At 41.1% G+C, this 144,179-nt stretch overlaps 1 protein-coding gene and 1 long non-coding RNA gene across 2 annotated transcripts; one reads left to right on the top strand and one right to left on the bottom strand.

Annotated features, from left to right (window-relative positions):
- Positions 1-1,915: 1,915 nt before the first annotated feature.
- On the bottom strand, positions 1,916-62,173 carry LOC109616315. Its single transcript, XR_002197424.2, has 5 exons — positions 62,103-62,173; positions 2,401-2,545; positions 2,250-2,331; positions 2,107-2,152; positions 1,916-2,000 (listed from the first exon to the last, which is right to left on the bottom strand). It is a non-coding gene; the product is annotated as an uncharacterized LOC109616315 (long non-coding RNA).
- Positions 11,010-55,934, top strand: LOC105007753 (ATP-sensitive inward rectifier potassium channel 12). The gene is made up of 2 exons (XM_010866791.4): positions 11,010-11,698; positions 53,394-55,934. The coding sequence occupies exon 2, from the start codon at positions 53,588-53,590 to the stop codon at positions 54,884-54,886; it is 1,299 nt and encodes a 432-aa protein (XP_010865093.1). The 5' UTR covers positions 11,010-11,698; positions 53,394-53,587; the 3' UTR covers positions 54,887-55,934.
- Positions 62,174-144,179: the final 82,006 nt, after the last annotated feature.

Below are 144,179 nucleotides of genomic sequence, written 5' to 3' on the forward strand. Positions count from 1 at the left end.
ACTTTGAAATGTTTGAGCAGGTCCACCGCCGTTGCATGGCCCATAAACTGCGAGCCGAAGTATCGTGACTGGACATGGTTATCCACCCAGTAGCGAATATGAAGGTCCAACTGCTTACTTTTCGTCATCTTATTGAGACTCTCGTCAAACATGACCACAAACCCGTTGGCTATATTGACCTTGTCAGTCAGTTCTTTAGTTATAAAGGGAGCCAATCCGAATTTAGTAATATATGAAGTTTTGTTGCTTCCACACGAGAATATAGCTGCGATCTCGGAGTCAGGAAACATGGTTTTAAAAATCTCTGTAATGTTCTCATTCGATGTGTAAGAGTGGTGCTCAGAGATTGTTTTAAGGACCCATATCACCTCTGCCTGTAGAGTTGGTGTCGAGCCGCAGTAAGATATGATGTTCTTTGGCTGTGGCGGCAATGCGTTTGATGTTGAAATGTCTTCATTATTGATAGCCAGAGCTGTTTCATTAACCGAAGAGGTCTGTGGTGCACAGAACTGCACAATTGGTGGTTGGCGCTGGCGAGCAGTACTACACGCAATGTGTTTGGCAGCCTTCATATGGGACTCCAGGGCCGTAACACCCATCGTCGCTAGTTTAAAAGATTTCCGGCACCAAGAGCAATATGCCTCAAAGTCATTTCCTGGCACAGGCTTGACCCACACGTAATTTGAATTCCTTGGCCACAGCGGATTAAACCGACACTTTCCCATTTTGGCCGACAAACTAGGCTAGCTACTCTCTTGTTATCCGTTACCTCACTCGCCTCGTAACGATAGTGACGGGTGCGCGCATGCTTTTGCGCATTTTTTTATTTTTTTTTGCTTTCGCACTATCAACATTACGCTGCATAAATTCTTAATTAGCCTAAGTTGATTTTGTTACGGTATGAACTTAATACTAGGAAAGGCAAAAAAAAATAAGACCTTTGTAACGAAATTCAAGACTTTGTATACAAAATTCAAGGCTTTTAAGGCCTTAATTTGAGATTCTGAAATTTAAGACTTTTTCAATGCTTTTAAGACCCGCGGGTACCCTGTATATAACAATTTAAAAGTTTTCCCAAATTGTCCTGGATTTTCAATATATTTCCAGTACATTGCCATTGCCGAACATAAATTATACTGGGTAACATTTGTATGGTGTTCCTAATAAATCTTAAGTAAAACTAATTTTAATGTTTCTTTATATCTTAGTCGTTTCATGGAATTGGGCTTATTTGGAAAACGGTTTTAGTCTAGTTAATAAAAATAATATCAATAACATGTCACTCGTGTGATGCTTTGTGAGCAAGCAACCAGGCGCAGGCATATATCGCGTTCGTGGGTTTATTCAACAATCAGAGAAAAACCGAACAACGAACGGAAAACTATAACTTATATACTGAATGAAATAAGAGTGCGCGACAACGCGTCTTATACATATAATCTTTCAAACAGTAAATACACGTAACACTCACCGACAAACAAAATGACACTAACAATGATCCACAATGTGGGGAGCAGAGGGGAAGCATTTAAGCACATACAAATTAGCTAACAGTGACCTGGTGTGAACGATAATAGACATGTGACACAGAACAAGTCCGGGATGCATTTGTGTGTGATGGGAAACTGAGAATATATGGCAGGGTGGCGCTGCTGCTCACCGCACCATGACACAAAAAGATTTCACTCAAATAAAGATAGTGTGAAAAGCTTTGTTTTTTAATTCTCTCATTAAATATGATTACAATCCTTTCAAGTAATAAGCGATTAAATAATCTCAAATCAATGTGTGTCAAAGCCAATAATTGCCTTCCATGTAATTTCAGAAAGACTGTAAAGTATTGCATTTTAGTAAAGGGCACAAATTCAGACTAATTAAATGTTTTATGAAGACACAAGATGCTAGCGTAACTATAGTTTTGTTTCTACCTGATTGTAGATCCAGCTGTGGCCTCAGCTCAACATTATGTTCAGTCAGCTGCTTGAGCTTCTCCGAATGTTCTGGAAGAAACAGTTAATTATTCAGTTATAAATATCAGGTTATTTTACACTCCTCAGAACTTAAAGTTTAGTGTCCACTAAAATGTTAATTCTAGTTAATTCTTACCTTCATGTGCAGAGCTAAAACTTCCCCCAACCTCTGCCTTCTTGCCCTTAAAAATAAATTGAAATTGACAAATATGTTATTAAAGCATGTTGCTTTAAATTTTAAGTTAAGCATCTGGGTTAAGTGAATTAACCCACACATACCTATGTACCAGTCCTCCACATGGTCCTCCTCATGCTTCAGTGGAGTAACTCTGGTGCTGTGGAGTACTGTGTGTGCTCCATCCTAAAAATAAACATAAAAGTTGGGCAATAGGTAAATATGGTGAAACCAAGTAAACATTTCAGCAATTACCAGGTCAACATCTCCAGGGCTGCAATCCACAGGGTGTTGTGGTGCAGATGTGCATTCTTGGGGTGGTAGGGGCCCAGCAAACAGCAGGACTTGTAGGACATCCAGATGAGATGAAGTGTGTGGTGGAACCTCATCGTTGCTGTCCCTGAAATGCAAATGCATAGGCTGTTCTATATCGTGAAGCTTTGCCCATAGGGGCTTCGCTCCTATTGGTTTACCCCTCTGCAAATAGGCAGGCACTGAAAATTTAAATATGCAAATCGCACCTCTCATGGCCATCTGCCCCATGGCTATAAAAGAGGTCATCATACTCTGTTCTGTCTCCCTTCTTTCTTCACTAGAATGTTTTTTAGTATGCAATCGGTGATTTCTATAAAGCCAATGGCTTCACCTACTTCAGCTGCTGGAGCGGCTTCCTCTAGCGTGGGACAACGAGTGGCGTCTTCATCCCGACATTGTGGCCGAGGTCTGGAGACGCTTCGGGAAGGCACAGGTGGATCTGTTTGCGTCCCGGGAGGACGCGCACTGCCCCTGTGGTATTCTCTTTGAGTGCAGGACAGGCCCCTGTTGGGCATGGACGAGTTGGGTCACCGGCCGTGGCCGAGAGTACTGTTGTATGCGTTTCCCCCTCTACAGTGCATTCTCCCTGTCATGTCTCGGTTGCGATCGGCGGGGTTGTTGCTCATACAGATCGCCCCTTTTCGCCAGGGTGCCCTGTGGTTTGCAGAGGTGGCCCAGATGGCGGTGGGGACACCGTGGCCGGTCCCTTACCACCACGCGGCGTTGACACGAATGGCTCGATCGGGGCGTTCCCTGTGCTGGGTCAGCCGCTGCGGGCCTGGCTCCTGAGAGGGCCAGGCTGCTACGCCAGGGACTGACTGAGGAGGTGGTCGCGACCATTCAGGGCGCGAGGGTGGCCTCCATGCTAGCTATACTAGCCGTTGGGGTATCTTTGCTCGCTGGTGTGAGGGCTGTTGTGGAAATTCTTGAACTGATGTATTCTTGGTCGTCCTATACATGTATGAATGAGTTACTAGTTAAAGATGCCAAGAGGGATCTGGTGTTTGACCGGCACCGGTGGATTAAAGGGTTACTCGTAAATCTGTATAACCCTTTAGTGTCTCTGTTGATTATCCAGACAGTGTCTCCTCAGGAGTTCAGAAGGATAAAGTGGGGGGACAGCCCCCCCTTTGGGTAAATGTTACACAAGACAGATGGGCAACAACTTACCACACCCCTATTAACATTTGAAATAAATACGGATTGTTCATGTCTTACGGCAGAGACTCCTCGGACGATTTTGTTTGTAAGCGTTTGACGCGTCTCTCTTATTTGCAAATAATAATAAAATGGTTGTGCCGTCCAAACTTTTTTTGGCTCTTTTGTTGATCTGGCCTACAAGTCACGTGGCACTCCTACGCTTAGGGCGTTTGGGGCCCACTCCACTCGTGTTTAGGGACGTGGGGGTGGAGGACATTTGTGCTGCCGCGTCTTGGGGATGCCGTCGCCTTTTGTCTGGTTTTACTTGGGTGACATAGCTGCAGGCACGTTGGCTCACTCTGTGCTCAGTGTGGCTAAGTCTGGGGTGTGAGTTGGGTCCGTTGAGCTACTGGGACGGTGCATTTGACATGGGTCTGTCCGTTGCCCCGGTGTGCCTGTGCGATTTTGTGTATGACGCTCGCATTGTATGTGGTTGAGCGTCTACTGGTTGCACCGATTCAGTCAAGGGTGATTGAGGAGGTACCGGTTGGGTTGGTGCCGTAGGTGCATTCGTTTGGGTCTGTTGTCAGTGCGCAGACGTATGTGCTTGGTGTGAGCGGGATGTGTCAAGGCTGTCCACGCCTGAGCCATCCTGTTGGCTCTTATCTCGTTAGTGAAGTAGGGGACCGGCAGGGAGCACATATTGGGCTCGCTTGATTTGCCCTAAACCAATAGTAGCGAAGCCCCTTGGGGCAAAGCTTCACGATATAGAACGATGGTTACTTTCATAACTCCAGTTCTATGAGTGGAGTGTCGCCCATAGGGTTCATACCCTGACCGGTCACTGACTGCTTTTCTCGTGAAGAAAGGTATGTCGGGAGACAGAACAGAGTATGCCATGGGGCAGATGGCCATGAGAGGTGCGATTTGCATATTTAAATTTTCAATGCCTGCCTATTGGCAGAGGGGTAAACCAATAGGAGCGAAGCCCCTATGGGCGATATGATCCTTGATAAAACAATAATTACCATTCAGATCAGAAACAGTTAGTAATCCATTCCCAAACATCATGACAAGAAACGCCAAATGTTTACTGATAATATTTATTTTTTAGTTCACTCTGGTGTGTTCCGAGTGAAGAGAGAGAGGGAGATAGAGAACATGAAAGAGAAAAGGGCAGGGAGAGCAGGAGACATAGAGGTGAAAGAGAAAAGGAGCTAATATTGATGACTGATCTGGTATCGCTGTGTTGGTGTTGTTCTTATGACCAATGTTCTCATAATTAATGTTCGCACAACTGAAGTTAGGTTTAGGCTCAGGTGTATCTGAGGTTAGGGTTAGTTCAAAGGCTGGGGGGCTCGGAAATATTCTGTCTTTGGACTGGCGTACAGGTCAGTTGATGGTCCTGGAGCAACAATAATGATGAGGTCGTAGGAACAACAACACAGCAGTATCAAATTGTGCAAATATGTTTTTCGGGGGGATTTCATGCAGATTTCATGGGAAATAATTGCAACCCCCAATCCCTATCACAAGTGGTATTCACCTATGCCTCTAGGCGAAGGGTAGGCACACGCTGATCCACTCAGTGTGGCGTGCATGCAGCCCCGGACATATAAGGGCATCACAGACTGATCCCCCGCAATGTTGCCTCCAAGGCTACAGCCTTCATTTTAGTAATTAAATTAACAGGGAACATTAACTGCAGATTTCTGCAGGGCAATGGGTTACTTGCACTCAGGGTGGTGACGTGGTTCCCTTTCACAATAATACAGCTCGTCTGTTTGCGGCGCGCGTTAGTTGTATATATTCGTCTGGCGGTGCAAGTTTAGCTAGACAAATACACATGTTTGAGACTCTGAAAAATATATTTAAGAATGTATTTTCTAAGAACATTGCTCTGTACCTCTGTGCACCGCATCTACTAAATTCAATGGGGTTGTTAGTGTATATAGCTTCCCGCTTGACATTGAGTTGAAGAAGCAGTGGTTAGAACAAAAACTCTGGGACTATTTCACTATATGACAGTCTATCTAAAGTATGCAGCAGGCATTTCACCAAATACCAGTCTTTGGTGAAATGGGCTGCCCAACCCTGTCCCTGGAGATCTACTGTCCTGTAGGTTTTCTCTCCATCTCTAATTTAGCACACCTGATTCCAATAATTGCGCAGTAAAAGAGGAGGGATTGTGTGATTCTCTCTCTTCACTTGACATAAAAGTCAGCTATCATCACCTACATTGACAGTTGTATCAATGTCATTGACTAATGAAGTAAAAATGAACGTTGTTGTGGCATGAAATGAAATAGCTTTGGCAGTGTAAAGTTTTCAGTCTTCCTCACAATTGATCAATTCATACGACTATTCCAAGTAGTAAGATACTACTAATAATAATTATAATAAATCAATGAGGTACAAAGGAGCAAGGTTGTGAATGGTCTTGAAGTTGAGGAGCTGAATCCTAAAATCAAGGCAGTTTTCTTAGGGTGTGAATGAGAATGCCTGTACTAGTGGGTGTGAGAGACGGACGGAGACGATTGATATTATGTAAATGGAGGTATGCAGACTGGGTCACATTATTAATGAGCTTTAAAATCAGTGTGCTGTCGAGGATGACACCCAGACACTTAACCTGAGGGGAGGGAGAAACTGAGGAGTTATCAATGGAAAGCGAGAAACTTTCAGAGTGGATTTTTTGTCAGAGTGGATTTGGTGCCAATGAAGAGAACCTCAGTTTTGTCATTGTTAACTTTCAGGAAGTTGCAGGAAAACCAGGATTTGATTTCCGTTAAGCGATCAGAGAGGGAGGTGGGTGGGAGGGTTGAGTTAGGTTTAGTTTACATGTATAGCTGGGTGTCATCCGCATAGCACTGGAAATGGATATTGAATTTACGAAAGATATGACCAAGAGGAAGTAGATAGATGATAAACAGAAGGGGCCCCAGGACAGAGCTCTGGGGAACACCGGTAATGACAGGAGATGGATGTGATTTGAATGTTCTGAGTTGTATGAATTGACTGCGGCCAGAGAGATAGGATTTAAACCAGTCCAAAGGTGTCAGTCATACCAATAGAGACTAGTCTGTCAAGAAGGATGTTATAAGAGATGGTATCAAAGGCCGCACTCAGATCAAGGAGGATGAGAATGGTTAATAGTCCAGAGTCAGCTGCCATGAGAAGATCATTAGTGATTTTTATCAGTGCTGTTTCAGTGCTATGGCAGGGGTGGAAGCCAGATTGGAATTCTTCATAGAGGTTATTGTCAGACGCAAGTGTGCATGAACCTGAGATGCAACTGTTTTTTCGAGGATTTTAGATAGAAAAGGCAGGTTAGAAATAGGACAGAGGTTATTGAAATTATTGGGGTCTGCACCAGGTTTCTTAAGTATAGGATTTATTGCAGCAGATTTTAGAGGTGAAGGAACAGTGCCAGAGGTTAGAGAATAATGTATAATGGTAGTTATTAGGGAGGAGAGAGAGGGTAAGCAGGCTTTTACCAGGGTGGTAGGTAGAGGGTCTAGCTGACAGGTAGTTGGCTGTGACTTTTGAATAAGGTCAGATATTTCAGCAACAGAAGGACTGTGAAACTCGAAAGTGAGCAAATATGGGTAAGAAAAGCACTGAATTAGTTAATAATTATTGGGCTTGGGTGAACGATAGACAGTGGCCACGATAGTAGGAGTAGGCCCATTCAGCTGTAGGGCGATGGATTCAAATGAAGCGTGAACAGGCGCAGACTCAGGAGAATCTTTCCACTTCTCATGATATAATATGGCGAGACCTCCCCCTCTGCCTGATTCAAGGGGTTGACAGATAAATAAACCCAGGAAGAGTAGATTCATTCATCTGTGAGTAGTCGTTAGGGTGTTGCCATGTTTCTAAATATTCAAACTTGGCGTTATGTTAATGTGTGACAAAATCTAATGTAGCGACGCCATTGTATGACGAAATAGTAGGGGTGTACTGGAAATGTTAAGTCACGGTTCGGTATAGTGGAAAAAGATATGCAAAACATAAAATGTCTTCTAATTTATTATGAAGTTATACATTTTGCCCATTGCCACTGTAGTTAAAGCTGCACTATTGACAGCATTTTGCAAATACTCACCGGTGAGAAAGCGGTTCCACACCAATGGCCCATAGAGAATGAATTTCCGAAAAAAAAAAAAAAGTCTAAAACAACCGCTAACTCAGAGTTCAATGTTCTAGTTAGCCTGGCTAATGTTAGCTTAGGGTTCCTGACTTAGACTAGCTATTGAAAGCTAGTCTAAGTCAGCTGTAGTAGACGAGGGAGGAATTGGCTGTTTGTCATCCTCTAGCTGACATGATAATTTCTTACAGTAAGCAAACTTCGTTCATGTGCTAGGCTACTTCAGCTAAGTTCAGTCTCTGGGGGAAACTCTGAGTTTTGGAACACAACGCGTACCGAACCGAACGTCCTGACGGAACGGTATGGTACAGATACGTGTACCGTTACACCCCTATGAGGTAGTACAGTGGGGCAAAAAAGTATTTAGTCAGCCACCAATTGTACAAGTTCTCCCACTTAAAAAGATGAGAGAGGCCTGTAATTTTCATCATAGGTACACTTCAACTATGAGAGACAAATTGAGAAAAAAATAATAATAATCCTGAAAATCACATTGTAGGATTCTTTATGAATTTATTGGTAAATTCCTCTGTAAAATAAGTATATGGTCACCTACAAACAAGCAAGATATCTGTCTCTCACAGACCTGTAACTTCTTCTTTAAGAGGCTCCTCTGTCCTCCACTCGTTACCTGTATTAATGGTGCCTGTTTGAACTTGTTATCAGTATAAAAAACACCTGTCCACAAACTCAAACAGTCACACTCCAAACTCCACTATGGCCAAGACCAAAGAGCTGTCAAAAGACACCAGAAACAAAATTGTAGACCTGCACCAGGCTGGGAAGACAATCTGCAATAGGTAAGCAGCTTGGTGTGAAGAAATCAACTGTGGGAGCAATTATAAAAAAATGGAAAACATACAAGACCACTGATAATCTCCATCGATCCGGGGCTCCACACAAGATCTCACCCCGTGGGGTCAAAATGATCACAAGAACCACACGGGGGGACCTAATGAATGACCTGCAGAGAGCTGGGACCAAAGTAACAAAGTCTACCATCAGTAACACACTATGCCGCCAGGGACTCCTGGCTGAAAATCCTGTAGTGCCAGATGTGTCCCCCTGCTTAAGCCGGTACATGTCCAGGCCCGTCTGAGGTTTGCTAGAGAACATTTGGATAGTCCAGAAGAGGATTGGGAGAATGTCATATGGTCAGATGAAACAAAAATAGAACTTTTTGGTAAAAACTGAACTTGTCATGTTTGGAGGAGAAAGAATGCTGAGTTGCATCCAAAGAACACTATACCTACTGTGAAGCATGGGGGTGGAAACATCATGCTTTGGGGCTGTTTTTCTGCAAAGGGACCAGGACGACTGATCCGTGTAAAGGAAAGAATGAATGGGGCCATGTATCGTGAGATTTTGAGTGAAAACCTCCTACCATCAGCAAGGGCATTGAAGATGAAACGTGGCTGGGTCTTTCAGCATGACAATGATCCCAAACACAACGCCCGGGCAACGAAGGAGTGGCTTCTTAGAAGCATTTCAAGGTCCTGGAGTGGCCTAGCCAGTCACCAGATCTCAACCCCATAGAAAATCTGTGGAGGGTGTTGAAAGTCTGTGTTGCCCAGTGACAGCCCCAAAACATCACTGCTCTAGAGGAGATCTGCATGGAGGAATGGGCCAAAATACCAGTAACAGTGTGTGAAAACCTTGTGAAGACATACAGAAAACGGTACATACTTCACGATCATCTGCGAAGTACGTACATATAGTATGCAATTTGAGATTCATCATTAGTCTGGATCATGACTACTGTGCTCTCCGCTATTTCATTTCATGAAAATTAGTACCTTCGTAATAATTTATGTATGTTGATCCATACATCTTAAATCCTTACTCCAACTTGCTAAATGGAGCCTTGCAAATCATCTTGCAAATAAGATTAACATTGTTCATTTTAGGCAACTCTTGTAAACACCTTGAATAAAAGAGTAACACTGTTTTAATAACAGAGCATAACCGGAAATGCAGGAGCAGTATTAAGGGGAATGCAGAAGCGGTTGTGCCCAAAATTAACCGAAAGGGGATTGGAAATAAGACTACAAAACTGAATTATGCCAATAGAGTGGGGAGAACAAGTATTTGATACACTGCCGATTTTGCAGGTTTTAAGCATGTAGAGGTCTGTCATTTTTATCATAGGTACACTTCAACTGTGAGAGATGGAATCTAAAACAAAAATCCAGAAAATCATATTGTATGATTTTTAAATAATTAATTTGCATTTTATTGTATGACATAAGTATTTGATCATCTACCAACCAGTAAGAATTCCGGCTCTCACAGACCTGTTAGTTTTTCTTTAAGAAGCCCTCCTGTTCTCCACTCATTACCTGTTTTAACTGCATCTGTATGAACACGTTACCTGTATAAAAGACACCTGTCCACACAATCAAACAGACTCCAACCTCTCCACAATGGCGAAGACCAGAGAGCTGCACAATGCTGGGTTGGGCTACAGGACAATAGGCAAGCAGCTTGGTGACACGGCAACAACTGTTGGCGCAATTATTAGAAAATGGAAGAAGTTCAATATGACGATCTCCCTCAGTCTGGGGCTCCATGCAAGATCTCACCTCATGGGGCATCAATGATCATGAGGAAGCTGAGGGATCAGCCCAGAACTACACGGCAGGATCTGGTCAATGACCCGAAGAGAGCTTGGACCACAGTCTCAAAGAAAACCATTAGTAACACACTACGCCGTCATGGATTAAAATCCTGCAGCGCACGATGGTCCCCCTGAGCAAGCCAGCGCATGTCCAGGCCCATCTGAAGTTGGCCAATGACCATCTGGATGATCCAGAGGAGCAATGGGAGAAGGTCATGTGGTCTGATGAGACACAAATAGAGCTTTTTGGTCTAAATTCCACTCGCCGTGTTTGGAGGAAGAAGAAGGACGAGTACAACCCCAAGAACACCATCCCAACCATGAAGCATGGAATTTAATTACTTAAAAATCATACAATGTGATTTTCTGGATATTTGTTTTATATTCTGTCACTCACAGTTGAAGAGTACCTATGATAAAAATTACAGCAAAATCGGCAGTGTATCCAATAAGCAAACAGAATGCTTTGGGAGGGGACGAGTGCATAGGTTGCAAAATGCCAGCTACAGTGACATAGAGAGAGTGAGAGAAACAGAGAGGGAGGGAATGAGAGTGAGAGAGAGGGGGCAGCAAGCAACAGTGAGTGAGCGAGGGAGAGAGTGAGAACTGCAGCAGAACTGGAACAGATAACAGATAGAAAGAGCAAAAGAGAATAAGAGGAGAGGGTGACACTGCACGGATTGGCTCTTAAGCCGCTTGGAAGCTTTGATTTAAACTCAAGTGGACCCCTTTAAAGAGACGAATAGAGGAAGCAATTGCATTTTCTAGAATTGTATCCTAACTGGGATAATCACCCTTGGACTGGAATATCATGATTTTTGGAGTGCCAAACAATTGCTAATTAGAGTAATTCTTAACATTTGTTGACATTTGAGTTTGGTACTTTCCGAAGGGTAACTATACTTCTCCGCATTCCCGTTTGTTTCTTTCTGATTTTACTTTTAAGGGGAAAAAGAACACAGTAATAATCAAGGGTACATATAGAGTGCATCTCGGTGGAACAGGTGCTTTGTTGTGGAGCGGAGTGATTCCTGTTGTGTCAGCATGGTGCAGACACCTTTTCTAGGCAAAGAAAGAGACCAGTGACGGCCAGGACCGATCGAGATGAAGAACATTAGCGGGGTTTTCCAATTCTGCCTCACTCGGATGGAGTGGTTCTACCCATAGAGGATCTTAAAATAATTAGCCAGAACCCAGCAGAGAACATGCTACAGTTTGGTTAAAGAACCTAGCTATCAGAGTGGGCACCAGATAACATCTTGGAACCTCTGTTGTAGAACAGTTGGGAGAAAGGGAACTAGTGGAACAAACAGGAATCATCACACCACAAGGTAAGCAGCAGAAGTATCAGGCAGGCGCACTTATTGACACCTGGATTGTTTTACCTTTAGATGATGTAGTGACTGCATATATTTTCATGCTGGCCTCCCATTGGAAACAAACTTTAAACCTTTTGTTTATTGCAGGTTTGTTACCCTGAGAATATGATAACTGTCAATTGATGTAACCTTTATTAAAATCAGTCAGTGTACTGTACAAACACAGAAATGTTGCATGTTGTTTTGAGAAAGGGTTGGAGAGGTGTCTCAGAACAATGTAGATATTAATATCCTCTGTTCGGGTTGTTGCTGGGAGCCACCTCAGCAAGCACAAAGTAGGTTTCTACCTGCTCCCAACCTGCTTTACACAATCTGGGACAGATTGTATTGAACCTGGGGCAACTTGCCAATGCTGACGCTGTTCTGAAACTGATCTGAACCAGCATGGGTCTGATGGGAACGCACTGATAAGACCATTGATGAGGACAAAGCAATGAATTCATAAATATAGAAGTACTTTATAGGTTAATTATAAAGAAAGTCTTTCTTCTTTAAAAGTCTAAACGATGCAGTTACACTAGTTAGCAAGGTTTTAAATTCATTTTTAGTAGCTATAGAAATTATAATATTTATGTGAGAAATATAAATTTTGCTCACCGAATTTTATTTACTTGGTTTAAATAAAAAACTATCATTTATGAATTTTGTATGGATTTTTCTGGTGTTGGAGATTTTTCCATATTCCAATTTTCCCAAAATAGTTTTTACTGCCTACAAGTTAAGCATGAAGTATAAATATTATGACACATACAACAGTCAATATGAAATGTATCTTGTATTTCTGAGATATAGCACAATGAAATATTTTTACAACCACATTATTATCAGATAAAAGTGTAATACAAAAAACTTATTGAAGCCAAACACTGCATCCCAAGTAATCCCAGCAGTATCATTTTGGATACATTTGAATCAGTTTCAGTTAATAGGGAACGGCATTTTCATCTTCACAAGTTAGATGTTTGGAAGTAACCTGCAGTGTTGTTTTGAACAGTCATGTAAAGTGTAAACGTTTTCAAGCATATTTTGTGAACACATTGTAGCATATTCTACCTGTGTATTTGATAAAGTAACACATGTTTCTAAACATGATAAGCACATGAGCTGAAGCTTCATGAAGCTCCTGAAAAAGTCAGATCAGCAACTACTGCAATATTACTATGTATAATAACCAATATTTCTTTACCAAAATATACTGCATTTAACAAATGGTTGACAGTTAAGTTGAAATAAGTACCTGCAAAACACATGTACCATTATTATATGCTCCTTGTGTGACATATGACACACAGCTGTCATCTTAAATTATCTACAAGCTTTCTCATCACAGTCTCTATTACTAGGAATCTGCTGGTTTAATTTAGTTAATTAGAATCTCCAGAAACTAAAGCAGACAGAGGAGCTACTCATCCTGGGGTCAACTTGAAATTAAAAAAACAGGAGAACAGAAGAGTTATATACTATTAAATATATCACATGCAATTAAAAAGAGAACTAAAATATTATTAAAGACTAATTTTATATACATATTCAGATTTGTCCAGTACCATTGCATTAGAGCTTTGGAGAGGCCCTGTGATAAAAAACTAAATTTATTGTATGAAGCAAAAATGTCTTTCTGCCTGAATAAATTCTTGTGGGAGAGCATTCACTGATGACATGGCTTTATATATAACTGACTCACACATTCAATCTGCATTTGGATTGGCTACTGTGATGAAATCCACTCTGTGATGTCTGGTGGGATATACTGTATACATTATGCAAACATGTTATGAAGGTGTTACAGAATTACAGACTTTTCAACACTGTTTCTGAAAAAGACATTCAGTCAAAAACTATGGATGAAAGGAAATAGCCATTAAGTAAAATGTTAGTTATTATTAAATGATTTAGTTATTTATTTAACTAATTCATTATTTAACTTTTCAATTTAAAATCTTAAAGGGGAATTTCAGCATAGCTACTTAATGAATTAATTGCTAATGTTATCAATAATAAATATGTTTGATAAAAATGGATAACCCTTTTAACCCTTTTTGTGTTCGAATTGACTTTCTGTGTACTTATCTGTACATCTGGAAATTCCAGCATTCATATCAAACGTAGAGACACTTTAAAGCTGAAGGATGTAACTTTCAAAACAGGAAGAATTTCCACCTGATTTTCCCAGAAATCTCAGCTGTCGCTGGTGTGACATTAGTTCACTCCTAAAGCCCCACACATTATCTGTTCACTTTATTCAGCTCATCTAAAAAAAAAAGGTGAGTTGACATAGGATTATTTTAATTATAATTTTTTTTTTTTTTTTTAAATTTACCTGATGGAGCATACATAGGAAATGTGAGAATAGCTTGTTACTAGTCTAAACTCGCCCTGGTAATGTTTTCCAATTACAGTACTACTGTATTAGCTGGGCTACTAAACAAAGCAAACAGTATGTACAGATGGCAGCTCTTTATCCACATAAAGTTAGCTAGTTAACCAAACTGGCCAATCATTTTTGCCTAGTAATTAGTTATAGCCAATTACTAAACACAAAATGATGTACTTACTACAAAAACTGTGTGGTTGTTTCACCAGGCTTGTTAAAATGTATGCACTTATTGTAAGTTGCTCTGGATAACAGCATCTGCTAAATTAATTCAATGTAAAAACAATGTACAGATTACTAGGGAAACACCACATTCAAGATATTGGATACATTTATCCCGCTTATAGCATGCCAACAAACATAAATACAACTTTACTTGCAGAAATAATTTTCAAAATCCATTGCATAGCAGCCTACTCTGGTTCAGGCACGTACGGTTCAATATCACGATGGACTACCCCGTTTCCAATGAAACCTTATAACACTAACGAGTCACATGACACCGGGGAGGGAAAATGGCTAATTTTTGTTGACAGCGGTTTAGACATTAATTGAGTGATTTTGAGGTGACAGCAAATTTACACTGTTATACAAGCTACACACTCACTATTTTATATTGTAGCAAAGAGTAATTTCTTCAGTGTTGTCACATGAAAAGATAATCAAATATTTACAAATATGTGAGGGGTGTACTCACTTTTGTGAGATACTGTATATTCTGGAACATTGCTGAAAGACATTCAATGGATCTAGGACATCCGTGACTACACACAAATTGACTTAATGTGTGATTGGTTTAACATGAAAACTTTGTAAAATGAAACCAAACATGACTATATTCATTTTTCAGATATTGCTATTCTTTTCAGTACACGCTGTGAATTACTAGTGTATGTTTTTTGGCTTTGAATCAGGTGTGTGAGGGCTAGGGCAAAAACAAAAACTTGCACCCCTTTGGGTCCCCATTTTGCAGAATGTAGAGGTGTTTTGGGGGGACAGTTAGTTTGGAAAGTATGCAACCCCTTCCTCGAGGACCCCCTGCCGTTCCATGATTTTGATGTATCCCAGAGCAAGCACACCTAATTAGGTTTATCTGCTTATCAAATTAGCCTTTGGTCAGTGAATCAGGTATGCCTGTTCAGGGATGGAACGAAATTGTGAAACATCCGGAAGTCCCTGAGCAGAAGGTTGAAAATATCGAATTTTTATTTTTACATTTCAATTAATCATTGGGTTCTGATCTTATCCAATCAATCAATCAATCAAATGTATTTATAAAGAACATTTTGAAAATGCATTCCTTAGATCTACAGGGATTTATAGTGGAGAAGGAGAACTGACCCTACTCCCCCAGCACAATAATATAGCAGCGTAACACCTTGGAACTGAGACGGGGGGGTCCGGTGACACTGTGGCCCTACCCGGGGGAGGCCCCGGACAGGGCCCAACAGGCAGGAAATCAATCCAACCACATTGCCAGGCATCAACCAAAGGGACACCCACCAACCGCAACCCCCCTGAATGAGGGCCAAGTATTGCCAGCAGCGTACAGCCCAATTGCACAAGTGCGCAACAGAGAGTCAACAACAAGCCAGTGACTCCGCCCCCAAATGGCATTGGAGAGAGGGCATCCCAGTGGCGATGACAGCCCATCCAGTGTGACATACAGGAGTAATTTGGGTTACCTGCCTTGCTCAAGAGCACAATGCCATTTTTTTTTTTTACCTTGATTGATTGATTGATTACTGGACAAATTGTCTTTAACAACTGGTTATATGCTATCACTACCATCTATATGCTGCCACTACCATCTTTTACAGCAATAGTAACACATATAAACAGTCTCCCTCCCTCCGTCCTGGTTCACACTTTGTTTTTGTCCCAAGCCTTCCAGTTTCCAACAATATCCAGGTTGTATATAGAGTCACAATCCTGTGAGTGCCTCGTAGCCTTCTTAACAAGCCAATCATATTTCCACACAGGGTGGTGGAAAATCCAATCAATTAGATTATGCTTCTGAACTATGAAAGGTGAAGAGCATCTGGCTAGTGCTGATGTTGTCACAACAAGACATGCTTTCTAAATGAAACCCTATTTGAAACCCAAAGAGCAAATATTACCTAAGCCTATACTCAATTGCTATAGAGCATAGCTTCAATTGAAATCCTCATATAAATCTTAAAGTATAACTCCAGACTCCCCAAACAACTCAAAATAATTCTCCAGATCATGGTGTAACATGTTAGATACAGTTCGTCAATGCATTTGTCAAATTTGAAAGCTACATACAGCAAGTTCCCTAATTTTACAGTAAGTTACGTATTTGGGGGTAATCAAGTTTTTTTTTTTAAATACAAATGTCAAGGTTCAGTGTAGGCAGGACACGAGGCACAGAGCTAATGAACGTCCTTTTAATGCTCCTTTTTGCGTCACAAAACGTAAACTGAAGAGCCGCACGAGAGAGCAGCTGCCTCTGATTGGGGATAATGAAACAGTATTGCACATAGAGATGCCAAGAGGCACCTCTGCAGTCAGGTTCGGACTGTGGCCTCCAGGCACACAGAGATGCCTAGAGGCACCCCAGCCAGGACCTGACAATAAAAAGCATTTGGATGGAGTCTCATAGCTAATAATGTTTTTGACTGGAACAATTAATAGCTGTTGTGTACAATTTAATAACATGGCACAAAGACGACATAAATAATAGAAGTTAGCTAGATAAAATTGTACGCACTGTGACACATTTTACATATGCTTGGAAGATTTCTATTCATCCTCAGCATAAGTGAAATAAGTGGTCACTAAGGGGCCTTGGCGGTTAGGGGATTTCCAACTGCTAGGGAGCACTCGACCGATAATTAATGGTCCCCCAAATCTAATTTTGCATAGGGTCCCCAAAAGGCTGGAGCCGGCACTGATCCTGTTATCTTTGGAGCCCACTTTGGAATAAATACAAAAGCCTGTGAATTCAAAAAAAGTTAATCGCTACGCATCTACTCCTTATGTATATCCCACTTGCTGTCTTTCGGTCTGAAATGTTGTCTACAAAAGGACATTCTGCTACTTCTCTGCCAGTATGTTGAGGTCACGTTATTGAATGCTGTTTAGAGGCTTTCTGTGTTAATAAAGTATGGAAAGCTGTTTGGGTCTTGCATGTCAAAATGAACACGCCAAATAATGCTGTTTGATACGTTAAAAATCACTATTTTACGTGTCAAATAATAACAGATTATAGAACAATCCTGACAAAAAATAACCTGCGACTGCAGTCATTTTTCATTTTCTTATCAATGATTTCGCTTCATGTGACTATTATTCACTTCTTCTATTAAATCAGTTGAAAATGATCTGTATAAGATGATGAGGAACTAAACAAGAAACCCAATATTGCACTTGGCAGTTTTCTTTGTTGGTGTGACATGCAGATGCTGCAGCACATTAGAGATTGTATTTTTACACAGAGAAGGAGTGTACATGGGACATGTCTGTTGATGAACGCAAAGCATTCATTGCGCTCATATTTTTGTGGCGCACACAGTAGGAAGAGCATGGAATTGGAGTCATATTGGTATGATAAATTCAGAGAGATTATGTGACATCATGTTTTGATTACAAGAGGAATATGCTTGGAAACTGACAGGTTTGCTGCAGTTTCAGACACATGGAAAAGTTTTGTGAAGAATCGCATTGTTACAAGCCAGTAGAGAACATCATTATTGATAAGCAACTGTTCCCAAAAAAAGTTTGGCACCATTTTACCCAGTACATGGCCAACAAACAGGACAAGTCGGGATTACATTGTGGTTAGCTGCCAATGTTGACACAAACTACATGCACAACGGCTATCCAAGCCTGGGGAAGGATGAAACCAGGCCACTAGGTAAGCGACTGTTGGTTTTGAGACTGACAGGCAATTGTAGAAATGTAACCCCAGACAACTTTCCATCACTTGCCCTGGCAGACGTAGATGGTAAACTAAAAGAGCCTTCTGGGAACCATGTACAGAGACAGGAGCTGCCACCCTGTGCGCAATACAACTCTCCAGCAGACCTCTACTCCACAACAGTGATGGAGAATGGGAAAGCTATGCTCATGGTGTATAAATGTAAGAAGAACGAGACTGTTAGCCTCCTTAGCACCATGCATCCAATTGTTGCCAAGACCCAAAGAAAGACAGTTCACAAAATACTGTAGATGTGCCTCAGTACTTGACTTTCTGCCCCAAAGTAGTATGGAAGTTGTAGGAATTTTATAGGTTTTTTTAAAATTAGTTCCTGGTTTGATAAAAGGCTATGTTCTCACTGAGTTGGACATCGAGTTTAGAAATTTGATTTGTATTACTTGGCTTCCAACCAGGATGTTAGGGACTAGCAGAGGCAAGCGTTTGAATTGCATACACTGCACGCACAATTATTAGTGAGTATTCTGATCTTATCATTATTTCTATGCACATTTTCCAACTCCAAAAAATATCAACTTGAATGCTCATTGGATTGAATCATTTTCAGGTAAAATGAATTGGTGTAATGAGGTAGGGTGTGGCAACAGTGAATAACACCTAATATCAAGGGGTGCATAATTATAAGGCAGCTTCATGACCTCAGGTAAAATTGGCACTGAAAAGTCATTGTAAACATTGTAAAATGCTTTTCAGATGGATGCAACACTCTCTTGAAATGGTTAAATTATTGAGGTGTGACCACCGGACACTCAAAGGTTTTGTTGCGAATAGTAAACTGGGATGCAAAAAACGCATTGGGGAAGACGCAAAAGACTTGAGAATAATTAAACGTGAAGCTACCAGGAACCCATTATTCTCCAGTGCCATCGTATTCAAGAACTGCAACCTACTTGGAGTGTCCAGAAGTACAAGGTGTCAAGTGCTCAGAGACATGGCCAAGATTAAGAAGGCTGAAACATAACCACCACTGAATAATCTTCTGTATAGATTGGTCAAAGAAATACCTGAAGACAGATTTTTCAAAGATTTTATGGACAGATGAAATGAGAGTAACTCTTGATGGACCAAATGAATGGGACCGTTGCTGGATCACTAATGGACACACAGCACCACTTCAGTCAAGCACCAGCCAGGTGGACGAGGGGTACTGGTATGGGCTGCTATCATTAAGGATGAGGTAGTTGGACCTTTTCGGGGTTGAAAATGGACTGAAACTGAACTCCCAAACCTACTAACAGTTTCTGGAAGATACTTTCTTCAAACAGTGGGACAGGTAGAAGTCCTCAGCATTCAAGAAGGACATGTTCTTTATGCAGGACAATGCTCCATCACATGCATCCAAGTACTCCACTGCTTGGCTAGCCAGCAAGGGCCACAATGACCAAATACTGACCTGGCCCCCTTCCTCTCCAGACTTAAATCCTATTGAGAACTTGTGGACCCTTCTCAAATGTGAAATTTACAGTCAGGGAAGACAATACAACTCTTTGAACAGCATTTGGGAGGCTGTGGTTGTTGCTGCAGCAAAAGTTGATTGTGAACAGATCAAGAAACTGACATAATGCATGGATGGAAGACTCATGGCAGTTATTGAAAAGAAGGGTGGTTATATTGGTCACTGAATATTTTTGAAAGGACAAACATTTTAATTAATTGTCATTTTGTGTTACTTATTTGTTACACTTACTTTAAAAATTTAGAATAAACACGAGTTGTCAGAAATATATTTTTAATTAGTTGCCTAATAATTCTGCACACCAACTGCTGCCTAATATTTCTGCACTCTTATGTATTCCCCTGAGGAAGATCCAAACTCACTCTTCCTTTGTTAAACATTCAGGTTTGACGTTCAATTATATTTTGGGTTGACTGAGATCATTGTGTTTGTTCAACAATAAAATAAATCTTGAGGAATACGATTTACCTAATAACTGTGTACGTGGTGTAAAAACATACTTGATCAGTTGTGAAAGATGAAAGGTGTAACAACAATGTAAGCTTCCATACAGGTGTACTGCATGACACAATTGAGCAATTTACATCCTATTATGCCCTGTGGCATTTATAAAAGTGCTGAGCAGTTCCACGAGATTTTCGATCATGATGGCATGAGGAAAGCATATAAGTGACTTTGAAAGAGGGTTCATTATTGGGGCATGGATGGCAGGAACTTCAGTCAAAAAGACTTCAACTGGCTAGTGTTTCAATAGATAAAGTGACTAAATTTACATCCGCATTTTTATGGGAAAGAGATGAGTAAATAGGTTTGGGAATTGTGCTTGAAAGTGCACATTCTGCGATGTTTGTGCAATACTGTAAAATGTAAGGAAAAACTAAAGAGCAGCTCTTTCCAGTTGACTGAGAATGTCAGTGCAGGACATGATCAGGCTGTCAGCAAGAACAGTCCATCAAGAACTACACAGAGAATGATATTATAGTAGGGTTGCAGTGCATAAAACCCTCATTACATACAGTAGGTATTCCTTTACCTTTTAACCCTTCTGTAGTACTTAACACTATCCCATTTTAAAGTACTTTAAACATTGTGAAATGCTTTTCAATCAAACTTAAAAATACAGATTATAAAAGAAATTACATTGAGATACATTGCCAGGACGCGGTTTAATGAGGCATTGTGTAAGGTTTTATAAGATGTGGAGACACCACCATCCTGTACACCTCATTCTAGTGAAGTGTTCCAGAATGTTTCCATATCAGTTCTCTGACTCACTGGGACAGAAAGAGAACAAATGGGTCTGGGAGGCTGGACCCAGCTGTTATCCCTCGCCTCTTTTGCTCCTTTCTCACGTTATCCCCTCTCTGTCTTTCCCTCCATTCACCTTCAGATCTTAACAACAATTAATCCAGATAATGCTGGGCCTATGGTCTTAATGTAGTAAGCAACACATTTATTAGTAAGCCTCATTTATCAATATATGGTAGGAAAAATTCTAAATCTGTCCTTATGAACAAAATTGAGAATGTGCGCCGGCATGGAAAAGGTGGGATTTATCAAGGGATCCAACAACCGTTTTGAGCACACTGTGTGTGCTTGTGCATGACCGTAGCAATTTGCATGTCGAAACTCATCATTATTTTTTGCCGAAACATCAAATGAAGTGACACAAACCCAAATTCTGGCAAGTTTACATATACACTACCTTTCAAAAGTATGGGGTCACTTAGAAATGTCCTGGTTTTTGAAAGAAAAGCAAATATTTCATCCATTGAAAAACCACATTTATCACAAATGCAGTGTAATCATTGTAAATGTTGAAAATTTCTAATGCATCTGGAAACAGCAGATTTTTTATAGAACATCTAAAACCCTGTTGGGACACTAAAATGCAATACAAGTCTGATAAGAAGCTTCCTCTTTAGACGCGATGTCCATGATTCAAGAAAATATTTTCACATTTTCATTCGGGAAACCACAGGATAGTTTACCACTTCACCTTAGTCCATTATGATCTCAGGCCCAGAGAAGGTGGTGGCAGTTATGGATCTTGTTTATATACAACTTGCATGCCCTTGGAGAATTGGTAATATATGTACCATTTGTAAAGAAACATGAGTAAGCAGGTAGAACACATGCCTTTTATTTCTTATGGGATTCACATTCAACTTCATAACAGAATGGCACAATCATAAAATAAAACATGGAAACAAAGAAAAAAATTAACTGACCCCTGTTTAAAAGTGTGCAGACCCGGAGTTCTTAAACTGTGTATTGCTCCCTTTAGCATCAATGACAACGTGCAGTCTTTTTAAATAGTTGTATGTGAGGCCCCGAATTCCTGCAGGTGGTATACCAGACCATTCGTCTTGGCAAAATGTCTCCAGGTCATGCAAAGTCTTTGGTCGTCTGGCATGAACCGCACGTTTGAGATCTCCCCAGAGTGACTCAATGATATTAAGGTCAGGAGACTATAATTGGCCACTCCATAACCTTCACCTTTTTCTACTGTAACCACTGGAGGGTCAACTTGACCTTGTGCTTAGGGACATTGTCATGCTGGAAAGTCCAAGAGCGTCCCATGTGCAGCTTTCGTACAGAAGAATGCGAATTGTCTGCCAGTATTTTCTGATGCATGCTGCATTCATCTTGCCATCAATTTCCACAAGATTCCCTGTGCCTTTAGAGCTCACATCCCTTCCCCCCAATACATCAATGAGCCACCACCATGCTTCACAATTGGGATGGTATTCTTTTCACATGGTGCCTATGGATGTGACAATAAAGCTCTATTTTGGTCTCGTCACTCCAAATTACAGTGTGCCAGAAGCTGTGAGGCATGTCAAGGTGTTGTCAGGCATATTGTAACCATGCTTTTTTGTGGCATTGGTGCAGTAAAGGCTTCTTTCTGGTTACTGGACCATGCAGCTCATTTTTGTTCAAGTATCATCGTATTGTGCTCCTTGAAACAACCACACCATCTTTTTCCAGGGCAGCCTGCATTTCTCCTGAGGTTACCTGTGGGTTTTTCCTCTGGCAATTCTTCTGGCAGTTTTGGCTGAGATCTTTTCTACCTGGCTTGGTATCAAGACATCCCTGAATTTTCCACTTCTTAATAAGTGATTGAACAGTACTGACTGGCATTTGCAAGGCTTTGGATATCTTTTTATATCCTTTTCCATCTTTATAAAGTTCCATTACCTTGTTATGCAGGACTTTTGACATTTCTTTTCTGCTCCCCATGGCTCAATATCTAGCCTGCTCAGTGCATCCACGTGAGAGCAAACATACTCATTGACTATTTATACGCAGACACTAATTGCAATTCACCTTTAATTGCCCTTTTCTCCTGTGTGTCACCTTGTGTGTCTGTAACAAGGCAAAACATTGAAAGGCATGCAAACTTTGATCAAGGCCATTTGGGTGATTTCTGTTATCATTATGATTTAAAAAGGAGCCAAACAACTGTGAAAATAAATGGCTTCATATGATCACTATCCTTAAATAGTGATCATAAGAGTTGTTTTTGCATGATCAGTTATATTTTCAAAATCAATCCCTACATTTCACAGTTTCTGTGATTGCATGTTTTCTTCTTTTCATGGTAGAGTTATAACTTGCATTTGCGGATGCAATAACATACTGTGTTCACAGACAATGGGTTTCAGTAGTGTGCATTGATTTCCACTACAGAATCATATCTGTTTTTTTATGCAGAAGTGCCTGAGGGCCCGAAGATCACGGCCATCCAGTATTGGTTTTTGGCCTTGTTCCTTATTTCTCTGGATTCTCTTAATCATTTAACGAAATGATTTACCTTAGATGATGAGATGCCCAAACTGGTTGTAATTTTACGTTGAGAAACGTTATTCTTAAATTGTTGCACTATTTACCCACACAGTCTTTCACAGAGTGGTGAACCCCTCCCCATCCTCACTTCTGACAGACCCATCCTCTCTGGAATGATCTTTTAATACCTGATCATGTTACTGACCTGTTGCCAAGTAGAAAATATTGACCTAATGCTAAAATAAACACAAAAAGGTTTTCTAATGATCAGCCTTTTAAAATGATAAACTTGGATTAGCAAACACAAGGTGCCATTGGAACACAGGAGTGATGGTTACTGATAATGGGCCTTGTACGCCTATGTTGATGTTCTATTGAAAATCAGCCGTTTCCAGCTACAATAGTCATTTACAACATTAACCGTTTCTACACTGTATTTCTGATTACACTGCTTTTCTTTTAAAAACCAGGAATTGTCTAAGTGACCCCAACATTTTTAATGGTAGTGTATGTATACTGTACGTACAGTGGGGAGAACAAATATTTGACAGATTTTGCAGGTTTTCCTACTTAAAGATTACAGACCTCTACATGCTTTGTATCACAGGTACACTTCAACTGTGAGAGATGGAATCTAAAACAAAAATCCATAAAATCACATTGTATGATTTTTAAATAATGAATTTGCATTTTATTGCATGACATAAGTATTTGATCACCTACCAACCAGTAAGAATTCCGGCTCTCACAGATCTGTTAGTTTTTCTTTAAGAAGCCCTCCTGTTCTCCACTCATTACCTGTATTAACTGCACCTGTATGAACTCATTACCTGTATAAAAGACACCTGTCCACACACTCAATCAAACAGACTCCAACCTCTCCACAATGGCCAAGACCAGAGAGCTGTGTAAGGACATCAGGGATAAAATTGTACACCTGCACAAGGCTGGGATGGGCTACAGGACAATAGGCAAGCAGCTTGGTGACAAGGCAATCAGCCCAGAACTACACGAGGGATCAGCCCAGAACTACACGGCAGGACCTGGTCAATGACCTGAAGAGAGCTGGGACCACAGTCTCAAAGAAAACCATTAGTAACACACTACGCCGTCATGGATTAAAATCCTGCAGCGCACGCAAGATCCCCCTGCTCAAGCCAGCGCATGTCCAGGCCCATCTGAAGTTTGCCAATGACCATCTGGATGATCCAGAGGAGGAATGGGAGAAGGTCATGTGGTCTGATGAGACAAAAATAGAGCTTTTTGGTCTAAACTACATTCACCATGTTTGGAGGAAGAAGGATGAGTACAACCCCCAAAAACACCATCCCAAACATGAAGCATGGAGGTGGAAACATCATTCTTTAGGGATGCTTTTCTGCAAAGGGGACAGGACGACTGCACCGTATTGAGGGGAGGATGGATGAGGCCATGTATCTCGAGATCTTGGCCAACAACCTCCTTCCCTCAGTAAAAGCATTGAAGATGGGTCGTGGCTGGGTCTTCCAGCATGACAACGACCCGAAACACACAGCCAGGGCAACTAAGGAGTGGCTCCGTAAGATGCATCTCAAGGTCCTGGAGTAGCTTAGCCAGTCTCCAGACCTGAACCCAATAGAAAATCTTTGTAGGGAGCTGAAAGTCTGTATTGCCTAGTGACAGCCCCAACACCTGAAGTATCTGAAAAAGGTCTGTGTGGAGGAGTGGGCCAATATCCCTGCTGCAGTGTGTGCAAACCTGGTCAAGAACTACAGGAAACGTATGATCTCTGTAATTTCAAACAAAGGTTTCTGTACCAAATATTAAGTTCTGCTTTTCTGATGTATCAAGTACTTATGTCATGCAATAAAATGCAAATTCATTATTTAAAAATCATGCAATGTGAATTTCTGGATTTTTGTTTTAGATTCCGTCACTCACAGTTGAAGAGTACCTATGATAAAAATGACAGATTTCTACATGCTTTGTAAGTGGGAAAATCCTGAAAAATCGTTGTTCTCTTGTTCTCCCCACTGTATGTTCAATGAATACCATTATTTTTTATTTGGCTTGCTCCATTGTTGTTCGCTTGACTACTGGTAAAACTTTGCTAAAGAGAGGACGGGTATATTTCGCACAGTTTAAATGGCTTTAACATCGTGAAATATGCTGTGCTTTAAACGAATAATCAACAATTAGCAATAGTCCTCCCATTCTCAAGAGGCCCTCTTGTAGACTGTAGGCAAATGCCATCAATGTGGTTCTCCTGAATAAACAAGTCATGCGTTCCACCTGCTGCCTTTACATTCAGCAGCATCTTAACTGCAAATTGATTGGAAGGCTGTTCTGTTCACATACTTTTCTATTCTCTCAGGGACCTCTGTGCTACTGGACTGTGACATTGCTTTGCAAAGTCTGATAAGGATGTTTTCAGTTGTTACATGTACATGTCTACCTTGGGAACCTCACTGCTGCTATCCCTGCATTTCAGTTGCACATGCTACCTTAATTTGCCTTCATTGCACATTTAAAATTGCCATTAGTACTTGCATTTTCCTTCATTGCACATTTATACATCCCACCTATAACATACAGCTCTGGAATAAATTAAGAGACCACTGCACCTTTTTCTTTCCTTTCCAAAAATGTTTTAAAGGAAAGTTTTGAGTGATGAACAGAAGTGTTCAATTTGCAGTGGTCTCTCCATTTTAACCCTTCTGTTCCTCACTCAAACCTTCCTTTCCCATCTTTTCCAGAGCTGTAAATGGTTCTTAATTTTTTCACTTGTACATTTTCTGCAATCTTCTATTTGCACTTCTGGTTAGATGCTAACTGCATTTCGTTGTACTGTACTTGTACTTGCTCAGTTACAATAAAGTTGAATCTAATCTAATCCATTCTTGGGATGGTTCATTTACGTCAATGAGATTGTTTTAGAAAACCTTTAAATAGCAAATAAACTTCACTTGACTCCAACATGTTGATCTAAAATTTTGGAAAGTGTACGAACCTGTTCATTTTGCTGGCACTATTGAATGGCTCATTCTGGATGAGGTGCCAGACAAAGTCCTATTGAAAAGTGCTCATTGCACTTAACCCGATAGGGGAGGCAGTTGGATGTGCACTGGAATTGCATTCATCTTATTTTCTACCTCTCTAGATTACATTTAAAAGAAAAAATCAACCTAGACACTGATTTCTGCATCTCTCTCTAAAAATGTGCTCTCTAAAATGCAGATTATGGTAAATCTTACATTGGAGAATCAGCTTCCCATTTGATTTCCAATATTCTCAGCCTGCTACAACAATTAAAAAATTGTTTTACATGAGGCTAGTATAATTTAACAAATGACTATTTTATATGGATAGTTATCATTACAAATTAAGTGACAGAGTGAAATTAGCTGAAATATCATAGTCTGTTGAAATAGCACAATGGAAAAACCATTACATTAAAAAACAATTTTATTTATTTCAAAATGATTTTCTTCAGATCGACTAGTCTACGGTATTAGAAACATTTCCTTATTCTACCAATCAAATTTAATCAATCAAATTTATTTATAAAGCCCTTTTTACAACAGCAGTTGTCACAAAGTGCTTTACAGAGACACCCGGCCTTAATCCCCAAGGAGCAAACAACAGTAGTGTTGAATTTCAGTGGCTAGGAAAAACTCCCTAAGGTCGAATTTTAGGAAGAAACCTAGAGAGGACCCAGGCTCAGAGGGGTGACCAGTCCTCTTCTGGCTGTGCCGGGTGAGATATTAAGAGTCCAATTGGAATAATAAATGAATTTCTCTGGGCTAAATCCAGAGTCTATTTGAATTTAGACTAGGTCAGAAGTATGACCAGGTGGACAAGGACAGGGACAGCAACGGGCCCCCCAAACCAGGTAATCCGCAGGTGTGGACCAGGACCTCATCTCCTTCTAAAATTTAAAACTGGAGGAAACTGAGAAAAGTTAGTAGTACATCGCTCATATCCCCCAGAACAATAATATAGCAGCGTAACACCTTGGAACTGAGACGGGGGGGGTCCGGTGACACTGTGGCCCTACCCGGGGGAGGCCCCGGACAGGGCCCAACAGGCAGGAAATCAATCCAACCACATTGCCAGGCATCAACCAAAGGGACACCCACCAACCGCAACCCCCCTGAATGAGGGCCAAGTATTGCCAGCAGCGTACAGCCCAATTGCACAAGTGCGCAACAGAGAGTCAACAACAAGCCAGTGACTCTTCCCCCGAAAGGCATTGGAGGGAGGGCATCCCAGTGGCGACGAGAGCCCACCTGGCAAGACAGCAAGGGTGGACAGTATCAAGCCTACTGGTCACCTTCACGCCCCCGGGCCAGGCTACACCTAATTATAAACCGTGCTGTAGAGATTAGTTTTTAGTAGACACTTGACCAATTTTCACTGTCATGGCATGTTCATGGCTGGGTGTATATATTGATAAATCCCACAGTTTGCATTTAAAGCATCACACATATGGTTTATGCACAGATTTCTGTGTACGCATACTTGATAAATGAACCCCCTGGGCCCTATCAGAGACTGGGAATCATTACATTTGCCCACCTTTGTAATTGGATCTTCGTCTTAATTTTCTGTTTTCATCCTGTCTAAAAACACACAAATGCCAACTCCATATTTTACTTAACAAGATTTCTCTTCAGATCGTTTTGCAGACAACAGCTTGAAGTCTTAAAGTTCTGCTTCTCAGACAGACAGCAAAGCAAATAAGCAACTCTCACTGTTCTGTTGCTGTGGTGATTCTTTAAAAGCGCCACCAGCCTGGACATGTCAACAGTCTTTTCTGGTCTGTGAGGGACCTGCTGTCATTTGCATATGGCTGTCATCCCCGCTTGGTCATGTGTCACAATGTCACCCTCCTTCAGCGTTGTTTGACAGGGAGGTTACCATTAAGGTTTCATCCTAAATGACGCCCTTTTCCCTAAATAGCACCCTTTGGGCTGTGGTCAAATGCGGTGCACTAGAAAGGTAATATGGTGACATTTGGAACACATTAGAACATTAAGATGACAGCTGTCTCATCTGATTGAGCACAAGTAAACCTGTAACGAAAGAATGTCATGAGGGACGGGGAGATGTGTGTTTATTTATTGATTTGTTTATCTTTTATTAATGCTGGTAAATCCCATTGAGATTAAAATTCTGCCTAGAGGTAGAAATGTCCTAAGGAGTGACTGACAGAAATAGGAAATTCATACCGCGTAGAGGCCCTGTCTCTTTTCAGTCTTGTAATATTTGTAGATCTCTCTGAAATCTCATCCCTTTGTCTCTTTAATTGCCAGCTGGTCTTCTATCATCTCAGCTCAGAAATGTCTTATCAATCAATCATTTACATTTATTTTATGAAACCCTTTTTTTACATTAGTGGTTGTCACAAAGTGCTTGTATAGAAACCTGCCCCCCCCCCCCCCCCCCCAGAAAAATAGCTACACACAAAAGGAAAAACATTTGTGTCCCCCCCCTATTACATGCCTTAATTCGATCATATCCAACTGTATCTATAGCTCTGTTTCATCGCAATAATTCTCAAGGTTCTCTAGAGGGTTCATGAAGCTTCTGCTGGCCAATTCGCATCACCCATGGGACTTTTCAACCAGGTGTCAGCTAGCTTCAGAGTCTAGGCTCAAACCTAGACTCTGGTTGTCAACTTGGTGTTACAAATGTTCAACTCATATAGATTAACTACCTGTGAGGCCCTTCTATACATTCCGAAATGGTGACAGCAGTAGAAATGTAAGTATTTCAGGATTCGAAGGTTGAGATACAAATGGTCCTAACCAGTCATAGACAGACTCTTAAAAAAGTTAAGCTCCTCTTCTTAGATTATTACCTACTGTATATTGCTGAAGATTGACTTTATATGGAGTTAATCCACCCAGTTAAAATATACGATCACACATTTGAGAAAGGCCAGGGGACATTTGAGAAAGACATATTCAAAATCCTATTTCCTCAAGCTCCTAATGACAATTCTAACCCTAACTACAAATGATTTACCTGCATTAAACCCCTAACATTGAAATAGCCTTTACCTTTATAATCACCATCAAAATGTCCCCACAAGGTCAGGGTTTACTTGTTTAATAACCTTTTCAGTCCCCGGCAGGTTAGGAAAACCTGAACCCTCCATATTGTCTTTCTCCCTATTGTACTAATACATTGACTGTAGCTGTGGAGGACAGATCCAATGGTGCGAAGAGCAATGAGCGAAGTGAGGCTTGAAGGCAGAGGTGGGTATTTAGGCCACAGGCTATGTGCTGTAAGAAGGGAGGGAGAAGGAGTACAGAAGAATGAGAAAAGATGTGAGGAAGAAAAGGAGGAAGGAAGGCTCCCTAGGGTTCTCCAAAAGAAGTTGCAAGGGATGTGACTCCACACAGCCCATTGTCTAAAATACTTAAAAGAGGCATTTCCACCATACAAAAGCAGAAATATATGCATTATACTATTTAATTGAGTCCTCCCCAAATCTGATATACACTCACCTAAAGGATTATTAGGAACACCATACTATTACTGTGTTTGACCCCCTTTCGCCTTCAGAACTGCCTTAATTCTATGTGGCATTCTAGGTGCTGAAAGCATTCTTTAGAAATGTTGGCCAATATTGATAGGATAGCATCTTGCAGTTGATGGAGATTTGTGGGATGCACATCCAGGGTACGAAGCTCCCGTTCCACCACATTCCAAAGATGCTCTATTGGGTTGAGATCTGGTGACTGTGGGGGCCATTTCAGTACAGTGAATTCATTGTCATGTTCAAGAAACCAATTTGAAATGATTTGAGCTTTGTGACATGGTGCATTATCCTGCTGGAAGTAGCCATCAGAGGATGGGTATATGGTGGTCACAAAGGGATGGACATGGACATGGTCAGAAACAATGCTCAGGAAGGCTGTAGCATTTAAACGATGCCCAATTGGCACTAAGGGGCCTAAAGAAACCATCCCCAACACCATTACACCACCACCACCCGGTGGGGTCTTCTGCTGTTGTAGCCCATCCGCCTCAAGGTTGTGCGTGTTGTGGCTTCACAAATGCTTTGCTGCATACCTCGGTTGTAACGAGTTAACTTTCAGTCAAAGTTGCTCTTCTATCAGCTTGAATCAGTCGGCCCATTCTCCTCTGACCTCTAGCATCAACATGGCATTTTCGCCCACAGGACTGCCGCATACTGGATGTTTTTCCCTTTTCACACCATTCTTTGTAAACCCTAGAAATGGTTGTGCGTGAAAATCCCAGTAACTGAGCAGATTGTGAAATACTCAGACCGGCCCGTCTGGCACCAACAACCATGCCACGCTCAGAATTGCTTAAATCACCTTTCTTTCCCATTCTGAAATTCAGTTTGGAGCTCAGGAGATTGTCTTGACTAGGACCACACCCCTAAATGCATTGAAACAACTGCCATGTGATTGGTTGATTAGAAAATAGCATTTTTGTGTAGTTGCTAGTACCAATAACACTGTGGTAATGCCCTGGGGAAAAATAAATGAATATGATAATCGCTATTTGGAAATAGACCTGAAAATGATGTAAAAAAGTACAGCTCTGTAAAATATTAAGAGTCCACTGCACCTTTTTCTTTCCTTTCCAAAAAAGTTGAAAAGGAAGGTTTTGAGTGAGGAAGAGAAGGGTTAAAATTAAGAGACCACCACAAATTGAACGCTTCTGTTCCTCACTCAAAAACTTCCTTTTTTACTTTTTTGGAAAAGAAAGAAAAAGGTGCAGTGCACTCTTAATTTTTTCCGGAGCTGTATATTAGGAGACCTCCACTAGTTAGATTTTTGGAGTGGAATGTGTTGGTTGCATTTGTTCTGAGAACAACGCAACGTTGTGAAAGAAATTTTTTTCTCTGCAACCCTACCCTGCTGCATAGTTCTGACAGCCAAACCATTACCTGCATTGAAAACATAAATTCATGAATGTCTCCACACATAGTTAATCTATCATATTCTTAACTTCAATCTCCTGCATTAATTAGATTTGGGGGCTTGCGTAATGTTACAACACAATGCATAGTATGCTCATGCATTAAGAAAGTGTTATTTTCACATTTCATCATTCATTCATCCCATAAGGAATTTTAGAAATGCTTCAAAATAAGTTCTCTGTTTTGTTTCAACTTTCCCTGGCTCAACTTTTTGATAAGTGTCATTCTCGTCAGGACAATCTAATGTTTGTCAATATATTTGCATCAATTAACTAAATTAACTATATTTGCTTATATTTAGCCCATGTTGATTAAAGTCACCTTGTCCTATATATATTTACATAGTTATCAAAACAATGGCGTGGTGTAAGCCTACACTGTAAAAAATGAATGCTATTTTACAGTAATAAACTTTCAATTGTACATTATATTTTCTGTATTTCACAATTTTTTTAAATTAGACATAAAACATTTAATATTTGTCTTGTTAAAGAAGTGGAAAAGTCTGTTATGAGGAAACACAAGAAATATCTGTTTTTCCAGAGACTTTGAATCGCTGTTTAAATTGAAAAGATAAGGTGGCAGAGCTTTGTGTTTTGTGCCATCTTGTTGTTCATGTACATTGTTTTGGGGATTATGGTCATGTTTGTGTGCCAACAATAGCAAAGAAGACGATTCTGTTCTTTGCTGCTTTATAAACTGTTTTGTGATGTCTGAAAGCAGAGCTCTGACTCTTGCATATTTTTGGCAACCTTGTGCCTGGTTGACTTTGGTACATCGTCAAAATAGTAAAAACCGATGAATACACTGTATAAAAAATGTTTTTGGCAACGGGGTATTCATATACATAATGTCTTAGAGGTTCTCAATTGGATTCAGGTCTGGGGAACGTGAGAGCCAGTCAATGGCATCAATGCCTTCATCATCCAGGAAATGCCTACACACTCTGGCCACATGAGGCCGGGCATTGTCCTGCACCAGGAAGAACCCAGGGCCCACCGCACCAATGTAAGGTCTGACGATGGGTCTGAGGATTTCATCCTGGTACTTAACAGTAGTCAGGGTACTGTTGGCTAGCACGTGGAGGTCTGTGCGATCCTCCAAGAATATGCCTCCCCAGACCATCCATGACTCACCGCCAAACCGGTCATGCTGGATGATGTTGCAGGCAGCATAACGTTCACCATGCCGTCTCCAGACTCTTTCACGTCTGTCACATTTACTCAGTGTGAATGTTCTCTCATCTGAGAATAGAATGGTGTGCCAATCAATGGAGGACCTCCCAATTGTGGTGCTCTCTGGCGAATGCCAATCGCGCTGCAAGGTGTTGGGTTGTGAGCACAGGTCACACTATAGGACGTTGGGTCCTCATGTCACCTTCATGGGGTCTTTTTCTGTCAGTTTGGTCAGAAACATGCACACCAGTAGCCCGCTGGAGGTCATTTTGTAGGGCTCTGGCAGTGCTCCTCATGTACCTCCTCACACAAAGGAGCATATACCGGTCCTGCTGCTGGGTTGATGCCCTTCTACAGCCCTGTCCAGCTCTCCTTGTGTAACGGTCCGTCTCCTGTTATCTCCTCCATGCTCTTGAGACTGTACTGGGAGAAAACCTTCTTGCCAAAGCATATATGGATGTACCATCCTGGAGGAGCTGAACTACCTGTGCAACGTGAGTCCGGCAAAATAAGGAGAGCAATCATCTGTGGCCACCATCTGCAAAACCATTCACTTTTTGGGGGTTGTCTTGCTGTTGCCTCACCAGTGCACCTGTTGTCACTTTCATTTGCACCAAAACAGGTGACATCAATTCACATGGTGTTATACTGTGATGATTAAGTGTTCCCTTCATTTTTTTGAGCGGTGTATATAGAACAATATAACTGACCGCACAGGCTTTGAGACTACAACATTTTGTGCCACTGTTGTTGTTTAACAGATATGAATAAATAATGTGAATTGGTTACTGACTTTATGTTGCTCCAGATAAAACCATCTGCCAAATGTTAATGAAATGTAAAGTTTCACACCGATCAGCCATAACATTATGACCACTGAATAACACTAAACTGAGACATTTTATTGTTTCTTAAAATATATATGCCCAATTTGAACAAGATGCCAGCAACACATTTCAAAAAAGTTGGGAGAGAGGCAACAAAAGACTGGAAAAGTTGTGTAATGATAAAAATTTTAAACTGGTGGAATATCACACAACTAATTATGTCTATTGGCAACAGGTCAGTAACATGATTGGGTATTAAAAGAGATGATGTGTCAATCAGAAGTGAGGATGAGGAGGGGTTCACCACTCTGTAAAAGACTGTGCGGGCAAATAGTGCACATATTTTAGATAACATTTCTCAATGTAAAATTGGAGCGTTTGGGGATCTCATCATCTATAGCACATAATATAAAGATTCAGAGAATACAGAGAAATATCTGTATGAAAGGGACAAGGCCGAAAACCAATATTGGATCGCTGTGATCTTCGGCCATCCAATATTACATGATCCAGAAAGGCTGCTGCCTTCTCTGAGCCCGAGCTAATTTAAGATGGATTGAGAAGTATAAAACTGTCCTATTGTCTGATAAATCAAAATGTTAAATTATTTTTGGGAATCATGGACGCTGCGTCCTCGGGACTCAAGAGGAGAGGGACCATCCGACTTCTTATCAGCGCACAGCTCAAAAGCCAGCATCCGTGATGGAATGGGGGTGCATTAGTGCACTTGGCATGGGTGACTTGCACATCGGTGAAGGCACCATTAATGCTTAACAATATGTACACTAACATATGCTGCCATCCAGACATCGTCTTTTTCAGGGAAGTCCTTGCTTGTTTCAGCAAAACAATGGCAAAGCACAGTCTGCACGTATCACAACAGCATGGCTCAGTAGTAAGAGTCTGGTTGCTTAACTGGCCTGCCTGCAGTCCAGACCTGTCCCTTATTGAAAACATTATTAAACAAAAAGTAGGATAAAGGAGACCCCAAACTGTTGCGCAGCTGCATTCCTATATCAAGCAAGAATAGGAATATATTTCACTTTCAAAACTGCAGCAATTTTTCTGTTATTTTTTGTTATTCTGAGATCGTACAATGGTTTAGCTTTTGCCAGTAAAGATTTTTAACCAGCAGCTAAAATATGTGTTACTTTCTGGTGCACAATAGTAATTCACTTGAACAAATATTTTAGAGAGGTGATTAATCCAGCAATTTAATTAATTGCTTCCAGGATGTCGTACAAATAACTAAATGCACAATAGAACCCACTTAGGCTGCAATTGTGTGATAATTCCAGTGTTACTGTAAGTGGTTTAGTTGGATCTGCTATGAATATGATATGAGATTAATGTGACAAGCACACAAGCCACACAACACTCATATGGTCAATACCTAATGCATGCTTTCACAACATGCAAATGTATACACTCACAACCATAAGTCCCTCTAGATAAGAGCATCTGCGCAATGCTAAAATTTAAATGTTATTCCATTCTGTAGTCTGTGCATTCTGTTCCGTGTCAGTTGAGCATTTACATACTCGACTGTGAACACACAAACACATACGTATCTTTCCAGACACATCACACACCTGTGGTGTTCCATCTGCATGCTGACAGCTTTGGGAGTTAGATTTCAGCACAGATCAAACCTGGGAATTATGAGGTCCTCTCATTTCAAGTCTCATTTCATTCAAGGATATAAACATTTAATGAATCTTCATTAAAATCAGATAATCTTCCAGGTCCCCATGACCCTAGCATTTCTGTGCATTGAGAAGATGACATAAACTAAGACAACATGTAGCTAAATGTCTGTAAACTACATCTCAGTTAAAACCATAATTCTGTATAGTAACATCATCTTGACATGGACTTAATTTGTTGAACTTTAACACCCTCTAGAAATATAATAACAAATACCAGAGATTATCAAGGAAAGACTAAAATTTCTGTTGAATCGGTGCTCATCTGTGCATGTATGCCCACCCAGGTCTGGCAGTCTGTCTGGCTCTATCTGGGATCGGAGTGTGTTACCAGTCAGACAGTTACATAAATCAGGGGTCTGTCTGTCTGTGTATATGTGACGGTTCAGAGTGTGTCAAATAAAAGTCAGGGGTATGAGTTCAACTATACAGGTCCAAATACAACGAGTTGCTTGCAAAATTACCTGAATATACATGCCTCTGTATACAAGACTATCTACCATAATAAACCCTAGAGTCTGAACCCTAAATGCTGATTGACTGAAAGCTCATTATGTTCTGTTTTACAAAATGTCACTCTAGGGGTAGGCAAACTAGATGCAGCCAGCCAGTAGACAATTCTTTTCTGAGCCGATGGTCAGGGTGGGGATCTGAACATTATTATGATAATTATGAAAGGGCTTCCAACTAGTGCCGCAGTGAAGTCACTGTACAGCTTTGTCATTGAGGGCAGGAGTTGAAATTGGTTTTTGTTCTGTGAATATTTTTGTGGCTTAGAGTGGTCCAGAAAACTAAGGTGCGGCCTCATGCACACAAATATTTCAGCCCACTGTTTTTTAAACATACTCTCCTTTATCTTTCATATATTTCAATATAACATATACACTGATGAGTCAAGACACTATGACCACCCACAGGTGAAGCAAATAAAATTGATAATTTCCTAACACAGGCATATGTCAAGTTCTGGGTAGATTAGATGGTCAGCGAACACTCAGTTCTCGTGTGATAGATTCAGGAAAAATTAGCATGAGTAAAGACCTGAGTGACTTTGACAAGTGTCAATGATTACCAAAATGACCCCAATCTCAACATCTCAATCAATTCTTTGGTCCAAATATTATTTTCAAATTTCTTCTTATTTTTCAATTCCCAATAAAGTTAGCTTTCAATAAAAGCATTTGATAAACAAATGTTCTCCGTACACAAAATAAAATATTCAGATACTTAATGGTTCTCAGATAGTGTATTTGTAACATTGTGTATTGAACTGTAAGGCTTGTTCTATACCATACCATACCATCTTCTTCCGCTTATCCGGGGCCGGGTCGCGGGGGCAGCAGTCTAAGCAGGGATGCCCAGACTTCCCTCTCCCCAGACACTTCCTCCAGCTCTTCCGGGGGGACACCGAGGCGTTCCCAGGCCAGCCAGGAGACATAGTCCCTCCAGCGTGTCCTAGGTCTTCCCCGGGGTCTCCTCCCGGTGGGACGGGACCGGAACACCTTCCCAGGAAGGCGTTCCGGAGGCATCCGAAAAAGATGCCCAAGCCACCTCAGCTGACCCCTCTCGATGTGGAGGAGCAGCGGCTCTACTCTGAGCTCCTCCCGGGTGACCGAGCTTCTCACCCTATCTCTAAGGGATCGCCCGGCCACCCTGCGGAGAAAGCTCATTTCGGCCGCCTGTATCCGGGATCTTGTCCTTTCGGTCATGACCCAAAGCTCATGACCATAGGTGAGAGTAGGAACGTAGGTTGACTGGTAAATCGAGAGCTTCGCCTTGCGGCTCAGCTCTTTCTTCACCACGACAGACCGATACATCGACTGCATTACTGCAGAAGCTGCACCGATCCGGCTTGTTCTATGAACCCAAAAATTTTAGCCATGCTCCTGTCCTGGGAAAACTATAAAAATGTTGTCTTGGCCATCATTCCAACTTTATGAAGACTCATCCATGTGGTAGCCTACCAGTTGTGAAAAATCTTAGCGATCTACGTTAATCAGGATTTATCCTTTTGTCTTGCAATAAGAAATGTTTTTCACTCAACAGAATTGTTGGCAAGAGAAAAATGACAAAACTTTCTACTCCAAACCTAAATGCAAGGATGTAGTTTTGAATTAAATATTGATGGGGTCAGTGTCAATGGATCCTGGAATTTTCACTCTTTTCCAAAGATCCTTGGAAAGGGCACTTGGTATCAGGCCCGGTTCTAGACTGCTTTGATTGAGGGGACATTGGGAAATGTTGGGTGGGCGGGATTTCTTTCTATCCATTATATAGTATGTGATGTAAAATGTAGGGCTATTGGCAGCTTTCCCATAAGGTATTGTCTACTGGAAAAATTTTCAAATGATGGCCATTTTCACAAAATAATCCAGCCTAAAAGGTAATTCATATTTAATCATAATTTAAAGAATGAAAAGATATTATAATGGTTCATAACAAATAGGTCCTACATGTTTTTTTTATCCACCTTCACCCCCTCTCTTAGTACTGTAGGGCAAAATTACAACTATGGCCAATTTTACACTTTTACACATCTTAAATGCTTGATATAGTATATTAGACAAATTAGATGTTAAACCATGTTTTATGTTTTAGAACCTTTTTTAATATTTCTACCTGCAACCTCCCCACATATGACATTGTATCTTACATTGTAGTTAGATTACCTTAACTTAAAAAATATAAAGTATATATTTTTGTGATTCTCCTTGCTTTAGCCACACTTTAAACATTCACAAAATTTGCCTCAATCCTTAGTGTATTTTTCCAATTTGTTAACCCTTGCTTTGTAAATATGACACCTCTAGCATTTTGTGCATCCTGGTTAACTGATTACTACGGCCACAGTCTTTCACCATACCAGGTCGGTTTGAATGCATGAGTGGTTTGATCAAACAGACGTTAAGGGAATGATTTCAGAATTGGCTGCGAGGATATGCTTGTGTTCACCCCAAAAATTACAGTATGTTTGTTCTGTAACACGGTGGAAGCACGGGTGAAGACAAGCTAGCGGCCGAACGTGACATGCTGAGCAAGATGCTTGGGCACCACATGCGCCCAAACATTGCAACATCAGCAGAGGTGCTACATGGCTTTGGGACAAAAAAGCGGTAAATATTCCTAATGAAATGTATATGCTAGCAAACCACTTAAAATCAACCTCATTAACTCAACACACATAACAAGCAATCTAGTATTTAGCTAGACACACGTGTGGCAGAGTTGCCAAGTCAATAACTATCAAAGCTCATCCAGGACGACGTAATCCTGCACACAACCAACCACAAAAAATAAGCTCCCAAAACAAAATAGAAATAAAAAATATATAAGATATTAAATGCCAACAATTACATTCTCAAGCTAATATATTCAGAATACAAAACCAAAATACTTCTGATCAGACTGAATTGTCTACGTGTTGAGTTTTATATTGTCGAACATGCCAATCAGATATTAGAACAATATATCATTTTAAAAATGTTAATATTTTGATTGGGCAACGAGTAAAAAAGTTCACGTTTGTTATTTGTAGGAGCAAGACGTAAATTTCAGGGGGCAATGCCCCCTCCAGCTCCCCCTAGAACCGGCCCCATTGGGTATCACGGGGAAGTCCAAGTGCTCAACTAAATTGCACTAAATTGTTGGAGGTGCTTAGTGGTCCTTTGAGCTTCATCAATCTGCCGCCCTGCACAGCCACTTAATTGGCAACTGAAAGAGTTTCCCCTTTTGTGATTTAAAACTTCACTCATTCATACATTTCTTTCACTTAAGTGAGATAAAAAATGTAATTGCATACAAGAAGTACGACTTTACAAGTGCATGTGTGATTCTAGTCATGATGGCTCCAATAAATATTGGTCCTCTGTGATTTTGGCCACTAGCTCTGGGGTTTCTAGGGGGTTTATGGGTTTTTTCTATAATCTTGACATAATTTTGTTTAACAGAAAGAAAATGTGTTCTATAATGCTCAAATGATAGTAACAATTTGTAGCGACCATTTATGTAATCGGATTTCAATCTATACTATTTCATAAAAGTTAAAGGGTGTCTGCATATTTGCTACGTCTATATATACCAGAGGCCAGCTATAGTGTAACATATTATTCCCCTTGTGTCCTTCGACTCTATTCAGGGCATTAAAACCATAATATGATCTGCAAGTCATCTGGCATTAGTGCAGACTCTGCATAACCATTTGTGTCTCAGTAATCTCAGACCCCTGGTCAGTTAAATCTCTAGTTCTCAGTGTCAAAGTATAGGCGTGCAAACTCTGTGTAAAGTTACACAGGGATAGTGTAATGGACTAAAAGTCAGATTTTAAGTATATATTCAAAACTACAATACAAAATGTGTTAATGAATTCAACTGAACATTAACATATTTTGTTGCTTACTGTAAAGAAAACTCAATGGATCACAGCGGCCTGCTAAGAGGTTATACAGGCATGATATTGCATTATACCTGTTTTAAAGTAAAATTATAACAAAATGTCCAACTCCAACACATGTGGAGCACACAGAGAGCAGTAACCACGGTGATAGCACCAGAAGGTTTTCTCTGACATCTGAGTCATTTCTTGGCAGACTTTTGATGAAGCACACAGAGAAGCTCTATTTAAACCAGTATTAATTTCTCCCTCACTTCTACAGTCCTAAGGGCTCCACATTGTATCTTTCCACAATGCCTCCCTGTCTTTGTCGCCTCTGTCTTTTAAAATCTTTTTTCTCTCACCTTTCCACTCCCTTCTCTTGTTTCTTTGTTTCATTACAGTACTTCTTACCCATTATCCTCTGTAGTTCATCCTCCTGTCTGTTAGTTCCTATGTACCTTTGCTCAAATGGCAACCTGTCATCTGTACAGGGCTCTAGAAAGAATGAGTGCAATATATAGGGTATAGGGTGAAATCTGGGAAAAACCTATACTCACTGCAAGAAGTTAAGACTCCCTGAATGTTATGCCACCTGGAGTAAACCTGAAAAATTCTTAATTTAGAGTGGCAAGACACCCAGTTTGGCCAGTTCATCCTGTAACTTGTTGATTGGAAATAACTTTCTCCAGCTGTATTCTTTAATAGGAGGAGATAGTGAGGGTAGAAAGGAAGGAATGAATATGGATGGTTGTGAGCAGTTAAAAAGAAAATACTTTTCACAATTTTGTTGCAGCTCATCTTAATGATAATGTATAACCAACAGCTTGATGATTAGGTCAATCAGTACTCCTAGCCCTGGAATTGATAGAATAATGTACATGGAATGGTTGGAGGTCCCTGAGAAGAGTTTGCAAATCACTTTTGTTCATTTCTCCTTTACTTTAGCTGGGGGGGTCAATTGAGCCCTGCGTTTAGTAGAAAAACCATGTGAGTAAACATTATTAAGAAACAGTTACAACACATACAAGTACCAATTAAGCAAAACAGTTATATCCATCACTATAAAGGACACCAGTTATCCCTTTAAACAGCCCTAGAGGCACCAGTTCTTCCAAAGGACTTTGCATTGTATTCCCCTTATACTGTAGGGTGCAACAAAACCAGAAGCAATTTTACCAATCTCTGTGGATACTGAGGGAACTTATAATTTAATCTTGTTCAAGTTCCGTTGTACATAGAAAACAACAATCCACCAACATTAAGAAATTATCAACCACCTCACACACCCTCCGCAGCCACTGATATTCCCACATCATACAATACACCACGCATCAGATCTTAGCAGACCTCTGGATGGTGACCTGTTTCCATGGCAACGCCTTCAACCACTCTCTTACAGCAAGTCATCCCACAAATTTTGCCAACAGCATATCCCTGCAGGCTTGCATCTGAAATTAAGCAGAGTTAGTCCTGCTCAGTACTTGGATGGGAGTCCAGATGCTGAGTGAAACGCCAACTGAGGAACCTCATTTGGCAGAAAGAAACTATACACAGTGCTCGGTGTATTGGGACATAAGCCACTTATGTCACGTTTTTGGTAGTATATTCTACAGGTTTGAATACTGTAGGTACTTTTTAGCACACTGTACTGTTTTTGAGGGCTGGTGGTTTGTAACTTGAAGTGCAGCCACTGTAGTTCTGCTAGTCTTTGTGGACAGAAATATCTAAGACATCCACAACTATCTCCTGTAGTGTTTTCCTGATCTGTCAAGACTTTTTTTTTTGTTAATTATGGTGTTTTTTGTTAATTATGGTGAGCATTCTTAAGTAATCCTTTATAGAGGTCTACCTTTAAGGTACACTTGCTGAGCCCACTAGTATGTCTTTCTTTTTAATGATTTTCTTTTGTTTTTTTGCTGTGACTCTCACAACACTTCTAATCCCTTGAAATTGGGGTAGTCTTTTTTAAATGGTGAAACAAATATGTACACTGTTGAGTATCTATACCTTACCTTGTAGTAAAAATGCTTACTGTACATTAAAGATGTTATTAATTTAAAAAAAACTAATAATAATAATAAATAATTCAGTCATGTCTGTATTTTGTTTGGTCACCACTAGGCTTGTAAAATTTCTGGCAAATTTCCTTTAATTCCCTGGTTTTCCAGAAACCCTGGTTGAAAGAAGAAATGATTCCTGTTATTATCATCTATTGCTGGGAATCCACCAACCAGGATTTCTGGAAAACCTATGCATTTTGGGAAAGTAACTGACATTATGCAACACAAGAAGTCGGCACACATATTATATACAGGTCAATGTGACCCCTCTGGAAATGAGTGAGAATCCTGGGATGCATTGACCCCGACCCCCCAAATATACAATACAAACCTATGCCATTGCACTGAGCCAAACAAGTGCACTATGTAAAGTGACTAAAGGCAGTATGAGAAAGAGAGTGAGGAAAGAGAGAGAATGACAGAGAGAGAGCAAGGGAGGGATAACTGTCAGTTTGTCATTCAAAAATATTGTTGTCTACGTGCTGAAACTGTCACATCATTAAAAATGTCAGTACATTTTAGGGCTGCATGTTATCAGCTATGTCTCACTGAGTGCATCAGCCGTGAGTAACTCTGGCTCAGCCCCAAATAATTGTTTTTCTCTGCTGTGATGGCAAATAAAAAAGATAGGTTACAATAAGGCTAGGTTAGCTAGTGATTACAGTAGTTTTCTCAGCTACCCTTGTGTATTGTTCGACTCCTTAATCCTGTAGTAGCATCTAGGCTACTCCAAAGTCCCAACCAAAAGCCTATTAATTTTGAGCCTGTAAAAGATATTCAACTGAATATTTCATTAATTGATCTATGGCTGGAGAAATTACTTGAGGTGCTGCTATCCATTACAAGACAAATGTACTTTTCTAAAATGTAGTCTAAATGCAGTAGTAGAGTAGTGGACTACTTGCTGATAGATTGTTAGGTGTAGTGGGTATAAATAAATAACTTTCGATGTTACATACATACTTATCAACTTTCCACTTCCATTTGTTAAAATGGTAAAAGCCTCAAAGACAAAAACAACATCAAACTGAGCTACTTGTGTGGGACCAAACTATCTTTGACATGCTAAACATTGACTTAATTCTTATGGTTTGCCAGAAGATGGTTAATGATTTTGGGCCCTTTAAAATAAAAAATAAAAGGCAGAACTACTCTTGATCAGTTTTAGATACAAACACAGACTGAATGTTGACATGTGCAGACTGACTCAACTATGATGGCTTCAACACCAGATACCATCTTTTACCATTAGCCAGATTATCCAGATCCACACTAGTACACCGTATAGTATATGTAATATGTGGATTGGTACAATGTAATTACTAGTTGTTACACATGATTTAGCTCCTTAAAATTAAGTGTAACTTGATCTGTACTTACATGCAACTAATATGTACTTATACAGCCAATTACTTAGTCTGACAACATGACATGAATCTTTCACTTTATTTCTGTTCCTTATCAAATAAATGCCTTTATAGCTAATACCATGCCATTTTCAAGAGGAGAATAAAGTGTGTGGGACATCTTTATTACATTTAAAAAAGGTTTAACATTGTTAATATTTAGAGAATCTTAGAAATGTACATTGAAAAATAAAAATAAATAATCAGTACTCACAGATGACAGTAAATATAAAACTTACTCTCAAACATATCACAGAGTTTCATTCTTTCGAAGTTTTACTCATGAAAGTTAACCAGGCCGAAAAATCATTTTACATAGCTACTATTTATAGGCCCCCCGGGCCATACACATTGTTCCTCAATGAGTTTCCAGAATTCTTGTCTAACCTTGTAGTCATGGCAGATAGTATTCTAATTTTTGGCGACTTCAATATCCATATGGAAAACCCCCATGATCCTCTTCAAAAAGCCTTTCAAGCCATAATCGACTCAATGGGTTTCATCCAACATGTCTCAGGTCCAACACATTGCCACAATCATACCTTAGATTTAGTCCTGTCACGAGAAATAGATATTGTAGATCTAATAATTTACCCCCAAAATCCTGGATTATCGGATCACTGTCTTATTACATTTACCGTTAAAACAAGAAATTCACTTGCCCCCCAAACAATGAGTTTCAAAAGCCGTACTATAAATTCTCGGATTACAAATAAATTCCTTGATATTCTTACTAGTTCGCTCTTAAATGACAGAGTAAATAAATCTGTAAACGATCAAATCGAGGATCTAAACTCAATACTGCGAAATACATTAGACATAGTTGCACCACTAAAAACTAAAGAAATACGCAACAAGAAACTTGCTCCTTGGTACACCGACAATACTAGAGCACTTAAGCAAGCCTCCAGAAAATTGGAGCGAAAGTGGCGCTCCACCAAGTTGGAAGTATTTAGACTAGCCTGGATAGACAGTACAGTACAATACCGAAAATCACTCACGTCTGCTCGATCAGCTTATTTCTCCAACCTGATTGAGGCGAACAAAAACAATCCAAAATTTCTCTTTGATACAGTTGCAAAGTTAACAAAAAAGCAAAGCTTAGCATGTGAAGTGGGTCTTCACTTTAGTTGTAATGAATACATGAACTACTTTGATGAAAAGATCGTCACCATTAGAAAACAAATAACTGAATCCCTAAATAGTTGTGGTCCTAAAAATCTCGGTTGTCCGGAAAATTTCCGGAGCCTCCCTGATCAGGTGTCAATGGGGACACTTGAGTTTTTTGATACCGTATCGCTCGACACATTTACAAAATTTGTAATGAGTTCTAAACCCACAAACTCTCAGCTAGACCCGATTCCTACAAAATTACTTAAGGAGTTATTTCCTGTGCTAGGTCAGCCAATGCTGAACATAATAAATTGCTCCCTTTCCTCCGGATGCGTACCAAACTCACTAAAAATTGCAGAAATTAAGCCTCTTCTAAAAAAATCTAATCTAGATCCCGACATATTAAACAATTATAGGCCAATATCGAACCTCCCGTTCCTCTCAAAAATCTTAGAAAAATGTGTTTCCCAACAACTGAATGCCTTCCTAAAGACAAAAAACGTTTATGAAATATTCCAGTCTGGTTTTAGATCCCATCATAGTACTGAGACTGCACTCGTGAAGGTAACAAATGACCTTCTAATGGCCTCAGACAAAGGTTCCGCATCCGTCCTGTTGCTTCTTGATCTTAGTGCTGCTTTTGACACTATTGATCACTCCCTTCTCTTAGAGAGACTGGGAACCAATATTGGGCTACGTGGACATGTTCTAGCCTGGTTTAAATCTTATTTATCTGAAAGATATCAGTTCGTTAGTGTGGATGGCATATCCTCTGACAAGTCAAAGGTATGCTTTGGAGTTCCTCAAGGCTCGGTTCTGGGCCCATTACTTTTCTCACTATACATGCTCCCTTTGGGCGATGTAATCCGAAATCACAATATTAACTTTCACTGTTATGCTGATGACACACAGTTATATATTTCAATGAAGCATGGAGAAGCCCCAAAATTAGCTATTTTGGAAGCATGCGTTTCAGATATTAGGAAGTGGATGACAGAGAATTTCTTGCTCTTAAACTCAAATAAAACAGAAATGCTCCTTTTAGGACCCAAAAAACAAAGAGCGTTGATAGCAGATCTCACTGTGAACCTCGACGGCTGCATGGTCGTATCCCAAAAAACTGTAAAAAACCTTGGCGTTACCCTTGACCCTGACCTCTCCTTTGAAGAACATATAAAATATGTCTCAAGAGTTGCTTATTTTCATCTTCGAAACATCGCAAAAATTAGAAACTTCCTATCAAAAACTGATGCAGAAAAATTAATCCATGCTTTCGTTACTTCTAGATTAGATTACTGCAATGCTCTTATCTCTGGTTATCCAGACAAATTAATAAATAAACTTCAATTAGTGCTGCACACAGCTGCTAGAATCCTAACTAGAACAAAAAAATTTGAACACATTACTCCTGTCCTGGCATCCTTACATTGGCTGCCTGTTAGGGTTAGGGCTGATTTTAAGGTTTTACTCTTAACCTATAAATCAATACATGGACTTGCTCCTACTTACCTTGCTGAAATGATCCAGCCATATATACCTACACGTAACCTTAGATCGCAAGACGCAGGCTTTTTAATTGTACCTAGAATTTCTAAACAAACAATTGGCGGCAGGGCCTTTTCTCATAGAGCTCCACTCCTGTGGAATGATCTGCCAATTAAGGTTAGAAATGCAAACTCAGTGCAAACTTTCAAGTGTCTACTAAAAACTCATCTCTACAGCACGGTTTATAATTAGGTGTAGCCTGGCCCGGGGGCGTGAAGGTGACCAGTAGGCTTGATACTGTCCACCCTTGCTGTCTTGCCAGGTGGGCTCTCGTCGCCACTGGGATGCCCTCCCTCCAATGCCCTTCGGGGGAAGAGTCAATGGCTTGTTGTTGACTCTCTATTGCGCACTTGTGCAGTTGGGCTGTACGCTACTAGCAATACTCGGCCCTCATTCAGGGGGGTTGCGGTTGGTGGGTGTCCCTTTGGTTGATGCCTGGCAATGTGGTTGGATTGATTTCCTGCCTGTTGGGCCCTGTCCGGGGCCTCCCCCGGGTAGGGCCACAGTGTCACCGGACCCCCCCGTCTCAGTTTCCAAGGTGTTACGCTGCTATATTATTGTGCTGGGGGACATGAGGGATGTACTACTAACTTTTCTCAGTTTCCTCCAATTTTAAATTTTAGAAGGAGATGAGGTCCTGGTCCACACCTGCGGATTACCTGGTTTGGGGGGACCGTTGCTGTTCCTGTCCTTGTCCACCTGGTCATACTTCTGACCTAGTCTAAAATCAAATATACTCTGGATTTAGCCAAGAGAAATGTATTTATTATTCCAATTGGACTCTTAATATCTCACCCGGCACAGCCAGAAGAGGACTGGTCACCCCTCTGAGCCTGGTTCCTCTCTAGGTTTCTTCCTAAAATTCGACCTTCTTAGGGAGTTTTTCCTAGCCACTGAAATTCAACACTACTGTTGTTTGCTCCTTGGGGTTTAAGGCCGGGTGTCTCTGTAAAGCACTTTGTGACAACTGCTGTTGTAAAAAGCGCTTTATAAATACATTTTGATTGATTGATTGATTGAGATACTAATTCTCCGCAAATACTATAAAAATATCATCTGAAAAAGATAGCAAATAATGGTCTACTATCATTGTTCCTAAGATTGGTTATCTGAGTTAGTAATTTCATTCACAATTGAATGAAATTATATTTTCAGTAGAAACATAATTACAATAACAGCTCTCAGTATCCAAAAAACAAGAACATGCCCTAAGAATAAATGCTTAAAAAACGTTCCTTATAAATGTAAGAAACTCAAGACCCTTATCTTCATCAGCACAACTTCAACATGTTTTTCATCTAAGAGACGCTGTGGTTTGCCAGTATGTCTTTTAGCTGTACTTGCCTTTGTTGGTACCCTGTGGTTGGAAAGATATGTTTGTTATATAATTGCAGATTCAAATGAATGCCAAAGTAAAAGACAAACCCGATTCCAAAAAAGTTGGGACACTGTATAATTGTGAATAAAAACAGAATGCAATGATGTGGGAGTTTAAAATTTCAATATTTTATTCAGAATACAACATAGATGACATATCAAATGTTTAAACTGAGAAAATGTATCACTTTAAGGGAAAAATAAGTTGATTTTAAATTTCATGGCATCAACACATCCCAAAAAAGTTGGGACAAGGCCATGTTTACCACTGTGTGGCATCCCCTCTTCTTTTTATAACAGACTGAGGAGACAAGTTGCTCAAGTTTATGAATAGGAATGTTCTCCCATTCTTGTCTAATACAGGCTTCTAGTTGCTCAACTGTCTTAGGTCTTCTTTGTCGCACCTTCCTCTTTATGATGCGCCAAATGTTTTCTATGGGTGAAAGATCTGGACTGCAGACTGGTCATTTCAGTACCCGGATCCTTCTTCTATGCTGCCATGACATTGTAATTGATGCAGTATGTGGTCTGGCATTGTCATGTTGGAAAATGCTAGGTCTTCCCTGAAAGAGACGACGTCTGGATGGGAGCATACGTTGTTCTAAAATTTGGATATAACTGTCAGCATTGATGGTGCCTTTCCAGATGTGTAGGCTGCCCATGCCACACGCACTCATGCAACCCCTTACCATCAGAGATGCAGGCTTCTGAACTGAGCGCCGGTAACAACTTGGGTTGTCCTTGTCCTCTTTAGTCTGGATGACATGGCGTCCCAGTTATCCAAAATGAACTTCAAATTTTGATTCGTCTGACCACAGAACACTTTTCCACTTTGCCACAGTCCATTTTAAATGATCCTTGGCCCAGAGAAAACGCAGGCGCTTCTGGATCCTGTTTAGATACGACTTCTTTTTTGACCTATAGAGTTTTAGCCGACAACGGCGAATGTGCCATTCGCCGTTGTCGGCTAAAACTCTATAGGTCAAAAAAGAAAAATATTTTCTGGAAGTATTCCTGAGCCCATGTTGTGATTTCCATTACAGTATCATTCCTGTATGTGATACAGTGCCGTCTGACGGCCCGAAGATCACAGGCATCCAGTATGGTTTTCCGGCCTTGACCCTTACGCACAGAGATTTTTCCAGATTCTCTGAATCTTTGGATGATATTATGCACTGTAGATGATGATAACTTCAAACTCTTTGCAATTTTTCTCTGAGAAACTCCTTTCTGATATTGCTCCACTATTTTTCGCTGCAGCATTGGGGGAATTGGTGATCCTCTGCCCATCTTGACTTCTGAGAGACACTGCCACTCTGAGAGGCTCTTTTTATACCCAATCATGTTGCCAATTGATAAGTTGCAAATTGGTCCTCCAGCTGTTCCTTATTTGTGACATTTAACTTTTCCGGCCTCTTATTGCTACCTGTCCCAACTTCTTTGGAATGTGTAGCTCTGATGAAATCCAAAATGAGCCAATATTTGGCATGACATTACAAAATGTCTCACTTTCAACATTTTATATGTTATCTATATTCTACTGTGAATTAAATATAAGTTTGAGATTTGTAAATTATTCCATTCCTTTTTTACTCACAATTTGTACAGTGTCCCAACTTTTTTGGAATCGGGTTTGTAAATTGTTTTAACTAACTAGCTAGATAATTCTAAGGACAACATTGCCATCTGTCTTGATGATAGCGGCTAAGGACGTTTCTGCTAAATACTAGCCTACTTTAGCAATCTTGTAGTATTCCCAAGTCCTTACAGTTTCATTTAGACAAAACGGTCATTACCCACCTGCCCCATTGAACTTCTTGTCATTCAGCAACCACCCCAACGACACTATCCAAATTATATCCAAATCATGAAGGATGTGCAATCCAATGAACACTAGCTGGTTAGCTAAAATACCAATATATAGCTAGATCTTGAATATAGCTAGATAGGAAGCTACATTAGTGTTGGCTAGCTACCTAGGTAGCCACGACACTGAAGCTAACTATTTAAATAACTAGCTTGTCCAAAAGGCAACCACATTACTACTAGCCTGCTAGCTAGGCCACTCACTTTACATAGTTGGATAATCTTTCGAGTCACCCCAACGACCGTTCAGTTCAACGATATATTTGACCCAGTCTGTCGTTCACAAGTCTTCTTTAGGCAAAGGCAGCGGCTCTGTGCATGTTTTCATTCGTTTTTTTTTCATGACATCAGCAATCAAATTACTATATTAATTATTAAAGTCTGCGTTCAATTATCAGTTATAAGCATGTCTACTTGAAGTTCCTGCTTTAATCTATTTTTCTCTGAGAATGTACAGACGTTGATCGGAGAACTGAGCTGTAGGACCGGGTACGCAGCAAGTGATCATGTTGTAGAAATCCGCTGTCAAACATTTGAATGAACATTACAATTGAACGAGTCACTAGAAAAAAGGCCTTGTGAGTCCCGAGTCAATAAAAAGATTAGTTCAAAATGTATTCCATTGTTTTTAAAGTGGTCAACATTTTTTATTGAAGCATTCTTGGCAAATGATAGATGTAAATCAATTGTAATGCATGGCCACAAGTCCATTGGTCAAAGCACTAAAAGGTACATAACTACAATTTGGAAGGGAGCAACCAGTAGATTGATCAAAATAATCCCTTATACCCAAGGTTACTGTATTTAATTCAACTATCTAAGCATAATCTGTTGTTTTACAACAGTGACCAGGTTTGTCATAATTATTCCATAATTATTTTTTTTGTATAGGTCTTAAGTAATATTCTAATTTTCAGAGATACAGAATTTGGGATTTTAATTAGTTGTCAGTTATAATCATCACAATTAAAAGAAATAAACATTTGAAATATATCAGTCTGTGTGTAATGAATGAAAAGTTTCACTTTTTGAATGGAATTATTGAAATAAATCAACGTTTTGATGATATTCTAATTATATGACCAGCACCTGTATAAAGAGAGTATTACAATTACAGTACAAGTATCCAAGATAAAAGGTATCTGGAGATGCAGGCAGGAGTGAGGAAAATGCAAGACAGAGTTTTCCCAAACTCCACTCTGGTTTATATCCCCTAACCAAAGGTGTGGGGGTTGGTTTACTGACCTACTGTAAGGATAACAAAGTCCTCTGAGATGCAAATAAAATTTCAGGAACAGCTGAACTTTGTGATTAATCAGAGTCACTTTAAATGATGCCAGGTGTGTAATGACTTGTATTTAACATGAGTTTGAATGTGACTGGTTAATTCTGAACGCAGCCACAATGTTTTTCTTGTCTCATTGTTTTACATCACAAAAACCTGGCATTTTAGGTGTAGGTGTAGACTTTTTATTTCCACTCTATAGTCATGGTCAGAGACGTCACTAGAAATTAATGGATGGGGGGCTATGCCTCGGTTTGGGGGGTCTGGGCTTAGTTCCCTAAACATATTTTCATCATTTATTTTGAGAGTAGTAATGGGTGTAAGTTATTTTTGGTCAAGGTTGGCTGTCTCATAAGTTTGGGATAGACACTGATCTAATTACTTAAATTCTATCCGAGTAAAAAAATTGTCCACTCCATCCAACACCAACAGAAGGCACAAAAACTGCCAAAATACCAAAAAACCTTTATCAATTAGGCCTGTAATTCATAGTAAATGAACATCTACATATTCTGTTTCTAAACGTTGCTTTGAATCATTTCAAAACAGATTTAATCATTAGTCTATTCATCTCAGAATGAAGTCATTAAAAGATGTGATCATAATAAAAAAAAAAATAAACATTTAATAACCGGATCTCCTGTCCTCTGAACAGAATACATTGAAATACATTAACTTCAAACCCAAACAAACATAAATCTGTGAAACACGCAGTTTTGCTACTGTGTTCTGTTGAAATTGAAGAATTGAACTTAACTAATCTTGTTAAGTTATCGGCATATCCAATTTTATCGGCATATCCAGCAATTTTGAAAAACATCTTATACCAAGTAATCATTTGATCAAGTTATCAGTGAAATGTCTGCTAGAACGTTGTGGCTAGCTTTCCATAATGATCAGAAAAAAAGACTGATCACTTTGATATTACTGGTCTGTCGTGCAAGTCAAATTTCACAAATTGCAACTTGTCTTGTCAAATTTTTTTTGTACCTCCATACATTTCTATAAAAAATGGTAGTGGGCTAGCTGAAAGGGTATATTGATTAACAAAACATACTGTTGCGTTCCAGTGCATTTACATTTTGAATGTGAGATGTTTTACTTCTCAGACCACTAGAAACGTCAGATAATGTGGCCGATGGTAGGGAGACATTAGCTAATATTTACAGGAGAGGCACTTCAGATGAGCGAGTTATTTTCAAAACATCACACTATACCGAAATGAACACAATTGCTGTCAAATGAACACAATTCTATACAATTTCTATACAATTTGTAAGAAGTTTAAGATGAGATGGAACGCATGACGAAAAAAAGAAATCACTGAGAAAATACAGCTCTGGAAAAAATTAAGTAACAAAAAGTTGAAAAGGAAGATTTTGAGTGAGGAACAGAAGGGTTGAAATTAAGAGACCACTTCAAATTCAACTCTTCCGTTCCGCACTCTAAACTTCCTTTTTCAACTTTTTTGTAAAGGAAAGAAAAAGGTGCAGTGGTCTCTTAATTCTTTCTGGATTTATAATAAAACTGTGCAACAAAACCTTTGTACAACAGCCCAATGCAATTAACCTGTGGGCTACGTCTCCTCACCTTTTGCCACCGCTCCAATCTGAAATATTCAGTACTGCAAGCCCCACCCCCCAAAGTTCTGTTACTTTGGAAAAGTACTACCCCTGAGCAGGGACTTTTTGGGGTCCCCAGAACTTAATTTAAACACTGGCCCCTGCAGTGGAAAAGCAGTGAGTTCCTTGAAAGGTTCCTGGGTAAAGTTCCTGCGGTGGAAACACAGTGAGGTAGACAGCCTTAAAAATGGCATATGGATTATCAAGTCCAGATGAAAAAAATATTGTTTGCCCAGAGAGAAAACTGCTGCGTTGGGTGCATCAATGCCAGCAGCAGAAATTGGCATGACAGATTCAAATGCATGACCACCACAAAATGACTGCTGAAGCTTTCGACAATGTATCTTTATCAATAGAATAAATGTTCTCATATATAGACGCTTTGGATTGCTGAGCGCTTTACTTTTCATTTTAAATGTTTTGATTGTTCCAAATTCTTTTTAGGATCAGAACAACAGGTGGAAAATATTTGTAAAGTACTGCTTTTGCTTTCCTGATCACCTGACTCCACTGATTACTTCAGTCTCTGAAGAGTTGCCGTCAGAGGGGCTTCTCATGCCAAATTATGCTTTTGAGCAGATGTTTATGCTGGACTAATGTAAACTAAACTAAACTGGGGTGGGGCCTGTCATATCTAGAAGATATTTAGAGTGTCTTATTGGAGATAAGACACTGGCTCAAATCGCACTTACTACTTCACAGATTATGTATAGTATATAGTAAGCTAGTATACCAGTATTGGGACTGATTGGGACATACTACCTCATCATAAAATTGTGTCTCAACATTAGATCATTTTGTCACATATTAACATAACACCAAGTTTGAATATATAGCTAGACATCATGAAGCATTGTGTTAAACTGATGCTTTCTTATGAACTTCACCTCCACCAAAAATAGCATCTATGAACTGTATGGCTTTTGTCACTAGTCGTTAGAATAGCTTATTAGCCAGTAATACTTGTATCGTACTACTTGGAATAGTCATAGGAATTGAGCAATTTCTAGCGAGACTGAAGACGAACTTTACACTGCCAAAGCTATTTCATTTCATGACACCACAACGTTCGTTTTTCTTTCATTCGTGAATGACATTGCTTCAATAACTATCAATATAGGTGACAATAAGTGACTTTCATCAAGTGAAAAGATGAGAAAATCGTGGAAACCCCTCCTCTTTTAGGGACTGTGGTCTATATTTTTTGTGAAAAAACATGCACGGCTACGTGGTTAGAAAATTCACCAGAAATAGTAGACCATAAGGGAGCTATTGGCATACTATTTAAAGCATAATATGGTTTAAGACATAAACATTTTCTCGCACACTAATTTGGCACACTATATATTATGCAAGCATGCGATTTGAGATACAGCGGGTAAAGCAAATAACCAGCATCCAAACAAATACAATTTAAAAAAAATTAATGGTGTGAACTTGGTGTTGTAAGCAACATGTGCTGCTACTAAGATGCATTGAGTGAAAAAAGGTATAGACACTACACTATTGTAGTGTTACAACGCTGCTCAAAATACAGCTTAAAGATACAAGGTACTTGAGTGTTGGAAGAAGAATGTTTTTTAACGTCTGGTTGACGACATCCTGCTTTGTTTTTATTGTGTTTTAAATGGAATATGGAAAACACATTTATATTGTATTTTTTTATGTTAATATATACTTTTTTTTTACATTGTAGATGTCATAGAAAATGTATATACCATCAAGGTCCTCTGTGAAGAAAACTAACCTCTGGCTTCTTTCCTTTCCTCAGGTCAGAAAGAGAAAGAAGTGTGTCCACTAGGACAGAGACTGTTTGTGGCAGCAGGGGGATCTGTCCATGTCCATTTCCTGTAATACCCAATTCTGTTTTGCGTCCAGTTTCTCGTCCGTGTCCCATCCTCCACTCTGTCCACTGAGGTGGATCAGTGACTCTCTGGCGCCCCACTGGCTGAGCCTGTCTCGGTCATGACTGTGGTTGGGGCACACCGCTACAGCATTGTGTCCTCGGAGGAAGAAGGTCTGCGTCTCAGCACCATGCCAGCTGTTACCATGGGCAACGGCTTTGGCAATGGCAAGATCCACACGACGGGTCGCAAGTGCCGCAGCCGCTTTGTGAACAAGAACGGGCAGTGCAACGTGCGCTTTTCACACATGGACGAGAAGTCTCAACGTTACATGTCGGACATCTTCACCACATGCGTGGACATCCGCTGGCGCTGGATGTTTCTGATGTTCACCCTGGTGTTTGTGGTGTCCTGGCTGGCTTTTGGCCTGGCCTTCTGGGGGATTGCAAAGCTTCATGGGGACATGGATAACCCAGGTGGTGGCAATGATAACTTTACCCCCTGTGTATTGCAGGTCAACAGCTTCGTGGCTGCCTTCCTGTTCTCCGTAGAGACGCAGACCACCATTGGCTACGGCTTCCGCTGCGTGACCGAGGAGTGCCCCATAGCTGTCTTCATGGTGGTCTTTCAGTCAATCTTCGGCTGCATAATTGACTCCTTCATGATCGGCGCCATATTGGCCAAGATGGCACGACCTAAGAAGCGTGCGGAGACACTGCTGTTTAGCAACAATGCGGTGATCGCCATGCGGGACGGCAGGCTGTGCCTCATGTGGAGAGTTGGCAACCTGAGGAAGAGCCACATGGTAGAGGCCCACGTCCGGGCCCAACTCATCAAGCCCCGCATTACAGAAGAGGGTGAGTACATCCCCTTGGACCAGATCGATATCAACGTTGGGTACGACACAGGCATTGACCGTATCTTCCTAGTCTCCCCACTCACCATTGTGCACAAGATCGATGAGGAGAGCCCCCTGTTCGGCATCAGTAAACAGGATCTGGAATTGTCCGATTTTGAAATAGTAGTGATACTTGAAGGAATGGTTGAAGCCACAGCTATGACAGCACAGGCTCGCAGCTCCTATCTGTCTTCTGAGATCCTGTGGGGTCACCGCTTCGAACCTGTAGTCTTTGAGGAGAATAGCCAGTACAAAGTGGATTACGCTCATTTCCACAAAACTTTTGAGGTGCCGTCCACTCCCCTGTGCAGTGCCAAGGAAATGGCAGAGAATGAAGATGAGAACAATATTTCTACACCAACAGCCAACTCTTTCTGTTATGAGAACGAGTTGGTCTTCAACAGCCGGGATGAGGATGATGAGGATGGGGATGAGGATGGCAATAGGGCGCCAGAACTGGAGAGATTACAGGCCACCATCAGCCTTGACCAGAGGTCATTTCGTAGAGAATCTGAGATATGACATTTGGACCATTTATAATATTTTTCTTGTTACTCACGTTCTAGCAGGGTGAATACATGCAAAACAATGCAAGTGCCATATGAAGGAGCATGACTTATTTTCCTAGCGTTCCACTATAGCCAATAGGAGAGAGGATGTCACTCTAGTCAGGCTAGAAATAGCCAGGAGTGGACACAGCAGTGCTACGTCCTAATAGCATGGAATTCCAGGAACATTCATAAAACCCCTCCTTTAGCAAAACTTGAAATATTTTATTCATAAAGTAGTTTGAGATGAGAGCTTAATATAATGCAATATTCATTATAAATAAGGAAATAATATTTTAGCCATGAAAGAATATACATAGGTTTTTTTGTTCCGTGTGTAGTATTTTCAACCAATCACCAGGGTATTTTGAATGATTCTTATAACTGAACTGTACTGTACTTTAAAGAGGGTGTTAAAGAGGGATTGTTCTGGAGATAGAAACACTGGTTGTCAACTAATCATGATCTTACAGTACCATTTTCAAGATTTGTCCAGAAGGTCTACTGTATCGTTGAAACTTGAGTTGTGAAGTTAAGGAGGTAAAAACCTATTGAGGGTAAAACAACCATCTATTGAGGATGTCAATATGAGCATGACCCCTGAAAGGATATGAAGTTGTTTCTAGGAAACCCTGGATTAGGTATTACTCCTGAAACCTTAAGGATTTAGGGTAGGGAAAGGCTTAAAACACGAATAGGTTTTGTCTCTGAATGGATTTGAATTCACAACCTTTGGAGTCTGAGTCTGTTGTATGGTGAATTATGACTGCCATGGCCTCTTCAGCGACGGTTAGGGATAGGTATGCATTCAGATTGGTTGAGTCAGGATGTAAAGTTAGGGTTAGGATTAAAGTATTATTACTGACTGTTTATGTTAGGGGACAAGGTTTGAAAAAAAGAATTAAAATACAATTCTTTACTATCTGTTAATATATTTAAGCTGACAACATATGTAGTTACTCTTAACTGCCCTAATATCCTGTCTCATCCACGATGGACTGCCATCCATTAAATTCTAATAGCACTCGCTATTGCCACCTGTGTGTGGCCAGTTGTCAAGACATAAATGCACGTTTTAAACAACCTAGGCCGACAAACATTCAATTCAGACCTGAATCTGGGGGCGTTCTGGCTTGCCAACTGCTGGTTCAGTATCCTTTTTTCTTAGTGTACAAGCTGCTGAAAAATAATGCTTGTTGCTGATTAGCTATAAGAAAATTGTTTTAAAGATGAAGTTTGCAGTGGAAGTATGCAGTGATAACATTAGGTGATATAATGTGGAAATGCATAAATATGTATGTATTTAGCATTTTTATACATTTGAATCCTTAAGAAGTAAAACAATTGATTTAAGAGATTGAGACCCTTGACTGTATGGGGTTTTTATGTGACTAAGCAGCCATTTATATTATGCACTTAATGATGCATTATTTAAAATCAAAGTTTGTATAAGGAAGGGCTGCAGATGGCCAAAAAGCCTACATGAATGCAATGTCTGCCTACACCCATACAATGTCTATTTTATCAAGAACAATCTTGTTTTTTTAATACTCCCAAACACAAGTTAGGCATTCAAAATAGACCATCATCACTGTGAAGCAAAAAAACCGATCAGCCATAACATTATGACCAATGACAGGTGAAGTGAATAATACTGATAATCTCGTTATCATGGCACCTGTAAGTAGGTGGGATATATTAAGCAGCAAAGTGAACATTGTCCTCAAAGGTTGATGTGTTAGAAGCAGGAAATATGGGCAAGCATAAGGATCTGAGCAAATTTGAAAATGGCCAACATTGTGATGGCTAGGCCCTTGTGGGTGTTCCTGGTCTGCAGTGATCAGTACTTATCAAAAGTGGTCCAAGGAAGGAAAAGCGCTGAACCTGGCGACATGGTCAATGGTGGCCAAGGCTCACTGATGCAAGTGGGGAGCGAAGGCTGGCCCGTGGTGGTTTGATCAAAACGACGAGCTACTCTAGTGAGGGGGTAAATGGGAGAGTGGTTGGAAAGGTTTACCACTTAGGTTACCGGGGAGACTGCTAGGGAAATGAGTGCAGGGAACGTAACCTTAATGATAAATATAAATATACAAATGTTTAAATAATCTGACTCCATATTGTTTGTAAACATACACAATCATAGATGACCATGATATCCTGGAAGTTCTTAGAAAAGGTAGCTAATATTTGGTCACAAACCAAACCAAAAAGATCATATGTTTCATGGCCTACGTTATCCTCTATGCTCCTCATCAGTCCAGTCCAGAAGACAAGGGACGGTGTAGCAACCCGAACTCAGAGATGATCAGTCTGGTCACTTCAATTTACGTCTTTGTATATGCCTATATCAGTTATTATAAGCGCCCATAGGGTGTAGGTCGTTTAACACAAACCATACAGTAAAATGGCATGTGTTCCTGGGTCTAACAGATAGTTATGCACGACTCAGGGATGACTAGAATGTCATGTTCCTGGGCCTAACCAAACTGCTTTGAGAATTCCAGGACTCAGGGACTCCAAGTCTGGTCACTTAGACTTACTTATGTGTGTGTAATTACCAGTAGCCCTACAAGCTTGAGTATGGAGATGAACGAGGAATGCTGTAGTAATCTTTATTCCAAAGTAACAATTTCTTCCAACCAAGTTATAAAGTTACAATACAAAACAAAGTTATATACCAACACAATTCAACGTCCTCCCAACTAGCCTAAATGTCAACTAATTATACCATAAGTATTTAAGACACTACAGCACGAAGGTGTGCTAGGAGCTTCTGTTAAATATGACTACAACACGTGTCAGGTCTCTTTAATGAGGACAAACTCAAACTTTTTGGAGACATTGCTATTTATCCTAAAATCAGACATATCTAAAACACTCCCCCAAATAGTCATTAGCATTGCTTTACCTTGACAAACACAGAGGACAGGAACTTAATCAATGCACAATTATTGAATGGATGGGGCGATGCCATCAGTTGTTGTTTGACATGCATCAAGGACAATAATTTCTATAATGTTCTTGTGAAGTTTCACTAACAACCCTTACAGTACAATAAAGCATATCAGCCATTTCTGCCCCTTTTGGAGAACAGGGGAAATCCCAACTTTACAGATAAATGTCCACAATATCATGCATTTAGTTACACTCCAGTTTGCTCGGATTTTCACACCCCTCCAGGTGAGCTCATGAGGATGGGGTTGATGGCCCACACCTTGTGTTCCAGATCTTTAGAGAAGGAAATGTTAAGCATCAAGGTTGTGTTGGAGAGTTGGTGGGGCCAGACGCACCACTTCATCGAATACCCTTCCACTCTTCCCCAACAGACATTTTTCATTAGACTACAATACTGTAGCTCAAACTGCTGAAAAGAAATAATGCTGGGACTGATAGAAAGGTGTCAGAATATACAGTGCATTGCAGTTTGTTGTGTATGGGGCTGCGTGGCCAAAGACCAGTCAGGGTACCCATGCTGACCCCTATACACACGACTAACCTCTTGGTGCCAGATACCACAGCACACCTTCAGAGGTCTAGTGGAGTCCATGCCTTGCAGGGTCAGGACTGTTTTGGTGGCAAAAGGGGGCCCTACACAATATTAGGCAGATGGTCATAATGTTATGGCTGATCGGTTTATGTCACAACTATATAGCTATTGTAGGCTCTTTCATTCTGGTAAAATGTGAATAAATCAATAGGTCGGTTTCATTAATATTCAAAAAACATTCTGCTTTGATCTAACTTTAGGTTATTAAATGATCACCTTTTTCAGAAGTGATCAGGGTATGCTATAAGTCTATACGGTGTAGCCAACAGTATTATTTTATGAGCATCATTATTGGTGCTTAAGTGGAAGAATAGACTTTTACTCACAAAGAACACATCTTCGCGTGAGTGGATGGCTCAATACTTTTCACAGGAACATCCTCATCAGCCAAGCATGTGCACATTTTTAGATGCATGATTTGATCTGAGACTTAAACAACTCTGTGTGTTCTTAAACTGAAAACAGAGTCGCTACAGATCCGAAAAAAAAGTATCTGTTTCAGTTTGTTTGTGTGTACGCAGATTGACACCTAACTTTTCTTATCTGATGCTTCATTTTTCTTGCCCACGGCTCCGATTTGATCGACCTGATAATGCAGCGTACAGCTCTGCATCATCAGAACATTTTAGATTAAACAGACAAAATAAATGGCCTAGAGCTAATTCAATGAACATTCCGAAAAGATGCAGCCAATATGGCCTATGGAGACAGGCTGGCCTTTCAAAGTCATGTTCTTTAACACTTGAGGTAATGACATATCAGTGTAGTGTTCTAGCTCCAATACATTTGATGGGGAAGAACAGCATTAAACAAAACTGGCGAAACATAAAATGCATGCAGCAAATACAGTAAACTGACTGGCATTCACATGTGTGGATACTTCTGAATCTTTGGTTATAGTGATACTTTTTTCCTAAGGGTTAAAAACCCAGATTGGCATTCATGGCCATTTAATAAAAATAACACAAGTGCTGTTCCTCCTCGCTACACTCCAGGATTGGCCGTTATTGCAATGCACACAGCAGAATGGCAGACCAGTCAGCTAGCAGCAATATTGAAGCACAGTAACATGCTGGCGGTCACAAAAGTCCAGCTGCGTTAACGTGCTATGCTTGAATGTTGATGAACTGATCACTTCAACCACAAAAAAATATTTATCTAACAAACAGTGTGTGACCTACGGGTTGTCTAATATTTATTTATGTCTCTGATGCCCATATTCTGCTGCAGCATGGGTTCAATTAAGGCACACCGCTATTTCAGCATCCCACATTCTCCCACATTCTCTTAAGCTGATAAACAATAACAATTATATTTAAAAAGCTGATAAACCAAAAAATATTATTTGGATGACTTAGGTTAAACACCAAATAATATCTCACTGGGCAAAACCGGTTTAAATAAAAATAGTGTAGAATGGTGTTTTCAACCACTTACAACTTTGTTGAGGTATATTAGGGGTGTATGTATGTATGCCTACCTTATTGCGGTATTAGGGTCACAGTTTGGTATGGTTTTGATACCGCACAAAAATGCTCTGTCAACAGTTAAATTATTTTGTTTATTTGGTATAAAGTATGCAACACTAATCCAGAATGAATATATAATGCCAGAATGCTATCTAAAATAAAATCAAGTGCAATAAGTAAACATGGCACAAACTTTATTTTACAATAATATAGTGTGGGTACAACCTGTTTGCTTAAGTAGGTTGGAGGTACATTTGTAACGTAAAGGTGCTGAAACCTTTTTTACCATACAGTAGAGGTGCATATCTGCGGCAATACACACCCATTGCTCTTGTAATTGTTTAGCCCAATCAGACTGCTCCTAAGGGCTGCATGAATGCATGGGGGAGAGCAAGTTGTGTTTTCTTTGCATCTCCCTGTTGCTCCAAGGAAATACTGGAGGGGTGTCAGCTCATCTAAAAGCTACTTTAGCAGCCATTGAGTGTTCACGTTGCCATCCGCTGTCAAACGTTAAGAAATGGTTCCTTTTAAATAAATAACAGCAAACTATACTACTCATGTTGCATCATGCCACAAAGGTAGCTTCCAAGCTTAAAAAAACACAGAGGTTTAATTCTCGATGGCTGACACACACTCTTTCAGTCATGTTAATGAACATTTCAGGAGTAACAAGCAGAATGTCCCTTTGATGTGATGCTGATGGCCAAACAACACAAGGCTGAGAGTGTAGCTACGTCATTACATCTGTCCACATTGTTGAGGTGTTCACAGCTATTTGGGCTACTTTTGTCAAGCAGTGGCGAAATACAGGGAATGTTTTATCAACATCTCTCCATCTATCATAGTTGTAGTGTACTAAAAAGCCAAAATGCTGCCAAACTGGAAATGGTAAATGAAGGTGGAGAATTCTGCAATGTAATTTATCAATACCATAGTGGAACTAGAGGTTCCTCCTCGGAAAAGCACCAACAATTGTTATAATTTTGATTAGGAAGGAGTTCAACTGCGCAAATTCAAACGCAAAATAACCTAATGTTTTTCAACTCAATCAGATTAATTTCAGACGCATTCAGCCCGCGTAGCTTGCTATTTAAATATTATATTTTTATTATCTATTGCATTCAGGTTCACATGCAAACATTAATGACCACCCTGTACAGTTACAAAAAATGTGTACTGGTATAACCCTAATATGGTACCTATAATCTCCACTTGATTTCGGTCATGATATACCAATAACCACTATAACTTGTCAGGCAGGGTCTAGGTTGTCACCAGTCCCTTAAGTCGGCCACTATGCACCACCAGTGGCGTTTCTGGGCAATCTGGCGCCCTAGGCGAGATCTCTAAATGTTGCCCCCCCTAAAAAAAATAAGCCAACTTCAGGGGAATAATACTTCTTAATTTTACTTTTAGAAACACAAAGTAGTGTCATACAGGCATACAAAAACATTTAAACAATAAGGAGGATCAACATAGTGTGCTGTTAGAGAATATATAATAATTTAAAGCAAAATAAAAACAATGTTTACAAATGTGCAATCAAATATTGAACGACAGGTGCATAAACTGGGTGAATAAAAGACACTCAAAATCGTATTCTGTGTGGCATTTTCTGTCTTAAAACAGGACACGCATCGATTCCTTGACGCAAAACTATGATATCGTCACTGGTGATACAATTTTGGGCAGCAATACTGATAGCTACACATCTTGATGAGGTGAGAATAATTTGTGTTTTAACTGAGTGGTTAGGCAATTAACGTAGTCAAGCAAACAAACGACAGGTACCGTTAACATGTTACTCTGGTGACAGGCCGATCTGTCTCCTTCCTGCTGAAATAATTTGTTTCGCGCGGCATTGCTCACAGGGTGATCGACTGTTGTTTCGAATGCGGTAATGAAGTCTGTGCTTCTCATACACCTCGCCCACACAGCGTATTGGTGGCTCTGATTATGACAATGCGTCCTGTGTTTCTCAAATCGCATTGCAGAAAATAGCACGTCGAGCTAAATATCCTTTAGAAAGTTGGTCTATCCCGACAAATTATTTGTCATTTGTCGAACAAAACGTTTTGATTATAGATTTATTTTCTTGACTTGACATAAAAGATGTTGCCATGTGGCAGGGGCGCTATGGTTAAATGAACCTAACGGAATCACGGGCTACTCACTCTGAGTGGATTGATTCCAGTCGTGATGGTTCTCCCTTCAGTGGCAGCAGCATCTTATGTGCCTCTCCCCAAAAACGTCTTGACATTTTGAACTTTGTTCTGAAGTTCAAATGTTCAGAACAAAGATATATTTGACGACCAGTTCAGAACAATGATTTGCAACGAGATTAAATGCATTTTGTGTAAGAATCCCCGACGTTCTAAAACCACTAGTGCACTTGACTTGGCGATAAGTCCACATGCAGGGGCTTCAAACGCTCTGCAAAAACTAACCAGTTCACTGCTGCAAATTTCTCTGCCAATTGCTAAACCAGCCCCGATTATGATCTTAACTGGCCTTTAGGGTTCCACTTCCAACCTTTGCCCACTGCCTGAGCAAATGCTATGTATGTACTGCTACTCTTTGTAGTTCTTAAACTTAGCTCGTTACTAGCTAGCTTAGTGCGCTACATTTTCAAAAAGCTTAAACCAGAGACAGACGCTTTAAAAAATGTCCATAAACTATACCACTATACTTTTTTCTCCTTTCTTCCTCAAATTTCCTCTTCTTTCTATAATGTGTCCCCGATTTCTTTGATCTTTTCATATTAGAACAGCAGTCAAGAACATTTCAAGGGATCGTATAAACGTCAACTGGCGCACTGACTCACTCACCGTCCACACCTGGCCCCGCCCTGCCTCACCATTTCTCGAAACGTCAATCATCTCACTCATAACAAATAAATAAGTCTTGACTTAATGTATAATTTGTTTTATTTTTATAATAACTGAAACTACATATGGATTGATTTCCCCCTTATATATAAATATATATTATTTATTTTATATTTGTTAGTATATTTTTTTAATCCGCGCCCCCCATGCAGGTGGTACCCTAGGCGACCGCCTAGGTTGGCTATGCCTAGAAACGCCTCTGATAAAGACCACGATACAGCTTATACTTGCAATGTTTATCATAGGTTCCTATGGATTTAGCCAAATCTTAAAATCAGGGATGCACAGTTTGGTAGATTAACGTAAATTATGTGTGTCTGTGTGAATATTTTTGCCATAGCCCATTACATTACCTAAAATATTGCTAATGCCGTTGCCTGTATTTAAAACATAATAATTTATTATCAATCAAATGTATTTTCTAAACCCTTTTTACATCAGCAGTTGTCACAGTGTGCTTTTACAGATACCCAGCCAGATTTAATGCATGATGGATAGGAAACTCTCTGGTAGGGTCTAAAATCAGGAAGAAACCTAGAGAAGAACCAGACACTTAGGGGTGGCCAGTCCTCTTCTGGCTGTGCCAGGTGAAGATAAGAGTATATGACCTTTTGGGCTACAACAAACCGGTCAATAAATAAAGTGACCTGCAACCAGAGTCCTTGAACAGAGGTCCACTGCAAAACTAGGTGGACAAAGGCAATCAGGTGGGCGAGTGGCCGCAGGATTCATCAGGCAGCAACTTGATCTGCAACAGGAGTACTTTGGACAGGGACAGCTACGAGTCATTTGGGCCAGATGGTCCTAAGGCGTGGTCCAAGGGCCAAGGGAAGAAAGCTCCCTAGTCCTCCCTGAACATAAACTATTGCAGCGTAATAACTAGGGACTGAGAGGGTGGAGGTGGGAAGACCTGGAGAAATCTTTCCCCATCCTTATTGCTAAACAATTATGATTCAATTAATCAAATAAAGTGTAAATACCAACAACTGTATATGTTATCAAATAATATAAGTCTAACCTCTACACCAATATGGTGCACCTAAGTGGACCAGGAGTATGGTTTAACTGAAATTACACTTATATATCCAAACCAGAGAGGCAGTCCTGCAAAATACCCTATAGTGTCAAATTAACATCCCTTCATCCTTTCACCAATTTTAACACAAGGGTATGTGTTATTCTAACAAATGTGAGTACTGGGTATCTGTCAAAAGCACTTTTTGAAAACTGCTGGTGTAAATTTGATTGACTGATTTGATCAACCTTTCAGTAACTGACACCAGAAATGTAACACTCTTACAAATTTTGCCTACACATTGTACCAAAAATCTAACACTCTTACACCTGAGAATTGTAACTCTATGGAATTTCCTGTGTGAAGAGTTGTTCTATAACAGCAACCCCTTTTGTCTCCTAGTTATTCAACCAGTACACTCCTGCTAAAATGTCATATTTTGTCCCTGAAAACTACCACGGTGCTTTCATGAGAATTCGTTTTGACAGATCTCTTAATCAATCAATCAAATGTATTTATAAAGCCCTTTTTACAACAGCAGTTGTCACAAAGTGCTTTTACAGAGACACCCAGCCTTAAACCCCAAGGAGCAAACAACAGTAGTGTTGAATTTCAGTGGCTAGGAAAACCCCCCTAAGAAGGCCGAATTTTAGGAAGAAACCTATAGAGGACCCAGGCTCAGAGGGGTGACCAGTCCTCTTCTGGCTGTGCTGGGTGAGATATTAAGAGTCCAATTGGAATAATTAATAAATGTATCTGGGCTAAATCCAAAGTCTATTTAAATTTAGACTAGATCAGAAGTATGACCAGATGGACAGCAACGGGCCCCCTAAACCAGGTACTCCGCATGTGTGGACCAGGACCTCATGTCCTCCTAAAGTTTAAAACTGGAAGAGACTGTGAAAATTCAGAAAGTGCATTCCTCATATCAACAACGATTTATAGTGGAGAAGGAGAACTTAGTGGGGAAGGAGAACTGACCCAAACCCCAGCACAATAGTATAGCAGCGTAAGATCTTGGAACCGAGACAGTGGGTCCGGCGACACTGTGGCCCTACCCGGGGGAGGCCCCGGACAGGGCTCAACAGGCAGGAAATCAATCCACCCACATTGCCAGGCATCAACCAAAGGGACACCCACCAACCGCAACCACCCTGAATGAGGGCCGAGTATTGCCAGCAGAGTACAGACCAATTGCACAAGTGCACAACAGAGAGACAACAACAAGCCAGTGACTCTTCCCCCAAAAGGCATCCCAGTGGCGACGAGAGCCCACCTGGCAAGACAGCAAGGGTGGACAGTATCAAGCCTACTGGACACCTTCACGCCCCCGGGCCAGGCTACACCTAATTATAAACTGTGCTGTAGAGATTAGTTTTTTGTAGACACTTGAAAGTTTGCACTGAGTTTGCATTTCTAACCTTAATTGGCAGATCATTCCACAGTAGTGGAGCTCTATGAGAAAAGGCCCTGCCTCCAGCTTTTTGTTTAGAAATTCTAGGTACAATTAAAAGGCCTGCATCTTGCGATCGTAGGTTACATGTAGGTATGTAGGCGGGATCATTTCAGCAAGGTAAGTAGGAGCAAGTCCATGTATTGATTTATAGGTTAACAGTAAAAACTTAAAATCAGCCCTAACCCTAACAGGCAGCCAGTGTAAGGACGCTAGGACAGGAGTAATGTGTTCAACATTTTTGGTTCTAGTTAGGATTCTAGCAGCCGTGTGCAGCATTAATTAATTAATTTATTGATTTGTCTGGGTAACCAGAAAGAAGAGCATTGCAGTAATCTAGTCTAGAAGTAATGAAAGCATGGATTAATTTTCCTGCATCAGTAATTGATAGAAAGTTTCTAAATTTTGCAATGTTTCGAAGATGAAAATGAGCAACTCTTGAGACATATTTTATATGTTCTTCAAAGGAGAGGTCAGGGTCAAGGGTAACGCCAAGGTTTTTTACAGTTTTTTGGAATACGAACATGCAGCTGTCGAAGTTCACAGTGAGATCTGCTAACAACGCTCTTTGTTTCTTGGGTCCTAAAACGAGCATTTCTGTTTCCTTGAGTTTAAGAGCAAGACATTTTCTGTCATCCACTTCCTAATATCTGAAACGCATGCTTCCAAAGTAGCTAATTTTGGGGCTTCTCCATGCTTCATTGAAATATATAACTGTGTGTCATCAGCATAACAGTGAAAATGTACATTTGATTTCGGATTACATCGCCCAGAGGGAGCATATATAGTGCGAACAATAATGGGCCCAGAACTGAGCCTCGAGGAACACCAAAGCATACCTTTGACTTGTCAGAGGATATGCCATCCACACTAACAAACTGATATCTTTCAGATAAATAAGATTTAAACCAGGCTCTTAACAGTTTAATGCTTGCTAAGTAACTCTACAGAGTAAGTTTAACAGAACACATTACATGTAACTGTATTTTATAACCTGGATTATCAATTATACTAGTGAAGCCGACATAGCATTTGCAGCATTTCAATTTAAGCTAGTGAAAAACAAAAATTGACTAGGATTTTTCATTTTCAATGATAACAAATGTAAATCGAAGAATTAATATGCTGGATTCACCTCTATTTAAAAACAAAAATTAAGCTAATGATAAAAATAGGACTCTCTGTTAAAATAACCAAAAAATTTCAATATACGTACAGCTCTGGAAATAATTGAGACCACTGAAAATGTAGCATTTTCTCTGGTTTTACTATTCATAGGTATGTTTGAGTAAAATGAACAGTTTGGTTTTATTCTATAAACTACTGACAACATTACTCCCAAATTCCAAATAAACATTGTCATTGAGTATTTATTTGTAGAAAATAACAACTGGTCAAAATAACCCAAAAAGATGCATTGTTTTCAGACCTCAATAATGCAAAGAAAACATTCATATTCATTACAATTGTTTTAACTTAGGAGTTCAGAAATCAATATTTGGTGGAATAAACCTGATTTTTTATCACAGCTTTCATGTGTCTTGGCATGCTCTCCATCAGTCAGTAACATTGCTGTTGGGTGACTTTATGCCACTCCTGGCACAAAAATTCCTTCACAAAGACAAATCTGCCCCAATTACAGCTTTCTGAAGCATCCCCATGTCTTCACCGATCCTCCACTAAATTTTACAGTGGGTGCGAGACACTGTGGCTTGTAGGCCTCTCCAGGTCTCCGTCTAACCATTAAACGACCAGGTGTTGGGCAAAGCTGAGAATTTGACTCAAAGAAGATGAACTTACTCCATTCCTCTACAGTCCAATCCTTATGGTCTTTTGCAAACTTATACCTTTTTTATACTTGTCCTTTTTAAATTAGATTTGGTTCAGGTAATCTCCTAATCAGTACCTCATTAAGTAAAATGAGGTGTGCCTGTGTTGGAATTAAAAAGGCACTGGAATGGAATCGCTGTCATAAAAGTAGAGATGTGGATAAAACATTTTTTGGAGTCTCTTAATTTTTTCCAGAGCTGTACGGTTATCAAACCAACTAAGTATCAACACTGTTTGGATTCATCTTTGCTTTCACCCTAGAAAAAAAGGTATTTTTATGTTTGATTTACATATCCATCTAGAAAACCCTCCAGCTTTAATAAAAGCAACATCTCCTTCAAATTATGATACTTTGGTTAGTTGTACAACAAAACAAGTACATGTTCCAGTTGTTATGTAGTAATAAGTCAAAGAATGAACTGAAGTGATTTCAAATCTCCAACTAAACCAAAAAGAAATGACTGTATATTAGATTAAATTATCTAAGCACTATCTCCTTTCAATGTTGATATTGTTTTGTCAACCAAACACAATTCCATTATTTGTAAGACAGTAACTGAATAATTGCACACCAACGAGGTTGCAGCATATGATACAAAATGGGTGAAATAAAGTAAAATCTTGGATGACTACACCAAAAACAGGGAACCATTCTGACTCAAACACCACTTTTACAAATACTGGCTGAAATTATACAAAATCTGTACAGTGCATCTCCAAACCCGATTCCAAAAAAGTTGGGACACTGTACAAATTGTGAGTAAAAAAGGAATGGAATAATTTACAAATCTCATAAACTTATATTTAATTCACAATAGAATATAGATAACATATCAAATGTTGAAAGTGAGACATTTTGTAATGTCATGCCAAATATTGGCTCATTTTGGATATCATAAGAGCTACACATTCCAAAAAAGTTGGGACAGGTAGCAATAAGAGGCCGGAAAAGTTAAATGTACAGATAAGGAACAGCTGGAGGACCAATTTGCAACTTATTATGTCAATTGGCAACATGATTGGGTATAAAAAGAGCTTCTCAGAGTGGCAGTGTCTCTCAGAAGTCAAAATGGGCAGAGAATCACCAATTCCCCCAATGCTGGGGCGAAAAATAGTGGAGCAATATCAGAAAGGAGTTTCTCAGAGAAAAATTGCAGAGTATGAAGTTATCATCATCTACAGTACTTAATATTATCCAAAGATTCAGAGAATCTGGAACAATCTCTTTGCATAAGGGTCAAGGCCGGAAAACCATACTGGATGCCTGTGATCTTTGGGCCCTCAGACGGAACTGCATCACATACATGAATGATACTGTAATGGAAATCATAACATGGGCTCAGGAATACTTTCAGAAAACATTGTCGGTGAACACAATCCACTGTGCCATTCGCCGTTGCCGGCTAAAACTCTATAGGTCAAAAAAGAAGCCATATCTAAACAGGATCCAGAAGCGCCAGCGTTTTCTCTGGGCCAAGGATCATTTAAAATGGATTGTGGCAAAGTGGAAAAGTGTTCAGTGGTCAGACGAATCAACATTTTAAGTTCATTTTGGAAAACTGGGACGCCGTGTCATTCGGACTAAAGAGGACAAGGACAACCCAAGTTGTTATCAGCGCTCAGTTCAGAAGCCTGCATCTCTGATGGTATGGGGTTGCATGAGCGCGTGTGGCATGGGCAGCCTACGCATCTGGAAAGGCACCATCAATGCTGACAGTTATATCCAAGTTTTAGAACAACGTATGCTCCCATCCAGACGTCGTCTCTTTCAGGGAAGGCCTAGCATTTTCCAAAATGACAATGCCAGACCACATACTGCATCAATTACAATGTCATGGCTGCATAGAAGAAGGATCCGGGTACTGAAATGACCAGTCTGCAGTCCAGATCTTTCACCCATAGAAAACATTTGGCGCATCATAAAGAGGAAGGTGCGACAAAGAAGACCTAAGACAGTTGAGCAACTAGAAGCCTGTATTAGACAAGAATGGGACAACATTCCTATTCATAAACTTGAGCAACTTGTCTCCTCAGTCCCCAGACGTTTGTAGTCCGTTATAAAAAGAAGAGGGGATGCCACACAGTGGTAAACATGGCCTTGTCCCAACTTTTTTGAGATGTGTTGATGCCATGAAATTTAAAATCAACTTATTTCTCCCTTAAAGTAATACATTTGCTCAGTTTAAACATTTGATATGTTGTATTCTGAATAAAATTTTGAAATTTGAAACTTCCACATCATTGCATTCTGTTTTTATTCACAATTGTACAGTGTCTCAACTTTTTTGGAATCGGGTTTGTACAAGGTCACTTTACAAACAAACATAACAGCATTTATTCAACCGTAAAAGGAGTAGAACGTCTATGGTCATATTTTCAGGCCAATGTAACTATAAAAATATGAGTGGTTCTTTTAACTTTTTAAATAGTATAAACTAACATATGATGATTAAATTGTCAAAAAAATTGAAAATGTCATATATGGTCTCCACCAAATTTGACCAATATCTCCATGTTTAAATGACAACTGGAGTCCAATGGCATTGAACAATAAAACTGATATCCTGTCATCACCAAAAAATAAATGAAAAAATGTCAGAACAAAAGAGAGGAAAGAAAAGTAGAGATTAAAGTCCATCTGTAACATCGTCAGAACGTAAATCACCCAAAAATAAATTACCTAATTTGCACATATTTTCTGAGACATGGATCATGTTCTTTAGGGCACCAGTAGGGACAGGGAGGAGGAAAGGAAATGAGAAAATAAAATGGTGGTTTTGTCAGTTTGCAGTAAATGTCCATCTGGGATTTGCAATAACCCAACCCACCAAATCTGAGAGGTGAAGGTGGCTGCCATTATGAGTGCACAGGAGGAACTGCCAAGAAGAACAATACTTTTTCACATTGCGTTTTGGTTACTGGTCTGATGCTTTAACTGCTAGGGCACCTGCTGCCACAGATTAGATATCATTAAACAGAACCAAAGGAGAAAATAGTGAGAACAAAAGGGGGATTACATTAACAACCTATTCTCCCACATGGGGTCTTTGCAGAGAGGCAGCACTTGGAGAAATGAACACATCTAATTACAGTACAGGGGGCTATATAAACTAATTATACATTTAAATAAATTAAAGATATATTACAACTTGCAAAACTTGTCGCAACAAAGTAGAAAAACTAATTTGTAATAGTGTATTTACTGTTTAGTTTCTAATAGAACATACTTGGTTGGGTAGAAGGGTAGATGGGTCGTAGTTATTTTTCAAATGGTACCCATTCCTTACATAGTGCATTAGCCCTTGTAAAACAAATGCATTGTGAATGGAAAGCCATTTGGGAGGAAAACCATTTTCTTTGTTTTTCATATAAAAAAATCCATGTTAGGTTTTATAGTCTTTATATACTGTATCTGTGATTTGCCTCTGACAAAGCACAGTGAAGCTTGCTCTCTCTATCAAGGCCATGTCTGTCAAGGTCCAGTGAAGCTTGCTCTTGGCTTTTGCATGTGTGTATCAGAATTTCTCAAGTTGTATCCCATCCACTCAACCAACATATTATTCAAATCTGTACTGGCCTTAAACAGAAGGCATATCCAAAATAGATGACAGGATGACTCTTTTCTTTCCACACTTTCAAGCATCACCAAACGTTGGCTTTAAGGCCCAAATGAACATTGGGACTCTTCTTCCAAATTGAAACCTAAACAAAAGTTTTGTACTGGACTGTGCAGTTAAAGCCAGATAAGACTGGTTTTAGTGCATGAGTAATACTCTATGTGTAGTACTGTACTGTACGTGTCAAGTTGTGATATCCGATATGGTACCCCTTTCCAAAATAGCACCCTAGTTTCTGTATAGGTCATTAAAATACTCTATCACCAATAAGACACCATCGGTCCTCTCAACAAACTCAAGAGGGTTGCACAGAGAGATCTACAAGAAATAACTTTTTCTTCAAGTATATTTTAAATAAAGAACCAGAATTATTTGTCCTTCCTACTGCACAAAGTAACTCCCATATAGCTCTACAACACGTTTTAATGTTTTTTGTGAATGTCTTTCATGGATAGATGTGCGCTTTCAACCATGGAATGCTTCAATGACTTACCATGTTAGACTATAATGTCTCAATTAATATGAAATTGGTCAAAAATTGACATTGAATACACTTGGGCAGTATCTGTCTGCCATAGCTGTGCAAAGCATTATGTTCTGTCAAAGCACTGGTATCTAGGGTGAGCTGGCCACAGTTGCTATTGACTGTAACCTATTATAATACTAAGCAGCTCATCTACTTGGCGTAAGGAGAGGGCCATGTTTATACTTCTATCTTAAGCAGACAAGGGTTTCCATTTCCACCACTAATTGTTATGGGTGGGCTTGGGGAGGGGAAAGCTGATCCTAGATCTGTAGATGATAGATTGATGCCCATCAGATGGCCAACAAACTAGGATGAGTGGTTGGATGAAATATTCAAGTAAATGTTATTTTGTTTGTTTTAATTTTTTGGTGGGATTCACAGATCTGTTACTTACACATCTTTGTGCATTTCACATTATCTGATCTATTGATTGTGTGGCCATATTGCTATGTTTATAATTATTGATGTGGAAGGGAGAGAATCAAATCTATACATATAGTTATTTGGCATCACTTTGCTTTGCCTTCTGGGAAGGTTCATGTTACACATTGAGAGTAATATCAGCAGTTAAAATGGTACCCTGTCTCCCAATATTACACTACCTTGGACCAGTTCTGGTGTGATCTGAAATGCAACTATACTAGATCTTACAACTGTACAATGTGTAATAATAGCAATGAATGATCATAGAGATGCAAAACTAACATGTGTTTCCTCTATGATCATGATGTATTGGATGACAAAGATATGTAATGAAGTGAATTGGGTGAGTCTCAAATTGATCCTGGTTCCCTAAATAGTGTAGTGCACTGAGTCCGAGCCATGAGCCAACTAATTAGGGGATAGTGTACAATTTGTTACAAACTTAGTTGTCCTTGACTCTTAGTAATAGAGTCTATGTGGAGTAGAATGTAACCTGCTGACTATATACAAATGAATCAACACTCAATCTATTTTTATACTGTAATTGTAGAGCGTTTTTTTTTATATTTTTTTGCCCAGAGGAAGAGGGGAGGGGATTGGTTGAGTTGATATCTAAGCACAAACTAAATCCGCAAACCTGTGGACAAGTAGAGGGATTTGGGAATGATACCTGAGCACAAACATAACCTGCATTCAAACTGACCTCTGAGCTTTTAGCACGTCATAGCTGCTGGATGAGGGGAAGCTACTGACCTTTAATCTCTAGTTCAAAAATGTAAATATCAATAACATAAGCCACCAGATGATACCACCCAGGGAATTGTGGAGATAGATGAGATGTCTGAGTTGCTCGCTAAGCCTAAGATTAAAACAAACTGATATTTCTCTTCGAAAAGGTGAATGGACTGGATTGTATTTAATAAATGTTCTTTGACCTCTATCAGGTGTCTTCCACTGACTGAACAAACCTTTTTTTTTTCTACCTTTATTTTTTGGGTTTATTTCAAATAATTATGACATCTTAATAAATCATCAAAATATATAAAAATACAATAACTGTGTCAGACAGTGATTTGTGATGTGATTGAAAAGTATGGAGGTAGGTTGGTGTCTTTTTTCATACTTTTTTTTCTGAAACCAAAAACAAGGCTTCAAAGTTAAAACAAACGTACTTGTATATAATGTATATAATACATGTATATATCATTGTCTTCTATTGAATTTGTGTTATATAGTAGAACATATTGTACCAAAACTGAATCATAGGAGCTTAACCACTAGCTACGGAGAAAGATTTCTTTGAAAACAAAACTCCAATTTCAACTGCGGTATACAAAAGGAACTGAGTCAAAGGCTATATTAACTACAAGGGCCTGTAGCCTGGTTCACCAATGGAAATAAAAATCTTGCTCACCTCTGAGCAAAAGAAACAATCCTTATAAACGAACAAAACAGTACACTTTCTTGCACGTCCCCCTGTCAGCACGGGCATACATTTGTCGTCCCTTCCTTTTTCCTTGATGTACTGTCTGCTTCCCTTTAAGTCTTCCCTTGACGAGCAACACCTATTCCCCCTTTCACCCAGGGCGGGCTTTTGTCGCTCGGCACCCCATGGGTCCTAGGTATTAGATGGCTCACAATACATACCGTAGAATGAAAAATCATGCAATTATTATTCTCAAGCTAATCAAAAGCATTTAACTACGAACACTTGTTCTCACTTTCTTTTATGGCAACTCACAAGCGGGCCATGTCCTATTTGTTTCTTAGTCGCTATATAATCATATTTCATGACAGTGTTGCGGTTAGGTTTTTGTTCAGAAGATATTACACCATTTCCATTAGCTAATGATACATAGGCCTACTTTAAAACACACTTGTACTCAGTGTTGTCATATACACTATTATCAGGAACACCTGTTCAATTTCTCATTAATTCAATTATCTAATCAACCAATCACATGGCAGTTGCTTCAATGCATTTAGGGTGTGGTCCTGGATGTCTCCTGAACTCCAAACTGAATGTCAGAATGGGAAAGAAAGATGATTTAAGCAATTTTGAGCGTGGCATAGTTGTTGGCGCCAGACGGGCCGGTCTGAGTATTTCACAATCTGCTCAGTTACTGGGATTTTCACGCACAACCATTTCAGGGGTTTACAAAGAATGGTGTGAAAAGGGAAAAACATCCAGTATGCGGCAGTCCTGTGGGGGGAAATGCCTTGTTGATGCTAGAAGTCAGAGGAGAATGGGCCGACTGATTCAAGCTGATAGAAGAGCAACTTTGACTGAAATAACCACTCGTTACAACCGAGGTATGCAGCAAAGCATTTGTGAAGCCACAACGCACAACCTTGAGGCAGATGGGCTACAACAGCAGAAGACCCCACCGGGTACCACTCATCTCCTCTACAAATAGGAAAAAGAGGCTACAATTTGCACGAGCTCACCAAAATTGGACAGTTGAAGACTGGAAGAATGTTGCCTGGTCTGATGAGTCTCAATTTCTGTTGAGACTTTCAGATGGTAGAGTCAGAATTTGATGTAAACAGAATGAAAACATGGATCCATCATGCCTTGTTACCACTGTGCAGGCTGGTGGTTGTGTAATGGTGTGGGGGATGTTTTCTTGGCACACTTTAGGCCCCTTAGTGCCAATTGGGCATTGTTTAAATGCCATGGCCTACCTGAGCATTGTTTCTGACCATGTCCATCCCTTTATGACCACCATGTACCCATCCTCTGATGGCTACTTCCAGCAGGATAATGCACCATGTCACAAAGCTCGAATCATTTCAAATTGGTTTCTTGAACATGACAATGAGTTCACTGTACTGAAATGGCCCCCACAGTCACCAGATCTCAACCCAATATAGCATCTTTGGGATGTGGTGGAACGGGAGCTCCGTGCCCTGGATGTGCATCCCACAAATCTCCATTAACTGCATGATGCTATCCTATCAATATGGGCCAACATTTCTAAAGAATGCTTTCAGCACCTTGTTGAATCAATGCCACGTAGAATTAAGGCAGTTCTGAAGGCGAAAGGGGGTCAAACACAGTATTAGTATGGTGTTCCTAATAATCCTGTAGGTGAGTGTACATGCATCAGCCATAACATTATGACCACTGACAGTTGAAGAGAAAATCACTGATAATCTCAGTCAGTGGGTGGCGTATATAAGGCAGTAAGTGAACATTCTGTCCTCAAAGTTGAAGTGTTAGAAGCAGGAAAAATGGGCAAGCGTAAGGATCTGAGCGGCTTTGACAAGGACCAAATTGTGATGGCTAGAAGATGGGTCAGAGCATTTCCAAATCTAGAGCCCGGTCTGCAGTGGTCAGTACCTATCAAAAGTGGTCCAAGGAAGGAAAAGCGGTGAACTGATGACAGAGTCATAGAAAAGTGATAGAAAGGTGACAGAACACACAGTGCATCGCTCTCTGAACAGTCAGGGTGCCCATGCTGATCCCTGTACACAGCCGAAAGCACCTGAAATGGGCACGTGATCATCAGAACTGGACCACGGAGCAATGAAAGAAGGTGGACTGGTCTGATTAATCACGTTTCCTTTTACAGTACATCACGTGCCTGTGCATCGCTTACCTGGAGAACATATGGCACCAGGATGCACTATGTGGAGAAGGCTGAACAGTATTGGTTGCAGCCAAACTGACACTTAAATAATGGCAGACTAATGTAGATGCACTATCCACACCTCCCTCATAAGCCTGCCCACAGCTGCGGGGTCAGAAGTGCAAACGAAGACTAGTGTTTAAAAAAAAGAAGCACTACAAGCAAAGGGGGCAGTCTAGTCAAAATGGAGGGTGACTGATAGCGAAATTACATTTTGGTTTTAATTAAATATTCTCTAAATATTTTTGGGAATATAATGCATAAAGTTTTTCACTCTAACCAAATACATGATTGCAATTTTTTTTTTTTACTTTGATACCTCTTTTTTGCTTTCAGAACAATTATTTTTAATTGAAAAGAAAAACTTTTATTTCTCAACAAAAAAACACAAATGTACCTCCATAGAAAAGAGATACTTGCGGGAGTTAAGAGGAGCAACGAAGAAACAGAATACGTTTGAGAAAAGGACAGTCACGTTATGTTTAGACTGCTTCTGGTCTGAGTGCTGAAACATTTGAGCCTATTCACTTTCAATGAAGTGTTGTGAAATGGGATAGTTGGCGATGCAAGCATGGGATGAGAAGCAAAGAACCTGTTCCAACACTTTTGAGAATGGGAAACCTCATTCAAAGTCCTTATTACTGTGCATTTGTTTAGCAACAGTGTGATGCAGCATAACAACTCGAAAGATCTTACATCCCCAGTCACCAGAAGGATGACTGGGGATGTAATACTAGTCTCTAGTCACCTGAAGGATTGGAGCAGTTCTGAAGGCAAAAAGAGTCCCCACTCCTTATTAGGTCATTGATATTAATGTACAGTACAGTGTTTCTGTTATTTTGTCCACCCCCTGTACATATTGGTAATCGGCAATCAGCCTAATGTGACCTCTGCATAAGATTTTGTAATTGTTATTTAGATACTTCAAAGTAACAACTATGTTCTATGTGTTGTTTCCGTTATTTTGTCCACCCCATATATACAGTAAATTGTTAAGTGATGATCAGTTAAGAATAATGGAATTATTAATAGCAAAATGTGTTTTAACAATAGAGAGAACAATCATATGAAAGGGTACACAATTAAAACCACATTTCTAACAAAGTTGGTACGCTGCATAAAATGTAAATAAAAACAGAATGCAATGATGTGCAAATCATTTAAACACTATATTCAAAAGAAAATAGTACAAATGTTAAAACTGAGACATTTTATAGTTTCTGGATAAATACATGCCCTCTTTGAATTTTATGCCAGCAACACATTGTGTTGCATCACCTCTTCTTTTAACAATACTCTGTAAGCATTTGGGTATTGAAGAAACCAATTGCTGTAGTGTTGAAAGTGAAATGTATTCCCATTCTTGCTTGATATAGGATTGCACCTGCTCAACAGTTCGGGGTCTCATTTGTCATATTTTTCGTTTCATAATGTGCACAATGTTTTCTGTAGGGGACAGGTCTATCACCGGCTCCGTTTACTACGGAGCCATGCTGTTCTGATACATGCAGAATGTGGTTGGGCATTGTCTTGCTGAATTAAGCAAGGCATTGCATAATACTATTTTTGCTTCCAACTATTTTTGAAAACAGAGTTGTACACTACATATACTGTTGTGTGAACGCACCCCGGTCTATTGAATCAGCATCACACCAATGCACCCATAGAAGTCTGGCAGGTTCCATGTCCATAATTAATTCAAGGATAGAAAAAAAGTCAGATTTTTCTGTTTTTTAAAGACAGAAGTTGAATATTTTAAAAGGAGGTGGTGACTTTCTTACCCACTGTAGGGACCGGTCAAGGTGTTTGACAGGGCCTGAGGATATGGAGGGTCCCCTCTTTGTTCCACTGCAGAGCACCAACCACTTGACGGAGGCCCTTGCCCAGCAGAGCTGAGTTTAGCAGAAAAAAGTAGAGAAGCGTAGCACCCTGGCCAGGACGCCATAGACCGAGAGAGACTGTGGGAGCATGCAGGCCATGCTGAGACTGTGGAAGAAGCCACAGGGGACGAATAAGCAGTGGAGGCCAAGAGCCGCAGCCATTCCCGACCAGCCGTTTAGCACCCTGGCAGAGCCCAACAAGCTGTCTACCGCCTAATCAATGTCTGTCAAGCAAGCCAGAGCTTCGGCCCTACCCCAGCAGCTGGTCCACTCCAAGGGCCATGGTCCCACGCTTTGGGGGGGAAATGTGACACAAACGTTCCAACGCCCCCACAGTAGGAGTGGCAAGTTCAAAAAACATCTCCCTCATCTCTGCTACTAAAAATGATTTTCCCTTCAATAAAAGATCAACCAGTTTCCTAAACACTTGGTCAGTGTCTGTTCCCTGTATCTCTTCCCGTTACAATACATTATGTATTTCAAAATGAAAATTATTGAGCTTGTATATTGAATTCATTGTAAAATATGGTTAGAGTTTATATATATATATTATTTTTTTACTAAATAGTATTAAAGCGATAAAAGAAATGTAGACAATATATTGTACTAACCAATACGCTGTTTTTAATTTATGCATTTTTGTTAATGTACTGTGAATGTTTGACAGTTTTGTCTACTCAGATTGAACACAGAGCCGGAAAGCCACTGCATCCACAAGCTGCATGGAAACCCCCTATGACTAATGAACACAGTTGCTGGTGTCCTCATGCAGCAGCTGCCAGGGCAGAGCACCCTTCCCAGTACTCCCTGATTCAGCTCGGCGGAGGTCCCATGCCAGAGCCGAAATACATTGCATTACAGGAATAAAAAGAACTAAGACACTACCAAACTAAAGTAGAAAAAGGAAAAAAAAACATGAACATTGTTACATATGGAACAGAATTAAAAATAATCAGTAATAAGAATTAGGGAAGAATTTAAATAGGGACAGTGATGAAGAACACAGATGGGCAATAACGACAAATAGCTTTCCATGCTCTAAATGAGGGAGGGCATTGGATCTTACTGGCCAAGGTGAGACAAGCCCAAACGGCTACCTGATAATGCATGGACTACACCTATACCTAAAAGTTACCCCAATTCAAACACTATGCCTGATTATATGTTTTTCCTGAACCCATCTCATCTCATCTTCTCATCAACCCATTAGTCAGAAATCATATTTTTCCCAGTGGGAAAAGTAGTGGTAAATAGTGATAAATGCTGGTGGTGCCATCTCAGAAACGATTATATTTGAGCCGGCTAGATGTGTTCACCTTCATTTGAATAGAGCTAACAATTGTTTTTCTGGAAATCTTTTATCTTTATGGGGGACATTCCTACTCCATATACCAGGATAAAACATTTGTTTATGATAGCCATAGTCAGCAACAGCATCAAGTATTAGGTTATGTATTAACAAGCAAATCCATGCCCATTGTTTGAGGGAAAGACTCCAGTTTGTCACATAGACAGCTATTAAAAATAGCATTCTTTTGCACTCTTTTTAAAGTGGTTAGATTAGAAATAAAATGCCAAGTTGTGCTGTCGCAGGGTTTAACTCTAACAAGCGCAAATACCCGGACAATTGCTTTTTCGCACCACCAAATTCAAAAACAAAGCTACACAGACAAGTACTAGGCGAGCACGTGCTGTGGCTCCAAGGCATCAGACATGTTCAGTTCAGACGTGTGAGCATGCCTCAGGTAACCTGTGGAACACACCTTTGTCCCAAAACTACGTGTGGGGCAAAGATTTCATAACAGGTATGAAACATAAATAATGTATACATAAGACAGAGTAGAGATATGTGTTGAACTGTTAGTTTTCCATAGCATTTCAGTTAGCAATTACCAGCATTACCATACCTTCTTTGCTGGCGACCTAGTACCAGCGCCAGTACAATACAGTAATGTACACAGTTTGAGCAAGAAGGCTAAATTAAACTTCAACAAACGTTGCTGTAGTTAACTCAAGTTCGACACTGTAATTGATTACAAATCAAAGTTGAGTAATTTAACTTACTTACCAGTCTAAGTTATGTACTGTTACAAATGTTAGGGAGCTAATGTACAGCCATGTTAGATAAAAAGCTGACATGCAAATAATCAATGGTTTCTATAAATGACTGAACAATGAATTAACTAAATTACCTGGACATTCAATAGGTACAAATAGGTCTCAATATAACACCACTTTGTTGGGTCAGTGTTCCCAATAGGTCTGCCATCATAAATGGGTCCAGTTTGGAAAATTGTGCAAAATGTGTGTCCCTCAAACAGTGGGGTGGAGTTTTACCACCCATTTGGCATTTTATTCCTATCTCCGTGCCTATTGAATGGGTATCTATTTATTGTCCTTCTCTTAATATTGGCAATATTTATAGACCTCCGTCTGCCCCATTAGATTCCACAAAGTGCATTTTGTCTACCATTAACTCATTAGGGAGGCATAAAGAACTGATCATTCTTGGAGATTTCAATTGCAATTGGTTGAATCAATCTTCCGCTGGGGACAAAAACTTATTTAGTAGTATTAATCTGACTCAACTTATTAAGGAACCTACTAGAGTAGATAGTCGGTCCTCCTCTTTGCTTGATCTGATTTTGGTTTCTAATCCGGAAAGGATAGTTAAATCTGGTGTCTTAGCTGATTGTTTTAGTGATCAAACTGCCATTTACTGTGTCTGGAAAATCAAAATGCCTCATTTCCCTCCTAAATATATTAAAATACGTCAAAGTAGAAATACCAATGTTGATTGCTTTATACAAGATTTTAACTCTATTAATTGGGACAGGTTCCAACTAATTCCGTTTGTGGAAGATGCATTGACTTTTTTTTATTCTGAACTTATTAATGTAATTGACAAGCATTTTCCATTTAGAAATGTTAGAGTTAAAGGGAAGCATTTACCCTGGATTAGTTCTCACTTAATTAATCTTTTTAAGCAAAGAGATAAGGCATGGGCTAAATATCGAGCTAGTAAATCTGACCCTGACTGGGATTATTATAGATCTCTTAGGAACCAGTGCAAGACTCACACTCGAAATGCTAAATCCAGTTACTACAGAGACTGTTTTCTTAAAGATTTTAAAAACCCTAGACAGTTCTGGGATCATTTGAATCGAGTTCTCAATAGGAATACTAAAAATCCTGTTAATCAACTGAAAATAAATAATGATACAATTTCTGATCCTTCTCTTATTGCTCATGCCTTTAATCAGCATTTTACTGCAATTGGTGATTCCAATCATGTTTATTCTCATACTAATGACCAGGTCTCAACATCTTCTTTTATGCCTGGTTTATTTAAATTTAACAAAATTATGCCCATTGACGTGTTTAATGCTATAGCTGATCTGAAGGAATATAGTAGTGCTGGTCCGGATGGGCTTGAGGCTAGGTATATTAAACTTGCAGCTCCTATACTGATATTTCCACTTGCTGATCTTTTTAATCTGTCTTTAAACACGTTTACTGTCCCTGCTACATGGAAATGCGCGAATGTTATTCCTTTATTGAAAACTGGTGATGCTTCTATTATGAATAATTATCGTCCTATCTCAATTATCTGTTCCACTGCCAAAATATTTTAGAAAATTATTTTTAATCAATTATCGAAATTCATTACTCAGAATAATATCTTATCACCATTTCAATCTGGCTTTAGGCCTAATTTTTCAACCACTACAGCTTTATTAAAGTTCACCAATGATACTTTCTCTGCCTGTGACAAGGGACGGTTAACTGGTGCTATTTTTATTGATCTTTCCAAGGCCTTTGACATGGTGGATCACTACACTCTCCTTGATAAGCTTTATGGAATTGGTTTGAATCAAAGTGCTTTATTTTGGTTCAACTCCTACCTTCATAACAGACGGCAGTGTGTTTCGTTTAAAGGTTCACTGTCTGATTACTTACTGGTTGATAAGGGTGTTCCTCAAGGTTCCACTCTAGGACCACTTTTGTTTTCGATCTTTATTAACGATTTATCACACATTTGCACCATGAGTAAGATACATCTCTATGCTGATGATACAGTGATTTACACTGCTGACCCCGATATTCACCAGATCCAGAATAGGTTACAAGTTGACTTTAATATGATTCAAAAATGGCTTCACAGAAACAACCTACTGCTGAATACTGAAAAATCGCGTTGTATGCTGTTTGGGACGAGGCACAGAAGACCATGTGCTCTTAATTTACAACTGTATTTTGCTAATGGGTCTTCTATGATGAATTCTACAAAATTTAAATACCTTGGGCTGTTGTTGGATTCTGAGCTTACTTTTAAACCTCACATTGACTATATCATAAAGAGAATATACGGGTGTCTCAGTATACTTTATAGATCTGTCAATTGTTTTACATTGGAAGTCAGGAAAAGATTAATTTCTCAGTTGATTTTGCCGATTATGGATTACGCTGATATTATTTATATGAACACCAATGATGTTGCTCTTAAGCCGCTTAATGTTGTTTTTAATTCTCTATGTAGATTTGTTTTAAGGTGTCCTTTTAAAACACATCACTGTGTAATGTATGCATCATTGAATTGGCTTCAGTTGAATGCAAGAAGAGACTTTCATTGGTTTCTTTTTGTTTTTAAGTGTGCCTACTTTGATTGTCCTCCTTACCTGAGAGAACTTTTGGTTCCAAGTAGTTCGCTGTATCTTCTTAGAGATATGCAAGCTCTCGCCTTTACTGTACCAGGAATCTTTTCAGTCATTGGTCATAAATCCTTTCATTATAAAGCAACCAGTAATTGGAATAACCTTCCTCTTTCTTTGAGGTCTATCTCTTCTTTTCATAGATTCAAGTTATCTATATTCCAATATCTAACTAAGGTGTGTGCATGTTATTAAAGCCTGTCTTTCTATTATGTATGTATAGACGTATGTGTGTGTGTGTATGTATATATGTGTGTGTGTATATATGTATATGTGTATATGTAAGTGTATGTTGATATGTATATATGTATATATATATATATGTACATAGGTATATAACTGGATAATTGATTTACCTCTCGTGAATCCAATCTTTGTCCTTCTTATGTGCCACTCATTGTTCAATGAATTGCTTGTACTTTTTTGAAACTGTCATAACATGTCAAAGCTTTGAGGCCTAAGGTAGTGATGTAAGGTGTATATTAGTTGTTGTTTTTTTTTTTTTATTGTTTTTTTTTTGTTTTTTTTTAGTGCTGTGGATTTATGTTCTGGTACTTGGACCCTCTTGAAAATGAGATGCTGCATCTCAAGAGGCTATCCATTAATAAATTGAAATTGAAATTAATATAAAGATACGTGTAAACGTAGATATAAAGCATATATGGGGAATTTAATTCTATTAGACATCCCATATTACCTCGAACCACTTTGGAAAAGTCAAGCCACTTAACATTAGTCATGGTAGTAATTTTGTGAAGCAGTAACTTGCTCCACAACAGAGAAATGACACAAAGGAGTTAACAAAACTGTTTCATGCATCAGTAAAAGTGTAGAAAGTACGATATAATAATTTCATATTGCATATTTTTTATCAATGAACAGTTTAAGTACGTATTATGCAACCTTGCATTATCAGAATTCTGCTTGTTTTTCAAATTAACAGTCTCATCAAGCTTGCTACAGTAAATTATGAATGAGTGTTGCAAACAGCATATCTGTAATAGCAAACATTATCATCAAATATTGTTATTACTGTATATAATAAGCAGATGATGTTAGGTAGCTTTTGTCCATAGAAAAGTTGCTTAGCTACTACGATTCCTGCCCTACAATTACTACTGTATGCTACTGTTAGCGTGCCAAATTCTATTTTCTAGCTAGCTCTGATTTGTTACTAAAATAGTAATTTCTACAATAAAATGAAATGTGACCGAATTCAGGAGTGGGGCCCTATTGCAAAAGTTTGGCCTTTAATAAAAACATTTTGTAAAGGTCCACACAGATTTTGAAAATATGATCATGCAAAAAAACTGTTATTTTTTTAAGGATAGTGATCATATGAAGCCATTTATTATCAAAGTTGTTTGGCTCCCTTTTAAATCATAATGATAAAAGAAATTACCCAAATGGCCCTGAGGGGTATTCCATCAAGAGAGATAAAGGAAAATCCAGGCTTAATTCGATAAGTCTGGCTAATTTAAGTGAGAGTTCCGCTCTATTACTGTGGCTTTTGAGTCCCTGCTCAGTAACCAAGTTACTTATACTTCTGAACTAGCCTGCTCCCTCGCAGGCTAACTGTCAAGCTTAATTTAGCTGTGTTTCATGGAAAGTCCAACAGGCGGAAACAGAATCCCCAAAAAACTTTGTGTGTATTTTCTCACTCGCATCACTTTTCGAAAAAATTTATTTAGTTCCAAAGAACATATCAATAAAAATAAACAAGTTAAGAAAAACATTCACATCTTACTTTCACTGTCTTCAAAAGCCAATAGTTAATTGAAATAGGCCTAGACTATGGCTGAATCTCAAATCGCATACTACACATACCTGTGCAAGTACAGTACGTACTTTGCAGATGATGGTAAAGTACGTACTGTGTAGTTTATAGAAAGCTAGTATGCCAGTATTGGGACTGATTGGGATCTACATTGTCAACATTACATTTTGTCGCGAATTAACATCACGCCAAGATAGAGTATTTTGCTTGTCACCATTATTGTGTTAAACTGACTAACATTTCTTATGAAGTTTACTTCCACCACAAATAGCATCTATGAACTGTATGGTTTTTGCCACTAGCCGTTTTAAAAGCTTATAAGCCAGTAATACTAGTATCTTACTGCTTGGAATAGTCATGAGAATTGAGCAATTGCTAGAGAGACTGAAGACGAACTTTAACTTTTACCAAAGCAATTTAATTATAGTGCATGACAATGTTCAAAATTGATGCAGTAACTATCAATATAGGTGACGATAACTGACTGTTTCGTCCAGTGAAAAGACGAGAGAATTGTGAAAACCCCTCCACTTTCACTGCGCAAGTAGCCTAGTTGTGGTATACATAACCCCAACAAGCATGAATGGGTCCATAATACAAAAATCCACCAGAAATAGTAAAACACAATGTGAAAACAAATATTTTGGAATGTGAGCAATGTTGAGATAATTCTAAACTGGAATTTACATTTCAAAAGACACCACTGCATCAAATATATTTAGTCATGCTGAGCAATTTAAAATGAATGCTCTGCCAAGCAAAGTGTGCCACATCATTGGTGACCCTCTATGCTGTTAGATGATCTGTGATGGAAGTTGCCTGATATATAATAGGTGTTGCCACATTCTTTTCTAGCTATTCAGTTGGCCCTTCGTGAGATGTAATCGCTGAGAATGAATATAGGCCAAGGGTTACTATGTCAGAAAAGCTTCAAGCCTCACCGAATTAAGCTAATTAACAGTAAATGCACTGTAGTTATGTCAGTTCACATAAATAAACCTACTCATTTTGATTGATCATAAATCTGATATCATCTGGCCTGATAATATAGCCAATCTTACTTATCAAGTAATCTGAATGTTAATTTATAAGAAATGTAACAATGAGTAGGCTTGTATGACTTTATTGCAAATCAATATCCCTCACCATGTCAATTGCAGCAGTATTGCCCCTTTTTAGTGATGACTCCTTTACATTCTTCATCAAGTCCCATCAGCAGGGTTTTTCCCGCTGTTGAGAAGATCACTGCTCTAGTTATCACCTCTTTTTTGCGACACGGTATCTTCATTTCGACGATCGTTTGTTCTGGGCTGCTTATGTACTCTTTGTACAAGCACAATGCAAACTTGTTTAAGCCTGGTTTGAGTTAATGTTGTCTAGACACAGCTAAATTGTGTTAATGGAACGGCTTGAGCCTTAAGTGGGAGTTGGTGTTTATTCAAGCCAGACTTTTTCAATTAAGCACAGATTTCATTAGCGGCGTTGATGGAATTACCCCCCTGATCAAAAGTTCACATACCCTTGAATGTTTGGCCATGTTACAGACACACAAGGTGACACACACATGTGAAAATGGCAATTAAAGGTGAATTGCAATTAGTGTCTGTGTATAAATAATCAATGAGTTTGTTAGCTCTCAAGTGGATGCACTGAGCAGGCTAGATACTGAGCCATAGGGGAGGAGAAAAGAACTGTAAAAAGACCTGCATAACAAGGTAATGGAACTTTATGAAGATGGAAAATGTTATAAAAAGATATCCAAAGCTTTGCTAATGTCACTCAGTACTGTTCAATCACTTATTAAGAAGTGGAAAATTCAGGAATCTCTTGATACCAAGCCAGGGTCAGGTAGACCAAGAAAGATTTCAGCCAAAACTGTCAGAAGAATTGTTCAGGATACAAAGAAAAATCCACAGGTAACCTCAGGGGAAATACAGGCTGCTCTGGAAAAAGACGGTCAGGTTGTTTCAAGGAGCACAATACGACGATACCTGAACAAAAATAAACTGTATGGTCCAGTTGCCAGAAAGAAGCCACAGCCCAGTTACAATATGCAGGACAACACCTTGACATGCCTCACAGCTTCTGGCACACTGGAATTAGGAGTGATGAGGCCAAAATACAGCTTTATGGTTATAACCATAAGCGCTGTGTTTGGAGAGCGGTACATGATGAAACATAGCGCTTCACCACTGTGAAGCATGGTGGTGGCTCACTGATGATTTGGGGGTGTGTGAGCTCTAAAGGCACGGGGAATCTTGTGAAAATTGATGGCAAGATTAATGTAGCATGTTATTAGAAAATACTGGCAGACAACTTGCATTCTTCTGCACGAAAGCTGCGAATGGGACGCTCTTGGACATTCTAGCACGACAATGACTCTAAGCACAAGGCCAAGTTGACCCTCCAGTGAAGGTTAAAAAAAAATAAAAAGGTGAAGGTTCTGGAGTGGCCATCACCTGACCTTAATATCATCGAGCCACTCTGGGGAGATCTCAAATGAGTGGTTCCTGCAAGATGAACAAACACCTTGATGATCTGGAGGCATTTTGCCAAGACGAATGGGCAGCTATACCACCTCCAAGAATCTGGGAGCCTCATAGACAACTATTACAAAAGACTGCACGCTGTCATTGACGCTAAAATGGGCAATACACAGTATTAGGAAATAAGGGTATGCAGACTTTTGAACAGGGGTCAGTAAAAGTTTTTCTCTGTTGCCAAGTTTTGTTTTATGATTCTGCCATTCTTCTATGACCTACAGATGAATGTGAATACCATAAGAAATAAAAGGCATGTGTCTTGCCTACTTAGTCATGCGTTCTTTACAAATGGGACATATATTACCAATTCTCCAAGGGTATGCAAACTTTTGAGCACAACTATATGTTCCATTGCCCTTATTTGATATGCTGATATGTTTAGGCTAATATAGGTTAATGATGCAATAATTGTGATTGGATAAAAATGTGACTAAAACATAAGAGCATTTTGTTGACTATAAATGGCTTACTGCTTCAGTCATTTTGACAATAACTAAAATAAATCATTATTCAAATTATATAAATGTCTAAAACTGAAAGATATTTTAGCCAAAATTATAAAAACTAGACATTATCAAAAAATGCCAAAATGTACAGTGCGCGACATCACTCCCTGGGTGTTGAACTAGTGATGTCACTAGAATATCATGGATGGGGGGGCTAAGCCTCGTTTTGGGGGGTCTGGGCATAGGGGTGGTTGGTTTACATATAATTATTATTTGTCAGTCAGTGTTGTATTCAGTGGAATGCCATTCTATCATTTTTGTACAATGCCGCTACTTCCCAGCCAATCCCATCCAGCCAATCGCCTTCTGCAAGGCAGGCTTTCCTCCTTGGCTTATTTTAGCTGGATGATATTATATATAGCATAACTATGCCGCAAGGGTTGAAGTTTGCTTACTGTAAGAAACTATAATGGCAGCCCGTCGGTTCCTCCCTTGTCTACTACAGCATACACTACAAAAATAGCAAAGAGAAAGAAGGCTTAGACCAACTCTCTGTAGCTAGCTACCAGAAACCCTAAGATTAGCAAGACTAAGAAAGTCGTTGAACTCTGAGTTAGTGCTTTTTTCAGAACAGATCATTCAATTTTTCATATTTTTATTCGGAACGTGATGGTGCAGAATCGCTTTCTGTTGGATGAGTAATTTTTTTTTTTTGTGAAAAAATCCTACATAGTGGAGCATTTTTTTTTCAAATTTAACAAATAAATGTGTCTAACTACAGTACTGTAGCTTTCTGGCTAAAACATTGCCACCAAGCAACCAAAACTAGGAGCAAAGAAATGGAAGGACAAATCTAAAAGAGAACATCTAAATATGTGTAGCAGTTCAGTAATGGCTGATTGGGACTGAGTAGGTTATGAATTGAAAAGATGTGACATATTTAATTACCTGTGTTAAAAAAAAAAAAGGATTTGAATGTGGCCTAGTTATGAATTAAAGTCATTTAATTACTATTAATAAATGTTTTGGCCCCTGATTTGGGTCCTAAATGTTAAATTCTATCCCGGGCTCTGTCATTCTTGTCGGCGTCTCTGAATGGAGATACCAAGTCCTTACCATGGAGGATCCTGTTGCTTTCAAAATTTGGAAGTGCCCCAGCAGAGCTGGCAGTTTTGTCTGCTGCTCGACTACATTTATTTGGTTGGACAAATGACAAAGTTGTTTGATGAGTTTGTTTCATAATGTATTTCGGAAGTAATGTAAGGCAAAAATATTTGACAGAAGTGAAGTAACATGAGGTTCTAAATAAGCAGCCAATCCGATCTATGTCTTATTGGTTGTTTTTAAAATGTTGCATTTGTAATAATTATGCGACTGGCTTTTGTATGCTACTTTTTGCATGCTTTATCTACCACAAAAAGAATGTATATTCCATATAAGTTCACTGTATTACATTTATACGCAACAGTAAGATGTCAGTGAACACTATGCCCGCTGACAAAAAAGTGGGTAGAAAGCTTACCTGCATATACCCTCCACTAACCCACTGGTAAGAACTGAGTTTACGCAATGGCAGCAGACAAAAAAGTGGGTATACCCTCCACTACACCACTGCTTGTGCATCTCTAGTTGGCGCTGTTTTTGCATGTTTTCTACAATGTGTTTTTGAACTGCATGTGCAAGGTACTATGCTTGGTGCCAATGAGATCAACCACTGCAACCCTTGATGTCTGCAGGTAATTATAGCTAGCTAGATAGGCATCTCATTATCTAAAGTGCTCACGATTCATCCAGTTATATTGCTGATGTAATTCATTATAGGCTGCTGTAATATATTTCTTACCAAGCTAAAGTCTTGGTTAGCTAAGCTAGTTAGCGAAATTGTTTAACGTTAACATTCTGATGCACATGAAAGGTGTCATCTTGGCCCTAAAAAAAATACCCACAGCAATTGGTGGCACTGCTATGGGTATCCACATCGATCAAGCCTGACTGTGCAAAGTTAACATTAGACATCAAATTTGTTAGCTAGCTAGCTAAGCACAGCAGTGAGAAAATAAAATCATGCCTCTTGTTAATTCCAGCTATGGGTGTGTCGGTGTTATTTTGCTTTCCATCTGCTTAGTGTTTGCTCACTATGGCAAGGGAATACAAGGAGCCTGCAATAGTAAAGTTTGCATTTGAGAACTTTGAGGATGATGCTCTGCGTAACCGATGGAAAGCAAACCAGTGCCACTGAAGTGCGAGGAACAACGTATCTTTTGCAAGGTAAACATATGTAACTTTAGCTATCTAGCTAACCAAAACCTTGTAAGCAAGTCATCATGTTGATGTAGCAAGTCATCTGGCTAACTTAACAAATTATAAATGCAACACGGAGCTTTTAAGGTTGTTGACTAACGTTAAGTGGTGTTGTGCTTTTTGTTAGGAGTTGTGCTGTGCTAGCTAGCTATTTATTCAGGCCAGAGAAAACATTTGTGCCCTGGCAACAAACTAAAGCTGGCTAATTGCTTTGTTAGTTTCTTACTTTCCTCATTTGTGTAATTTAGTCTGCTGTTCACACTAATGCAGCATTTCCACTGGTGCTTTACCTGGTACATGGGCTTCACCAGTGATTTATGCTAATGTTGGCTCTAGACTATCCTGTTTCAACTACACATTTGGAAACAAGGATTCAGGAGGGGCTCAGGTAGGGAGGGAGGCGTTTGAACTTGATTAAAACTAATTATAATTTTAGCAAACTCCTGAGACTGGCTCCTTCTCCACCTACACTTGTGACACTGTCAGTGTATTCATTATTTAGTTTAATAAGTATTTTGTCAAAACTATCTACCATTTATAGAAGGATTTGGGAGAATTCAGAGGTAATTTTGTGTCGTTATTGGTTCTGCAGGCTACATCTAGGTGCATCTTTCCGTTCTGAGTCTTTGCTTTCCTGTAATGTTGCTTTATTTTCTTTATTTTATCAGGACCTATTTGTTAGTTTGGATGAAAACCATCACGAGAAGCCTAAAGCAAATGATACACATAGCTATTTGAATAGCACCACTTGCCGTGTTTTCACATCACGTAACGCATCAACCCGCAAACCCCGCCCTAAGTCCGGGGTTTGGCACCAAGTGAGAGCCGGGCTACTCAGCCATGGCCTTGTAGCCAACTGGCGCTGGCCTTTGTCAATGGAATCAGAAATATTTCTGGTCTTTAGAGTATAACACCCGTGTTTGGCACCAGTGAAAACGAGGCATAAGTGCATTGCACACATATGTTTTCTCAGAATGGGTGTTGAATTTACTGTTCTTATATAACAATTAAATCAGTTTATTAAACTAAAAATAATTTTATATCAGCAAAAAACTTAGTCAATGGATAGTTGAATAGAGTTGAAATTTCTACACGTCATTTCTATTTAACCATACCAGAAATCTATCCCAATATAGTTGCAGGGTCAGGAAAGTGGATATAAATAAAATGATCTATTTGCTTTATTTGGGGATATGGGTTATGCTATTTCAAGTAAATGTTTTGCTGGATCTTAAGAACATCATAAAACTGATAAACACAAAATGTAATTATATAGTAAACAGAAACATTTTTTATAAAAATGAATCTTTCATGCAGACAGTATAATCATATCAAGTGCATGGCAAAGTAAAACATTTCTCTATCTCTTTAAGGCACATGAAAAGGAAATCTATGAAGAATACAGGAAGCAGCCAGAAAGAGGAAGAGGTCATCAGCCATCAGTCGCTGATCTTTTTGCTTCACCATTCTATTCAAAATATGCCTGGAACCACCCAGAACAAAGGAAAATCACCAGCTCATTTCTGGATAAAGTTATTGTTAAGAGTTGCCTTCCTATGTCTTTATGTGAAAATGTACAGTGAGGGAATTTTTTTTCAAATAAACCTACCATTAAAATGATAGACTGATCATTTATTTTTCAGTGTGCAAACTCAAAATCAGCAGGGGATCAAATAATCTTTTGCTTCACTGTATATTTCAGGCAATTTCTGCATGACCCCAAGGTCACTGTTCCTCTTGAAGTCACGTTACATCAACTGTAATTCCAGAACAATATTCTATAAGAACCCAAGAAATTAGAGAGTTGCTGGGTACAGGGGCCAGAGTGTGTATGCCATTCTAGTGATTAAAGCTCACACAATCAGCTTTACATCATGTTCCTGTCACATTACCTTTGAGCAGGTGAAAGGCAGAGACTTAGGGGAAAAGATTACTGAATGTATTGAAAGTACTATGCAGCAGCCCAATCTGAATACCAAGATCACATACATGGTGACAAATAATGCCTCAAACATGATGACCTTTACAGTCTTCAATTAATTTATGGCAACTTAACAGCAAGACAGCAAAGAATATCATGCTTCTATGGATGTTGAAAGCCTCTGGGTAGACCTGTAAGAAAATGCTGCAGCAGAGGTCATTGGTGTTATCTCTTAGACCAGTCTTAGCCAGCTATCATGTTTTGCGCACAAATTTCAGCTGGTAATGAAAGACAGGTTGCAGAAATCTTGGAGGATTTAAAACCACAATTGCACAAAGCTGGCTGGTTTGCTGCACCACATTTAAAGAAGTGTTTAAAGAAACATTTGGTGAAGGAAAAACATTCCCAGCATGAACATCACAAGATGGAGCGTGTGCACAGAACTGGCTGCTGTGAGAACTTGAGCAAAGAGATCTGCCTAACCTTTTTATCACAACAAGCAGCATGCTGCTGTACTAGACCTGGTGGATATCTTGGAACCATTCGCTGAAGCAACCAAGTTCTGCCAGGGAAGCAAGTAAGCCACCGTTGGTGTTGTGGTGCCGTCACTTGTTGCACTGCACAAGCATTTGATCGCAGCAAAGGCCTCATTCACAACAACTCGTCCAAAGACATCATTCTGCAGTTGTTAATGCACTGCACACCTCTTTTGGATGCAGGTTTGATGGCTTGTTACAAATGCTGGTAATTTTTCCTTGCAGAACCTGTGCTGAGGACAGGAAAAGAACATTTGGGAGTGATATCTTTCTAAATCTGCAGAGACATTTTGCTTTACTTTGGAGGAAGATATTTTGTTCTGCTACATTGGTGAATTAAATTCTTCCTCCACACTCTCATCCTGGTTTTCTTTTATGTACTTCTTTCCTTCTTGACCATTTTCTCCTTTTCTGTGAAGACCTTTAGTTTTTCTTTGGACGAGGATGCCTTCTGGTTTTTCTGCAAAGGAATTCCTGACCGTTATGTCTAAGAATTGCAGTGTTTCACCTTTTTCTGATCTTAGTTGTCTTTCGGGGCCCTGCTTTTAGGAAAGGCTTCAATAAGACAGGAGAAAAGTAACAAGGATCAATGAAGATGTTCCGGCAGCAGGCACAGTGAGGGCAATGGAAAGTGGCCTATTGACAGGCTCAGTGGAAGTGGTGGAGAAAGGCCTAGCAGTAGGTACGTTTAAGGCGATGTAGGGTACCCCAGAAGAAGATGCAGTGTCAGGCACGGTGGCGATGGAGGATTGCCCAGCCAAAAGCACAGTGGATGCTGATGATGCAAGATCGTGTGTAAAGTTTTGAAAATATAGTTTCTAGTTGTCAGTTTCTTAAGACCAAAATAAATCTAACACTCCACAAATTGTCGTTAATGTAGTTAATTATTTGATTTCAACAAGGTCATTCTTGATACAGTCACACCATTGGATAACTGTAATAGAGTCTCCCAATCACTATGGGTGCAGTGCAGCACAACACAGAATAGGTGCATAATTTCACAACACAGAAGAACAACCGACCAGCTCTTTACTCTTGCAAGGATCCTGGAGGGGGGCTGGGAATATGCCCATCCAGTCTACATATGTTTTGTGGATCTGGAGAAGGCGTATGACCGGGTCCCTGTGATGGCAATTCCATCGATCAGAACCTTTAAAGGAGGAAGTACAGAGACAAAATTCTCTTGGCACAATTAAGTTTTGGCCAATAAGAGTCTCTTACTTAATACATGAACAGTTCATATTTATAGAGGGAAAAAGGGGTGTGGTAAGTTGCTGGCCATCTGTCTTGTGTCACAAAGGTTTTACCTAAAGGGAGGGCTGTCCCCCCACCTTATCCTTCCTGCCATAATGTTTACTGTTGAGTTTACCTAAAGGGGCCAACTGACCTTACCCAGGACCACATTCCTAAGGAACAAGAGGACTGACACCCTTCTTTGTCTAGGCAGGAGAACATGGTCAAAGTACCTAATAATCTTCTGATATTATACAGACATATGTGTCACAATCAAAGTAAAGATTTAAGTACCAGCCAATGGAAAGACAGACATCTCTCAAATGTACCTTAGTTCAAAATGTCCATAACATCCCCCGGGAGATACAGGCAGGAAGTCAATCCACCCACATTGCCAAGCATCAACCAAAGGGACACCCACCAACCGCAACCACCTTGAATGAGGGTAGAGTATTGCCAGCGGAGTACAGCCAATTGCACAAGTGCGCAAAAGAGAGACAACAACAAGCCAGTAACTCCACCCCCGAGAGGCATTGGAAAGAGGGCATCCCAGTGGTGATGAGAGCCCACCTGGCAAGACAGCAAGGGTGTAGAGTATCAAGCCTTTCTGGTCACCTTCATGCCCCTGGGCCAGGCTACACCTCATCATAGACCGTGCTGTAGAGATTAGTCTTTAGTAGACACTTGAAAGTTTGCATTTCTAACCTTAATTGGCAAATCATTCCACAGTAGTGGAGCTCTATGAGAGCTTGTTTCAATGTACAATTAAATGAGATTCTAGGTGCAATTAAAAGGCCTGCATCTTGCGATCGTAGGTTAAGCGTATGTATGTATGGCTGGATCATTTCAGCAAGGTAAGTAGGAACAAGTCCATGTATTGATTTATAGGTTAACAATAAAACCTTAAAATCAGCCCTAAACCTAACAGGCAGCCAGTGTAAAGAGGCTAGTACAGGAGTAATGTGTTCAAATTTTTTTGTTCTAGTTAAGATTCTAGCAGCCGTGTGCAGCACTAATTGAAGTTTATTTATTGATTTGTCAGGGTAAACGGTAAAGTAGAGAATTGCAGTAATCTAATCTAGAAGTAACAAAAGAATGGATTCATTTTTCGGCATCTGTTTTTGATAAAAGGTTTCGCAGATGAAAATAAGTAGCTCTTGAGACATATTTTAAATGTTCATCATAGGAGAGGTCAGGGTCAAGGGTAACGCCAAGGTTTCTTACAGTTTTTTGGGATACGACCATGCAGCCATCGAGGTTCACTGTGAGATCTGCTAACAACGCTCTTTGTTTTTTGGGTCCTAAAACAAGCATTTCTGTTTTTCTTGAGTTTAAAAGCCGGAAGTACTCTGTCATCCACTTTCTAATATCTGAAACACATACTTCCAAAGTAGCAAATTTTGGGGCTTCTCCATGCTTCATTGAAATATATAACTGTGTGTCATCAGCATAACAGTGAAAGTTGACATTGTGATTCCAGATTATATCACCCAGAGCCAGCATATATAGTGGGAACAATAATGGGCCAAGAACTGAGCCTTGAGGAACACCAAAACATACCTTTGACAGAGGATATGCCATCCACAAAAAACTGATATCTTTCAGATAAATAATTTAAATCAGGCTAGAACATGTCCACGTAGCCCAATATGGGTTTACAGTCTCTCTAAGAGAAGGGAGTGATCAATAGTGTCAAAAGCGGCACTAAGATCAAGAAGCAACAGAATGAATGCGGAACCTTTGTCCGAGGCCATTAGAAGGTCATTTGTTACCTTCACGAGTACAGTCTCAGTACTATGATGGGGTCTGAAACCCAGAGTAATTGTATTTGTCTTCAGGAAGGCATTCAGTTGTTGGGAAACACATTTTTCTACGATTTTTTTAGAGGAATGGGAGGTTTGATATTGGCCTACAATTGTTTAATATGTTGGGAGCCAGATTAGATATTTTTTAGGAGAGGCTTAATTTCCGCTATCTTTAGTGAGTTTGGTACACATCTGGAGGAAATGGAGCAATTTATTATGTTCAACATTGGCAGACCTAGCACAGGAATTAGCTCCTTAAGTAATTTTGTTGGAATCGGGTCTAGCTGAGAGTTTGTGGGTTTAGAACTCATTACAAATTTTGTGAATGTGTCGAGCGATACGGTATCAAAAAATTCAAGTGACCCCATTGACACCTGGTCAGGGAGGTTGTGATGGCAATTCCATCGATCAAAAATTTTAAGGAGTAAGTACAGAGACAAAATACTCTTGGTACAATTAAAAGTTTATTTGCAAATAGAGAGACACGTCAAACGCTTACAAAAAAATTATCAGAGGATTCTCTAAATTAATATATGACAATCTGTACTTATAGGGGAAAAAGGGGTGTGGTAAGATGCTGCCCATAGGTTTTACCTAAAGGGAGGGCTGTCCCCCCACCTTATCCTTCCTACCATAATGTTTATTGTTGTGTTTAACTAAACAGGCCAACTGCCCCTACATCCCCCCCACATTCCAAACGAATAAAGGACTGATACCCTTCTTGGTCTAGGCAGAACAACGGATGGTCAAAGTACCTAGTGATGCTCTGATACTATACAGACATGTGTCACAATCAAAGAAAATAGTTACTTACCAGTCAATAGAAAAGCAGACATTTCTCAAATGCAACTTAGTTAAAAATTTGCATAACAAGGTTCAGAATATTCTCAGATTTTGGGGACTATAACTATTTAAGGAGGAGTCAGTTATTTGTTTTCTAATGGTGATAATGTTTTCATTAAATTAGTTAATGTATTCATTACAGCTAAAGTGAAGACCCACTTCACTTGTTGAGCGTTGTTTTGTTAACTTTGTATCGAATTGTATCGAAGAAATTTTTTTATTGTTTTTGTTCACCTAAATCAAGTTGGAGAAATAAGCTGATCGAGTGATTTTTCGGTATTGTAGTGTACTGTCTATCCAGGCTAGTCTGAATACTTCCAACTTGGTGGGGCGCCACTTTCGCCTGGAGAGGCCTACACTGTGACTTGTAGGCCTCTCCAGGTCTCCGTCTAACCATTAGACGACCAGGTGTTTGGCAAAGCTGAGAATTTGACTTGTCAGAGAAGATGGTGTGGATATACTGATTGTATAAGTTGTTGAACTGTTGTAAGCAATGAAGCAAAATATTAAGTGTCTGTAGCATGAGCTGAAACTGAAGGTGCAAGTAGGAGAACAGGAAATCCTATTCAGGCTGTTGCCGGGCAGAGAAAGATTAAGCCTGTCTGTCTTTGACAAACAGGAAACAGGTTAACGATACACACACATAGTCTGGAACAGGGCTGAATAGACACAAGACAGAAACCACAAAGGGCAAGAGGATGCTTGTGCTGCATTTATACATATAAGGTATAGAACATAAATTGGACCAATGGCACACTAACTTGGCTAACTTAACGCCTCCACTTTTTAGGCGTATTAGAAGTATAAATAATGTTGATGTGACTGTTCATGTTCAGACATTGTGCGGCGACACTTGTCTCCAAAAGCTTTTGTAATAAACGGAATATGCGGTACGGTAATTGACCTGACTCCTGGTGTTTTATTCTCCTTTCCAACAAACCAACTCGGGGAAGTGTTAGACTTCAACAATGACCTTACTCCATTCCTCTACAGTCCAATCCTTATGGTCTTTTGCTAACTTAAGCCTCTTCTTTGCTTCTCATTGATTAAGGGCTTTTTTTTAGCTTTGCACGACCTAAGCCCTGCCCCTAGAAGCCTGTTTCGAACTGTCCTCGCTGTGCACTTCACCCCAGCTGCTGTTTGCCATTCTTTTTGTAGGTCACTTGATTTCATCCTACGGTTGTTGAGTGACAGTCGTTTTTATCCTCTGCCAATCTGTAGCTTTGTTGTCCCCAATGTCTGTTGCTTGACCTTGTTCTTATGAACCGACCTCTATGAAATGTTCAGTATGGAAGCAACCTGACGCTCACTGTATCCCTCTGCGAGTGAAGCCAGAATTTAACCCTTCTTTTTCTCACTCAAAGCTTTTCTTTTCAACTGTTTTGTCATGCTGAATAGCTGAAATAACTATTTTTGTCACCTTCACACCCCTGGACCAGACATGACAACTACACGTGATGCCGCCTGCATTTGCTGGCTAAGGTAAACCCTGACACAACATGCACACACATACATTCAGACTAATCAATATTACCAAAACATTGCGCCATCTGGTGGAAAATAAGCCATTTTTATGCGCCACCTGGTGACAGAGAAGGAGAAAATTACAGCTTTAAAAAATAAAATGAAAATAGCAGTGCGTCTAGCAGAAATTCAGGCAACATAGCTTTAAATTCACTTTTCCAGTGGTTATTTGTACATAAAAAATACTAGGGGATAAAGCATGCATATCTTCCTAAAAGGAGCTTCCTGTTAGTTTAACGAGTGTTGCGAAAAACATTTCTAGGTACCTTAGGGTCAAATTGACCCCTTCCGGCACTTCTAGTGTTAACCAATAATAAGTACCCACATATCAAAACATTTTCAGATTTATGCTAAATTGCCAAAGCATTATTAGTATTATTCAATTTTTTCAACCATATTACTACAGTCAACATTAAAACGCTGACCAGCTAATTAGTTACTGTTAAAACAGACAAAAGATTTAGCTACATCAGATGACTGATTTAGGTGATCCTAGTATCTGACTAGCTATTGGATTATGCAGGCTATTATTCAAATTAATCAGGTTGAGAAATACCCAAGAACATAAAGTCAGGGATTGGCGGTATTTATGATACACGTATTGCCCAAACTTTTTGAAATCAGAACACAAAATGTATCAATACCTGAAGAAGATCAAGATAAAAATGAATAGGTTGCCAGCTTTCCATCGATTTTTTGCATGAATTGCTAAAAAGACAGTTCATGTTAAGTTTTGTTGTTTGTTTTTCTAGCCTAGGGTAAATCGTTTACCAATTTACATAATGTTCTAGCTAACCATTCGACCCGAGTAGCAGCCCCCGAGTAGCAGCCCAGTTAACGTTAGCTTGCTACTTTCAGCCTATGTTTTCAGATCATACTGTAGCTTAGTACTATAAGCAGAGAGGGGCAAAGATACATGAAAACTCCAACCTCTCCACAATGGCCAAGACCAGAGAGCTGTGTAAGGACATCAGGGATAAAACTGTAGACCTGCACAAGGCTGGGATGGGCTACAGGACAACAGGCAAGCAGCTTGGTGAGAAGGCAACAACTGTTGGCGCAATTATTAGAAAATGGAAATGAGGTTAAAGATAACGGTCAATCTCCCTCGGTCTGGGGCTCCACCCAAGATCTCACCTCGTGGGGCATCAATGATCATAAGGAAGGTGAGGGATCAGCCCAGAACTGCACGGTCTGGTCAATGACCCGAAGAGAGCTGGGACCACAGTCTTAAAGAAAACCATTAGTAACACACTACGCCGTCATGGATTAAAATCCTGCAGCGCACACAAGGTCCCCCTGCTCAAGCCAGCGCATGTCCAGGCCCATCTGAAGTTTGCCAATGACCATCTGGATGATCCAGAGGAGGAATGGGAGAAGGTCATGTGGTCTGATGAGACATAAATAGAGCTTTTTGGTCTAAACTCCACTCGCCGTGTTTGGAGGAAGAAGAAGGATGAGTACAACCCCAAGAACACCATCCCAACCGTGAAGCATGGCGGTGAAAACATCATTCTTTGGGGATGCTTTTCTGCAAAGGGGAAAGGACAACTGTACCGTAATGAGGGGAGATGGATGGGGCCATGTATCGCGAGATCTTGGCCAACAACCTCCTTTCCTCAGTAAGAGCATTGAAGATGGGTGGCTGGGTCTTCCAGCATGACAACGACCCGAAACACAAAGCCAGGGCAACTAAGGAGTGGCTCTGTAAGAAGCATCTCAAGGTCCTGGAGTGGCCTAGCCAGTCTCCAGACCTGAACCCAATAGAAAATCTTTGGAGGGAGCTGAAAGTCCATATTGCCCAGCAACAGCCCCGAAACCTGAAGGATCTGGAGAAGGTCTGCATGGAGGAGTGGGCCAAAATCCATGCTGCAGTGTGTGTAAACCTGGTCAAGAACTACAGGAAACCTATGATCTCTGTAATTGCAAACAAAGGTTTCTGTACCAAATATTGAGTTCTGCTTTTCTGATGTATCAATACTTATGTCATGCAGTACAATACAAATGAATTACTTAAAAATCATAAAATATTCTTTTTAGATTCTGTCACTCACAGTTGAAGAGTAGCTATGATAAAAAATTACAGACTTCTACATGCTTTGTAAGTGGGAAAACCTGCAAAATCGGCAGTGTATCAAATACTTGTTCTCCACACTGTATACAACAGCGTGTTCCAGGTCCGTTCAATATCCAGCAACTTCCCACAGCCATTGAAGAGGAGTGGACCAACATTCCACAGGCCACAATCAACAACCTGATCAACTCTATGCGACGGAGATGTGTTGCACTGCGTTAGGCAAATGGTGGTCACACTGACTGGGATTCGGACCCCCCCAATACAGTGAAAATGCACATTTTAGAGTGGCCTTTTATTGTGGACAGCCTAAGGCACACCTGTGCAATAATCATGCTGTCTAATCAGCATTTTGATATGCCAAACCTATGAAGTAGATGGATTATCTCGGCAAATGAGAAGTGCTCACTAACACATATTTCGACAGATTTGTGAACAATGTTTGAGAGAAATAGGCCTTTTGTGGACATAGAGAAAGTCTTAGATCTTTGAGTTCAGCTCATGATAAATGGGGGCAAAAACAAGTGTTGTGTTTCAAATTGTGTTCAGTGTAGAAGGTCACCTGAAATCGTCATTGCTTGATAGGGAGGGTGGGGCAATAAAATTGAGGGTCATATTATTTTATCTGTTTCTATCAACATCATCACTAACTCAACATGATAATACTATTAATTTATAAAATTGATCGTTTGGATCCTGGATAAAAAGGGATAAATAGAAGGGAGTGATTATCCAAAACCCCTCATTAACCAATTTGCACTGAGCGTTTCATTACCCAACAATCCAAAGTATAAATGTTTATTCTGTGTACAGAATTTCTCCTCATACTACTAGTCTAACATCCCATTATCAACAGTTGGGGTTTGTTTAAATACCCACCTGTCTTTCCTATTCCATCTGTACAGCATTTAAAAGTTGCAATCATCATCTACATTGTACATTTTAATGAAATGACAGATTTTTGGAAATGACCATTGTCCTACCACAAAATTGTAAACCAGTGTAACAACTAGCTAGTTACATGTTTCTGTTTTTCCTATGACTATAAAATTATCTTGAACCTACTTAGTCTACTAGTGTAGTGTAATGTGAAATGTCTGTTGAGGAAGAGTGGAAGTGTATTTGACAAAGAGGTGAGTCTGGCCCCACCAACTCTCCAACACAACCTTGATGGTGTTAATCAGGTGTCCTGCTTAACATTTCTTTCTCGAAATATCTGGAACACAAGGTGTGGACCATCACACCTTGAAATGTTACAACTAAATGCATGATGGAGTGCAACTAAATGCATGATATTGTGGACAGAATAGTCTGATATGCTTTATTGTACTGTACAGGTTATGGATCAAACTTCACAAGAACATTGTAGAAATGATTGTCCTTGTTGACTGTCTGACAACAACTGGCAGCAATGCCTCATTTATTCGATAATTTTGCATTGATTAAGTGAGACAATTCCTGTCCTTTGTGTTCATTGTATTTGAAAAGATAAATTAATGCTAATGACTATTTGAGTGTTTTAGTCATAAATCTCCAGAAATTATTTGAGTTTGTCATCGTTAAAGAGACCTCCCAACACGTTGTGTTGTAGTCATATTTAGGAGCTTGTCATCGTTAAAGAGACCTCCCAACATGTTGTGTTGTAGACATATTTAGGAGTTTGTCATCGTTAAAGAGACCTCCAAATATGTTGTGTTGTAGTCATATATAGGAGTATATTGTTAACAAAAGCTCCTAGCTCACATTCATGCTATAGTGTGTCTTTTATGGTTTACTTTTTAGACTTTTAGACTAGTTGGGATGACAATAGGAGAAACCCTATTGTTATTGTTAGTATTATTATTATTATTGGCACCTAAAATGCTTAATGGTAAAAAATGCTATAAACTTGCAAACTGTTAAAATAGTCCATTTGTAACAGCCATACAGATACCCGCCCCGATTCCTACACCAGGGGCGCTACAGTACACGATTACATTTGCTAATTCCAAAATGATGCCATTTCCACCACGTTTGACCTACAGTGCTTATTTTTTTTTAACAAAAAAGCACCAAGAACCCATGAAGTCCACCCTGATGGATTTTTCCAAAACTACAAAAATCATATTCTCATGAACCATCAATCCAACTGACTTGTTATTTGGCAAACAGGTGTCTTGTAAATGCCTCTTTAAAATATTTTCAGGAATAAGAGAACTTGTAAAATCGCAGACAAAATGGCTGGTTACTGAACAATATATGTATGCACAATGTGCATGTGTGCAATACTTGATTGGAACTATGCACTTCATTCATTGTGTATCCAGAGTCCACCCCCATATAAGACTATGTGCATTTGTTTGTTGATATCTAAAAAGATGGCAGCTGGCAGAATTCTTTCCATATGCATCACAAGCTAAACAAATGCTAATAAGTGCCTTTAAATGTCTTTTTCTCCTGAATTGTACATCAGATTTACTCACCAGTATACAGATCCGGAAAGAAATAAGGGACCACTGCACCTTTTTCTTTCCTTGTCAAAACAATTGAAAAGGAAAGTTTTGAGTGAAGAACAGAAGCGTTCAATTTGCAGTGTTTTCTTAATTTGAACCCTTCTGTTGCTCACTCAAAAGCCTTCTTTTCTGCTTTTTTGGAAAGGAAAGAAAAAGGTGCAGTGATCTCTTAATTTTTTCCGGAGCTGTATTTCCAGACTCTAGGCCATACTTCTGAACAGGGCTGACAATTAAACTAGCTGCTATGCCAAAAATGTACTGAACTATGACTTTTATGCTAACTCAAAGGACCACTAGCATTACTTAACTATCAGGCTATATCTTTTGAACTGTTTGAGCTACAGAAACAAAACCACTTTCACCAGCTGTTTCACCAGCTTAGGCTATCCCTACTTTGATTTCGGAAACGTTAATACATTTTAAGTATGCTAATTAGCATAATTAGCATTAAATTAACTATTAGGCTGTCTTTTGTTCCGTCATGCCACAGACACGGAACCAACTTTGTTTCCCCAGTTAAGTTATCCCCACTGCAAACTATGAAATTAATTTCGATTTTATGTATGCTAATTGGGGTTAATTAACTATTATGCTGTATCTTTGAAACTGTTCGAGCTACAGACAGGAAACCAACTTTGTTTCACCAGTTTAGCTGTTCCCACTTGAAATTATGAAATTTTGAAATTATTTATCTATTTACCATCCATCCATCATCTTCCGCTTATCCGGGGCCAGGTCGCGGGGGCAGCAGTCTAAGCAGGGATGCCCAGACTTCCCTCTCCCCAGACACTTCCTCTAGCTCATCCGGGGGGACACCGAGGCATTCCCAGGCCAGCCGGGAGACATAGTCCCTCCAGTGTGTCCTAGGTCTTCCCCGGGGTCTCCTCCCGGTGGGATGGGACCGGAACAACTTCCCAGGAAGGCGTTCTGGAGGCATCCGAAACAGATGCCCAAGCCACCACAACTGACCCCTCTCGATGTGGAGGAGCAGCGGCTCTACTCTGAGCTCCGCCCGGGTGACCGAGCTTCTCACCCGGTGACCGGGTGACCGAGCTTCTCTAAGGGATCGCCCAGCCACCCTGTGGAGAAAGCTCATTTTGGCTGCCTGTATTGTAGATGTATTGATTGTATAAGTTAGTGAACTGTTGTATGAAATGAAACAAAATATTAATTGTTTGTAACTGTGTTGAAACTGAAGGTGCAAGCAGGAGAATAGGAAACCCTGTTCAAGCGGTTGCCGGGGAGAGAAAGATTTAGTATGTCTGTCTTTTGAGAAACAGGACACAGATCAGAGACACACACACATAGTCTGACAGACAAGACAGAAACCAGAAGGGGGGCAAGAAGGTACTTGCAGTTATCCTTATAAGGAATAGAACTGGGATTGAGCCAATGGCACACTTGCTTTTGTTGAAGTATAACACTTCCCCGAGTTGGTTTGTTGGAAAGGAGAATAAAACACAGGGAGTCAGGGCAATTACCGTAGTTATACGTCCATTTATTACAGAAGCTTCTGGAGACACGTGTCGCCGCACAATGTCTAAGGATCAACATTCAAAACATCATTTTTATACTTCTACTACGCCCAAAAAGATAGAGGCGTTAACTTACAAAGTGTGTGCCATTGGCCCAATCCCAGTTTTATTCCTTATAGGATAACTGCAAGTATCCCCTTGCCCCCCTTTCTGGTTTCTGTCTTGTCTGTCCGACTATGTGTGTGTGTCTCTGACCTGTGACCTGTTTCTCACAAAACAGACATACTAAATCTTTCTCTCCCCGGCAACTGCTTAACCAGGGTTTCCTATCCTCCTACTTGCTCCTTCAGTTTCGGTTCATATTACAGACATTTAATATTTTGTTTCATTGGTTACAACAGCTTATAACAGTTCACTAACTTATATAATCAATACATCTACATTGGTTACAACAGCTTATAACAGTTCACTAACTTATACAATCACTACATCTACAATTCCCCCTTTTGATCTCTCCCCAGAGAGATCACCCCTATTCGCCAAGCTCCAGTTCTCCCGGGTCATGCTGCTCCAGTAGAGGCATCAGCATCCCTGATGGCGATCCTGGAGCCTTCTCAATGGCTGTAGAAATCACTCTCATGGCAAGCCCTCTTATGCATGGGATACAACAAAACCCACAAGTAACCATTATAGCACCAAATGTAGAAAGCGATAAAAGAACAGACATTATCAAACCTTTCCACTGGCCGAACATCGAGATCATCCATTCCTCCAGCGGATTATCTATCCCAGAATGCTCGTATGCGACCCCTTGACATAGTCCAATTCAATTCCCCAAATTTCCTCAAACAGGTGTCCTCAGGTGGTGTCGCTGACCTCTTCGCTGGGGGAATGAAGACCCGATGCCAACCTGGGAAACCTGTAACAACACACAACACACATATCATTATTCTACCAATTCCCATATACTACTTCATTCTACTATCATCTCCCCAGACCTTTCTCTGTAACCCTGTCATCTTGGTACGAGTGGTATGAGCCACTCGGTGTCCTATACCCCCTTTAGTTACAGTATTTTTTACAGTCTATTCCCCTGACGCCGTCCTTTGTCTCCTTCACTCGCTCGTGGTCCTGCCGTGTCCTGTGGTCCGCTCCTGGCACCGGTCCGGCTGGTGTTGGTCCTTCTTCCGTCCACGCTGGGGAAAGCTCCTCCTTTCCGGTTTGGATGAGGTCCGTCAGCGACCTCCCTGGCTCCTGCGCTGGTGTACACTGGCTCCAATGGTACCACGTCTCTCCTTTGTCCCTCAGGCGGACCGCATGGCTCGTTCTCTCCACCACCTGATGAGGAACCGTCCACCTTGGCTCCGACCACTTCCGCTTGATGACCTTCAGCAACACCCACTCCGCCTGGGGCAGGTTCTGGTCCAGCGTGTGCAGGTCCCTCCGTTCTCCGACTCTGTTGGTGAATTCTGAAACGAGAGCTCGCAATTCATCAAAATACATTCTGTGATCTTTGGGCCACTTTTCCCCTTCCGGGACCGCAGGCCCCGCGGCTGGTCCTGGAAACTGTCTCCCCGTCAGCAGCTCGTATGGGGTGAACCCAGTGGTCTGAATTAACGAGCATTGAATCTTCATGAGTACCAGTGGCAGTGCATCTACCCAGTTCAATTTAGTCTGTGCACATATCTTAGCCAACTTGTTTTTTAAGTTTTGTTTCATCCTTTCTACCTTTCCCTGGGACTGTGGATGGTACACAGTGCCAAAAGCATGTTTTAGGCCCAATAATCTTTCTACCTTCTGTAAATCACTGTTCTTAAAGTGAGTCCCATTATCTGACCTAATTTTCTCTGGGAAGCCGTGTCTGGGAATGTACTGGTTCACTAAACACTTGATCACTGTCTGACTGTCCTCCCTTCTTGCTGGCCAGGCTTCTGGCCACCCTGTGAACATGTCCACACACACTAACATGTAGTGGCACCCCCGTACAGTTTCCCCCATGTCAGTGTAGTCTATCACTATCTCTTGTCCAGGTCTCGTCGTCATGGGGAACGCCCCCATCTCAGGTTTGATCGTCGGTTTAGGATTGGGGTGTGTGCAGATGGTGCATGTCCTAGTGTAGTTACGTACCATGTCTACCATAAACGGGTTCCTCAACATCTGTGCTGGCCCTACATGGCCCAACCCGTGGGCTTCTGCAAAGTTATCTCCCCGCATGGCTGGTGGAAGTATTACTCTACCGTCTGGCCCTCTCCAGAGCCCGCTCGTCTCTGTTGCTCCTCTCTGTTGCCAAATTGTTTTCTCTTGTAGGGAAGCCCCCTTTTGATGTCTCACTAGCTCGTCTCTCTCAGAGCCTTCTCCCCCCTTTTTCTGAAACAGGACCCCGTTCATGACTCATCCTGTTTCAGAAAAATCTAGAAAAAAGGTGTTGTGTAGTCTGGTATGGCCAGATCAGCTGCGGTGGCTAGTTGTTGTTTCAGCAAAATGAACTCCTTGTCGGCCGGGCAAGTCCAATTGAGAGTGGCTTTAAGTTTACGCATTCTCTGCTCCTTAACAAGCGCTCTAAGTGGCTCTGTGAGCCCTGAATAGTTTGGGATGTAATTGCGGCTGTACCCCGTGAGCCCCAGGAATGATAACATTTCCTGAACCGTAGTGGGTTTAGGATGGTGGAGGCTGGTTATGCGGTGAGCTGGGGAATGCCCCGCTCCCTTCTGCGAGATTACTCTGCCCAGAAAGGAGACCTGCGTCCTTACCAGCTGTAGCTTTTCTTTTGACACCTTGAACCCTTTCTCAGCCAGTCTGGTGAGGACCGTCATTGTAGCTTGGATGCAGGCGGCCACCGTCAGGGCCGTCAGCAGCAGGTCGTCTACGTACTGGACCAAAGTTACCCCTGTCGGCAGGCAGCATCACTGCAGCGCTTCTCTCAGTACCTGGTTGAATATGACAGGGGAAAGCGCGAACCCCTGTGGTAGTCTCGTGTACCTCCATTGCCGACCCCTATGTGTGAAAGAAAAAATATCACGAAGTTCCTCTGCTAGTGGGAGACAGAAAAAACATTAGCCAGGTCAATGCAGGTGAACCATTTTTACATCTTACAGCTGTGTGAGTACCATACGTTTGGCGCCTGAGGGAGTGTCCAATCAGTGCATTCGACCGCCCTTTTAACCATGGGCCCCAGGTCTTTTGCTTGGTGTTTAGGATGCAGTGCCAGTGACACATGTGGGACGGACTCCTCCGCCATCATGTACCACTGATCCTGCTCCTCTGTCAACTGTACATCTGCCGCTACCCCTTCAGGGCCTACATATATGAATTTAGACCCGACCTGCCACGTGTCCCCACACACTACATCCCCAAACCCCTCTCTATACACCTCATCGCCCTGCCGATCATAAAATAGGGTTACATGTGGGGGGTCTGGCGGAGGAAAGTACGGCTCGAGGAGGGAGATCCACGGCCTCCACTTGAAGTCGATGTCCCGTCTGGTAACGTGACAGTTAGTCCATCTGGAGAACACAAGATATTAGCCCCCAGTTTTATCAACAAGTCTCTCCCCAATAAGTTCACTGGTGTGTTTGCTGACACCACATACGGATGGCTGAGGGCCTGTTTACCCAGTATCGTTTTAAGAGGAAATGTCACTGGCAAAGTCTGTCCCACTCCTTCAAACCCCACAACTTCCACTGTCTTGGAGGATAGTAGTCCTGTGACGGGAGGGGCGGTGATGGTGGAAAAAGTGGCCCCTGTGTCAACCAGAAAGGAGAAGTCCTTCCCGTCGACATTCAGGGACAGCATAGGGTCTGCCCTTCCCCCGCTGTCCCCTCCCCCCCCGTAGACCGTCACACCTGGTCCCACCCTCCCTCATAAGAGAGTGGGTATTGTCCAGGTGCGCTAGGTGGTGGGACGGCGTGTGGGTTGGGAACTGGAGCTGCCCCTTGGTTTGGGTATCCTCTGCCCCCTGCAGTGTTCTGTGGGCAGTTTCTGGACCAGTGGTTCGGGTCACCACACGTAAAGCAGACTCCGTACTGGACTTGGGCTCCTGGAGCCCCTCTGCCTCTACCCCGCCCCCTCCCCCTACCATAACCTCCCCTCCCTGATTGGTAGGGCGCGGTGAATGCCCCCCGGCCACCGTGAGGTTGGGGTGCCCATGTGGGAACAGGGTATAAATCGGGTGTGTCAGGTTCTCCTGAGCCTAGAGCTGCCATCTGTCTGTGTTTCTTTTTCCCTTCATTGAGCCTCCCTTTGGCTTCACCCAGCTGTAAGCGCAACAGGTTCTCTTCCAGTCCCTGTATCTGTTTGTCTTTCTCTGTCTCCTCATCTTTTGCCCTCTGTAAATTATGTACTATGTGTCTTTCCCATACGTGTGATTCACTACCCGGCAAGTCAGGATTTGCCATCATTGCCTCTTTTATTTTCTCTGGAGGTCCCTCTAAGACCACCCTTCTAAACCACTCCTGCTGCAGACCCCCTTTCCCCGGGTGGTGCCCTGTGTGTTTGGCCCATGTGTCCTTACATGCTTCTAGATACTGTCTAGGGTGTTGCTCTTTTTCCCAAGGTACCTTGGGCATCGGGGCCCCAGCGGGCAAGGGAAATCGTTCCCTCAGGGCCGTGGCTATGCGCCCGACCACCTGACTGAAAGGAGTGTCGTCAGGGCTCCGCCTAGTGGCGGCCCCTTTTTCTATCTCAGTCATAGCCTGGGCAGACATGGCTCGGGCGACTACTGCCCTCCAGTCCCCCAGTGCCAACATTTGACCAGCTGTGAGTTTATCTAATTGTGACAACCATAGTCCACCTCCCTCTCCCATCGGGGGTAATTTATCTACCAGTGCCTGTACGTGTCCCAGCTCCAATGGTTTATATCGCGGTTCTCCGCCTCCCACTCTAAAGAGAGGCAGCTGAAACCCAGCACAACCAGCTTCCCCTGCTTGTGACCGCGTATACATTTTATTTTGAGTCTTTTGAATTGATTCTACTGTGTCATGGTGTAGTTTATGTTCTGGTGGGGGCGTACGCGGCAGAGGGTATACGTCTACGTCTCCCTTACTCCCGTCTCCACTACTGTCTGTGTCGGGGTCTTCGTCTGAGTCAGTCCATCTCCCTACTGCTTTGCCCGTGAGTACCACCCGTCCTCTATGTGAATTCCCTTTTTTCTGCCTAGTTCTGGTCCTTCTTACTGTGTCACTATCGTCCGACCCTGACCTTGAGTCCTCACCTAACCTGCCTTTAGTACGGCCTGATCTTTTCTTTATGGCCCCAGTAATCTCCTCTTGTTTATTCTTTCCTAGTCGTCTCCCCTTCTCGCTCCTCTTTCTCTGCCCTTGCCTTGAACGGTTTCACCTCCCCCTCAGTGTCTGTCTCGCTCTCTGACTCCGCCTTCCTACTTAATTTTCTCTTATCTTGCTTTCCTGTGAATTGAGTTATGGGCTTGCTGTTCTGTGTGTCTAAAGACAATATCCCACTCTCTAAACATAACGCTGGATATAATGGTACACGGTACCATGCACCACCAGGTCATCTTCATATGCTGGGGGTTCTATCTCTCCTCCCTTTTTCTCCTTAATTTTCTGTCCCTTTTTCTCTTTGTTCACATGGTCTACGCCCTGACACCACACTGCTAATTTACACCATTCTTTTCTGTGCTTTTCCCATTCCTTCTCCTTTTCTCTATATCTCCCTCTCTTGACCAAATTGGCTGTTTCCTTCTTGTCTCTAACTCTATCTCGATTTTTGGAACACTCCTTCTCCTTATTCCACAAAATAACATGTAATGGTCTCCTTTCCTCCATCCTTAATCCTGCCTCACTCACCACTTGTCGCAATTTCTCTTCTATCCCTTCTTTTTCTTTCTGAATTGGGTCCATCCTGCCTACAACAGTCATTACATTTGCCACCTGTATCCCCAATTGTTTCCACTTTCCCGTGCCTGGACACCGCCCATCGTCATCAACTTCTCTCACACTCCCCGTCCATTTCAACCTGACTTACGTTACTGTGAGTCCCAGACTCAGAATAATTAACAAATGATTAACGGGTACCTGACCCAACACTTTTTGGGACTTGAACCCAGTTCTCTTATACAGAATTTGGGGAGCTCTAAAACTCCCCGGGACTCCAACCCAGATACAGAATTTGGGGAGTTCTAAACCTCCCCGGGACTCTAACCCAGATACAGAATTTGGGGAGTTCTAAAACTCCCCGGGACTCTAACCCAGATACAGAATTTGGGGAGTTATAAAACTCCCCGGGACTCTAACCCAGATACAGAATTTGGGGAGTTATAAAACTCCCCGGGACTCTAACCCAGACACAGAATTTGGGGAGTTATAAAACTCCCCGGGACTCTAACCCAGATACAGAATTTGGGGAGTTATAAAACTCCCCGGGACTCTAACCCAATACAGAATTTGGGGAGTTATAAAACTCCCCGGGACTCTAACCCAGATACAGAATTTGGGGAGTTATAAAACTCCCCGGGACTCTAACCCAGATACAGAATTTGGGGAGTTATAAAACTCCCCGGGACTCTAACCCAATACAGAATTTGGGGAGTTCTAAACCTCCCCGGGACTCTAACCCAGATACAGAATTTGGGGAGTTATAAAACTCCCCGGGACTCTAACCCAATACAGAATTTGGGGAGTTCTAAACCTCCCCGGGACTCTAACCCAGATACAGAATTTGGGGAGTTATAAAACTCCCCGGGACTCTAACCCAATACAGAATTTGGGGAGTTATAAAACTCCCCGGGACTCTAACCCAATACAGAATTTGGGGAGTTATAAAACTCCCCGGGACTCTAACCCAATACAGAATTTGGGGAGTTCTAAACCTCCCCGGGACTCTAACCCAGATACAGAATTTGGGGAGTTATAAAACTCCCCGGGACTCTAACCCAGATACAGAATTTGGGGAGTTATAAAACTCCCCGGGACTCTAACCCAATACAGAATTTGGGGAGTTCTAAACCTCCCCGGGACTCTAACCCAATACAGAATTTGGGGAGTTCTAAACCTCCCCGGGACTCTAACCCAGATACAGAATTTGGGGAGTTATAAAACTCCCCGGGACTCTAACCCAGATACAGAATTTGGGGAGTTATAAAACTCCCCGGGACTCTAACCCAGATACAGAATTTGGGGAGTTCTAAAACTCCCCGGGACTCTAACCCAGATGAACCTTTACACACAATAAGTACTTCGAGGTGCCCCTAAGTCCTCGGGACTCTAACCCGACTGGTTGCCGAGACTCTAACTCGCAACTCTCCACCGTCCCCGTCGGGAAGTGGCGTAGGGTAGTCAACCCTAGAACGATTAACGGGCCTCTAACCCGACTTAGAGTGAGACTCTAACTCACACACCGGTAACGGGCCTCTAACCCGACTTATAGTGAGACTCTAACTCACAGACCGTTCCTCTGACCCCCTGAATTTAAACCAGTCTCCCAATACGTTTTCCACAGGTCCACAATTTAGTTCATAGCCAATATGCAGATTTAGATATAACAGGCTCTGCTTACCTTTATCATGAGCCGGCTCGGAACCTGTGAATCTCGCGTAGGTTGTCTGGACAAGATCGAATTCCTTCTCCTCTTTCCAATCCCGGACGAGCCCCCAAATTGTTGAAGTATAACACTTCCCCGAGTTGGTTTGTTGGAAAGGAGAATAAAACACAGGGAGTCAGGGCAATTACCGTAGTTATACGTCCATTTATTACAGAAGCTTCTGGAGACACGTGTCGCCGCACAATGTCTAAGGATCAACATTCAAAACATCATTTTTATACTTCTACTACGCCCAAAAAGATAGAGGCGTTAACTTACAAAGTGTGTGCCATTGGCCCAATCCCAGTTTTATTCCTTATAGGATAACTGCAAGTATCCCCTTGCCCCCCTTTCTGGTTTCTGTCTTGTCTGTCCGACTATGTGTGTGTGTCTCTGACCTGTGACCTGTTTCTCACAAAACAGACATACTAAATCTTTCTCTCCCCGGCAACTGCTTAACCAGGGTTTCCTATCCTCCTACTTGCTCCTTCAGTTTCGGTTCATATTACAGACATTTAATATTTTGTTTCATTGGTTACAACAGCTTATAACAGTTCACTAACTTATATAATCAATACATCTACATTGGTTACAACAGCTTATAACAGTTCACTAACTTATACAATCACTACATCTACACTTTGTAACATAACGCCTCTATCTTTTGGGCGTAGTGGAAGTATAAAATGATGTTTTGACTGTTTTGACCCTTGTCTCCAAAAGCTTTTGTAATAAATGGAATATGCGGTACGGTAATTGACCTGACTCCTGGTGTTTTATTCTCCTTTCCAACAAACCAACTTGGGGAAGTGTTAGACTTCAACAATTTTGGGGGCTCGTCCGGGATTGGAAAAAGGAGAAGGAATTCGACCCGGTCCAGACAACCTACACGAGATTCACAGGTTCCGAGCCGGCTCATGATAAAGGTAAGCAGAGCCTGTTATATCCAAATCTGCATATTGGCTATGAACTAAATTGTGAACCTGTGGAAAACGTATTGGGACACTGGTTTAAATTCAGGAGGTCAGAGGAACAGTCTGTGAGTTAAAGTCTCACAGTAAGTCGGGTTAGAGGCCCGTTAACGGTGTGTGAGTTAGAGTCTCACTGTAAGTCGGGTTAGAGGCCAGTTAATCGTTCTGGGGTTGACTACCCTACGCCACTTCCCGACGGGGACGGTGGAGGTTCCGAGTTAGAGTCTTGGCAACCAGTCGGGTTAGAGGCCCAAGGACTTAGAGGCACCTCAAAATATTTATTGTGTGTAAAGGTTCACGTTCAGCTGGGTTAGAGGCCCGGGAGTTTGGAACTCCCCGAATTTTTTATGAGAGAACTGGGTTCAAGTCCCAAAAGTGTTGGGTCAGGGACCCGTTAATCATTTGTTAATCATTCTGAGTCTGGGACTCACAGTAACATAAGTCAGGGAGAAACGGACGGGGAGTTTGAGAAAGAAGTAGATGACGATGGGTGGGGTCCAGGCACGGGAAAGTGGAAACAATTGGGGATACAGGTGGCGAATGTAATGACAATTGTAGGCAGGATGGACCCAATTCAGAAAGAAAAAGAAGAGATAGAAGAGAAATTGCGACAAGTGGTGAGTGAGGCAGGATTAAGGATGGAAGAAAGGAGGCCATTACATGTTATTTTGTTGAATAAGGAGAAGGATTGTTCCAAAAATCGAGATAGAGTTAGAGACAAGAAGGAAACAGCAAATTTGGTCAAGAGAGGGAGATATAGAGAAAAGGAGAAGGAATGGGAAAAGCACAGAAAAGAATGGTGTAAATTAGCAGTGTGGTGTCAGGGCGTAGACCATTTGAACAAAGAGAAAAAGGAACAGAAAATTAAGGAGGAGAAAAAGGGAGGAAAGATAGAACCCCCAGCATATGAAGATGACCTGGTGCCTGGTACACCGCGTGCACCATTATATCCAGTGTTACGTTTAGAGAGTGGGATATTGTCTTTAGACACACAGAACAGCAAGCCCATAACTCAATTCACAGGAAAGCAAGATAAGAGAAAGTTGAGTAGGAAGGCGGAGTCAGAGAGCGAGCCAGACACTGAGGGGGAGGTGAAACCGTTCAAGGCAAGGGCAGAGAGAGAGTACGGGAGGTACGAGGAGAGGAGCGAGAAGGGGAGACAACTAGGAGAGAATAAACAGGATGAGATTACAGGGGCCAGAAAGAAAAGGTCAGGCCGTACTAAAGGCAGGTTAGGTGAGGACTCAAAGTCGGGGTCGGACGATAGTGACACAGTGAGAAGGACAAAAATTAGGCAGAAAAAAGGAAATTCATATAGAGGACGGGTGTTACTCACGGGGAAAGCAGTAGGGAGATGGAATGACTCAGACGAAAGTAGTTAGTGTAGGGTATATTGTGTCAGAATGGTGATTTATGGCCCTAGGGGGCGGGACTTCCATATTGATGTGACAGGTGGGCGGGACATCCGGTTTGTAGGGTGGGACTTCCGGTATGACGTATGTTAGGGTGGGACTTCCGGTATGACGTATGTTAGGGTGGGACTTCAGGAATGACGTATGCATGTCCGGTGACTTTGTGATTTATGATTACATTGATGTGTCAGTGTTTGATGTTTTACAATGTCTGATTAGCAAACCAGACTAGTGTTATAACAGGTGGGCTATGTTTGATAATTAACAAATGGGGCTTAGGGTTCCGGAATGTTAAATTCCCAGGCAGTAAATAAGTGTTGTGTCAGCGGTAAGTTGTTTGGTGTACAGCAAATGGTGTTCGTCAAATATAAAACCCTGGTGTTTTATCTTCTGACAAGTGTTGCAACAGCTGGCATACAAATGGTGTTTGCTAACCTTTCATGTTATATGGGTTGACTGGCGTGGTATGTGTATTTAAACCACGCTGACATCGGGGTTGGTCATTCAGTCTTGCCTGAGCGAACTTACCTACACATTACAAAACATGGAGGATTGTGCTGCTATCAATGTTTTGGGTGAAACACCGGTGAAAGCTAACAGCTTAAACGCAGCTCAGCGATTTGGTAAGAAATTGCTAATGGACCGCAGAGATGCAATCAACATGCCAGCCCCGAAGAAACCGATGCAGAGTTTAACCCGAATCCATCAATTACACCCGGATATGGTGGCACAGGAGTGGAAATTGGACGATGGTCGGATCGGGGGATACATCTTCAACCCAGAGCAACCAGAGGTTGCATTTTATGAATTACCCGAAGGCCAAGTGTTTAAGGCTGGTGTGACTGATCAAATGGTTTTTAATGCCAGTTTATGGGCAACCTTTCGAAAAGTGTTTTATTTGGGGCCAAAACAAGGCCCACATAATACAGTAGATGTACTGTTTAAAGTTGTCGAGGGGCTGAAAGAGTATGACTCTGTCAGATTGGAGTTATTTCCGTAAAATATCAGCGGGTTAGTTTGTGACTGCGGACTGATCGACCGACCTAAGACCCCCGAAGCCCCGCCTTAAGCCAACACCTTCATCAGCACAGCATAAAAACCGACAGACCGCCGGTGACATTCAAGCAGTCGTAAGATTTTACGAAACATGTCTCAAGATTACAACCAAGCGGTGATTGAAGAACCCAAGGCCGAGGACTGGCTGTGTGATGCCTGGGATGACAACGCTGAAGCCTTCTACGGAACCCCTGACCCAGACAGCTCGATTCCACCGACATACCCAACAAGAAACTACCATTGGATTGACAGGGTTGGTGATCAACTAGGTCCTCTTAACCTGTCATACCTTTCAAATGCCAACAAGAGTTATCACAAAATGGACAAACAACTTGCACCAAAAATTTTAAAGATCATCAAAGCAACAATGGGTATGATTCTGGAAAACGTTGTTGGGGCTATTCTACACAAAGCATGCATCGGATGCGAAGTGGACCACCCGAGCCAGACAAGACATTCATGTCTCGAACCGCCTGAATATTTTTTTGAGGCCCATTATGATGACATTGTGGCGACAGTTTTAACACCGCGACTGAAACATGTGTTGGTCAAGGCTTTGAACGCATCTGGTTTTCACACACCGATGACTGATGTTCACGAGGCCGCTGAGAACTTTCTGCACGAGCTCAAGTTGGAGCCGAACATCACACAGAGACTGAGTGAGAACAGGGATGAGTACATGGACAAATTTAATGAGGATGTTGTATGCGACGCAGCGGGGTCATGGTATGATGAAAGCAAAGAGTCTGTTGTCTAAGGCCTGGGTAGCTTCAGTTCTCATGTTAACATGTATATAAACAAAGACTATGAGAAATCTGAATGTTTGTGTAACTTTTCTGAATATATTGGTTGTGTAATTTCAAAAACTCAAATAAAACATTGTTAAACATGTATTAATTCTCATTATTGCTCGAACACTCTACGATGTCTGAACAGGTTATGAAAAGTATTTACTATGACCCGGCAAACCCTGGTGCTTATGTGGGTAGAGAGGGTTTGAAAAGAGCATACTTGGAAAAAACCCGGGGAGATCCTCAAAAATGGTGAGGCCGATGACTGGCTGCTCGCCCAGGATGCATACACGCTACACAGGCCTGTAGCTACACATTTTAAAAGAAATAGAGTTATTGTTCATGATATAAATTCACAATTTCAGCTGGATTTGGTTGACATGAGTGCTTACAGCGTGGAAAACAATAACATGAAATTTATGTTAACATGCATAGATGTATTAAGCAAATACGCATGGATTCGCGTGCTGAGAAATAAAAGCGCTATAGAGGTAAAGCAAGCATTTGAAGACATATTAAAAGAAGGAAGAACACCACAAAAAGTCCAAACGGACAAGGGGAAGGAGTTTTTTAATTCACATTTTGAAATGTTGATGAAGAAGTACAACATAAAACATTTTGCTACAGGAAATGATGTCAAAGCGAGTATCGTTGAGAGGTTTAATAAAACAATTAAATCACGAATGTGGAGGTATCTGACAGCAGCCAACACCCACCGCTATGTTGAGGTTATTCAAGATTTAGTTCGTGGGTACAACCATAGCTACCATCGGTCTATTAAGATGAAGCCTGCTGACGTTTGTGAAGAAAATGTTAGATTAGTTCTCAAGAACCTGTATGGCACAACATTAACGAGAAATGGTAATCAAAGCTACAAGTTCCAGGTTGGGGATACAGTGAGACTCTCAAAGCTGAGAGGTGCGTTTACAAAAGGCTATGAAAAAGGGTACACAGATGAATATTTTACAATAACAGAATGCATTCCTCGGGTACCTCCTGTATATAGAATAAAAGATTACGATGGTGATGTGATAGTTGGGACCTTTTATGAACAGGAATTGCTGAAAATAATCGTGGCCAAGGATAAAACTTTTAAAGTGGAAGCAGTTTTGAATGAGAAAGTACAGAAAGGGAGGAAAATGTGTCTTGTGAAGTGGCTAGGTTGGCCTGAGAAATTCAACAGCTGGATACCATCGGAACAAGTGGTTGACCTAGAAACTGGATAAAACTCCAGGATTTACAGGATCACGTCATTTACATTGACTGCGATCAGCATGGGTGACGGTGGCTTCTACATAACGCTGCCCAGTAACTCATCGAGACATGTCTATCCAAGCAACACGAGTTCGTGCTATACCACTAAATTTGCCAAAGGTATAGATTTGAAAGGCGATTGGGAAGTATCTTTGATAGAGTTCCAATACCCGCATACGTGGAATACTTTTACACGGGGCGAAAACGCATTTGAACTACTTGACTTGAAAAACGACAAAACTTGGAAATATGAACTCGACACCGGTTATCACAGCAGCATATTAAAACTAGTGATAGAGCTCAACAGTCATATAAAAACACATGGTTTATCGGTGGGGTACGATGAATTTAAAAATAGAGTGTTTCTAAAAGGTGAGACCCAGTTTAGTTTGAAATTTAGTGCAAAACTGGAACAGATATTGGGGTTAAAACCAGGCGAGCGGTGGTCTGCCACATGGTACGGAACATACCCCACAGATATTCTGGCGGGGTTTAACACCCTATACATCTACACAGATATAATTGATTATCAATGTGTTGGTGACAGTCATGTCCCACTGCTGCGAACTGTACATATTACAGGGAGAAAGAATGAAGTTGTCACAGTGACGTACGACAAGCCACACTACGTACCTCTTAGTAAGAGACAATTTGATGAGATCTGTATTGAAGTAAAATCTGATCAAAACCAGCTGGTTTCATTTGTAGTGGGGAAGGTGATTGCAAAATTACACTTCAGACCCGTCAAACAATCTTTTAGAGTTTAAGATGCAGCCGCAGAAGCTCTATGATGATCCTCAAAGGTATGTTGAATACTACACAACACAGGCCGGTAACGGTTTACCAGGGTATCATGGTAGCTCAGCAATGTATGGGGCCGGTCTAGGGGGCCTTTTCCGAGGGCTTTTCCGGATGGCAATACCTTTGTTGAAGCGCGGGTTCTCCATAGCAAAACCACATCTGAAGAGTGCGGCTAGGAATATAGTTGGCGATGTTGTCAACAGTGTTATGTCACGACAAACAAAACAGCAGGATGGTTCTGGATTAATGGTTATGTCTCGAGGTGTTAGAAAGAGACCACCTGGTAGGCGGAGCCTACCCAAGAGTAAAAAACGCAAGAATGAGACAAAAACAAGAGCCAAGGTTAAAAGAGGACATACACCCCCGAGGACGCTCAAAGGGAACACGACAAATCTGATTAAGAATATATTTTAGAGAGATGGCACTCCTACACCGTATGTCTGGCGAATGTATGAAGACAGAGTTGGATTTATTCACAGTTCCATTCACACAGACATCTATCGAGAAAAATACATACGTTGAAATACCGACCCTATCAGCAATATCTGACGCAGCCCCTCTGGAGTTCTTTATTGCCGGGAATGGCGAAGACTACGTTGATCTAAACAATACTTTGCTGTACCTACGTGTAAAAGTCACTAAACCGGACGGAACCAATATTGATGCCGGAGCCCGTGTTGGGGTTATCAACTATCCGATAGCCACCCTATTTTCACAAGTGGATGTCTCCTTGGGTGATCGTTTAATTAGCCAGAGTAGCAACACATACCCCTACAGAGCCGTTATAGAGAGCATTCTGAATTATGGATGTGATACATTAAAGACACAGTTTTCAGCTGGGTTGTTTTACAAGGATGCCGCAGGTCACATGGATGTTACGGACCCTGCAGGCGAGAACGATGGACTTACGAAAAGGGCAGCCTATTCGGTGGATAGCACAACATTTGAAATGATCGGCCCTGTTCATAGCGATATCTTCTTTCAAGAGAAACTTATGTTAAACGGCGTTGACATAAAGGTTAGGATGGTGCGCGGTAAAGATGAGTTCTGCCTTATGGGGGTCGGGGATGTGCGTTATCGTTTGCATATACTATCCGCGTCACTATTTGTCAAGAAAGTGTCTGTTTCGCCAGCCGTGAAACTTGGACACGCTCAAGCGCTACTCTCAACCAATGCCAAGTACCCAATTGAAAGTGTGTATGAAGACATTTAGTTTACCGGCTGGGGGTCGTGTTTGTAACCAGGAAAACCTATTTTTAGGACCTCTGCCAAAATGTATTGTAATCGGATTGGTGGACAATGACAGTTTTACCGGAAGTTACACAAAGAATCCATTTAATTTCAAACATTATAATTTGGAGTTTATGGCTATGTATGTGGATGGTCAGCAATTTCCTAGCAAACCATTCCAACCAAATTACACAACAGGGTCAGCAGTGCGTGAATTTTACCAATTGGCCTTAGCTTCAGGAAAACACCTAAAGGACCAAGCCTTGGCTATTGACAGGTCGGACTTCTTACACGGCTATGCCCTTTATGCATTCAACTGCGCGCCAGACGAGGAATGTGGTCAGCACATATCCTTGATCAAGTCAGGGAATGTACGACTTGAGATGAGGTTCAGACAACCACTACCCCACACAATTAATTTAGTTGTTTATTCAATCTTTGACTCCATTATCGAAGTGTCAAACCGGCGACAAGTCATGGTTGACTACTATTAGGAGAACTGTGTGGAAATGAATACCGCAGAGTTGACCAGTGTGGTGAACCAATTTTCATCTAGGACCCATTTCTATGGTGTGCTGGCAAGTGACCAACTACCTAGGGTGCCTGTCCGAGATGTTGCATCAATGATGATTGTTAATACACACCCAAGCAATCAACCTGGGGAGCACTGGCTGGCTATTTACATAACGGATGATGGCATTGGAAGGTTTTATGACAGTTTTGGAAACCCCCCGGATTTTACATATTTTCCCAAGTCAATCAAGGCCTTTCTGAAAACCTGTGAGAATGTGGAATACAGTTCAAAACAAGTACAGGACCTGATTTCAACCACGTGTGGACAGCATTGTTTGTTCTTTCTCTTTCTAATGACAAAAGGTCTGAGTTATAATGATTTTATGTCTTTTTATGCTGATGATTTACGAGAAAATGATGCCCTAGTCTCAAAGTTTGTAGCTAAGATGTACCAGAGTAAGCGTGATAAGCAAATGTTTAATTGCATACAACATGCTCAATCTTGTGAAACGTTTAATTTGTGCCATGGTTGTTGAAAAAATAGAAAAGCCAATCACGTGTATGTCACTTTATTATTAAAAAATAAAAACATTTGTAAAACCACATCAATGTTTACATATTATTTTTCATACAACATTTATTCAAGATAAAACAAACATACAATGTATCACAAATAAATTGAAAACACATTAAAATGGAAGCCATTTTGCGGGGTCCGTGGTATGAGGTTCAAAGAAAGCTTTGGTTGTTTGAAAACCAGTTGCTGGTGGTGTGGCTAAATCATCCATTGTGTCACCAGACTTTTGTTTATACAAATTGATTTTACGTCTTACATGCGCATTTGGAATAGTTGTAAAAGGCATGTTGAGACATGCCATGGCCTCTAAAAACACACCCCACCCCAACGGTCTTCTATCGTCAGCAATTTTATTGGTAGCTGTCACGCTTTTAACAAGATCCAATATGTGCGAGCCCTTGATTATCTCTCCTTTGAAAACAAATTCACCATTTGAATTCCATGAAGTCAAATCTTTAGACCTGTGCATTCTATTAAGAATATATTCAACATTCTTTCTACGCTTCACAGGCACATTATCCAAAATTTCATCAACAAGGTCAACATTTCGGTCAACAGTTTGCTTATTCTCAGTCACGTTTACTACAGCAGACCCGGTCTCAGACCCGGGTAGACTTAAAGTCAGGGTGTTTGTATCAAGCTCACCCTGGCGCACAACAGTCAAAAATCTTTGTAAAATGGCAGAGTATCTTTTAGCTTTCTCATGTAAATCCATATCAGGCTTCAACAGTATATTGCGAATCGATGAGTCCAAATCATTCTCAACAGATTGTCTTACATCGGTGGTAGTCGTTTTGGATTCCCGCAGTTTTTCCAACTGATGTTGTGGCACCAGAAACATTTTCTGAGCATGCTCCATGTTGTTTAACCCTGTCTCGATGCAATTAGACTGGTTAAGAATGGAACTGCAACGCTTAGTAACGGCAGTAGAAAACCTCCAGATTGGTTGATGGTTTTTCTTTTCCGTGCAACTGAAGTGTTCTTTCTAGACATGTATATAATTTTGGCTTTTTGTCTCTTTACTTTTCGGAGCTGCGAATCGGTTAAGGGTATATTACCGCGCCTTAGATTAAGCGCTATTTCACAGAGTGATAGAATGAGGTCGGTGGATGCTGATTCTAAAATAACTTTTCGTTGACTTGCCGGGGCCTTAAATATCATTTTCAAAAGTGGTAAATTTCTACGAATGCGTTTAGACATGATCAAACTTTCTTAGGAACGTACACGACAGGCCAATCCCCTGAAAATAACCCTGTTCTCAGACGGTAGTCTTCTGGTGTTGTAGCTTTAAAGTCAATAAGTAAATAACCAAAAGGCGGATGTGTTGCATCTTTAAAACTCTCCATGAAGAATCGAGAAAGACCGGGGTATATCTGTCTGCCTAAAATACTAATCTGCTGATTGTCGCGGGGGTTTTTAAACAAGATGAGGTAGTTTGTGTTCAAGTTAATAGTTCTACTAGATTTGCCTTTAACAAACATGTTTTGGACGAGGTAAATTGCACTCAGGTTACGGTGGTGTGAATATTGTGTGAAAACTCTCTCCATCTCCAAACTCTCTGATGCACTTTTCATTAAATCGTCAATGATTAAAAGGTTGTTTTTCTGAATCGGTAGCAGATTGTCATCACACAGCGATGTTGGTAGACCTTCTATAAAATGTATCTCCCTTACTTTCAACAGTTCGTCATACAGCGGTTGCCAACATGAATAAACCCAGACGATATTTTGAATTTCTTTGGAGAATACAACCTCTGCATTATCCAACAACATCTTCACAAAATATGTTTTACCAGAGTTACTGGGGCCACTAATGACACAGCTGAACGGGTGTTGTAGTCGCGGGTCAAAACCGCTATCCATCCTAGACTGTGGTTTAGTACCCATAAGGCCTTGTGCTGTAATCAGGGAGCAGTACACGCTTGTTGTACACAACTCTGAAACGCTTAGACACTACTCGGTTTTTCAACGTGAATGTTCTTTTATCTCTAGCAATTGTGTCTGCATTAGCAAGGACATGATCATCATCACCGCCCTCACCCCGTACAAAGTTGTCAACCAGTCGTGTCAGCGTCTCCAAATTAACAATGGTTGTGTTGTAGCTGTTGAGCGTAATGCCTTTTGCTTTGAGACAGGTCAGACCTTTAACGGTTTTGTAACCATATGTCTTTGGCCCACCACTAACAAATTGAGCTATGCTGTCACCATCCGGTAACTCATCGGTCAAGTCACCCAAGAACGGGCCCAGTGGGGGGACCCAATCCCCATGGCGTGTGACAAAGATCACGGAATCAGTGTCTGTGTAGAGTACACGTCTATCCAACTTTTCCAAGAGTGAATACAACTCGAGTCTAGCATAAGCTGTTGTGAACGCGGCAATAAATATGTTGCCGTTACGTGGTTTGATTGGTGTCTGTTTTGTGTAACGCCACTGTACCATCGCAACAGTGTCTGAGATGAACGAGAAATAACCAACATCTATTTCACTGGAAAAAAGGTAGTGGCTAAACTCCTCCGGATCTGTAATTAACATTGTGTTCATAAGGTTAGTCCGCTCACCCATCTTACCCCAAAGACTATTCATTGCCAATTTAGCTAAAGATCGCCTAGCACTGTTTACAACAATGTTTTCCTTGTCAAGCTGCACACCCTCCTTTTCATGATATTCACGGATATACCGGTCTTTAGCCTCATCGTCAACCACAGATGGTGGGAAGCCACTAGCTTCCTGCTTGTGCTTCAGGAATGTTCTCATGTAATCTGCAAAAAGATCATCTGATGTCCTGGTGAAATCCCAGACTTCAAATATTTCCACAATGCGATAACCTTTCTCAACAGCTTTAACCAGCTCAATAGAAACCCAGGTACCGGTTAAAGATCTTTCTGAATCAGTGTGTGAACAATCAGTTACCTGGTTTTCAGACTCTGCACATAATCTACACAATGGAAAGAACAGCTTACCGCCAACCCTGTGTGGTAAAACGGGGTGATAAAGGCCTTTCGGTGGACACACTGTAGCCTTAACAATACCAAAGTAAGTGTCTAGGGGTTTGAAATCTCGAAAGATTATGTCTGGATGCCCAATCGGATAAGTCTTTGTCTTGTTGCAGAATGGGTAAAGACTACAGACATCGTTATACTGAATAGTCTCCCCTTCTCGAGCCGTAAACTTCAGATGAATCGCATTAGTACGACCACCAAAAAGAGCATCCCGAGGGTCAAGGCGCTCTGGAGAACCAAAGGTCTTCAAGAAAGCTTTGACATCTGCGGATGTGTTTTTAAGCCGGTTCCACTCACACTCCCATATGTATTGAACATGTACGTTGTGTTGTTCTTTCAAAGCCTCTAGCTTTGTCAACCATTGCTGGTGCATCAACCCATACTGAATCTTTGTCATTGGATTGATGCTGGTTGAACAATGACACTTTGGGTGACCGTGCCAGAAACAACCTAGAAATTCATAGACCGTGCTAAAACCATCACGTTCAGCATATCCATCAACGTAGTAGGCACCGATTTTCACTTCACCCCTGTTCAGGGCATGCTGTATTGATATATTCTTATCGGAGGCCACATATTCAAGCCACTGGATTGAGCTGTTTGAGAATGTCTTCTGACAACGGTTGTAGTTGTCTGAGGAGACCAATGCAATGGTGTCCTTGGTGAGGAATCTGTTGCAAAAGACTTTCATGCAGGCCGAAGCAATCGTAATTGACCGGAATGGGTCAACACCGCCACACTCCAGGAACTCGAGTCTGTAGCGCATACAACCCTCTCTCAAGATGACCACATCATTCACGCAGTAAGCCTTTATTTCATCCTGCATGACAAAGGGGTCTGCGGAAACAGTTGCATACCATTGCAAAAACTCATCTTTTTCTTTAGCCATCATGGTATTCACGCCATAGTAATGCGGTTCCGGATGGGGACCAACATAGTTCTCATTCTCCTTGATGTTAAATTTGTAAGGAAAGTAGCCTTTTTTCGAATCCTTAAAACCCATAGCACGTGGCAAGGCTGACAGCTTCATAGGTAGAAAGCAATGACTATCAATGTATCTCTGATTGAATGTGCTGTCTGTAAAAATCATGAGCTTGCTACCATTAGCAATAAGTGTCGTGCCAATACCATTGTTAGCAAGGTACTGCATCAAGATGAAACCATCGAAACCTTTAGAGTTGTGTGCTATAAATGTGTAGTCATTATATTTCGGTTGCCTAAACTTTTGAAAAAAAGCAGTGACACAACCTTCTCCGGCTGAACACCACATCTTGTTATCAAAGCTTATTGCACACACAAAATTTGCAGTGTGTACACCATTCACCGGATTGGCAATAGTCTCAAAATCATAAAATATGTAGCGCTCACTGGGGTCCTCGGGCTTGGAGGGTTTTATAAAACACTGATGATTCATTTCAAAAGCCAGATCCACATTACAATTGGGGCACATGTTAGCAATGCACCGGTGTGCTTTATAGTGGGTAATACTGACATTGTAATAGCGACCACAATCGACACAGTATTTCTTCTGGTCACACCTGCTAACCCAACGATCCACACTTTTGTGGTGCTTCAAACGTTTATGCTGGCTATAACAAAAATCTGAATAACATATCCTTTTACAGTCAGGGCACTGCTTTGTGTTACGGGGTTGGGTATGACAATCTTCATGAAGACAGACACTACAGCTATGTTTACAACCATGATCACCACGTGTGTTGAAACCGGTATAGCACCAGTCACAAACATAAGACACACCCAGAAAACCCTTCAGATTCATGATACCGTAGAAATGGTTATCGTGTAAGTACATAAAGACAGTTCTAGGGTGGGTTTCCTTGCTGTTTTGAAACTTGGTAAAGTGACCATCCCGTGTTCGGTGAAAGACAACAATTTTACACCCTGTAATTTCTTCAAACCGAACAATATCTGTGAATGACACACATTCATCTAACGCTAAACCAGCCCCCTTATGTAGCTCACGACCACTAACCAGGGCCTCGGGATATGTGTACTGGGGGTTCAACATACCCATCAAACAAACAGAAAAACACGTAGAATCATTATTCACAGCCACATATAAATGTCTTCTTTTTTTATTGATAATCTGATCTATCAACAATGTTTGAGCTTTACGTCGTGGGGCACCACCCTCACGGTTTTTGACAATTTGTACCACCAGTTCTAGTGATTCATCAATCATAAGCTCCGTATTACTCTGCATAACACTTTCAAGTAAATTACCAAACGTGCGTTCATTATATTCATCCGCTCTCATGGTCACATGTACGGGATCTATCAGAGATTCACCAATCAACTCAATCTGTAGACGATCACCGGGCCCTTGTACAAAGTCTGAGGCTCTAACAATCAAAGTATCCAAGCCTGCCATAATACTTGTGTAGAATGTGCCAAAATCACCAACTTCACCAGTATTTTGTAAATTTATCAACTGTCGTAATTCAACATTGTCAAACGCATTACGCTGTATAACTCTAACATCGCCATCACTGCACTGAGTTTGCATCAGAGAGCTCGAAGAAGTGTCAACTAGATCGTGTGAAAAATGGGGGCTACTAAGCTCGGTTAACAAGCCTTGTATCTGAGGATTAATGTGCGCATCGCTGTGTAACAAAGTAGCGGTTGGTTCATTTGTATTTTGGGGTATGGTCGATTGATTATTTGTAGAGGTTGTTGGCTGTTCCGTGTCTGGACTGTCGTTAGCATTATCTTTCGCCATTTCTCTGGTTTAACATGTAAATAACAATCCACTTTTCAGATTTAAATATTCTAACTCAAACACACATTTACATACAGCGCAGTTTTGAAGAGTTGGCTGTATTACCTTCAGCTTTCAAGCCTGAAAGAAAACAAAAATCCCCTCACGCTGTGCAGCCACAAGGAAGGGTATCCGTAACTGACCCCATTGTGGTAATGTACTTTGTATCATCACCCGGCTGTCCTCAATCTGTTGGAATATAGAATGTTGTACCAAGGGTCAGTATGCATAGTCATAATTGTAAATAACACTTTAGAACAAGACTAAAAATGTCTGTAAATAATTAAACTTACACAAAGTATCTGCTCAGGTTGTGTAAGATCACAGTCTGGCCACCCAGTCCAACTGACGCAGATGCCGGTCACTTGAACTAAATACAAATAGGATTAACAAGCGTATACAGGTAATTAAAGCTGATTAACAATAATGTCAAAAGTCTACTTACCAAGATTTGGAGGTCCAAAAATGTGTTTACCAAACACGGTCGGTGTTCAAATCCGCTCAACCTAAACCGGAGATTTAAACAGGCAACATGAAAGACAGCTAAAAATGAATGGATTGCACAATCGTAAAATTGATTTACAAATTCTTAAAAAGTTGCATCACAATTCAAATAAATTACTTCAAATAAAATAACTTGTACTTACAACAGAAACGATATACACCCCGCTTGAAACCCCTGCTGTCTTTTGCGGATGCTGCGGGGTTTAATTACTGTCTTCACATCGCAGCCGGGGCTCCTCCAGCAAGTCACGCCTCTTAAATTTGTCATTGGTTACATGTCATCGTTCTTCACGTTAGATTCAAATTGTGTTAGAACTATACATGCTGCAATGATACAAATTCAGGATAAAACTTAACTATTTAGTTCAGATTTTTGTAGCCACTTGGCAACCAAATATATTGCTATATCACGTCTGGTAGAACAGCCGTTCTCGTTAATTTTCGCGGCTCAGCCGTGACACAAGTCATATAATTGTATATATTAACGATAAACTCATCTGCTTACATATAAACGCTTGCTATTGTCACCATATCGATATTATTCAGTTCAACATTTAACAAACACAGGACCATAATGCAGCAATACAAAATCAGATTTCACGAGTTGTTCATTAAGAGAATGCACCACATCTTCACCCGGAAGTGACAGCATAACCCCATACGAACACAAATACTATAGTATTTTTTTTTTAACCAACGTTTGCCTATTATTAAACATTTCTACCAATGTGTAGAAAACAATCTTGCGTTGATCTCTGTTGTACAATTTCAAAAGACGCCTTTACGAATGTTTTAATTACCTGAAATAACCTATCCTTACCTGTCAACGATTCCCCGTTGTTCATGCAAATTAATACGCGACCTTGCTGGTAACTTTGTAACGTTTTGCCATATAATGCAACTTAGAAGTTAATGCTGACTTAACAATTTTTATTACAAAACTCAACATTGCTCATACATACACTTGTTTTTATTTATAACAATATTTTAAAAATCCCCAACCACGACACAATCTACCTTTGCGAAATGTGTGGTTGGCCCTGGGCCATGGATGCTCCTTCAAAATAAAAGCATTGCTCATGCGATGTTAATTTGCTGTAATTCTGTGTTGGACTACAAACCGTGAGACACGGGATGGTTTCTAACCTGCATATACTACAGTTTGTATTAGTGGTTATTTAGGGAACATTACTACTGGGCAGATATAACCTTGAAGCCCATCTCTTGTTAAAATGAATATTGGGCTGAAAACTATCCGAACTCGTAAGTCCCGTCCCACCCCCTTCTTTATATCTTACAGAAAAACACGTCTCTCACATGTAACTCTGTGTTTGTGGAAAAACACCATGTTACAACCACATTGCAAAACATGGAAGTTTACATCTGTACCACAAGGCATTGGAACCCTGGCCCCCCTTTTGTTTAACAACAAACACCATACCGCTGACACAACACTTATTTACTGCCTGGGAATTTAACATTCCGGAACCCTAAACACCATTTGTTAATCATCAAACATAGCCCACCTGTTTTAACACTAGTCTGGTTTGCTCATCAGGTGTTGTAAAACATCAAACACTGACACATCAATGTAATCATAAATCACAAAGTCACCGGACATGCATACGTCATTCCTGAAGTCCCACCCTAACATACGTCATACCGGAAGTCCCACCCTAACATACGTCATACAGGAAGTCCCACCCTAACATACGTCATACCGGAAGTCCCACCCATGCAAACCGGATGTCCCGCCCACCTGTCACATCAATATGGAAGTCCCGCCCCCTAGGGCCATAAATCACCATTCTGACACAATATACCCTACACTAACTACTGACGAAGACCCCGACGCACACAGTAGTGGAGATGGGAGTAAGGGAGACGCAGATGTATACCCTCTGTATCTAGAAGTATGTAAAAAAACATGGGCCAAACACACAGGGCACCACCCGGGGAAGGGAGGTCTGCAGCAGGAGTGGTTTAGAAGGGCGGTCTTAGAGGGACTTCCAGAGAAAATAAAAGAGGCAATGATGGCAAATCCTGACTTGCCGGGTCTTCATCTGACTTGCCAGCTGGGTGAAGCCAAAGTGAGGTTCAATGAAGGGAAAAAGAAACACAGACAGATGGCAGCCCTAGGCTCAGGAGAACCTGACACACCCGATTTATACCCTGTTCCCACATGGGCACCCCAACCTCACAGTGGCCGGGGGGCATTCACCGCACCCTATCGACCAGGGACTCCGAGGCGAGGTTATGGTAGGGGGCGGGGTAGAGGCAGAGGGACTCCAGGAGCCCAAGTCCCATACGGAGCCTGTTTTACGTGTGGTGACCACCACCTAGTGCACCTGGACAATACCCACTCTCTTATGAGGAAGGGTGGGACCAGGTATGACGGTCTACAGGGAGGGGAGGGTACAGCGGGGGAAGGGCAGACCCTATGCTGTCCCTGAATGTCGGTTTCTGGTTGACACAGGTGCCACTTTTTCCACCATCACCGCCCCTCCCGCCACAGGACTACTATCCTCCAAGACAGTGGAAGTTGTGGGGTTTGAAGGAGTGGGACAGACTTTGCCAGTGACATTTCCTCTTAAAACGATACTGGGTAAACAGGCCCTCAGACATCCGTATGTGGTGTCGGCAAACACACCAGTGAACTTATTGGGGAGAGAGTTGTTGATAAAACTGGGGGCTAATATCTTATGTTCTCCAGATGGACTAACTGTCACGTTACCAGACGGGACATCGGCGGTGTGCGGACCTGAAACCACACGCAAAGGGCAGTACCTGGTACAACCGGTGAAGGGTGAAATAGCGGAGATATACTGGGGACTATTGATACCGGAAAAGCCGGACAAACAGGGTATTTTGTCCCAGTACTTCAAGTGGAGGCCGTGGATCTCCCTCCTCGAGCCGTACTTTCCTCCGCCAGAACCCCCACATGTAACCCTATTTTATGATCGGCAGGGCGATGAGGTGTATAGAGAGGGGTTTGGGGATGTAGTGTGTGGGGACACGTGGCAGGTCGGGTCTAAATTCATATATGTAGGCCCTGAAGGGGTAGTGGGAGATGTACAGTTGACAGAGGAGCAGGATCAGTGGTACATGATGGCGGAGGAGTCCGTCCCGCATGTGTCACTGGCCCTGCATCCTAAACACCAAGCAAAAGACCTGGGGCCCATGGTTAAAAGGGCGGTCGAATGCACTGATTGGACACTCACTCAGGCGCCAAACGTAAGGTACTCACCCAGCTGTAAGACGTATCGGTTAGAGGCACCAGGGACGGATTGGGTATATTTAGAGCGAAGGGAGATAACTCGGGATCATGGGAGGGAAAAGATGGATCACCCTGTAGCCACGGCCAGACTTAATGAGTTACCTGACTCACTGTGGTCCACCGATTGCCCACCGGTCACCTTTAAAATCGGACCGGGAGAGCCCATATGGCTGCCCCAATACCCACACAAACCAGTGGCAGAGGAAGGGTTGGATGTGACATTGAATGGTTTGTGGCCCGCAGGGGTGTTGGAGGAGTCATGTTCCGCGTGGAACACGCCTATCCTCCCGGTAGAAAAGAAAGGGACCGGGAAATACCGTATGGCCCATGATCTCAGAGCTATTAACAACATTTAGCTCACACCCACTATACCGGTACCTAACCCGTATGTAGCACTAATTTGACCCCTGAAAAAAACACTTTTTTCTGTCTCCCGCTAGCAGAGGAACTTCATGATATTTTTTCTTTCACACATAGGGGTCGGCAATGGCGATACACGAGACTACCACAGGGGTTCACGCTTTCCCCTGGCATATTCAACCAGGTACTGAGAGAAGAGCTGCATGGATGCTGCCTGCCGACAGGGGTAACTTTGGTCCAGTACGTGGACGACCTGCTGCTGGCGGTCCCGATGATGGCCGCCTGCATTCAAGCTACAATGACGGTCCTCACCAGACTGGCTGAGAAAGGGTTCAAGGTGTCAAAAGAAAAGCTACAGCTGGTAAGGACGCAGGTCTCCTTTCTGGGCAGAGTAATCTCGCAGAAGGGAGCGGGGCTTTCCCCAGCTCACCGCACAACCATCCTCCACCATCCTAAACCCACTACTGTTCAGGAAATGCTATCATTCCTGGGGCTTACGGGGTACAGCTGCAATTACATGCCAAACTATTCAGGGCTCACAGAGCCACTTAGAGTGCTAGTTAAAGAGCAGGGAATGCGGAAACTTAAAGCCACTCTTAAAGCCACTCTCAACAGGCCTTCATTTTGCTGAAACAACAACTAGCCACCGCAGCTGATATGGTCATACCCGACTACACAAAACCCTTTTTTCTAGATGTTTCTGAAACAGGACAAGTCATGAACAGGGTCCTGTTTCAGAAAAAAGACGGAGATAGGAACATCCTTATGTACATAAGCGTAGGATTTGACAAAACCGAAAAAAGGCACCCCACCTGCACACAGCATGCAGTGGGGGTAGCGAGACTCATTCAAAAATGCGCACACATAGTGATGGGGCATCAACTTCAGATACTCACAACACACAGTGTAGTGGCGAATGTAAATTCACATATGTTCACTATGACTTCCCTCAGGCAACAACACCTAAGCAAAATTCTCGGGGCTCCAAATTTGATTTTCACACATGAAGGGATAAATATGGCAGACCGAATGGGGACGGGGCTACCACATGAGTGCGCGCAAGAGGTAATGAGGGAGAGTAAGACACGAACCGATCTGGAGGCAGAACCCTTCCCAGGGGCAGAGGACTTCTTCACTGATGGGAGCTGTTTCAGACACGAACAAGACGGGCTGAGGGCGGCGTTTGTGGTAGTGAAACTGACACCAGAGGGTTTAGTCACACTGAAAGCAGAGAGGCTCCAGGGGCTACAGTCAGCCCAGAGAGCAGAAGTGAGAGCAATGATAGAGGCCCTCAGGCAGGCCAAGGCAAAGACAGTAAACATTTACACAGATTCGGCATATGCAGTAGGCGCAGCGCACGTGGAGCTAGGACAGTGGTTAAAAGCTGGGTTTAGAACAGCAGGAGACAAACCGATTAAACACGAGGCAGAGATGAGAACTAGCCGAGGCCCTAGACCTGCCCGAAAAGGTAGCCATCATAAAATGCAAAGGACACGATAATTCAAATAGTGTAGTAGCTCAGGGAAACCAAGCGGCAGACACAGCAGCAAAACAGGCAGCAGGGTACACTCCGCGAGTGATGGTGGTAAGAGCAGAAGAGGAAGTGGGGTGGGGAGAAGGCCCTGAGAGAGACGAGCTAGTGAGACATCAAAAGGGGGCTTCCCCACAAGAGAAAACAATTTGGCAACAGAGAGGAGCAACAGAGAGGAGCAACAGAGACGAGCGGGCTCTGGAGAGGGCCAGACGGTAGAGTAATACTTCCACCAGCCATGCGGGGAGATAAATTTGCAGAAGCCCATGGGTTGGGCCATGTAGGGCAAGCACAGATGTTGAGGAACTTGTGCCATTGGTGGCACCCGTTTATGGTAGACATGGTACATAACTACACTAGGACATGCACCATCTGCACTCACCACAATCCAAAACCAACGATCAAACCTGAGATGGGGGCGTTCCCCATGACGACGAGACCTGGACAAGAGATAGTGATAGACTACACGGACATGGGGGAAACTGTACGGGCGTGTCACTACATGTTAGTGTGTGTGGACATGTTCACAGGGTGGCCAGAAGCCTGGCCGGCAAGAAGGGAGGACAGTCAGACAGTGATCAAGTGTTTAGTGAACCAGTACATTCCCAGACATGGCTTCCCAGAGAAAATTAGGTCAGACAATGGGACTCACTTTAAGAACAGTGATTTACAGAAGGTAGAGAGCTTATTGGGCCTAAAACATGCTTTTGGCACTGTATATCATCCACAGTCCCATGGAAAGGTAGAAAGGATGAACCAAAACTTAAAAAACAAGTTGGCTAAGATATGTGCACAGACTAAATTGAACTGGGTGGATGCACTGCCACTGGCACTCATGACGATTCGATGCTCGTTAAATCAGACCACTGGGTTCACCCCATATGAGCTGCTGACGGGGAGACAGTTTCCAGGACCAGCCGCGGGGCCCGCGGTCCCGGAAGGGGAAAAGTGGCCCAAAGATCACAGAGTGTATTTTGATGAATTGCGAGCTCTCGTTTCAGAATTCACCAACAGAGTCGGAGAACGGAGGGACCTGCACCCGCTGAACCAGAACCTGCCCCAGGCGGAGTGGGTGTTGCTGAAGGTCATCAAGTGAAAGTGGTCGGAGCCAAGGTGGACGGGTCCTCATCAGGTGGTGGAGAGAACAAAGGAGAGACCTGGTACCATTGGAGCCAGTGTACACCAGCGCAGGAGCCAGGGAGGTCGCTGACGGACCTCATCCAAACCGGGAAGGAGGAGCTTTCCCCAGTGTGGACGGAAGGAGGACCAGCACCAGCTGGACCGGTGCCAGGAGCGGACCCCAGGACACGGCGGGACTACGAGCGAGTGAAGGAGACAAAGGAGGGCGCCAGGGGAATAGACTCTTAGGGGAAAGAACCGAAGAATACTGTAACAAAAGGGGGTATAGGACACCGAGTGGCTCCTACCACTCGTACCAAGATGACAGGGTTACAGAGAAAGGTCTGGGGAGATGATAGTAGAATGAAATGGTATATGGGAATTGGTGGAATAATGATATGTGTGTTGTATGTTGCTACAGGTTTCCCTGGTTGGCGTCGAGTCTCCATTTCCACAGCGAGAAGGCAGGTGACACAAAAAGAGGACGCCTGCCTGAAGCAGGGAGGGGGTATTGAATTGGACTATGTCAAGGGGTCACGCACGAACATTCTGGGATAGATAATCCGCTGGAGGAATGGCTGACCTCGATGTTCGGCCAGTGGAAAGGTTTGATAATGTCTGTTCTTTTATCGCTTGCTACATTTGGTGCTATAATGGTTACTTGTGGGTGTTGTTGTATCCCATGCATAAGAGGGCTTGCCATGAGAGTGATCTCTACAGCCATTGAGAAGGCTCCAGGACCGCCACCAGGGATGCTGATGCCTCTACTGGAGCAGCATGACCCGGGAGAACTGGAGCTTGGCGAGTAGGGGTGATCTCTCTGAGGAGAGATCAAAAGGGGGAATTGTAGATGTATTGATTGTATAAGTTAGTGAACTGTTGTAAGAAATGAAACAAAATATTAATTGTTTGTAACTGTGTTGAAACTGAAGGTGCAAGTAGGAGAATAGGAAACCCTGTTCAAGCGGTTGCCGCGGTGAGAAATATTTAGTATGTCTGTTTTTTGAGAAACAGGACACAGGTTAGAGACACACACACATAGTCTGACAGACAAGACAGAAACCAGAAGGGGGGCAAGAAGGTACTTGCAGTTATCCTTATAAGGAATAGAACTGGGATTGAGCCAATGGCACACTTGCTTTGTAACTTAACGCCTCTATCTTTTGGGCGTAGTGGAAGTATAAAATGATGTTTCGACTGTTGATCCTTAGACATTGTGCGGCGACCCTTGTCTCCAAAAGCTTTTGTAATAAACGGAATATGCGGAACAGTAATTGACCTGACTCCTGGTGTTTTATTCTCCTTTCCAACAAACCAACTCGGGGAAGTGTTAGACTTCAACAGTATCCGGGATCTTGTCCTTTCGGTCCTGACCCAAAGCTCATGACCATAGGTTAGAGTAGGAACGTAGATTGACTGGTAAATCGAGAGCTTCGCCTTGCGGCTCAGCTCTTTCTTCACCACGACAGACCAATACATCGACTGCATTACTGCAGAAGCTGCACCGATCCGTCTGTCAATCTCCCGTTCCATCCTTCCCTCACTCGTGAACAAGACCCCTAAATACTTAAACTCCTCCACTTGAGGCAGGCACTCTCCACCAACCTGAAGTGGGCAAGCCACCCTTTTCCGACTGAGGACCATGGCCTCGGATTTGGAGGTACTGATTATCATCCCCACCGCTTCACACTCGGCTGCAAACCCGTCCCAGTGCATGCTGAAGGTCCTGGTTAGAAGGGGCCAACACGACAACATCATCTGCAAAAAGCAGAGACGAAATTGTGTGGTCCCCAAACCTGACACCCTCCGGCCCCTGGCTGCGCCTAGAAATTCTGTCCATAAAAATTACGAACAGAACCGGTGACAAAGGGCAGCCCTGCCGGAGTCCAACATGCACTGGGAACAAGTCTGACTTACTGCCGGCAATGCGGACCAAGCTCCTGCTTCGGTTGTACAGGGACCTGACAGCCCTTAGCAAAGGACCCAGGACCCCATATTCCCCAAGCACCCTCCACAAGATGCCGCGAGGGACACAGTCGAATGCCTTCTCCAAATCCACAAAACACATGTGGATTGGTTGGGCAAACTCCCATGAACCCTCCAACACCCCGTAGAGGGTATAGAGCTGGTCCAGTGTTCCACGGCCCGGACGAAAACCACACTGTTCCTCCTGAATCCGAGGTTCTACTATCGGCCGACTTCAAACCTTTCGATAGTTGAACATTATTTTGAACAGCTAACAAGCACACCACATTTACTTCAGGAAATGTTCTGCTCTAAGTTTCATATTTCTCCCCTGGTTTTATGGTTTTATGATTTTGTCCACGGATCAAATGTGGACATTTCTAACAACATTATTGAGCTAATACTATATTGTGGGTGGGGTGGGGTTTGGTCAAAGGAAGAGGATCATTCAGTACTTTGCCAGTTAACAAACTTGAACTGTTAAAAAAAATATATAGTTTGATAGAGTTTTTGATGAAGAAATACAAACTGAGAACAACAAGGCACAGCAGCAGACCACTTCAAAGCATGACTGATTGTATTGGTAGACAGAATGATTAAATCCATCCATGCCCTTTAATAAACATTATGTAACATTAATGTATCATTAATGTATATCTGTTCATTATGAATTTATGAATATGTTTATTAACACATTCACACATAGATCATGATCTGTAAATCCATCAAGTAATTACTAATAAATTGTAATTAATGTATGAATTCATGTTTTTTTATAAATCCTTATTGTAAAATGTTCCATTGCCAAGATTAAAGTCCTGAGTTGTCTCCTATAATGTTTGATTAAGGGGGAAACATTAGAAACATCCAAGTGATGGCAATGAGCATTCAATATTCGGTCTGCCTGCCTTGGACTTAATTAGCCCAAAAACAGATATCCGTTATTGCTCCACATTTAGTCGGTCCAGACCAGTCTGGATCTAGCCCAAAAAATAGATGTCCATGATTTTTCCATATCTAAAAACAGACATCCTTAAATGATTAATATTTATTAGTCCATCCGGACTAGCCTGATCTGATTGTACAAAATTCTGACTCTGTGTTAATGACACACCATTAGTGCTCATGTGTAGCTGGCAGTGAACTGTACAACCCTACATCATGTTTTTAATGTTTTTGTTCTAATTCTTTTTTTTTTTTTTTTGACCTCTTGTGTTTGTCTTAGAGTTAATATCTGTTTTTACATACATTGTTTTTTGTTGTACATTTTGTTCCAACGTTTTTGTCTTGCAAAAAAGTTGGGACCCTGCTTAAATTGCAAATAAAAACAGAATGCAATGATGTGCAAATCATGTATCCCTATATTTAATTGAAAATAGTATAAAAACAACAAATCAAATGTTGCAACTGAGAAACCCTAACCCATTTCAATTTGATGCCAGCAACACGTTTCAAAAAAGTTGGGACGGGCATGTTTACCACTGTGTTGCATCACCTCTTCTTTTAACAATACTCTTTAAGCATTTAGGAACTAAGGTGACCAATTGGTGTAGCTTTCAAAGTGAATTCCCATTCTTGCTTGATAAAGGATTTCAGCTGGTCAACAGTTCGGGGTCTCCTTTGTCGTACAGTGGGGCAAAAAAGAATTTAGTCAGCCACCAATTATGCAAGATCTCCCACTTAAAAAGGGGAGAGAGGCATAGCTACACTGAGAGATGTTAGGGAAATTTCTGTAACCTGATAAAATATATTCTGAGTAAAGGACTGAGTCCCAATGTTTAAATGCATAGAGGAGTGTGGGAGAGGGGATCTGGGTTTTGTCCTAGGGGGCATTCTTGATTGACCACGAGTAACTTTAGGGTTAATCATCTACCTATCAGTAGGTTGCTCAGATGCTTTAATTCCCCCTTAAGGGTTAAGAAAGTTAACCACATGAGGGAAGACACCATGTCCCTTGTGTCAAGCCCAGGACATGTGATAGAACAAAGGGTGTGTTTGGTTGACATGGGACAGAGGGGCAGCATCTTACCACACCCCCTTTTTCCCTCCTTATATACTGATGCATTTCCTATAATGATTTAGAGATTATTCATTGTTACTTAGTAACCTGTGTATTCTCTCCTTGCAAGAATAAAACTGTTTATTGTGCATTTGAGTTTTCCTCTGTCTTACCTACCATTTTCGTGAATAGATTGGACTAGAAATTGCCATCACAGAGACAAAATGCCACAAAATCAGATTGTAGGATTTTTTATGAATTTATTGGTAAATTATGGTGGAAAATAAGTATTTGGTCACCTACAAACAAGCAATATTTCTGGCTCTCACAGACCTGTAACAACTTCTTTAAGAGGCTTTGGTCCTCCACTCGTTACCTGTATTAATGGCACCTGTTTGAACTTGTTATCAGTATAAAAGACACCTGTTCACATCTCAAACAGTCACACTCCAAACTCCACTATGGCCAAGACCAAAGATCTGTCAAAGGAAACCAGAAACAAAATCGTAGACCTGCACCATGCTGGGACGACTGAATCTGCAATAGGTAAGCAGCTTGGTGTGAAGAAATCAACTGTGGAAGCAATTATAAGAAAATGGAAGACATACAAGACCACTGATAATCTCCCTCGATCCAGGGCTCCATGCAAGATCTCACCCCGTGGGGTCAAAATGATCACAAGAACGGTGAGCAAAAATCCCAGAACCACACGGAGGGACCTAGTGAATGACCTGCAGAGATCTGGGACCAAAGTAACAAAGGCTACCATCAGTAACACTACGCCGCTATGGACTCAAATCCTGCAGTGCCAGATGTGTCCCCCTGCTTAAGTCAGTACATGTCCAGACCCGTCTGAGGTTTGCTAGAGAGCATTTGGATGGTCCAGAAGAGGATTGGGAGAATGTCAGATGAAACCAAAATATAACTTTTTGGTAAAAACTCAACTCGTCATGTTTGGAGGAGAAAGAATGAATGGGGCCATGTATCATGAGATTTTGAGTGAAAACCTCCTTCCATCAGCAAGGGCATTTAAGATGAAACGTGGCTGGGTCTTTCAGCATGACAATGATCCCAAACACACCGCCCGCGTAACGAAGGAGTGGCTTCGTAAGAAGCATTTCAAGGTCCTGGAGTGGCCTAGCCAGTCACCAGATCTCAACCCCATAGAAAATCTTTGGAGGGAGTTGAAAGTCTGTGTTGCCCAGCGACAGCCCCAAAACATCACTGCTCTAGAGGAGATCTGCATGGAGGAATGGGCGAAAATACCAGCAACAGTGTGTGAAAACCTTGTGAAGACTTACAGAAAACATTTGACCTCTGTCATTGCCAACAAAGGGTATATAACAAAGTATTGAGATTAACTTTTGTTATTGACCAAATACTTATTTTCCACCACAATTTCCCAATAAATTCTTAAAAAATCCTACAATGTGATTTTCTGGATACTTATTTTCTCATTTTGTCTCTCATAGTAGAAGTGTACCTATGATGAAAATTACAGGCCTCTCATCTTTTTAAGTGGGAGAACTTGCACAATTGGTGGCTGACTAAATACTTTTAGTGCCGAATGTGAAATAAGCAAGGCCATCCCTGAAAAAGACGTCTGGATTGCAGCATATGTTGCTCCAAAACCTGTATATATTGTTCAGCGTTAATGGTGCCTTCACAGATGTGCAAGTCACCCATTTCATGTGCACTAATGCACCCCCATACCACGAATGCTGGCTTTTGAACTATGCTTTTTGAACTAAAAATGTTTGTACTAAGCAAGTTTTTCCACTGCTAGAAGGTTCAGCGATCAGAGCAGAAATTGGAAAATTGCAAACGTGATTCAAAACCATCTATAGAATTAATCTTGAACTCAGCATATTTCTTCTCTGATCATACTTTCCCCAAAAATTTGTCAAAAAAACTTTTAAACACTTCTCTTAGCCGTATTGACTGGTATTTCATTAGGATCTAAACATATGACATAGATGTCATAATAATCCTGAATTTACCTGTTTTAGCTCTCTTGATCAGGAGCTGATGCAGTATAACCCAAAGCTATCTACTTGCCTCTCAAGAATGTCTTGGGATCAGATTTTCTGCCAAAATTCCACACCTCTTTCTGATTGAGAGGGGATCAAATACTTATTTCACTCATTAAAATGCAAATCAACTTATAACAACTTATATATATTTTTGTTATTCTGTCTCTCACTGTTCAAATAAACATACCATTAAAAATATAGATTGATAATTTCTTTGTCAGTGGGCAAACGTACACAATCAGCAGGGGATGAAAAAAGAAATCCTATTTTAGCTATGGTGTACTCCTCAGCTAGAGCCATATTGTTGATTATTGTCATCATTGCACGTTTGACAAAGGGAAAAGAAAATATTCCCATTGGGGCCCCTTGATGGTAACACTGGAAGAAACAAGCCCCTAGGAGATTAAACTGTTGCCTTAATCACACCAAAGTAGTTTTGGGGCAAGTCAAAGTCATAATGAATGATTTCAGGATGGCGCAAAGGAAAGTGGTTCTTGCTCATGACATGAGGTTGAAGGGATGTAAAATCACTATACTCTATAGTTTTATCCTCTTGGGCTTAATGTCTTAAAACCAAAGCATTGGTGTGACCACCAAATAAGGCCACTCTGGTCTCCAGGGGTACTGGCATGCCAAAATTGTCCAGAAAAGCTTGAACTTAAGGATCTGACCTTTTCAAGTGAGCCCATTCATGCTCCCACAATACCATCACTTTCAGACCACAATCAACCTGTAAGGATTTGATCTTGTCTTGGAACTCTAGATGCATCTCCAAAGCTCTTTTGGGGTAAAGCACACATTTCGTGTGGCATAAAGCAAGATGTACAACTGTGAAAGAAACATCTGTTATACTCAAAAACTGTCTCAATACCATTGATGATTGCATAGCCACTCTTTGGAAGTCACAAGGTCCAAACTGTTTTCACCTCCATTCAAGTAATGCTGAATAACAATGTTTTTGTCTCAGCCAAACGGATCAATGCCTGCAACACTGATCACTTCCTCTTTGAACTGATCCCTTCACACAAAGTAGGGGTAGGTGGAGCTGCTCTGACTGATGAGTCAATCACCTAATGTCACATCCGCTTGGGAGAAGATTGTAGCCAAAGGATAATTAATATAGAGCTACCTTGGCATCCGCAGCAATACTACTCCCATCTTTCTTGGTTACTTTGAAGGTTAGGTGTAGTAGGGTGTTCAAGGCCAAATAATGTCCTCTATGACCGGGGATGAAAAAATCTATAGGGTCGTTCTCTGCCAGGGCCAACTATAGGGGGATCACACTTCTCAGCCTCCCCGGGAAAGTCTATGCCAGGGTTCTGGAGAGGAGAATACTGCCGATAGTAGAACCTTAGATTCAGGAGGAACAGTGTGGTTTTCGTCCAGGCCGTGGAACACTGGACCAGCTCTATACCCTCTACGGGGTGTTGGAGGGTTCATGGGAGTTTGCCCAACCTATGCACATGTGTTTTGTGGATTTGGAGAAGGCATTCGACTGTGTCCCTCGCGGCATCCTGTGGAGAGTGCTTCGGGAATATGGGGTCCTGGGTCCTTTGCTAAGGGCTGTCAGGTCCCTGTACGACCGAAGCAGGAGCTTGGTCCACATTGCCGGCAGTAAGTCAGACTTGTTCCCAGTGCATGTTGGACTCCGGCAGGGCTGCCCTTTGTCGCCGGTTCTGTTCGTAATTTTTATGGACAGAATTTCTAGGCGCAGCCAGAGGCTGGAGGGTGTCAGGTTTGGGGACCACACGATTTTGTCTCTGCTCTTTGCGGATGATGTTGTCGTGTTGGCCCCTTCAAACCAGAACCTTCAGCATGCACTGGGACGGTTTGCAGCCAAGTGTGAAGCGGTGGGGATGAGAATCAGTACCTCCAAATCCGAGGCCATGGTCCTCAGTCGGAAAAGGGTGGCTAGCCCACTTCAGGTTGGTGGATAGTGCCTGCCTCAAGTGGAGGAGTTTAAGTATCTAGGGGTCTTGTTCACGAGTGAGGGAAGGATGGAACGGAGGATTGACAGACGGATCGGTGCAGCTTCTGCAGTAATGCGGTCGATGTATCGGTCTGTCATGGTGAAGAAAGAGCTGAGCCGCAAGGCGAAGCTCTCGATTTATCGGTCAATCTACGTTCCTACTCTCACCTATGGTCATGAGCTTTGGGTCATGACCGAAAGTACAAGATCTCGGATACAGGCGGCCGAAATTAGCTTTCTCCGCAGGGTGGCTGGGTGATCCCTTAGAGATAGGGTGAGAAGCTCGGTCATCCGGGAGGAGCTCAGAGTAGAGGCGCTGCTCCTCCACATCGAGAGGGGTCAGCTGAGGTGGCTTGGGCATCTGTTTCGGATGCCTCCAGAACGCCTTCCCGGGAAGTTGTTCCGGTCCCGTCCCACCAGGAGGAGATCCCAGGGAAGACCTATGACACGCTGGAGGGACTATGTCTCCCGGCTGGCCTGGGAACGCCTGGGCTGTGTCCCCCCGGATGAGCTGGAGGAAGTGTCTGGAGAGAGGGAGGTCTGGGCATCTCTGCTTAGACTGCTGCCCCCGCGACCTGGCCCCGGATAAGCGGAAGATGATGATGATGATGACCGTGGCTTTTTAGGGAAAGGAAGCTGTGCTCCAGGGGGCCTCTTTTTATGTCTGCAACATCATGAGTCTGCCTGATCTTAGCTGTCGCTCAGCTGGGATCATAATGTTTCACTTCTGCCCACATGTCCGATTGCAAACCTATAATATAAGCTAAACTGCCTTGAATATTGATTGCAGAATCGGTATCTTCACTTGCGAGTTTCACTCGCTTTTGAATATTGTCAAAATATATCCTAAAAATACTTTCTCATCCTTATCATTTAAGGCCTGGTTCATCCCATAGACAAAAACTTCTATGTTTGATTTTGCAAACTTCATTCAGTCTTGGATGTTTTTCTTGGTAGGAAAAGGCTTCCGTCTTGCCACCCTACCCCATAACCCATTCATTTGAAGTATAAGGGAGATTGTTGTCACATGTAGCACACAGCCAGTAGTTGCCAGAAATTCTTGCAGTTCCTTTAATGTTGCTGTAGGCCTCTTGGAAGCCTCCCTGACTAGTTTGACCAATTTTGGTGGGACATCCAGTTCTTGGTAACTGTCTCTGTTGTGCCATATTTTCTCCACTTGATGATGACTGTCTTCCATGTTCCATGTGTTCCATGGTATATCTAATGCTTTGGAAATTATTTTGTACCCTTTTCCTGACATATCTTTCAACAATGATATCCCTCTGATGCTTTGGAAGCTCTCTGTGGACTATGGCTTTTGCTCTGAGATGCAACTACGAAAATGTCAGGACAATCCTACTAGAACAGTAGAACTTTATTTGTGATTAATCAGAGTCACTTTAAATGATGGCAGGTGTGTAATGACTTCTATTTAACATGAGTTTGAATGTGATTGGTTAATTCTGAACACATCCACAACCCCAGTTATAAGAGGGTGTGCACACTTGTGCAACCAGGTAATTGTAAGGTTTTTATTTTTCATTTTTCCCCCTGGAAGATTTCAGATTGTTTTTCAATTGAACTGTTCACATTAAAAGTGGAAAAAGTTCTGACATGATTTATCTTTGTCTCATTCTTTTACATCACAAAAACCTGGCATTTTAACAGGGGAGTGTAGACTTTTTATACCCACTGTATCTCTTTATAGATCTTTTTAGCTGGAGGTTTTTTAAGCTCGCTATAATACATCTCCTTAGTTTCACAACGCTCTGCCATTGTTGACTTTTTATGAATGAATAGCTCATAAATTCTCCGAAACATATTATTTTTCAGATCAGGCCATACATTAACAGGTATCCGCGCACCTAACTTGTTTCACTTCTTTATTTTCTCCATGAAGGAAGAAATGTCAACAAAACCTGTTGGGAGTCCATTTGATCTCCATACTTGAGTAGCAAGTGTAGCCTCTCATACTTGTCCTAATTTCAGGACATACTACATAACATAATACTTCCCTTTTGTTGATATGCTACTCCATGCCTAATGTTGCATCTGTATATTCAGTTTCCATGGATAGACTGTGCACCTTCACTTAGAGGCTGGGTAATCAAACATCAAACCAACTCAAGCAAATTCCCATTAGGCAAGTTGTGTTGAACCGTGAACAGCTTAAAAGACAGCACTTACATAATAGAGTTTTATACAGATTGAGGAAGCACTTCTTTGGTGTATCAAATATTTCTCTCTCCTTTCACTTGATCTGCCCATCACCCAGACCCGCCTTGACCAGCCCTACCTTTTCTTAAGAAATCCAGGCCCTCTCCCTCCAGTGAGAAAAACATTTCAAAATAATCAGAAACCTATTAAAACATATACATAAAACACTTTTATTACTCAAACTTAAACATCCTGGGGTCAACCTCATAAAACCCACAAAACCTCATAAAAGACACCTCTGAACTCCGGAAATGAACCCATTTAACCCTTGACATGGTCGTTAAAATGTTAATCCCCATAAAACTTTTGACCCCGGTCACACCACTCAAAGGTCAAAAGTTAACCCATAAAGCCATAAACCAGACAATGTTTACATAAATGTGCAATAAACTGTATACTCCTTCTCTCTCTGGTACTATCATGTCCTGGCTGAGGGCCTCTAGGCATCTCTATGTGCCTGGGGGCCACAGTCAGGTCCTGACCAAAGAGGTGCCTTCTAGTCATCTCTGCGCTGCTGTTTTGGTTGGCCCCAATTAGAGGCAGCTGCTCCACATTGCCTCTAATTGGGGACCCTATTTAAGTTGCCCTTTGGAACTTCAGTTTGTGGATTATTGTTTGGGCCTGCCCGGCTTTGTGGCGTGCCTTTGTGTGGTGTTCTTAAGCCATATAAAGGAATGTTGTTTTTGAAACACTCTGTGCCTCGTATCCTGCCTACCCGCAACTGTGACATTGCCACAGTGTGTGCTGACTTTTGTGCTAGTGATTTAGCCTAAACTATATCCCCAGCAATTTCTCAGATGTCTACTACCTGCTAGTGAAAACAGGGGAACAAAATGCTTTCTTCTAGATTGCCACATAATGTCAGTTGATTAGTTGATTGGTTTTCATCAGATGTTGTAAGCGTTACGCATATAACGAAAGATACAGGGGCTCAGCCCCACCTGACTCTCGTTTGGATGAATCATAGCCCAATTTAATCCCTGCACACCAACTTGCAATTGTAGATGATCCACAGATTGATGTGCAAATCCTGTAAATCCATGATCCCACAGGACGGATTGACTTTGGGTCAATTTGAGAAATAAATGGAAAGTGTAATCTATTCTATGATAAATAATCCTGGACTGTTTCTGTGTACACAAGGTATATGTGTATTTATTCCAAACTTTTATAGAAAATAAATAGGAATATTGTTCTCCAACAAATGTTCTGACTAATCAGATTAAGTGATGATGATGTAATGTAAATTCTAATTACAACCAGAGTGTAATCTATTTCCCAGGCATTTCTGCCAAAATGCGAAGAGATTGGTGGAACACCATACCACTAAACACTAATACCTATAGACCAGGAGAAAACCCAGGCATTAAGCATCGTTTTCATTAGCTTAGTTTGACAAAAAAAGTATCTACTACAACACCTCTTATTTTCCTCTAGATTATTCACTAAAATTAAATAATAAATAATTTGCTCAGTAAGTCTCTCCCATCAAATGCTAATTTAGAATTGTCAGGATTAAATGCAATCGCCCAGAGAGAAGGTTAGCAAGAGTGCAGCCATTGCATCAGCACGAAACGTAATCTGGTGCCTAAACCCCCTGGTGTGTTCTGACAATTAATCCCTGACAAGATCAGAGGGCAAAAGGTTTTGTGGAACTATTTCCAAAATGGACCCCTTCAGACATGGTGAACCACTTTTGAACAATGCCCACAGTGGCCCAAGGATTTTATAGGGAATAGGGTGGTATCTGGAAGCAATCTAGGCCTCTTACTTTGCAATCATGAACCAGGCAGCACCATTTATTCCTGATAAATGGCAGACACCGTTCAAATGTGGTATGTAGTATGGAGCTGGGATTGCATTTATCATCAATGGCCAATCTAATATAAGTTCTCAAAACTAAATTTTGTCAATTTTGCCAACGTTTGTAAAAAAATGTTTTGTTTATCAGTAGTCCAAGGGCAAATATAGTTATTGTACATAAGCACTCAGTATACAAAAGAAGTATGCAAATAAATGCACCAATAGGATCTCTCTAGTTCCTGCTTGACTGTCCACTTCCTTGCTTGTTCTGCCTATTCAGTTCTACTAGACCCTATTACAGTTTTTTCTGATTGCTCAAGCAAATTTTTTGTAACTATTGGCTATTTTTGCAAAACTCTACACACAAACAAGAAAACCTTTCACCCAATTATCAAAACATTGTAGTTCTCTTGCAAAAGCGAACACAGCTAGATTAACTCTTCACACCTTCGTAAAAATTGTGTTTTCGTATCAAACAGTAAACACAAGTTCATCTACTAAGCACACAATGTGCCAACTACACACTGATGGTATGAATACAAAACACATCTGGCTTTTGCTTTCTCTGTGTACAAATGTCAATTTGAGGTCATACTTTTGTCATAGTGT

Source organism: Esox lucius, chromosome 11, assembly GCF_011004845.1.
Source record: "Esox lucius isolate fEsoLuc1 chromosome 11, fEsoLuc1.pri, whole genome shotgun sequence".
Lineage (NCBI taxonomy): Eukaryota > Metazoa > Chordata > Actinopteri > Esociformes > Esocidae > Esox > Esox lucius.

What these genes read in the sequence shown, in the direction of transcription:
- LOC105007753 (XM_010866791.4), top strand. Translation starts at nt 53,588, where the DNA reads ATGACTGTGGTTGGGGCACACCGCTACAGCATTGTGTCCTCGGAGGAA.